Source organism: Melanerpes formicivorus, unplaced genomic scaffold (assembly GCF_026170545.1).
Source record: "Melanerpes formicivorus ecotype bairdi unplaced genomic scaffold, bMelFor1.0.p_v2 SCAF_46, whole genome shotgun sequence".
Taxonomy (NCBI): Eukaryota; Metazoa; Chordata; class Aves; order Piciformes; family Picidae; genus Melanerpes; species Melanerpes formicivorus.
In genome coordinates this window covers 3,991,891-4,113,786 of record NW_027142398.1, presented here as the reverse complement: position 1 = coordinate 4,113,786, position 121,896 = coordinate 3,991,891, and the positions used below count along the sequence as shown (strand labels likewise).

The following is a 121,896-nucleotide window of genomic DNA, read 5'->3' as shown; positions in this document are numbered from 1 at the left end:
GCCCTGGGGCACAGGACGGGCAGCAGGCTCTGGGCAGGCAGAGCTGGGGCTGGCACCCATGGGGGAGGGGAGATGGGGATGGCCAGCAGCTGGGAAGGAGCCTTAGGCAAAGACCAGCTTCAGAGTCACAGACTGCCTTGGCTTGGAAGGGACCTCAGAGATATCTGCATCACCCTCCCCACAGCTGGGCTGGGTGCCCCCAGGGGCTGAGAGGCCACTCTTGGTGCCCTCCAGGAGCCAGCCCTGACCCCCTCCAGGAGCCCAGAGGCCAGCCCTTGGTGCCCTCCAGTAGCTCAGGGGCCAGCCCTGATCCCCCCCAGGAGCCCAGGGGCCAGCCCTGATCCCCCCCAGGTGCCCAGGGGCCAGCCCTGATCCCCCCCAGGAGCCCAGCAGGCCCTGCCCAGGTTAGCTGCCCCCTCCTCTCCCCTCAGCCCCTCTTCCCCTGCTCTCCCCTTGCCCCTCTCTCCCTCCCCACTCCCAGAGCAGCTCTCCAGAGGTTGGCTTTGGGTTGGGTTTCTTTTTATTATGTACAGAAATAGAACTTTCAGATAAAAAAAAAACCAAACAAACTGCACACAGATCAGGGGGGAGGGGGAGGGGGAGGAGGAGGAGAGGAACACAACCCAACCCCCACCCACCCCACCCCTGGCCAGAGAGCCTCTGCTGAAGGGCTCCCAACTGCCTCCCAAAGCATACAAAAATAAGAATCTGAGAGCCCAAACAGTTTTGATTTAAAGTTCAGAGCAAGCACTGAGAGGGGGGAGGGGAGGGGAGGGGAGGGGAGGGGGAGGGGAGAGAGGGGAGAGAGGGGAGCTCCCCAACCCAGCCTGGGGGGGGAGGGGAGGAGGAGGGTTGCTGAGGGTCAGTTTGCTTCCTCACCTCACAGTGGCTCCCTCCCGAGGGGGGAAAGGGGGAAAGGGGGAAAGGGGGAAAGGGGGAAAGGGGGAAAGGGGGAAAGGGGGAAAGGGGGAAAGGGGGAAAGGGGGAAAGGGGGAAAGGGGGAAAGGGGGAAAGGGGGAAAGGGGGAAAGGGGGAAAGGGGGAAAGGGGGAAAGGGGGAAAGGGGGAAAGGGGGAAAGGGGGAAAGGGGGAAAGGGGGAAAGGGGGAAAGGGGGAAAGGGGGAAAGGGGGAAAGGGGCTGTGCACAGGGAGAGTTAAGGTTGGTTGAGCAAATCTTAAAGAGAGACTTTGGGGCAAGAGAAAAATGGAGAAGCACCAAAAAGACCTCAAAAAACAGAGAAACTTTAAATCAAAACTGCAACACCTGGGCCCTGATCCCCACCATGAGGCCCTGAGCCCCACCATGAGGCCCTGAGCCCCACCATGAGGCCCTGAGCCCCACGATGAGACCCTGAGCCCCACCATGAGACCCTGAGCCCCATCAATAGGTTCTGAGCCCCACCAATAGGCCCTGAGCCCCACCCAGATTTCCTTCAGAATAGGCTTTGCCTTTTTAACCTTCCCCTCCCCCCCCTCAAAGTGCAAAAGCAAACCTCCCCCCCAGTGCCTGAGGCCTTCCCTGCTCCCCTCAGGGCAGGCAGAGGCATTGCCTGGGGAGGCTTCCCCCAGAGCAGCCTCTGGCCCCAGGGGGTGCTCAGCAGTGCTCAGTGACACCCCCTGAGCCCCCTGGGGTACCCCAGGGCTGGCCTGCAGAGCCAGGGGGGCACCAAGGGATGCTCCTTGCTTGGCTGCAAGGCTGCCAAGGAGCACAAGCAGCTGCCACTCCCTGCTTGGCCTGGGCCCATGGGGGCCTGGGGTCACAGCCACCACAGCTGGGAAGGGGTCAGAAGGGCTGAGGCCTGCTGGGGGAGGAGCCCTGCAGCCTCTGCAGCACCCTGTGCCTGTGCTGGGGGGTGAAGCAGTGGCCTATGGCTTCCTCTGTCTCCTGGATCCGCCTCTGGAACCTGCAGCTGTCCCTGGCCAGCTCCTCCCAGGGGCCTCTCCTGTCCTCCTCGCTGCTGATGTAGTACTCAGTCACCTGCTCCTGGAAGGTCACCTGCAGGAGAGGAGAGAAACCTTCAGCACAGCCCTGAGCCAGCCCCACACAGGCTGCTGCCAGCCCCACACAGGCTGCTGCCAGCCCCACACAGCCCTGAGCCAGCCCCACACAGCCCTGAGCCAGCCCCACACAGCCCTGAGCCAGCCCCACACAGCCCTGAGCCAGCCCCACACAGCCCTGAGCCAGCCCCACACAGCCCTGAGCCAGCCCCAGGGCCCCAGGCAGGGCCCTGCCACACCTGGGCCTGAGTGCTGCCAGCCTGGAGCTGGGCTGCTCAGCCTGCAGGAGAGAGGGCCCCAGGGAGGCCCCAGGGGGCTGGGGAGGGACTCCTGAGACAGGGAGAGGGGGAGGGGGGAGGGCTGCAGGCAGGGAGGGGATGGGGGGGAGGGCTGCAGGCAGGGAGGGGATGGGGGGGGAGGGCTGCAGGCAGGGAGGGGATGGGGGGGGAGGGCTGCAGGCTGGGAGGGGGTGGGGGGGGAGGGCTGCAGGCAGGGAGGGGATGGTGGGAGAGGGCTGCAGGCAGGGAGGAGCTGGATTTAGGTTGGGCATTGGGAAGCAGCTCCTGCCCAGGGGAGGCACTGCACAGGCTGCCCAGAGGAGCTGTGGAGGCTCCAAAAGCCTGCAGGGGTTGGCAGCCAGCTGAGGCCTGGAGCAAGCTGCTCTGCCCAGGTGGAGCTGGAGCAGCTTCAAGGTCCCTTCCAGCCCAGACCCTGCTGGGATCCTCCACCTCCCAGCCTTAGCAGCCACCAGCTGCTGCCTTCCCCTCCCCAGAGGCTCCACACTGTGACCTGGGAGGCCTCAGCTGATGACACAAAGTCCTCTCTGCAGCAAGAGCTCCCTGGGAGCAGCCCTGTGTCCCCCAGGGGCATGCCAGGCAGGTGAGTCAGCAGGACATGCCAGGGGACTTGCTCAGGGCTGCAGCAGGGCCCTGGCCCAGGGCTGAGGCAAGAACATCCCAGGAGGAAGACTCCTGGCTCTGGAGAGTGAGCAACCAGCAAGGCAGAGACATCAAACTCACAGCACTCAGCCTTCCAGCACCCCAGCCTGCAGGGGACCCCTGGGCACCATCCAACCCAGCCCCCTGACCCAGCAGGGCAGCCACAGCAGCTTGCCCAGGCTCACAGAGGGGGGCTGGAAGCTCTGCAGAGGAGGAGACTCTAGCACCTCCCTGGGCAGCCTGCCCCAGGCCTCCTGCAGCCCCACAGCAGGGAGCTTTCTGCTCCGAGGTTCCAGTTTGTGCCTCCTGCCCCTGGGCACCCTGACAGGAGCCCAGCCCCAGCATCCTGCCCCTGGGCACCCTGACATGAGCCCAGCCCCAGCCTCCTGCCCCTGGGCACCCTGACATGAGCCCAGCCCCAGCCTCCTGCCCCTGGGCACCCTGCCAGGAGCCCAGCCCCAGCCTCCTGCCCCTGGGCACCACTGCCAGGAGCCCAGCCCCAGCCTCCTGCCCCTCTGCCACCCTTTAGGTTCCAGTTTGTGCCTCCTGCCCCTGGGCACCCTGACAGGAGCCCAGCCCCAGCCTCCTGCCTTGTGCAAGGCAGGGAGGAAACCACCTCCAAAGCAGAGGAGGACACAAACCTCGCTGCTATGAACAGCCTCCCACCACAGCCCAGGCACTGCTCAAGCTTTCCACTCTGAGCCCAGCACCCCAGAGCGCTGCTGCCAGCTCCTCACTCTCATCAGTGTCTGAGGTGCCAGGCAGGGCTCTCACCTGATGCCTCAACACTCCCAGAGGGGCTCAGGCTGGAAGGGAGCTCAGAGCTCCTCCCCTCCAACCTCCCCACCCTGGGCAGGGGCAGCTCTCAGCTGGGCTCAGCTGCTCAGGGCCTCATCCAGCCTGGCCTTCAGCACCCCCAGGCAGGAGGCAGCCACAGCCTCCCTGGGCAGCCTGTGCCAGAGCCTCACCTCCCTCACACTGCAGAGCTTCTTCCTCAGCTCCACTCTGACCCTGCTCTGCCTCAGCTCCAAACCCTTCCCCCTTGGCCTGGCTCAGACCCCCTCAGAAGTCTCTCTGCAGCCTTCCTGCAGGATCCCTTCAGGTGCTGGCAGCAGCTCTGAGGTGCCCCTGGAGCCTTCTCCTCTGCAGGCTGCACAGCCCCAGCTCCCTCAGCCTGTGCTCACAGCCCTTGGAGCATCTGTGGCCTCCTCTGGCCTCACTCCACAGCTCTGTGGCCTCCTCCTGCTGGGGACAGCAGAGCTGGAGGCAGGACTGGAGGGGAGGTCAGAGCAGAGCCCAGGGGCAGGATCCCCCCTGCTGCCCTCTGCCCACCCTGCTCTGGCTGCAGCCCAGCTCTCAGCTGCCTGCAGGAGGCCACTGCCAGCTCCTGCTGCGCTGCTCAGCACCCAAACCCCCTTGGGCACCCTGTGGCACCCCAAACCTCACAGCAGGGCAAGTTTATTCCCATTTACCTGACCCCTGCCACACGGAGTGAGAGTTCCAAAGCCCAACTTGGCATCACCACTTCCCATCTGTGCTCCAAAGCCCAGGCCCAGAGGACAGCCTTTTATCATCATAGGATCATAGAATCAGTCAGGGTTGGAAGGGAGCACAGGGATCAGCCAGCTCCAGCCCCCCTGCCATGGGCAGGGACACCCCACACTAGATCAGCCTGGCCAGAGCCTCAGCCAGCCTGGTCTAGGGCCTCAACCCCCTCCCTGGACAACCCATCCCAGGGCTTCACCACTCTCATGGGGAAGAACTTCCTCCTCCCCTCCAGCCTGAATCTCCCCACCTCCAGCTTCATTCCATTCCCCCTAGTCCTGTCACTGCCTGAGATCCTGAGCAGTCCCTCCCCAGCCTTCCTGGAGCCCCCTTCAGATCCTGGAAGACCACAATGAGATCACCTCAGAGCCTTCTCTTCTGCAGACTGAACAGCCCCAAGGGACTACAGCCTGGCAGGAGCCTCCTAAGCAGCAGTGAGAGCTGAAACCAGCAGCTGGCTCTGTGCTGTCCCACAGCAGAAGGCTTCTCCCTACTCCAAGGTGACCTCATTGTGGCCTTCCAGTATCTGAAGGGGGCTCCAGGAAGGCTGGGGAGGGACTGCTCAGGATCTCAGGCAGTGCTAGGACTAGGGGGAATGGAATGAAGCTGGAGGTGGGGAGATTGAGGCTGGAGGTGAGGAGGAAGTTCTTCCCCATGAGAGTGGTGAAGCCCTGGAATGGGTTGTCCAGGGAGGTGGTTGGGGCCCTGTCCCTGGGGGTGTTTAAGCCCAGGCTGGCTGAGGCTGTGGCCAGGCTGATCTAGTGTGGGGTGTCCCTGCCCATGGCAGGGGGGTTGGAACTAGATGATCCTTGTGGTCCCTTCCAACCCTGAATGAAACTATGAAACTCCCACAGCTCAAGGAGGCTTCTCCCAAGCCCTTGAACTGTTTACTTGATGTGGTAAAGCAGGAGCTCAGCGACACCAAGTGCACTCCAAAAGGGTCTCCAAGCACTTTCGTGCTGACAGAGCCTGGGGCTTCCCCCGGGGAAAGCCTCAGCACTCCTCAGCTCTCAGCTGCTCTCCAACCCCCCCGGGGAGGAGGATGAGGTCAGGCAGCGGCTGAACGGAAACTGCGTCGTCAGGAGGCAGCTTGGAGCTTCCAAGCCCAGCAAGGAAATTCCTTTCCCCTTTCCCCTCCGCCTGGTGACACTCAGCACCACGTGAGGGATGAGGCACCCGGCCCCGGGCACATCATCAGCCCCGAGCTCATCACCTGCCTCCCAGCACGGCACCCATGACCTCACCCCTGCCCGTCCGTGCCCCTGGGGCCGGGGCCGCTGTGGGCTGGTTGGGTGGCTTCAGCTCACCCTGGTTGCTGCTTGGCTGTTCCTTCAGCTCACCCTGGCTGCTGCTTGGCTGTTCCTTCAGCTCACCCTGGCTGCTGCTTGGCTGTTTCCTTTAGCTCACCCTGGCTGCTGCTTGGCTGTTCCTTCAGCTCACCCTGGCTGCTGCTTGGCTCTTTCTTTAGCTCACCCTGGCTGTTGCTTGGCTCTTTCTTCAGCTCACCCTGGCTGCTGCTTGGCTGTTCCTGCAGCTCACCCTGGCTGTTGCTTGGCTCTTTCTTCAGCTCACCCTGGCTGTTGCTTGGCTCTTTCTTCAGCTCACCCTGGCTGTTGCTTGGCTCTTTCTTTAGCTCACCCTGGTTGTTGCTGTGCTGTTTCCTTTAGCTCACCCTGGTTGTTATGGTTTCCTTCAGCTCACCGCCCCCCAAACCTCCCAAGCCCAGCAGCCCATCCCTTACCTTTTTCCTCTTGGTGCTGGCAGCTCTCTCCCCAGAGCGGAGGCCAGGCTGGGGCAGGTCGGGGAGCCCCGAGCTGTGCCTCTCCAGCTGGAGCCGGCAGACAGCCAAGTGGCCGCGCTCAGGGGTGCCCAAACTCGGCCTCTCTGCTCCCTTCCCTTTCTTCTCTGCCGTCTGAAAGGCTGCCTTGAAGTTGAAAGGGTTGTAAGGGTCATCCGAGGCACAGAACGAGTTCCAAAGTTTCAAGCTTTCTGCCTCATCCACACTGCTGCAGTCCCACTCCTCCTCCTCCTCCTCCGAGCCAGACTGACAGGAGCCTGAGGACTCCTCTACCCAGGAAGAATCTTCCTCCTCCTCCTCCTCTTCTCCTACGTCCGACAGATCCTTCCCCGGGTCGCTGGGTGATGTCTGGATGGTGGCTGTGAAGTTCTGAGGGTTGTAGGGGTCCAGGCTGTAGAAGGAGTTCCAGAGGTGAAGCCTCTCCCCGTCCTGGCTACCTGCCTCCGAGTCGGAGGGCAGCCCTTCGCTGTCGAAGCCATCATCATCCTCCTCATCATCCTCCTCCTCCTCGTCCCAATCTCGCTCCTCGTCGGCGCTCTCCTCCTCCCCACTGGAGGCTCCCCCCATGATGTAGTCTATCAGCTTGTTGGCGCAGGCAGGTCTGGCTGAGGCCCGGAGGCTTTGCTCTGTTTCGGAGTCCTCCTCCTCCTCCTGGGTGAAGGCTTCCCCCTGCAGCGCTCCCTGCTCGGCCGAGCTGCTCCGCGTCGCCTGCTGCCCCCGCAGGGCACCGCCCCCAGCCTCCCCCCCGGGCTCCTGCGGCGCCTTCCCCGGGCCGGCCTCGCAGCGCTGCTGCTGCTGCTGCTCTGCGCGCCCCGCTCCCTCCCCCCGGCGAACGCCCTCGCGGTGCTGCTGCTCCTCCTCCAGGCTGTGGTAGCCGTGGTCGGGCTCCGGCACGGCCAGGCCGGCGCTCGCCCAGCGCCACTGCTGGAGGAAAGCCAAGCGCTTGCTGCGGAGAAACTCCACCTCCGGCAGGCCGCCCGGGCAGGGCTCGGCGGCGCCCGCGGCTCGCAGGGGCTGCGGCAGGTGGCTCTTGGCGCTGCGGGCGGCGGGGCGGCGCGGCGGGCTCAGCGGGCGGGCGGCCGGCGCGAGGGCGGGCGCGAGGCTGCTCGGCGGCGCGGGGACGGGCGCGAGGACGGGCACCAGGCTGCTCCGCGGCGCGGGGACGGGCGCGAGGATGGGCGCGAGGCTGCTCGGCGGCGCGGGGATGGGCGCGGGGATGGGCGCGAGGACGGGCACCAGGCTGCTCGGCGGCGCGGGGATGGGCGCGAGGCTGCTCCGCGGCGCGGGGATGGACACCAGGCTGCTCCTCCGCGGGGGCTCCTCCGGCCAGGGCGGCGTCTCCTCGGCCCAGCCCAGCGAGGCGGCAGAGTCGGAGAGCAGCAGCAGGGCCGGCGGGGCCGGGGCGGCCTTGGCGGGGCCGGCGGCCGGGCACAGGGCGCTGCTGAGCGCGGGGCCGGGCAGCAGCCGCTGCAGCAGGGCGGGCAGCGGCGAGAGCAGCTGCGACACCATCCGCAGCCACGAGAAGGGCGGGCTCGCCTGCGACGAGGCGCCGCCGGGGGCCGCCGCGCTGGGCCCGGCCAGCTTAGGCCAGGCGGCGGCGAAGCCCAGCCGGGCCCACCCCAAGCCGGGGCCGGCGCCGGCGCGTTCCCGGCCGCTCGGCTCCATGAGCGGCGGCGGCGGTGGCGGCGGGCAGAGCAGGCTCCTCAGCGTTCCCAGCGGTGCGGTCGGACCTGCGGAGCGGCGCTCCGTGGTGTGGTAGCGGGTCGGTGGGCGCGGCCGGCGGCGGACAGCTTCGTTCGGGCAATCGACTCCATCCTGCTGCGGGCGGCGGCACAAAATGGCGGCGCGGGGGCGAGCGCCCGGCTTCAACCCGTCCGCAGCCGGCGTCAGCCCCGGGGGGCGGGACTCACGCACTGCGCAGGCGTCTGCCCGCCCCTTTGACGCGATGGAGCGCTTCGGGCGCTCATTGGGCGGTTGTTATAACCTCGCCCTTAGGGGGCGGGCTACAGGGCGGAGGGCCTGCCCCTTCCCCTCGTGGGGATTGCATCAGCCAGGGGGCGGCCAGCGCCGCGCGGCAGCGCCCCCTGTGGCAGCGGCGGGGAGCGGCAGGGGCAGGCTGCGCCGCTATGAGGCGGGGCAGGGCGACCAAGGGCTGGCTGCGGCTGCTGCACCCGGCTGGTCATACCCCGCCCCCAGCTCGTGTTAACTTGCCCTTGGTGTTTCGTCAGTCCTGGAGGCAGCGGGGGGGCGGAGAGGACCCAAGGGATGGTGCCTGGGGAGTGAGGGAAGCACATCCCTGGGCCTCTGAGACCTTAGTCTCACGGGGTCTGCACTCTCACAGGGGCTGCAGTCGGCAGATGTGCAGGCAGAGAGTTGGGCAGGGGTGCAAGCTCAGGTGCAGGCGGACATGAAGTGCAAGCAAAGGCATAGGCACATGTGCAGGCTGAGGTGCAGGCAGGTGAATGGGCAGCTGTGCAGGCAGAGGCTCAGGTGCAGGCAGAGATGTGGGCAAGGTGCAGGCAGAGCCCAGGCTCCATCCCATGTGTTTCACCTCCTTTATTTCCACGCTCATCATCTTACGGGCCGGAGGGTCCCGACCGCAGGTGGGTGCTGGCTCCAGCAGCCCCGAGGGCCGGCGGGGCCGGGCTTGCTGCCCACCCCAGGCCTCCCCCTCCGGCTCCATACAATATTTTCAACTTTTAATATAAAGGTTAAGTTCATTATTCTCGATCCTGAGAAACATTTCGTCCGTTTACGGAGCTCTCGCTGTAAACAAAGCACCACAGGCACCAAGCCCGCAGCCCGGCGCGGGCGTCCCCGAGGCGGCAGACGAGGAGGTGATGTCCTGCAGGGCACTGGGGGGTGGGGGGGGGGTGAGAAGGGTGACCCCTGGCGGCCTCCTCCCCACGGCATCGAGGGGCTCGGCCACGCAGGACGGGCGCCGCGCACAGCCCTGCCGCCGCCACCGCTCTCCTTTGGGAGCGAATCCCCCGGCTCCGGGCGAGGCAGCTCCTGGCTGGAGGTGGCCCCGGTGGGGGGAAGCTCCGTGGGCACAGCACCCCCAGGGAAGCTCCACGGCGCCTGCCCTGCCCTCTCCTCTCCACCCCGCTGCCCGGCCACACGCTACTCGTCATTAAAAACCGTTAAAATACAGATATCCCAAAGGAAGGAAAAAATCAAACCCCCCCCGAAGCGCCCCGCGGTCCTCCCTGCCCCTCCCTCCCCACGTTGCTCCCTTGACACAAGGTAAACTTCGAAAAGAAGATGCCCGCAGCAGTGCCCGGTCCCTACGGGCACACCCCTGGGCAGGCAGAGCTGTGGCAGCAGTGCTGGGAGTCCCCAGCCTGGGGGGGTGAGACCTCAGAGGGTGCCGTGGCCGCGGGATCCCAGAGCAAACCAGCCCATCTTCTCCTGTGCCAGGTCGAGGTCCCGCAGGCGGATGCCAACCTCCCCCAGGAGGATGTTCTCCCAGAAGCCTTCCTCGCTCAGCACGCTCAGGCGCAGCTCCCGCTGCTGCAGGTCCCCCCTGGGGATCCCGTCGTAGACCAGCTGTGGGGCACAGCGGGGCAGACCCTCAGACACAGACCCCCCCAGCTGGCCCATCCCCATCTCCATTCCATTCCATTCCATTCCATTCCATTCCATTCCATTCCATTCCATTCCATTCCATCCCCATCCCTGTCCATATCCCATCCCTGTTTTCATCCTATCTCCACCCCATCGCATTCCAGTCCTTGTCCACATCCCATCCCTATCTCCATCTTCATCTCCATCCCCATCCCCATCTCCATCCCATCCCAGTCCTTGTCCACATCCCATCCCCCTCTCCATCTTCATCTCCATCCCCATCCCCATCCCAGTCCTTGTCCATATCCCATCCCCATCTCCATCTTCGTCTCCATCTCCATCCCCATCCCATCCCAGTCCTTGTCTACATCCCATCTCCATTCCCATCTTCATCTCCATCTCCATCCCCATCCCCATCCCATCCCAGTCCTTGTCCACATCCCATCCCCATCGCCATCTCCCTCCCCATCCCATCCCAGTCCTTGTCCACATCCCATCTCCATCCCCATCCCATCCCAGTCCTTGTCCACATCCCATCTCCATCCCCATCTCCATCCCCATCCCCATCCCATCCCAGTCCTTGTCCACATCCCATCTCCATCCCCATCTCCATCCCCATCCCCATCCCATCCCAGTCCTTGTCCACATCCCATCTCCATCCCCATCCCCATCCCATCCCAGTCCTTGTCCACATCCCATCCCCATCCCCATCCCATCCCAGTCCTTGTCCACATCCCATCTCCATCCCCATCTCCATCCCCATCCCCATCCCATCCCAGTCCTTGTCCACATCCCATCTCCATCCCCATCTCCATCCCCATCTCCATCTCCATCTCCATCCCCATCCCCATCCCCATCCCCATCCCCATCCCATCCCAGTCCTTGTCCACATCCCATCCCCATCCCCATCCCCACCCCCACCCCACCCCAGCCCTGGTACCATCTCATTGTAGGTAGGGTTGCAGGTTTTTCGAGCCACTTTGGTTTTCCTCTTGGTTGTCTTTTGGGGGTCGGGCAGCAGATAGGTCTTGACGTAGGGGTCAGGGTCGTTGCCATCCTGCAGCGGTGGCTGTGGGGGAAAGCGGGGTGCCCTCCATGAGCCTAGTGGCAGGGAGGACCCCAAGCCTGCTGCCCACAGCTGCTCTGCACCTACCAGCCCCCGGATGTGCATCACCATGATGAAGAGCTTGTTGTTCTTGTAGGAGATGGAGAGCTTCACCTCCCCACCGACCTTCCCGAGGGGCCGAGCCCAGGTGGCGTCTGGAGAGGAGCAGGGGAGGCACGTGGGTAGGACAGGAGCCCCCTCCCCACTGCCCTGCTGGCACTGCCACCAGCCTCCCTTACCTGCTGGCTTTGGGGTTGGGTTGGTGCCAGCTGCCTTCTCGTCCCGAGGCAGGGGGTGGAAGAAGGTATAGATGAGGTCACACTGCGGGGCGAGGAGGTGACGTTAGCGGTGGTGCTGGTCACCGTCCCCCACCAGGGCACGCGCTGAGACTTACATCCCACCTCACCAATGCCCCCTGGCACTATCCCCCCCCCCTTTTGGCAGCCCCCCCTCCACCTCTGTGGGACCCTCCCAGCCCATTTCCACACCTCTGCCACCTCGGGGGCAGCGTGGATGAGGTGCCAGATGTAGGCGTTCAGCTCCTCCTTGCGCCGCTCGGCCACCGCTTCGCCCCGCGACCGCCCGATGACGAACCTGCTGGGGAAGCTGTGGGGACAGAGCCGCTCAGCAGAGCCCGGGGAGGGGGCAGTGGGGAGCCCCAGGGGGCCTGCAGGGGTACCTGGGCAGCAGCGAGGAGGGGAAGAGGAGGCGCAGCTTGTTGTGCAGCTCCTGGAACTCCTCGAAGGTGCGCTGCACGAAGGTGACCTCAGCCGGGCTCTCCCGCTGCACCTTCACCACGTAGGTCTGCAAAGGGAGGGAGGGAGGGAGGGAGGGGGTGGTGACAGGGGATGGGCACCTTGAGCTGCTGGGGAGGAGCACAGGGGCAGCCAAGTTGCCCCTCCAGCCGTCCCCACTCACGTAGCCCTTGCTGGGGTTGAAGACCCTCTCGTGGCGGCAGAGGAAGACGTCGCGGATCCGGCCGCACGTCTTGATGGTGTGGGTGCGGGGGGCGAAGGAGAGGGTGGGGCGGGCATCTGAGCCTGTGAACTTCATCTGTGCCAGGTTGTGGATGAAGAAGTTGAGCTTGGTGGCCACGCTGCCCAGGCTGGACTCGATCAACCTGCAAGGAGGCCACCCCGGGCTCAGCGTGGAGCAGCACATCCGCGTGCCGAGCTGGAGCCGCTGCCTCCAGCCAAAGGCTGCCTCAGTCCTCTCCTGCCCTGCCACCCACTCCTGACCCTACCTGGTGAAGTAGGTGGTGGCATCAGCATCAGAGTCCTGTGGCCTCAGGGCATCATAGACGTACTTGAGGTCCTCCAGGTCAGACAGCTCGGGGATGCCACAGGACAGCATCTGGGAGGCGAGGCAGGAGGTGAGGGTGGGCAGGGGGGGCAGGAGGACCCTGGGGGATAGGGGCAGGTGGGGAGAGGTGTGGGGAGTGCCAGCGCTCACCAGCCCCAGCAGGTTGAGGAAGAGGTGGGTGTGCTTGCGGATCAGGTTGTAGGCCTGGCAGCAGAGGTCGACGAAGTCGTGGAAGCGGCTGGAGGGTTTGTCCCCCCCGTTGATGACGTAGGCCATGTCCGAGGTGAAGACGAAGGGAGCCCGGTCCCTGCACCGGGGCACAGAGAGTGAGCACAGCCCAGGGCTCACCCTCCAGAGGATGTGGCTCTGAGCACCAGAGGATGTGGCTCTGAGCACCAGAGGATGTGGCTCTGAGCACCAGAGGATGGGGTTCTGTGCACCAGAGGATGGGGCTCTGAACACCAGAGGATGTGGCTCTGAGCACCAGAGGATGGGGCTCTGAGCACCAGAGGATGTGGTTCTGAGCACCAGAGGATGGGGCTCTGAACACCAGAGGATGTGGTTCTGAGCCAGAGAGGATCACAGATCAGAGGATGTTAGGGGTTGGAAGGGACCTCTGGAGATCTTCAAGTCCAACCCCCCTGCCAGAGCAGGGTCATAGAATCTCTCACAGGCCACACAGGCAGAAGTTCTTCACTATGAGGGTGGTGGAACACTGGAACTGGTTGCCCAGGGAGGTGGCTGAGGTCCCTTCCCTCACTGAGGTAAGACTCAACGAGGCCCTGGGCAGCCTGATGTAGTTGGGGATGTCCCTGCTGACTGGGGGCAGCTCAGACTGCATGAGCTTTGGAGGTCCCTTCCAGCCTGGACCATTCTATGATCCCTGGAGGTTCCTTCCAACCCCTACCACCCTGTGAGCCTGCTTGTGACCAGCAGGACCACGGGCAGGGGCCATCACCCTGCCACATCCAGGTGAGCTCCAAAGGTGGAGGAGGCCAAGCAAGGGGGCAAGGGGATGCTGGAGGTGCTCTTCACCTCTTGATGTTGCCAAACATCTGTGCATGGCCCAGGAACCTGCCAAAGTCGATGTGGAACATGTGGCCAGTGGTCTTCAGCATGATGTTGTCGTTGTGCCGGTCGCAGATCCCCAGCACGTAGGTGGCCACGCAGCAGCCGGCGCAGGAGTAGATGAAGTTCTCCACGGCCTGGGAAGAGGGAGGGAAGGAGGCACCAGCTGTGCAGAGAGGTTGGACCTGCTGGGGGGAGATGAGGAGAGGAGACTTGGCCAGGCTCTTCCTCACCTTCTCGTACTCATCCTCCTCAGGGTTGTGCTTCTGCAGCCAGTCAGCCAGGGGCCGGTCCTTGAAGGACCCTGTCACGCCGTGCTCCACCTGGATCTTCCGCAGGGTCTCGGCGTTGGGGATCATCTCCACCATGCCTGGCAGGAGAAACAGCAAGGTGAGACCACCCGTGCCACCCATCCCACCCATCCCACCCGTGCCACCCATCCCACCCATGCCATCCATCCCACCCATCCCACCCATGCCATCCATCCCACCCGTGCCACCCATCCCACCCATGCCATCCATCCCACCCATCCCACCCACGCCATCCATCCCACCCGTGCCATCCATCCCACCCGTGCCATCCATCCCATCCATCCCACCCATCCCACCCATGCCATCCATCCCACCCGTGCCATCCATCCCATCCATCCCACCCATCCCACCCATGCCACCCATCCCACCCATGCCACCCATCCCACCCATCCCACCCATCCCACCCATGCCATCCATCCCACCCATCCCACCCATGCCACCCATCCCACCCGTGCCATCCATCCCACCCGTGCCACCCATCCCACCCATCCCACCCATGCCATCCATCCCACCCATCCCACCCATGCCATCCATCCCACCCATCCCACCCATGCCACCCATCCCACCCAGGGGGCACACTGAGCCCCCAGCCCCACCGCCCAGCGACATCCTGCAGAGCCACCTTCCTGCGGAGGGCTCGGTGGGACCAGACCCTCAGGTGGAATCTCAGCTACCCACAGCAGCTCCTCCCCTAGCAGAGCCCCCAGGACCTCCTGCGCTGTCCCCAGCCCAGGGCGAGGTGCCCTGGGGCGAGGCGCCCTGGGGCGCCCCCGGGGCCGGCTCACCTCGGCCGCGGCCAGTGGAGAAGCAGCGGAAGATGACCATGCGCATGTCCAGCCCCTCCTGCACCCAGATCTTGTTCATGATGCGAATCATCTGCAGGGTCAGCATGTCCTGACGCAGGTCATCGCCGCACTGCCGCCAGGGGAAGAGCCATCAGAGCCCAGGGCGAGCCCGGGGCTGAGCCGGCCCCGGGGGCAGCTGTGGCAGCCACGCTGCGGGGGGCTGGGCACGGCTGGGAGGCCGAGGCTGGGCTCACCTTGAAGATGACTCTGATGTTCTCACCCAGGGGGTCGACGTTCTGGAAGGAGAGCTTGAGGGGCACGGCGTTGGAGTTGAAATAGGAGCAGTCCTGCCACGGGGAGGAGAGGTGCAGCCTGGTCAGGGCCAGCTGGGTGCGGGCAGAGGGGCGTCCCCAACACCCCCGGCTCTGGCACTCACCCTGGGCACGATGCCCTTCACCAGCAGGCTGGGGCTGAGCGGCAGCCGGCAGGAGCCGTGGGCCTTGAAGAACTGCTTGACGTCCTCCAGCCCCTCACGGAGGATGCCCTGTGGGGTGGGCATGGGGTGGGGTGGGCAAGGGAGGGGGTGGGCATAGGACAAGGTGGGGATGGGATGGACAATAGGATGAGTTGGGCATGGGATAGGGTGGGCATGGGATGAGGTAGTATAGGACGGGGTGGGCATGGGATGGGGTGGGCATAGGATAAGGTGGGGATGGGATGGACAATAGGATGAGTTGGGCATGGGATGAGGTAGTATAGGAGGGGGTGGGCATGGGATGGTGTTGACATAGGGCAAGGTGTGGGTGGGATGGGATAGACATAGGATGAGGTGGGCATAGGATGGGGTGGGCATGGGGTGAGGTAGTATAGGAGGAGGTGGACATGGGGTGAGGTAGTATAGGAGGGGGTGGGCATGGGATGGGGTGGGCATGGCATAAGGTAGTATAGGAGGAGGTGGGCATGGGATGGAGTGGGCATGGGGTGAGGTAGTATAGGAGGAGGTGGGCATGGGATGGAGTGGGCATGGGGTGAGGTAGTATAGGAGGGGGTGGGCATGGGATGGGGTGGGCATGGGGTGAGGTAGTATAGGAGGAGGTGGGCATGGGATGGGGTGGGCATGGGGTGAGGTAGTATAGGAGGAGGTGGGCATGGGATGGAGTGGGCATGGGGTGAGGTAGTATAGGAGGGGGTGGGCATGGGATGGGGTGGGCATGGGGTGAGGTAGTATAGGAGGGGGTGGGCATGGGATGGGGTGGGCATGGGGTGAGGTAGTATAGGAGGAGGTGGGCATGGGATGGAGTGGGCATGGGGTGAGGTAGTATAGGCAGGGGTGGGCATGGGATAGGGAGGACATGGGACAGGGTTGGCATGAGGGGAGGGTCCGAGGCGCAGCCCAGCCCCTCCTGCTCCCCACCCCACCACCCTGGCACCCACCTGGCGCGCGGAGGGCGCAGCGTCCCGCACCTGCTGTGCCAGCCTGGCCAGGGTGCTGACCAGCAGGCACTGGCGGTCGAACTCCTCCCGCAGGCCCTTGCCGCAGCAGCAGAGCAGCGCCGCCAGCAGGTACTGGTAGCGGATGCTGAACTGGGAGTCCTTGAGGCCATCCTTCAGCAGCCTGCTCCGGGCAGGGGCACCAGGCAGGGTTAGGAGAGCTCTGGGCGACCCTCCCTCCCGCGCTGCTGACCCCCTTCAACCCACCAGAAGAAGTAGTGAGTGACCTTCAGGTCACAGATGGCTCTCTTCATCAGGAAGCGCACCAGAGGGCTGTCCAGGTAGCACTCATACTTCAGGGCCTGCAGGGGGGGCATTTAGGGGTAGAGCAGGACTGGCATGAGCCCCATGTCACATCTCAGCCCTGGCATGCACCCCAGTCAAGTCCTGGCATGCACCCCGCAGCCACACCTCAGCCTTGGCATGCACCCCATGCCACCTCCCAGTGCCACCACACACCTGCACCAGCTGGGGCAGGTAGTCCAGCAGCTCGGTGTCAGAGATGGAGTCAATCCACTGCACTGCTGTCCTCCTCACCTCCTGGTCTGGGAACCTGGGGACAGCACCAGCGTCATGGGGACAGCACCTTCAGCTTCCCCCAGTGCCAGAGCATGCCATCCCCATGGCACCTGCAGTGCCAGAGTGTCCAATCCCTCTCCTTGGCACCTGCAGTGCCAGAGCATGCCATCCCCATAACACCTGCAGTGCCAGAGCATGCCATCCCCACGGCACCCACAGCCCACCACTGAGAGCTTACGTGGCATGCAGGAGCCCCAGGGCATCTTGGTGGCTCATGTAGGTCCACTGGCTGAGCAGGGCATAGATGTCTGGCAGGCAGGCCCAGTCCCAGCTGGGGGCACTGGCCAGCAGCATGGGCAGGGCGCCGGGCGCCGCGTGGCAGTGGCATCGCTTCTCCCACAGCCGCCTGCGGTCAGCATCCGTCAGCCTGGGGGGGGGAGGGCACACGAGGGGCATGGCTCAGCGCTGGGGCAAGGGAGGGCATGGCCTGGATGGGATGAGGCTCACAGGTGCCACCTCTCTGCCCCCACCCTGTAGGGCACACTGATAAAGCCCCTCCGAGCCCTCCCTGCTGCCCCCCGTGGCATTGCCCTGGTGAAGAGGGAGCTGGTGGGGGGCAGGGTCCTGCCTGCCTGCCCCCAAGCCCAGCAGAAAGGTTTGTGTGGTGCTGCAGGACGCTGGGGGCTGCCCCCAGCCCCATCCCCTCCCTGCACCCCAACCCCGGGGCACAGCCAGCACCCAGGCTGCTGCAGGATGCTAGCAGCACTCTCCCCATCCCCACCCTGCACCCCAAGAGAGAGCCAGGACCCCAGCAACCTGAGCTGTCCCCTGGCTGTCCCCCTGCCCAGAGACCCCTCCCCTGGCCAGGCACTTCAGGCATGCTTGGGAGGAGAGGCAGCACCTCCTGCACAGCAGATCCTGGCACAGCTGCTGACACTTGAGCCTCCCATTTATAGCCAGCACCGGAGGGCTGCAGCCAGCTTGGCCGTGCCAGGCTGGACAGGGGGCTGGGCAGCTGACCCTGCTGGGGGCAGCAGGGCTGCAGAGACCCTCCACAGAGCAGGGCAGAGCGCAGGAGGGCAGCAAACAGGCAGCAGCTCTGCCAAACACCGGGCTCCAACCTCAGCAGCCAGGGGCAGGCTCAGGCCCTCAGATGCCTGCTGTGCATGCCAGGGCAGTGCTGGGGGTCTACCAGCAGGATGCCCCTGGCATGCCAGCCCCCAGCTGGGTCCCTTACCAGTAGAGTGACTTCTTCTGCATGGCCTCCCGCAGCCTGCTCTGATCCTCCTCCCCCAGGCTGCTGAAGTCGTACTTGGGGCTGAACTCGGCGGGGGGGGGGGCTGGTGAACTTCACCTCGAAGGCAGAGGTGGGGAAGTCGATCTGGGGCAGAGGCAGAGGGTGGGTGTGGGGCACAGCCGGGGCTGGGGGTGCCCCCCTCCGGAGCGCCCCCAGGCGGCGGGCCGTACCTGCAGGATGACGCTGTCGGGCTGGTTGAAGTTGGGGGCGCTGGACCTGGCTCTGGAGTTGTCCTGGGTCGCCGGCCACAAGCCCAGCAGCTTCCGCCCGCAGGTCAGGACCCTGCGGGAGCAGCAGGGCTGAGCGCCTGGCACCGGGCTCTGCTCTGCCAGGGCGGGAGGGTGGCACCGCCGCAGCGGGGCCGGGCACCCCCCCCACCGCCACCGCCCTCCCGTCCCACCCCAGGGATGCCAGCGCGGGCCCTGGCCCGGCCCGTGGGGGTGGCACCTACTGCCTGAAGTTGAAGAGGGGAGTGGTGACCCAGCCCAGGGCCTCGGGCACCCTCCGCTGCTTGTTGGCGTCGGAGGAGCTGCCCGGGGGGGGGCACGGGCACGGCCAGGAGGGTGACGCTGAGCAGGGTCTCCCGGGGCAGTCGGTTCACCTGCACAGGGAAGCAGATCCTGCAAGAGAGCAGCCAGGGCTCAGCTGTGCCAGGCGTGGGCACTGCCAGCGCCCCGTGGCACCGGCCAGCCCCTCGCCTGGGGGTGCTGGGAGAGCCCAGCCCAGCAGTCGCCCTTGCTGCTGGCACTGGGGGTGCCAGGTGCCCCCCCAGCGTGGCACAGAGGTCCCACATCGTGGGGAGCCGCCCTGTGAGGGGTGGGCAGGTCTGGGGGCAGCCAGCTGCTCCTGTGCCCTGCTTCTCTCCTGGCACCGGGGAGCCCAGGCAGGGGACACCCACCCCCCCGCCCCCCACCCCCACCACACACTGACCTGGGAGGGGCTGCGTGGGACCCCGGGGCTGAGGCTCCTCTCCTGTGCTCCCGGGGAGCCCAGGCTGGCAGCTACATCCCTGCCGTGGGTGGGCAGGGCAAGGGGGTTGCCCCCACACCTCTGGTGCCCGCTTCCCTCTGCTGCCCGGTGCCTGTCCTTGGGGGGCACCGGCGCCCTCTAAAATTATCCTGTGCCTGAAACTCTGCCCCCCCCCCGCTCCCCTGGCAGTGCCAGGCGTGGCCAGGGCTGGGCACAGCCTCCCTGCCTGCTCCCAGGGCTATTTTTGGAGCAGTTCCCCTGCCCTGGGTGCAAGAGACGCAGGTCCTGGGCGGGCAGGGCTGGCACCGGCGCCAGTGCTATTCCCGGGGGGGTGAGGCAAGAGCTTCCAACACCCCAAACCCAGGGAGAGGCCTGGAGAGGAGCTGCTGCAGCAGGGGAGGAGGAGGAGGAGGAGGAAGGCTGAGTGTGGCACCAGGACCCCCCTGCCCCCCCTCCAGCCAGGGCACTGCCTTACTGCTGGTCCCAGATGATGAGGTGGAAGAGGTATTTGTAGACGTTGGCCTTCCTGGTGAGGAGGGGGCTGCACAGCTCCTTCCCACCGTGGCTGAGGGAGCAGGAGAGGTAGAAGTCTTCATAGCTGCAAGGGGGACAAAGGGAGCCGTGGGCTGTGGGGGGGGGGGGGGATGGCTTTGCCTGGCACCCAGCTGGGGGTTTCACCCTGAGGAGGGTGAAGGTTCTGCTCCTCCACCGTGAGGCTCCTGCCTCCGATCCAAGCCTGCAGGCTGAGCTTGGGAAAGGAGCTGCTGCCGGGAGGGGGTGCGGGGGACAAGGGACAGGGAGGGAGCCGGGAGCCCCCATCACCATATGGCACCGTGCATACCGTCACACGGGGGGCTGGGGGGGCCCTGCCATGTGGCAGGTGCCGAGCGACAATCCGGGGAGGGCTGGGGGGCGCCGGAGGTCAGGGGATGCTGGCATTTCCCAGGCTACCCCCTTTGTTCCCAGCCAGTCACCAGGGGGAATACATTAAGGACAGGACAAAGGCGAGGGGTCCCCGGCGGGGCGGCTGCTGCCGGCGCCGCTGCCTCCTACACCCTCCCCGCGGTGGGCTCCCACCGCCCGCCCGGACCCCCCCCGCGGCGCCGAACGCGGTACGGGCACCGCGGCGTGGAACAAAGGAGAGCAAGGCTGCGGCTGTGGGGTGAGGGCAGCCCGGCCCTGCCGCACCGGGGCCATCTGTCACATCCCTGGGGCTGTGCAGAGCTCAGCAGCCAGGCTGCAGCCCCCAGGGATTCCCGGGGATGGGATGGGAGAGCTGGGCAAGAGTCTGTCCCAGCCCCATCCAGCATCAGCTGGCTGCAAGCAGCCCTCATGGCCTGTGAGGGCCAGCACCCCCCAGGCAGGGGATCACAGGATCTCAGGATCTCAGGATCAGAGGCTGCTGTGGGTGGGGAGGGACCTGCACAGTTCATCCAGAGCAGGGCTGCAGTCAGCAGGGACAGCTGCACCTAGGGCAGGATGCTCACAGCCCCAACCAACCTGACCTGCAGTGGTGCCCTACAGGAGGCTGGGGGTGGCTCAGCTCTTGTGATCTCCACATCTGCTGAATGGTTTAGGTTGGAAGGGACCTTGGAGATCATCTACTCCAACCCCCCTGCCATGGGCAGGGACACCTTCCACTAACCCAGGTTGCTCCAAGCCTCATCCAACCTGGACTTGAACACCCCCAGGAAGGAGGCAGCCACAGCCTCCCTGGGCAGCCTGTGCCAGAGACTCTTCAGTCTCTTCTTCCTCAGCTCCACTCTCACCCTGCTCTGCCTCAGCTTCAAACCATTCCCCCTTGGCCTGGCTCCAGCCACCCTCTGCAGCCTTCCTGCAGGATCCCTTCAGGTCCTGGCAGGCAGCTCTGAGGTCCCCCTGGAGCAGGACAGGGATGCACTGCTCAGCCACTCAGGCTGGGGACAGCCTTGCTCTGGTGCTGTGAGGTGCAGGATGGGCAGGCAGAGGCTGGGCAGGGGGCAGGCAGAGGCTGGGCAGGGGCAGGCAGCTGCCCTTACCTGGCAGCCCAGGTGATGGGGATGCGGTGGGTGGCATAGACGGTGAAGGAGAGGGGGCAGGGCAGCAGCCGAGCCTCCTGCACCGCCCCCTGCTCCCGGCTGCCCGGCACCGCCGGCTGGAAGTCCGCGTTGAAGGTGCTGCAGTAGAGCTCCACCAGGTTGAGGATGGCAGCTGTCAGGCTCTCCACGATCCTCTCTGAAGGGGCAAAGGGGACAGGGAGGAGCTGGGGGGGCTGCTGCCCTCCACTGCCCCCCACCAAGGTCGCTCTGGGCTGGGCGCGGGACGCAGGAGGGACCCCCCCCCGGGGCTGGGTTGTGGCTGTGCCCTGGGGCACTGTGGGTGAGAGGGAGAGTCTCAGCTTCTGGCTTAGGCTGAGTTCAAGAGGAGAAACGAGAGCCTCCCTGCAGACAACCTCTGCTCTGAACCAGAAGGGTTTCAAACTCTTTTGTTTTTGGCCTTCAGGATCGAGAGGGGAGGGACCTGAGGATGAAAAGCACCCAGAACTTGAGCCCAGAAGGGGAGGAGGAGGAGGAGGAGAACAGCAATACCTCGATTTTCCCTCTTGGCCAGAACATTTGGATCCTGTTGAGGGGAAAAACAAAAAACCAACGAAAGAAAAAACCTCAACCACAAACCAACAAAACCTCAAAACCCAGAAGGAGGCACAAAAGCAACACCAGGGCCAGCCCCACGCTGCTGGCAGCCAGGCCAAGGCTGCTTTACATAAGCAGCCTGGGTCCCTCAGCTGCTGGAGCTGCTGCCTGCTCCCAGCTCTTGAGGAATTTTCCACGTGGTTCAACGGCAGCAAGGAGGGAAGGAAGTCCAATGTGGAACTGTGCTTCCCCTCTGCACCTCCTGGCCAAGCTCCCCCTGCCCCAGCCCTGCAGCCTGCAGCCTCCTCCACATCCCCATCCCCAACCTCATCCCCATCCCCATCCCTATCCCCATCCCCATCCCATGCCCATCCCCATCCCCATCCTCATCCCCATCCCCTCCTCATCCCCATCCCCATCCCATCCCCATCCCATCCCCATCCCCATCCCCATCCCATCCCCATCCCCATCCCCATCCCCATCCCCATCCCATGCCCATCCCCATCGCCATCTTCATCCTCATCCCATCCCCATCCCATCCCCATCCCCATCCCATCCTATCCTCATCCCCATCCTCATCCCATCCCCATCCCATCCCCATCCCCATCCCATCCTATCCTCATCCCCATCCCCATCCCATCCCCATCCTCATCCCCATCCCATCCCCATCCCCATCCCCATCCCATCCCCAACCTTCTGGATCTTGGGCTGCATGCGGGAGGGGCAGGGAGGCATCTGGTTGAGGGCTGCTGTGATCTCCTGGGACTCCACAGCAGCCAGGGCGTTGCAGATGGCCATGACCGACTGGATCACCCTTTCTGCCTTCAGGGGGAAGTCTCCCTGCAGGGCAGAGCAAGGAGGCTGACACAAAAGGCTGTCCTGGGCAGCCAAAGGGGGCAGAGGCTGCTCCCCACAGGCCACACAACATGCACAGTGCCTCTGCTGCCATGGCCCTGCCCCTTCTCTGGTGCCCCAGGGCAAGAAATCTTAGAGTCAATGCTCAGCAAGAGCCTGGTGAGGAGCAGCCCCAGAGAGGATCTGAGCAATGCTCAGCAAGAGCCTGGTGAGGAGCAGCCCCAGAGAGGATCTGAGCAATGCTCAGCAAGAGCCTGGTGAGGAGCAGCCCCAGAGAGGATCTGAGCAATGCTCAGCAAGAGCCTGGTGAGGAGCAGCCCCAGAGAGGATCTGAGCAATGCTCAGCAAGAGCCTGGTGAGGAGCAGCCCCAGAGAGGATCTGAGCAATGCTCAGCAAGGGCCTGGTGAGGAGCAGCCCCAGAGAGGATCTGAGCAATGCTCAGCAAGAGCCTGGTGAGGGATTCTGTCACCATAGAATGCACCAACCCCAGCCCTTAGCAGCAGCTGCCTTGAGATGGCCAAGGAGCATCTGCAGGCCCTGGGCTGCCTGCTGCTGGGGCATGCACCAGAGCAAGGGTCCCAGCTGGAGCTGTCACCCGTGGGTGAGAGGAGGAATGAGGACCTTCTCTTGCTGGGGGTGGCCATGAGTTGCTGGTAAGGAGCCTCAGATGAGCAACAGCTTCATCAAATCCCAGACTGGTTTGGTTTTGAAGGGACCTTTCAAGGTGATCAAATCCCTTGCAGGGAGCAGGGACACCTTCAGCTGGGGCAGCTTGCTCAGGGCCCCATCCACAGGAGAAAGAGTCAGCAGCACAGGAGGCAAGGTGACCCCAAACCCACAGCCTGCAGCCCTGCTGCTCACCTCAGCTGCCAGGAAAGCATCCACCTCGTTGTGGAAGGTGTCAAAGAGGAGACTCAGGGCCTGCCTGGGGGACAGAGAGGCAGAGCTCAGCCCTGGCCAGGTGGGCACCGGGGGCCAAGCCCTGCTGTGCCCTCTCTACCTGCTGATGGTTTGCTTGATTGGTCTCTCCTGCAGGTGGATGTAGTGGTTGAGGGTCGAAGGGCTCTGGTCATCATTTGCCTGCAGATGGGAGAGATGCTGTGCCTCAGCTCAGCCACACAGGGGTGCTCCTGCCGCAGGGGGATGATGTGGGCACCCCCCCTGTGCTGCCCACCCCCGAGCTGGGCACCCACCGTGCGGGCCAGGTCGCTGCGCACCACCTTCCTCTTCATCAGCTGCAGCCGGATGTCGATGTCGAACTTCCTGCAGTGCTGGATGTACTCATGGCTGCCCAGGGCGTGCTTGCTGCAGGGACACAGACCCAGAGCTGAGCCCACAGCCCTGCCCCAGCCCATCAGGTGCCCCAAAACTCAGCCCGGGGTGCCCCAGCCCAACACCCTGCGGCCGAGCCCCGAGCGCCTCGCCCGCCAGGGGACGCCTGGGGCTCCAGGTCAGGTGTGCAAGGAAGCCCAAGGAATGGTGCAAGGAAGCCCAAGGAATGGTGCAAGGGAAGCCAAGGAATGGTGCAAGGAAACCCCAAAGAATGGTGCAAGGAAACCCCAAAGAATAAACCATTGTTGTCCCTCCTTCCCCTGCATCCTCCAGCGGAGCTGTGCCCAGCCCAAGCGGCGCGACGGAGCCAGGGGTGGCTGTGCAGCACTCAAGCCTGCCAGGACCTGCCCAGCACAGCAGGGACCTGAGGGTGCTCCAGGTCACAGCCAGAGCAGTGAGCCCTGGAGCAGGGGGTGGCAGCCTGGTCTCACCATGCCCACCAGCATGGGAAGCCCCCTCAGGGTGGGACCTGCAGCACTCATCCTCCAGAGCCACTTTCTTTGCCAGCTGCGGGGCAGAATGAGCCAACTCAGCCTGGCAGAGCCGTGGGCACCGTGCCCTGGGGGAGCAGGAGGCTCTGGGCAGGACGTGGCAGCAGGATGGGGGTGGGGAAGGCACCCCCAGGAGGCTGCAGGGGATGGGGACACAGTGCCCAGTTGGTGTGGGGTCAGCAGTGACTCGTCCTGCCCCATGGCCAGGATGGGGAGGAGGCAGTGGGGACCCATCCTGCACACCCTGCCTGGTCCTGCCCCTCCAAAGCAAGCAGGCAGCCAGAGGCAGCAGCTGAGGCTGGCTTGCAGAGCTCAAGGGCTTGGCCTGCTCCACAGGGAGGGGTTTGGCACTTCCAGCACCTCCTCAGCCACGGGAAGCAGCAGAGAGAAAAGGGGGTGACAAAAGGGCTTTATGTCCCAGGGCTCTCCCACAGGTCCTCTGAGGGCCCTGGGAGATGCAGCTCCTGGGAAAGCACTTTGCTGGGGACCATCCTGCTCCATTCCCAGGGTGCTGTTCCCAGCCAAGGGATGAGGAGGTTCACCCCCTGGGAGCTGCTCTCTCAGCTGCACTGAGCCAGCCAGGGGCTCGCTGGCAGCCCAAAGCCACCAGCAGGAGAGGTTTGCTGGGAGGGGACACTGCTGGCCCCAGGGGGCTGGCTGTGAGCAGGCACACGTGTGCACACACATGCAGGCATGGGCACAGACATGAGCACACACTGTACATGCATGACCACACAGGGATGTGCAGGCACACACATGTGCAGGCATGGCCACAGAGACTTCCATGCACATGCATGAGCACCCACATGCATGCACACCCATGCATATGAATGCACACACATGTGCACACATGCACACAGAGACTTCCATGCACATGCATGAGCACCCACATGCATGCACACCCATGCATATGAATGCACACACATGCACACAGCATGCACACAGAGACTTCCATGCACATGCATGAGCACCCACATGCATGCACACCCATGCATATGAATGCACACACATGGTGCATGCATGCACACAGAGACTTCCATGCACATGCATGAACACCCACATGCATGCACACCCATGCACATGAATGCACACACATGCACACAGCATGCACACAGAGACTTCCATGCACATACATGAGCACCCACATGCATGCACACCCATGCATATGAGTGCACACACATGCACACACATGCCCTGGGCACCTGGCAGCTCTGCCCCACTGGCACCAACCCCTTGCCAGGCAGCCAGCAGCAGGGCCTGAGCTCTGCCTGGGAGCTGGGCTGGCTCTGCCAGGCTGAGCAGTTCCCAGCTGCCCCTTTAGAGCCCAAGCTGGCAGCTCCTGGAGGCTGTGGCAAAGCTCCTGGAGGCTGTGGCAAAGCTCCTGGAGGCTGTGGCAAAGCTCCTGCAGCTTCTCCTTGGCAGGGCCAGCCCAGGGCAGGGCTCCAGCAGCAGGAGCTGGAGCTGGCTGCTCCGAGCTGCCAGGAAGGACAGCCTCTGCCTGCCCATGCATGGCTGCTGCATCTCTCCCTGCCTGCAGCTCTCCCGAGCTGGCAGACCCCAAAAGCCCAATGGGAGCCTCCAGGAAAGGTGGGAAGGGCTCTGAGCAGGACTCTGCTGCCATCAGGCATCCCTGGCTCTGCAGCCAGAGGAGCTCACCACAGCCCTGATGCTCCTGTGGCCTCCACACCTGCTCCCCCTCAACACTTGGAATCAGAATCATCTGGGTTGGAAGAGACCTCCAGGGTCAGAGTCCAGCCAGTGATGCACAGAAGCTGCAGGGCAGGAGGGGTCAGGGCTGGGCTTCTGGAGGTGGCTGGGGAGAGGAGCAGGGTTGGAAGAGACCTTTGAGACCATCCAGTCTGACCCCAACCCAGCACTGCCAGGGCACCTCTGAACCATGGCCCCCAGCACCACATCTCCACAGCTTGGAAACCCCTCCAGGGGTGGGGACTCCACCACTGCCCTGGGCAGCCTGGGCCAGGCCTTGACAGCACTTCTGGGGCAGAAATTGTTCCTCATGTCCAACCTGGACCTCTCCTGGTGCAACCTGAGGCCATTCCTTACCCTAGCTCTAGCCAATCCCTATCCCACCCTCTCCTGCAATTCCCCAGGAGGCTGGGAGCAGCTGGGCTCTGGCTCTGCTCTCAGGGACACGACTGTTACTGTTCACACTCCTCCAAAGAGCTTTTTTGGCAGCCCCCTGGCCTTCAGGCTCTCCTCCAGGCACATGGGGCTGAGCAGGAGGATCACTCTGCTGCCAGGAAAGAAGCTCCCAACATGGTGCTTCTGGCCAGAGCCTGGCTGTGGCTCAGGGGGCAGGAAATGGAGTGGAGAAGCTCCTGCTGTGCACACTGGGATCAGTCCCAACAGTCCATCATGCCAGGATCATACAATCCCAGCTCGGTGTGGGCTGGAAGGGAGCTCTGGAGAGCATCCAGTCCAACCCCCACAGCAGCACCCACAGCAGCTTGCCCAGGAGCACCATGGCCAGGGGGGGTTGCAAGCTCTCCAGAGGAGACTCCACAACCTCCCTGGGCAGCCTGCTCCAGGCCTCCAGCAGCCTCACACCAGAGAAGTTTCTCTTTAAGTCCAAGTGAAACCTCCTGGGTTCCAGTCTACAAACTGCTGCCCCTTGTCCTGGCCCTGGGCACCACTGACAAGAGCCCAGCCCCAGCCTCTTGCCCTCCACCCTTTAGCTTCTTCTGAGCATTGCTCAGCTCCCCTCTGGGGCTGCTCTTCTCCAGGCTCAACACCCCCAGGGCTCTCAGCCTCTGCTCCTCATGGAGCTGCTCCAGTCCCAGCCATCCACCACAGCCAGCTGGAGCCATGCATGGGCTGAGCACTGCTGAGCAGATGAGCCCTGGGGGGAGCTGAGTTGTGTGTCACAGAATCACAGAATCAGTCAGGGTTGGAAGGGACCACAGGGATCATCCAGCTCCAACCCCCCTGCCATGGGCAGGGACACCCCACACTAGATCAGCCTGGCCACAGCCTCAGCCAGCCTGGTCCAGGGCCTCAACCACCTCCCTGGACAACCCATCCCAGGGCTTCACCACTCTCATGGGGAAGAACTTCCTCCTCACCTCCAGCCTCAATCTCCCCACCCTCAGCTTCATTCCATTCCCCCTAGTCCTACCACTCCCTGAGATCCTGAGCAGTCCCTCCACAGCCTTCCTGGAGCCCCCTGCAGATCCTGGAAGGCCACAATGAGGTCACCTCAGAGCCTTCTCCTCTCCAGACTACACAGCCCCAACTCCTTCAGTCTGTCCTCACAGCAGAGCAGCTCCAGCCCTCTGCTCATCCTCCTGGCCCTGCTCTGGACACCTTCCAGCACCTCCAGATCCCTCTTGCCATAGGGGCTGCAGTACAGCAGGTGGGGTCTCCCCAGAGCTGAGCAGAGGGGGAGAATCCCCTCCCTTGCCCTGCTGGTGTGTCCCCCCCCTGCCCCAGCCCCAGCCCCAGCGCTCACCTCTGCAGGAACTCCTCCAAACCACAGATCTTGAGCACGAAGTCCTCCAGGTCGACGGCGTGCAGCTCGTCGTGGGTGTAGCACAGCGCCTGGTAGATGAGCAGGTCCACAGTGGAGGAGCCTGCAGGGGGGAGAAGCAGCACTGTGGCCTCCAGGGGGGGTGGGCTCCACGCTGAGGCTTCACCCAGGGCTTGCTGGAGCCTGGCACCCCCCCCCCCCCCACACCCCCTGCCAGCGGGAGAGGGCTGCGCAGGGCACTCACAGTCGCAGGTGAAGGTGAGAGGCTCCCGCAGGCTGTCACACACCACTGTCACCTTCAGGCTCACCCCATGGCCCAGCTGCTCCGGGCTGAGGTTGACAGAGCTCCACACCAAGCCAGTGAGGGAATAGTCCTTGGTGCTGTAGCCAGACCGCAGCCTGCAGACACAGGAGCGGCTCAGGGCTGCTGCCTTGCTTTGGGGTTCGTGCCACAGCCCCCTCCCCCCCCCCCCCCCCCCAACACCCCAGCGGGTTTGGGGCATTTTGTGGTGGGATGCTCCAGCCCTGGCCAGGTACTCACACATCCAGCATGTGGCAGAAGGCAGCCACCTCCTCGTCCCTCTCCTCCGAGACCTCGAAGAGCTCATAGCCGTTGGTGAAGGAATGCGGCCTGGGGGCAGCCTAGGGAGCAGAGCATCAGCACAACACCCAGCTCCAGGAGAGCACCCAGCACAGCACCCAGCTCAGCACCCAGCTCAGCACCCAGCTCAGCACCCAGCTGCAGCACAGCACCCAGCTCCAGGAGAGCATCCAGCACAGCACCCAGCACAGCACCCAGCACAGCACCCAGCTCCAGCACAGCACCCAGCACAGCACCCAGCACAGCACCCAGCTCCAGCACAGCACCCAGCACAGCACCCAGCTCCAGCACAGCACCCAGCACAGCACCCAGCACAGCACCCAGCTCCAGCACAGCACCCAGCTGCAGCACAGCACCCAGCTGCAGCACAGCACCCAGCACAGCACCCAGCACAGCACCCAGCTCCAGCACAGCACCCAGCACACCACCCAGCACAGCACCCAGCTCCAGCACACCACCCAGCACAGCACCCAGCTCCAGCACAGCACCCAGCACAGCACCCAGCTCCAGCACAGCACCCAGCTCCAGCACCCAGCACAACACCCAGCACAACACCCAGCTCCAGCACAGCACCCAGCACAGCACCCAGCACAGCACCCAGCGCCAGCACAGCACCCAGCACAGCACCCAGCACAGCACCCAGCTCCAGCACAGCACCCAGCTCCAGCACAGCACCCAGCACAGCACAGCACCCAGAACAGCACCCAGCACAGCACCCAGCACAGCACCCAGCACAGCACCCAGCTCCAGGACACCATCCAGCTCCAGCACATCACCCACCCCCAGCACACCATCCACCCAGCTCCAGCACAGCACCCAGCTCCAGGACACCACCCAGCTCCAGCACACCACCCACCCCCAGCACACCACCCACCCAGCAGGGTCTTTGTCAGCCTCTGGACATCAACCTCTCATTAAGGTTGGAAAAGCCCTCTGGGATCATCAGGTCCAACCATCAGCCCAGCACCACCACGGCCACCAAAGGCTGTCCCCAGGTGCCATGGCCACGAACCCCTGCAGGGATGGGGACTGCACCACCTCCCTGGGCAGCCTGTGCCAACACCTCACCACTCTCCTGACATCCAACCTAAACTCCCATCCTGACTTCTCCAGCCAGTCCCCCCCGGGTCAGAGCTTCACTCCCAGGGCAGGTTGCATCTCTGAGTGCATGGCAATGAAACCCAGCACGCAGAAATCACAACCAGGGAATGGGTTGGGCTGGGCTGGGTTGGGTTGGGTTGGGCTGGGCTGGGTTGGAAGAGATGTCCAAAGGTCAGCTAGTTCACTCCCTCTGCAGTCAGGAGGGACAGCCCTAGCCAGCTCAGGTTGCTCAGAGCTCCATCCAGCCTGAGCTTGAATGTCTCAAGGGATGAGACCTCCACCACCTTTAAGGCCCCTTCCAAGCCAAACCACTCCATGCTCCATCCATCCCAGCACCTTCCCCAGGGCTGCACGGGGAGCCAAGGTCTTGCTGGCCATTTCCAGCCTGCTTCCAACCCCTCCAGGGGGCAGACTCCCCAGGGAGGTGAGGGATGGGCAGGGATGGAAGTGAGGCCATTGCAGGAGGGGCAGGGACGGTCCCCACGCCCCCAGCAGCAGAGCCCTGCCCGGGCCCAGCCCCGCCGTGCCAGGCTCCCCCCAACACGTGGGGGTCCCCGGGGCCTCCCTGGCTCTTTGGCAGTGAACAATGGTCCCACTGTCAGAGCAATTAACCCAGCCAGCGGCTCCTGGGAGGCAGAGAAAGGCAGAGAGGCTAAAGACGATTTTCATGCCCCTTTACAACCCCTTCCTGGCACCGAGGAAGCCCAGAGCGGCTCCAGGCAGCCCCCACCGGGGCTCCCCAGGGAGGGGGCACCCCGCAGGGAAGGAGATTCCTCCCATTACTTATCCCATCCTCTTCGAAAGAGAATCATTTAGGGTGGAAAAGCCCTTTGGGGTCATCGAGTGCAGCCACTAACCCTCCTCTGCCAAGCCCACCGCTCAGCCCTGTCCCCAGGCACCACATGTGGTCATTTTTTCCCCCCCTCAGCACTGGGACTTGTTGCCTGGAGCATTTTAAAGAGACCACCCCTGGAGGTGTTTCAGAGCCAGGGAGCTGTGGTGCTGAGGGCCAAGGGTTAGCCCCAGCCTCGGTGGGGCGAGAGAATGCTTGGACAGGATGAGCCTAAGAGGCTTTGCCAACCGAAACAGCTCTGTGGCTTTGAAACCCCTCCGGGGGTGAGGACTCAGCCACCTCCCCGGGCAGCCTGCTCCAGCCTCTCGGAAGCCTTTCAGTGATGGAGCTGCTTCTGGTGTCCAACCTAACCTCCCCCTGCTGCAGCTTGAGAGCATTTCCTCCCCTCCTGTCGCTTGCTCCTTAGGGAGAAGAGGCCAACCCCCAGCTGCCTCCAGCCTCCTTCCAGCGCCAGAAGCTCTCCCCGCAGCCTCCTTCGCAGGCTGAACCCCCCCAGCTCCCTCAGCTGCTCCTCCCCAGCCCCCTGCCCGGCTTTGCTGCCCTCCCCTCTCACCGGGTCGACGGAGATCCTGCGGTTCTTGTTGGGGGTCTGGTTCTTCCGGCCGCCGAAGCGGGAGGCGTAGGTCCGGGGGGGCACCTGGGGGGGGCATGGTCTTGCTCCGCGCCACCGGCTTGCCGCTCGACTCCTTCTCAAAGATGCTCCTGCCCTCCTTCCAGCCCCGGGAGGCTTCCCGCAGCACCTGGGACTCGTAGGTGGACTTGAGGTTGAGGCAGGTGATGGCGTCGGCGATGCCGTAGGGATCCTCCTCGGAGATGCGGCGCCCGAGCAGCTTGCCCTGAGCCCGCTCCTGGGCTGCCGAGAACATGTTGATGTCCCTGGGCTGGGGTCCTTTGGAGGAGGGGGGGGGATCCCTTCCCTGAGCGCCGGCTGCCCTCGGGAGAGCTCCACAGAGGGTGCCGGGGGGGGCAGCGGGGGCGGCGAGAGCTTCTTCGGGGAGCCGCCGCCCCCGTCCCGGGGTGAGGAGGTGCCGTCCAGGGGCTCCTCCGGGAAGTCCCCTCCGGACCCCTCGAAGATGTACAGGTAGTCCCCGGCCAGGGGTCCCTTCAGCCAGGGCTGGGGGTCCGGCTGGGGCGGGCTGGGGCCGGGGGGCGGCGGCGGGGCGTGGAGGGGGCCGCGGGCAGCGGCGAGAGGTCGCAGCTGAGCGCGGGGGTCGGAGCCGGAGAGGCCGCGGGAGGCTTTGATGGCGGCGCAGCCGTTGCGCTGGGCAGGGTCCTCCCAGGAGATGAGAGCCTGCTCCCCCCGCCGCTTGGCCCTGCTCTCCTCCTTGTCCTGCCGCAGGCGGGACAGGGCATCGTACTCCATCTGCAGGGCCTCTGCCAGCGCCAGCTCCTTCCGGCTGATGCCCACCGACTCCAGGGACTTCCAGCGCTCCCCATTGCCGCGCGTGGCGGACATCGCTCCGGGCGCCCCCAGCAGCTCTTCCTGCCGCGGGGGTCAGGAGCGCGGCATGCTGCACGCCGGGCACCTGCCGGGGCAAGGGGCAGGGGTGAGTCGTGCAACCAATCACAGAATCAATGAGAAAAGGCCTCAGAGATCATCAGAGCCCAAGCTCTCACCCAACACCTCCTGACCAACTGAACCATGGCTCCAAGGGCCACATCCAATCCCCTCTGGAACGCCTCCAGGGATGGGGACTCCACCACCTCCCTGGGCAGCACATCCCAGTGGCCAATTACTCTTCCCGTGAGAAGGGAGCCTGGCTGCAAGAAGGTCTTTGCTGAGGGAGTGGTCAGGCACTGGAAGAGGCTGCCCAGGGAGGTGGTGGAGTGGCCATCCCCTGGACGTGCTCAGAAATCCCATGGCCGTGGCACCTGGGGGCAGGGCTTTGGTGGCCATGGTGGTGTTGGGTTGATGGTTGGCCTTGATAGGATAGAGTAGAGTAGAGTAGAGTAGAGTAGGATAGGATAGGATAGGATAGGATAGGATAGGATAGGATAGGATAGGATAGGATAGGATAGGATAGGATAGGACAGAATAGACCAGACCAGACCAGGTTGGAAGAGACCTTTGAGATCATCAAGTCCAAGCTATCACCCAGCACCATCTGATCAACTAAACCATGGCACCAAGCACCTCATCCAGTCTCTCCCTAAACACCTCCAGGGATGGGGACTCCACCACCTCCCTGGGCAGCACATCCCAAGGCCAATCTCTCTTTCTATGAAGAGCTTCTTCCTAACATCCAGCCTGAACCTCCCCTGGCACAGCTCGAGACTGTGTCCTCTTGTTCTGGTCTCAGAGGTCTGCTCCAGCCTTTGTGACTCTGTGGTGTTAGGGAACAATAATGCAGTGTTTGAAAGCCCTGTGGATGCTGAGGGACAGTGTGGTGGTGGCTCAGCAGCAGGGGTGAGGCTGTGACCTCGAGGCAAGTGGTTGGACTCCAGGATCTTGGGGGTCTCTGCCAGCCACCACCCTCCTCCAGCGCACAGCACCCACTGGAGCAGCACCATTGTCACCAGGCTGGTCCCCACTGTCCCCTCCCAGGCCAGTTGTTGACTGTCACTCACAGCAGCTCTCTCAGACACATCCTCCCCCCCTCCATCCTGACCCTGGGACCAGATGGCTCCCAATTAGCCCAGGCCAGGCTTACTCCTGCTGCAAACACATTTCCTGCGAGCCAGGCAGCTTTGAGCCCCTCAGCAGCCCAGGTCCCAGCCCCTGCCAGCTTGGGCACCTCACTCCAGCAGCTTCTTTGTGCTTTCTAACTGGGGGGAAATAAAAAACCCACCCAGAACAACAGGGGGGAAAAAAGGCCTTGAGGAGTGGGAGGGCAGGCTGGAAACCTTCCCTGCCCCCAGCCCTCCGGTCCCTGCCCCCGGTCCCTGCCCCCGGTCCCTGCCCCCAGCCCTCCGGTCCCTGCCCCCGGTCCCTGCCCCCGGTCCCTGCCCCCAGCCCTGGGCTTTTCCTGGAAAAACAGAAATCCCAGAAGCTGGCAGCTCTGGGCTGCTGGAAGCTGAACAAAGAAAATGAGCTCTGAACCCAACAGCAATAAAATCAAGACTGATTTGTGTGGCTGACAAAGCCACAAACCCCTTCTTGTCTCCAGGAGAAGCTGCTGCATCTCGCTGACGTTTGGAGCTGCTCTGCTCAGGGGCTCCTGCCCCTGCCCAGTGGGATGCAGCTGGGCCCACACGGGGACAGCACCTGGCAAACGTGGTCCTGCCTCCACCAGCAGCTGAGTGGGGACTGGTGGAGCATCCAGGAGCTGGGGAAGGGGATAGGGATGGGCAAGGGGGTGGTGATGGGAAAGGGGATGGAGATAGGGAAGGAGAAGGGAATAGAATCATAGAATGGTTTGGGTTGGAAGGGACCTTAAAAACCATCTACTTCCACTTCCCTCTCCCTGCTGCCACGAGATCACTGAGCAGTAAATCCAGCCCCAAAGCCTCCTCTGGACACTTCTTGCTCCTCTCAGTGTGATTTGAGAGCATCTGCTGGTTGCAGCATGGTCCAGCTCCCAGTGTCAGCACCCTGCCTGCCAGCCTGGCCAGCATCTCCTGGGCTCTGCATGCCCTGGGGCACCCTCCTGGGGTGGGAAGGGAAGGGAAGGGAAGGGAAGGGAAGGGAAGGGAAGGGAAGGGAAGGGAAGGGAAGGGAAGGGAAGGGAAGGGAAGGGAAGGGAAGGGAAGGGAAGGGAAGGGAAGGGAAGGGAAGGGAAGGGAAGGGAAGGGAAGGGAAGGGAAGGGAAGGGAAGGGAAGGGAAGGGAAGGGAAGGGAAGGGAAGGGAAGGGAAGGGAAGGGAAGGGAAGGGAAGGGAAGGGAAGCTCAGGGTGAGGCTTTCACTCCTTCATGCTGGCAGATGCCAGAGAGTTTATCTCTGTAACCCCACAAGAGTTGGACCCACCCAGGAGCAGCCCAGCCCAGCCCAGCCCGACGGAAGCCCTCAGGTCCTCCCTGCCGAGGGCTCAGGGGCTCTGGAACCCCCCTCGAACCCCCCCCCCAGCAACTGGTCCTGCTCTGTTGTGGCTCTTGGGGACAGTCCTTTGGCAGAGCTTTGGGGCAGAGGATGCTTGAGCTCCCCAGAGGGCTGTCCCTGTCCCCACAGCCAGGGACAGGGAGGGACAATCCCAATCCTCACGCACAGATCTTTGGAAGCAGGGCAGGCTGGGGCAGGGAGGACGACTTGGGGGCGGGCTCAGCCCTGCCTGCAGCACCTGCTCAGCGCTGGGAGGGACGGGGAAACCGAGCAGAAAATTATCCTCCAGGATCCCGTGGTGGAGAGAAGGCTGCAGCCAGCCCCAGCTCCCCCAGCCTGGGGATGGGAGCCTGGGGCAGCACTGCCACGGGTGGTGAGGGCTCACTGTGCATCCCCCGCCTCCATCCACCCATCCATCCATCCATCCATCCATCCATCCATCCATCCATCCATCCATCCAGCCACCCACCCTTCCCTCCCTCCCTTCCCCCTCGCAGGCAGCTGTGTTGGGAGCAGCTAGAAACGTCCAAAGCATCTGGGAAGACATCAAACATCTGAGGGCCAGGAAGCAAAGCAAGCCCTGGAGGGGCACCTCCCTGGGGTGTGGGAGCTGGGGATGGAGGTTATGCCTATCAGGGGAGACAATTCACACCCATTTATAACCCGGGGGAGGGAGGAGCAGCCGTGAGGAGGATAAAGCAGCAGCCTTCACCTCTGGGGCTGTGGGGTCCATCCATCCATCCTGCTGCTCCTGCTGAACAGGGAGGGATGCTGCATTCCCAGATTCTGGAGCAGCCCCTGCCCAGCCAGGAGGATGGAGGGAAGGAGGGAGGGAGAGAGGGATGAATGGATGGATGGAGAGAGGGAGGGAGGGAGTGATGCAGGGATGGATGGAGGCACAGAGGGAGAAAGAGAGAGAGAGGAAGGGAGAGAGGGATGGGGAGAGGGAGGGAGGGAAGGAAGTAAGAAGGACCTGGAGCTGATTCCCATTCCTTGGGATCCAGCCCCACAACCAGAGTCCCTGCACTGGGTTCCAGCCCCACTTCAGCCCTCAGAAGCCACCCCCTCCCCAAGCTGGGCATGAAGGATGCAGCTCCTTCCCCACGTCCTGAAGCTTCCCACGGCTGGGCCGGACCTGCAGCCCTCACCAGCAGCAATGTGGAGAGCTGCAGGATGCAGCCAGCTCAGAAAGTACGGGGTGTGGGGGGAGAAAATCTAACCAGGCAGTTGCTATGCCCCACACAGAGAGCTGAGCAAACACCTGGAAGCAGCCTGTGCCACTCCCTCCAACCTGTTGCCCTAACCCTGGAGGAGTTTCCTCCTCTCCAAGCTGATACATCTCCTATAAATAGCAGAACAAAGTCCAGCCCGGTCCAAGCTCTCTGGGGGAGGCAGGATGTGAAGCTGCCTGATGCCAAAGGCTCTTCCATCATTTTCCTACGTATTTCCCCCCTCAGGAGGAAATCCTGCCCTGGGATGATGGGCTGGGTTTGGGGTGGGAAAGGCCCTGGCTCGGGGCAGGAGCCCTGCATGGTGAGGGCTGAGTCTGCCCTGGGGACAGCAGAGGGGGCAATGGGGGTGTCCTAGCCAGGTGTGGGGCAGGGGGCTGCATGGGTGGGGGGCTGTCAGAGCCCCCCCTTTGCAGCAACAGCCACGTGCTGGGCTGCACAGAATGTGCTGAAGCTCACCCAGCAGCTGCCAAGGATCTGAGGAGCCAGGGCAGGACCCCTCTGCAAAGCCACCCACACCGCTGCAGCCCCTCCAGCGTCCCCACATGGAAGCTCTGGAGCCCACCACAGCTCTGACAAAGGAGGTAAAACATCCCCAGAGGGCCAAGAGAACCCCAGAGGGCCGAGAGAGCCCAGCAGGGCCCAAACACCCTGGTGGGGCCAAAGCATTCTTCCTGCCCTCCCCAGCCCCAGGCTACCCACCCACGGCTGAGCTTCCCAAATTACTCAACTTTGGCTGCCCCAGCCCCCAGCCCCCAGCCCCAGGGCCAAGGTTTCTGGGTGCTCAGCCCCCCAGGGGGGGTGCTGGCAGTCAGGTTCTCCCCGGTACAGCAGCTCTGGTGCTCAGCTGCTATGCAAATCTCAGCTTCCTCTGTGGTGAGTACCTGGCACGGGGTGTCTGGCTGGGGGGCAGGGGGATGGTGTGCACCCAGCTGCACCCCAGCGCTGATCCTGCCCTGCACAGCCTCCATGGGAGCTGAGCTTGGCAAGGAGGAGCTGGAGTCCCACATACACCCAGGGAGGCAGTGCAGAGCGTGGCACCTCCCCAGCCTTGGTGCTCCTCACTGCTCCAGCACCCAGGAGGAGAGTGCTGCTGGCTCAGCTCCCCTCTGGGGCTGCTCTCCTCCAGGCTCTCAGCCCCAGGGCTCTCAGCCCCAGGACTGTCAGCTTTTGCTCCTCACAGAGATGCTCCAGGCCCCTCAGCATCTTTCTGGCCTCTGCTGGACTCTCCCCAGGAGTTCCCTGCCCCTCTCAAACCGGAGATCCCAGAGCTGGACCCCAGTAACTCCAGCTGTGGCCTCACCGGGGCAGAGCAGAGGGGGAGGAGACCCTCCCTTGACCTGCTGGCCACACTCTCCTCAATGCACCCGCGGGACCCTGCTGTGATTGCAGCTGTCCCCACGCCACACACTCCCCAGGGCTGCTCCCTGCTGCCACGGGGATCCCCCAGCCCCAGATGCTCCCACAGCTGAGCCCAGGAGGGGGTGCAGAGAGGCCGTGCAGCACCCGGGGTGCCCCTCTCTGCCCACGGCACCTTGGTGGGGCGCAGGGCCTGGCTGGCCTCATTCTTCACACCAGCCCCAGCCCAGCCTGCAATGGGAACTGACTCCTTCAGCTGCTCTGCCCACGGGATTTAGATGTGGTAGGAGAGAGCCACAGCCCAAGGAAGCCCCACGGCCACGTGAGCATCCCACAGGCAGGGAAACACCTCCCTGAGACATGCTCCCTGCATGCTGCTGCTGCTACGACCCCCCCCCTCCACACGGAACCCCCAACAGCAGCAGCACCCCAGCCTCACACACACCTCCCTGCCCTGCACCTGCGGCTGCTGGTGTGCATCAAGCCTCACCCCCACCCCTAACGTGCATCAGGCTTCACCCCCATCCTCGGCATGCATCCAGGCAACGCTCACACACTGCAGCGTGCAAGGAGGGCTGGTGCCTGGCTGCACGGCTGCTGGGCTGGAAAGGCAGCTCCCGGCAGCTCCCGGCAGCGGCGTGGATCCTCTCCCCAGCCCCATTCCGCTCGGTGCTTAAGGAGGTGAGGCGGGGCAAGTACCCGGCCGGGGCGGTTAGCCCGGGAGTGCCAGGTTGCCCCATCTGCCAGGCAGGTTTCCCTCACCCCACAGCTCCCCTCCAACCCATCCCTCCCTGCTTTGGGAGGAAAAGCATCGATTTTCCTGAACCGTGCTGGTGCTAGCTCAGCCCAGCCCGGATCCTGTGACAATGACATCCGCGCCTGGCCTTCCAGACAGGAATAGCTGCGGCTGGGTCAAGAGACCTCCTCTGCTCAGGGGTAAACGGCTCCTGTGCCCCTGGACTTCACTGCTGAGCACACAGAGCAGCGTCTCTGCAGGCTCCGGAGGCAGAGGGCTCTGCTGCAGGAGCAGAGGCAGCAGCACAGCACATCCAGCATCCTCAGAGCTCCTTTCTGTCCCCACACACTGGAGGCAGAGCCCACGTCGGCGCCGTGCCTTTGGTGGGACAAGCTGACCCTTCCCTGGCTGGCCTGTCCCTGCTCCCATCCTTGCCACCGTCCCTGGCCCTGCCTCCATCCTTGTCCCTGCACCCATCCCTATCTCCATCCCTGTTCCTGTTCCCATCCCTGCTCCTGTCCCCATCTCCATCCCCGACCTTGTCCCTGTATCCATCCCTACTCTCATCCTTGTCCCTGTATCCACTTCTGCCTCCATCCCTGTCCTCATCCCCATCCCTCCACCTTCGTCCCTGTCTCCGTTCCCATCCCTATCCCAGCTCCTATCTCCATCCCTGTCCCAGTTACGGGGGGGCTCTGACACGCTGGGAGGGAGCAGCACTCCCCACCCCACCCCCCCTCCACTTCGCAACTTCGCGATTTGACGCTCCCCGTTTCATTGTTCTGCTCACAAAAATCACTCAACTTTCCTCCCCCCCCCCCCGCAACTCCCCAACCCCCAGCCCCTCCGGTGCATTTCCCGAGCCCCCCGAGCCTCCCCCCCGCGCCCCACCGGCCCTGGGGGGTGCAGCACCCGGGACCCCCCCCACGCCAGCTCCCACCGCCTGGGGCTTTTTGGAGGGGCTGGAAAACCACCAGGCTGGGCTGGAGCTTTGGGGAAAGATTCGCAGCAGCCCCCCCCCCCCCCGCCCCCGAGCGGAGCTCCCACATTTCCCAGGCGCTGGAATTCTTTCTGGATCTAGAAACTACTCATTTTATTCTCTTTTAAGATGGGGGGCGAGGGGGGGAGAGGGGGAAGAGAGACCCTTAGTGAGCAGCTCATTGGAGAACCAACCTGGTACCCCCCATCCCACCTCCCGGAACCCAAATCCAAACCATTCCCACCCCACCCCCGGGGGCTCAGCCCTACCTGCTCCGAGCGGGCTGCGGCGGGGCCGGGCTGGGGCCGGGCGGGGGCCGGGCGGACGGCGGCGGGGCCGCGCCGCGGCGGCGGCAGGAGGAGGAGGAGGAGGAGGAGGAGGAGGAGGAGGGACGGAGGAAGGGAGGGAGGGAGCACGGCGACGGCGGACAATGGAGGGGCTCGGCGCGGAGCGGGGCCATCTCCCGGCCGCCCGTCGCATTGCACGGAGCCCGGGGAACCGGAGGGGATCCGGGGACAAGGCGGAGACGGACCCCGGTGGGCTCCCGGTGACTCCCGGCTTCTCGTTGCGTGGCGAAGGGATGTTCTCAGCTTCTCCCCGCCACGATCCTGGGATGCCGCTCGCAGTCCCCAGGGTGCTTCTACCTTCTCCCGGTGGTCCCAGAATGGTCTCAGCATCTCCTTCTCTGTCGTCGGGATGGTCCCAGTTTTCCTTCCCGGATTCCCCGGGATGCTTCCCGCATCCCTCTCCTCACTCAACTCCCCTGCCCCGCTGCCAGCAGGATGGTGGGTGGGCAATGAGCTCCTCCCGCTCCCTTTGCTAGCCCCTTCGACCTCCCCAAAACGCTGCACTCCCCCCTCCTGGGGGGGTGATCCCTGAGGTGCCCATCAGCACCCATCTCCTGCTGCTTCCCACTGGGCTACTGCAGGTGCTTCTCTATACCCCTCCGGGGACGTGTAGGAGGATGCTGAGACGCCCTACAGCTACCCTGCTGGGGCTGGGGTACTCATCCTGGTCTCCAGGGCACACCACACCCCCACACCCCCGCCCCCCAGCTTGGTGGGGACCTCTCCCCCATCCCTGAGGCTTGGGGGAGAGCCGGGACAGCGGCACAAGGTGCTGGTGGGTGTCAGATGTGCCGGAGCCATGGCAGGAGGGGCTGTAATTGAGCAGCTGTCCCTGGGAGGCTCTCTCCGATGGGTAATATCCACCTCTCAAACCCCAGTGCCACACTGGAGAGCCACAAGCCGCACTGGGAGGGCTGCGGGTCACAGCCTGTGGTTTGGGTTTGTTATCCTGGCCTCCCTGAAGATCCCACAGGAGATGAGAGGATGGAGGCTGTCGCAGGACTCACCACGCTGTGCAGGGGGAAGCGAGGACTTGGGGGGTCTCCCGGCTGGGCATCCCCCAGGGGCAGTGGGGTGCAGGCAGAAAGGGTCAGGTAAGAGACTACAGGCAAGAGGACAGAGGGAAGAGAGGGCAGGTAGAAGGTACAGGCAGGAAGGGTCAGGTAAGAGAGTACAGGCAAGAGGATAAAGGGAGGAGAGGGCAGGTAGAAGGTACAGGCAGAAAGGGTCAGGTAAGAGAGTACAGGCAAGAGGACAGAGGGAGGAGGGGGCAGGTAGAAGGTACAGGCAGGAAGATACGGGAAGGAGCGGGCAGCAGGAGGGTAGGGGAAGAGAGGGCAGGTAGGAGGGTGCGGGCAATGGGGTGCAGGCAGGGGAGCGCAGGCAGCGGGGGCACAGATGGCGACAGGCAGGAAGCAGGCAGCCGCGCAGCGAGCGGGCAGCGCCATGAGGAGGCAGAGCAACCCTCGATCCCAGAGCCCGGATAGCTCAGTCGGTAGAGCATCAGACTTTTAATCTGAGGGTCCAGGGTTCAAGTCCCTGTTCGGGCGGACAAATTTTTTCCCCCTACTTCTCTCTTTCCGTTTTGTTTCTCTCCCCTTTTACGCTCTCTCAGCAGCGATTTTTCCCGTCGGGAGGTGCAGGCTGTGCTCCTGGACAGTTCGGGAAGGGAAATAAAGAGGGGAAAAAAAAAAAACACGAAAAAGCAAAACGACACAAGATTAGGAGAGGATTGTGAGGGAAAAAGCGAAAAGGAAGCGTCCGCCCGAACAGGGACTTGAACCCTGGACCCTCAGATTAAAAGTCTGATGCTCTACCGACTGAGCTATCCGGGCTCTTGGCGAATCATTCGGAGGCCGCTCCTTTCACCGCACCACAACACCCAGTGCTGCCAGCGGCTTGGGGACATACCGGGGGCTTTTACCCGCCCGAAGGAGCCTTGGAGAGGGCCTTCTGTGGGGCCAGGGGTACAGCGGGGCTGGGGAGACAAGAGGCAAGGGAGGGCTGGCGGAGTGCAGTGCAGTTCTGTACCTTGCTGAGCAGTTCTGGCGTGGGGGGTTTGCACCGAACCCGTAGGGATTGCACCGAGCGGGAGAGTTTGCACCGGACCCGTAGGGGTTGCACCGAGCCCGGGAGTTTGCACCGAGCCCGTAGGGGATGCACCGAGCCCGGGAGTTTGCACCGAACCCGTAGGGATTGCACCGAGCGGGAGAGTTTGCACCAGACCGGGGAGTTTGCACCGGACCCGTAGGGGCTGCACCGAGCCCGGGAGTTTGCACCGAGCCCGTAGGGGCTGCACCGGGCGGCGGAGCTCACACCGCGCCGGCAGCGCTGGCGCCGGGCCCGGGGCTTACGCGCTCCGTCCTGCAGCTCGGTCCTCCACTGCGGCTGGGGCAGGCTCGCCCCCGGCTCCGCCCGCTCGCTAGGAGCCGCTTCCGCGGCGCTCTATGGTGCGGCCGCGGCGCCCCCGCGGAAGCCGCTCCCGCAGCCATGTTGCCTGCGAGGGGAAGTGGCGGCCCGGACCCCCGCTAAGATGGTGGAGAGCAGCCCTCGGGGGGCCTAGGGGGTCCCGTCCCCCGCCCCCGGGCTGCAGGGCGACCCGCGGGGCCCATGGAGCAGCTGTAGGGTGAGCCCGCCGCGGGTGCTGCGGGGCCGCGCAGGCTGAGCCGGGGCAGGGCGGCGGGGGCCGGGGGAGGGCGGGCGAGGAGCTATGGAGAGAGGTGCGGTGCGGAGCCGGGGGCGCAGGGCTGAGAGGGGGCGCAGGAAGCTGACAGCTCAGTCCCGGGGGGAAGCATCGCCCTGGCTCTCCGGGGGGAAGCATCTCCCCGGCTGCTGACACCGAGAGGTTATGGAAGCGTAGAACCGTGGTTGCAAAAGCCTTTGACGAGCGTCCGGTCCAAGCTCAACATGAGCTCTCAGTGTGCACTTGCAGCCCGCAAAGCCAATCAGATCCTGGGCTGCATCAGGAGAAGTGTGGCTAGCAGGTCGAGGGAGGTGATCCTCCCCCTCTACTCAGCCCTGGTGAGACCCCACCTGGAGTACTGTGTCCAGTTCTGGAGCCCCTATTACAAGAGGGATGTGGAGGTGCTGGAACGTGTCCAGAGAAGGGCCACGAGGATGATCAGAGGGCTGGAGCACCTCTCCTATGAGGACAGACTGAAGGAGTTGGGGCTATACAGTCTGCAGAAGAGAAGGCTCCGAGGTGACCTAATTGTCGCCTTCCAGTATCTGAAGGGGGCCTACAGGAAGGCAGGGGAAGGACTTCTCAGGATATCAGGTAGTGATAGGACTAGGGGGAATGGAATGAAGCTGGAGGTGGGGAGATTCAGGCTGGATGTGAGGAGGAGGTTCTTCACCATGAGAGTGGTGAAACCCTGGAATGGGTTGTCCAGGGAGGTGGTCGAGGCCCCGTCCCTGGGGGTGTTTAAGAGCAGGCTGGATGAGGCTCTGTCCAGCCTGATCTAGTGTGGGGTGTCCCTGCCCATGGCAGGGGGGTTGGAACTAGATGATCCTTGTGGTCCCTTCCAACCCTGAATGAAACTATGAAACTATGAAACTATGAAACTATCCTCCAGCTCTGCCAAGGCTGCTGCTGCACCAAGGCAGTTTTGTGGCTTGCCTTGGAGGCCTTTCTGCGTGAAAGTTATCTTTATGGGCGCACACACAAAAAAGGTGAATAAATCAAGTGTCAAACCCGTGGTCCATGAGCTGAAGTAAAGCTGCTTCAGGGAGAAAACCCCAGATGTGACTATACCAGCACCAGAACAAGAGGACACAGTCTCAAGCTGTGCCAGGGGAGGTTTAGGCTGGAGCTTAGGAAGAAATTCTTCACAGAAAGAGAGATTGCCCATTGGGATGTGCTGCCCAGGGAGGTGCTGGAGTCACCATCACTGGAAGTGTTTAGGAAGAGACTGGATGAGGTGCTTGGTGCCATGGTTGAGTTGATTAGATGGTGTTGGGTGATAGGTTGGACTCAATGATCTCAAAGGTCTTTTCCAACCTGGTCTATTCTATATAAAAAACATCATCCCAGTGCCCCCAGCCCCCTGGAGGTGTCCCAGGGTGAGGCTTCCACAGGGCTCTGAGCCACCTGATCCGGGGGAGGATGTCCCTGCTGAGGGGACTGGGTGAGCTTTGGAGCTCCCTTCCCACCCAACCCAACCCAGTCTGTGATTCTCTGACTGCTCCAGGGTGCAGCTGGGCTTTGCTCTGGATACCTTTCCTAGCAGAGGGGATTTCTGCTGCTGATTCAATGCCAGATCAATATCAGAGCAGCTTCACTGAGGGCAAGACAGCAAAAATCGGAGGTCAGGCAGTCTATGAGGTGTGAAATCTGTCAAATCCTATCGCTCACAGCCCAGTTGCCTCTCATCCTGCTGCCACTTCCCAGCCAGGGGCTTCTGGATGACCACTCAGCACTAGCAAAGGCTCTGAGTAAAATCAGGGCAAGGCAGCACTTGCTGGGAGGTTGCAGTGGAAGAGTTGGCTGCTTCCTTGGCTGCTTCCTGCGGCTCTCAGGGGACATGTGTGAACTTGTTGGCAGCTCAGTGATGCAACCAGGTGAAGTGTGTGGCCCAGGGAAAGGTGCAGCTGGCCCAGCTGGAGCTGGGGATGCAGCTCCCTGTTCCCAGGGTGGTGTTTGTGTCACAAGCCGAGCTGAGGAGATAGCTGGGCAGGAGGCCTTGCAGGTGTGAACACTCCCAGGGCTTCACACCCATAGGGGCAAAGCTGATTAGCTCCCAGCTGTCTGATTAGGGCTTGTTTAAAGCCTCCCTTCCAGGCCTGCTCTCTCTCCAAGAGGTTCTTCTTGAGGCTGCAGCTTTAGGCTTGGGGAGAAGCTTTGCTTTGCTACAGCATGAGAAGGAGGTGATGCTGAGGACAGGGCTGAAGTGTCAGACCTGACCCTGCTGGGGGGGGGGAGATGAAGAGCCCCCAGGCACAGCAAACATCTGTTCTCTGCTCCCTGCTGTGTTTTCACATGGCACAGAAGTTAGAAACTGTTTTTTTTTCACCCCCCTCCCCCGGGAGGAGACTTGAAGACAAAACCTGAACTTGAGTTACAAGTTGAGCTCCAGCTTTTCAGCCCCCACCACCATGCAAGGTCCAGCACCTTACACTCGTGCTCTGCCTGGGCCTGTGAAGATCTGTCCTCAAGCACCCAAAGTGGGAGGCTGGTGGGGTTGTGATCTCTGCAGGAGGAGCTTTCAGCCCCCCACCCCACCCCCAAAACCCCAGCAGATGACTTGGTCCTGCAGCCTGCATGACCTTACAGAGTGATGGAGTGGAAAAACCCCAATGACTCTCTTATGATTCATGGCTTCCTCCCAGCCCTTGCTCTCTTTCTCCCTCTCCCCAAGTCTCATTTTCTTGCCCATGCAGCTCTGGAGCAGCAGCAAGTTCCCTGGAGCTGCAGGTTAGGCTTAGACCCTCCCCAGGATCGTGAGGTAAAGACAATGTTCAGCATGAAACAGGCTGGGGAAAGCAAAAGCTGGGGGGGGGGAGAGAGAGAGAGATGTTAAAGAGGGAATGGCTGAGCAAGGAAGCTGCTCAGCTCTCTAGGAATTGCCACTCTTGGGGTTCTGGGATCCAGGGAGTGGTAACCTGAGGAGGATTTTGGTCTTGGCAGGACAGCAAACTGTTGGCTGGCTCTGGAAAATCCGGTGGCTGGCTGCAGCCTGGGCGTGCTTTGGAGCTTGCATGCCTGGGGGGGGTGGCATCCCGGGGGGGATGGCATCCAGGGGCAGTGGCATCCAGGCAGCCTGGGGGGATGGCATCCGAGGGGGGGGGGGGTGGGAATGGCATCCAGGCAGCCTGGGGGGATGGCATCCAGGGGCAATGGCATCCAGGCATCCGGGGTGGGGGGGATGGCATCCTGGGGGGATGGCATCCCGGCAGCCTCGGGGAGGGGTGGTATCCGGGGGAGGGATGGCATCCAGGCAGCCTCGGGGGATGGCATCCAAGGGCAATGGCATCCAGGCATCCGGGGGGTATGGCATACGGTGGGGGGAGGATGGCATTCGGGGGGGATGGCATCCGGGGGGGGGAGGATGGCATCCAGGCAGCCCCGGGGGCTGGTTGCTGCTTGAAGGAACTAAGGAAAACACAAGCTGTGGAGGCTGGGGGTGAGGCATGGATGTGCTGCCTGCCTGCCCCTGGTGCAGAGGGGGCTGGAACAGTTGGGATGCTCTTTAGTCGCCTCTGAAGGCAGAGGTGGCAGAGTCCCCTTCCAGGAACGCAGGGTGGAGAAGCGATCCAGGGTTTTGCTCCCCCCCGGGGCTGCTTTTCGCCCCGGCTCAGGCTCTTATCAGGCTCTTAGCAGGCGCTGATGTGCTCAGCGACTCCCCCTCCTGACTCAGCTCAGCCCGAGGCCGGTGAGCGGCTTTCGAAAGAGCCACTCAGAGCCATCGGCAGCGGCACCAGGAGCCCAGCCAGGCAGGGCACAGCTCCGGGCGAGCTTTCACCCCCACCGAGCCTGCTGGCGTTTTACCTCCTGCCCCAAAACAGCCTCTTGGCAAGAGCCTGGGAGGCAGCCGGTCCCACCCCGGTGCTAGAGCAGAGGAGTCCGAGGCTGGGTGAGTTTGGCTGCAGCTGCGAAGCGCAGCTCAGCTGCTGGGTGCAGAGGGACCTGGGGGCACTTGGTGGGGTGGGCACCGTGCTTGGCATCAGCGAGGGGAAACTGAGGCTGGATGCTCTGGAAAGGAGGAGGCTGAGAAGTGATCTCCTCAAGGTCTGTCAGTGCCTGGGGGGTGGGTGTCAGGACGAAGGGGCCAGGCTCTGCTCGGTGGTGCTCGAGCAAGGAGCAGTGGGGGCAAGCTGGAGCCCAGGAGCTTCCACCCCGACAGGAGGAGAAACTTCTTTGGTGTGAGGCTGCTGGAGGCTTGGGGCAGGCTGCCCAGAGAGGCTGTGGAGTCTTCTCTGGGGAGATTCCAGCCCCACCTGGACATGCTCCTGCTTGACCCTCTCCAGGGGGTTGGACTGGCTGAGCTCCAGAGGTTCCTTCTTTGGTGTGAGGCTGCTGGAGGCTTGGGGCAGGCTGCCCAGAGAGGCTGTGGAGTCTTCTCTGGAGAGATTCCACCTGGACATGCTCCTGCTTGACCCTCTCCAGGGGGTTGGACTGGCTGATCTCCAGAGGTCCTTTCCAACCCCTCTAATCCTGTGGGTTTGTGTTAGCCCTGACTTGAACGAGTGCTAAATCTCAGCTCGTCTCTCCTGCCCTCCCTGGGGTTCAGCCTGGGTTGTGTCTGCCCCTGAAACCTTTGGGGCTGCTCCTCAGGCAGAGCTCTGTGCTTGTGCTGTCTGCTGATCACCCTGGCTGCCTGCCTTTGGAGCTGCTGGAGCAATCACAGACTCCTTCACTCTGTCTGGGAGGTTCTGTGGAAGGGTTTGAGATACTGCTTGGAAAGGGTCACTTATTTTATTTCCCTTTAGTCTTAATTTTCCTTTTACTTTGCATAATTTTCCCTTTTTTTCCCTTTTATTTTCCCTTTTTTCCCCCTTTTATTTTCCCCTTTCCCCCCTTCTATTTTCTCCTTTTCCCCCTTCTATTTTCTCCTTTTCCCCCTTCTATTTTCTCCTTTTCCCCCCTTCTATTTTCTTCTTTAGCCTCACACTCTCAAGTCTTCATTCCAAGCCCTGTGTGGGTTTCCCCTTGGGACTTGTGCCACATTTCACACCCTCCAGGCTTGCCCTGGAGGCACATTCAGGAGCCAGCCCCTGGCTCATCTCCTGCTCCTGGCAGCTGCAGGGCTTGGGAGTTTCTCAGAGTCATTCGTGGAATGGGTTGGGATGGAAAGGATCTCAAAGGTCATCCAGTGCCAAGCCCCTGCCGTGGGCAGGGACAGCTCCCCCCCAGCCCAGGCTGCTCAGGGCCTCCTCCAGCCTGGCCTGGAACACCTCCAGGGCAGGAACAGCCACAGCCTCCCTGGGCAGCCTGTGCCAGAGTCTCCCCAGCCTCCCTGGGAAGAATTTCTTCCTCACCTGCAGGCTCAATCTCCCTTCTTCCAGCTCCAATCCATCCCCTCTCAGCCTGTCCCTCCCAGCCCTTGTCCCAAGTCCCTCCCCAGCTCTCCTGTAGCCCCTTTCAGGCAGCTCTGAGGTCTCCCTGGATGTCTTCTCCAGGCTGAACACCCCCAGCTCCCTCAGCCTGTCCCCAGAGCAGAGGTTTTGCATCCCTCTGGTCATCCTCACAGCCTCCTCTGCACCCCCTCCAGCAGTTCCATGTCCCCCTTGCCCTTGGCGCTGCGATGTGGAGGTTCACTGCTGCTGGGCTCAGCACACACAGCACCCCCAGAGGTTTATTGATCGTGGAATCAATAAGGTTAGGGAGAAACCTCTCCAAGACTGAGCCCAACCACACTGCCAGCTTCACCACTGAACCCTCCCTGGAGACACTGAGGCTCAGCCTTGGGGGTGTCCCAGCTCTGGCTGCGGGGGGGTTGGGACCAGCTGAGCTTTGGGGCTCCCTCCCAAGCTGCTGCCCCTCAGCGCTGCTCTCTGAATGCCACCGGGCTGGCTGGTTCCACCCTGCAGCAGCCTGGGGGCAGGGCAGAGTGCCGCAGCACCCTGGGCAGCCTGATCCAGGCTTTCCCAGTGCTGATGTTCAACCTAAACCACCCCGGGCACAGCCTGAGGGCACTTCCCTCTTGTCCTGGTGCTGGTGGGCTGGGTCTGCTGGCTCCCTGCCGGCAGCTGGAGGCTCCGGGGTGGCCTCCCCTCAGCCGCCTCGGGGTGCCGAGACAAAGCGCTCCAGGTCTGAGCTCCTTTCTCTCAGCCAGGCTCAGCCCTTTGCCTTTCAGCGGCTCATTAGCGCCTTCCTTCCCCTGTGATGAGAGGCTGTGGAGCCCGGGGCCGGCCGGGGCGGGTTGTGCTGTGCCCTGGGAGTCACAGCTCAGCGCTCTGCAGCCAGGCTGAGCTCTTTGGGTGGGTACTGAAACTCCTTGGCTTCGACCTGCGAATAGCTGCAGGCTTTCCCCTTCGGTTCCTCCCCAGGCAGGGGTAGTTTTCACCTGCTCAGCCGCAGCAGCTCTCCAAACGCTGCACTGAAGTCTGGTTTTGGGGGTGGGGTTGAAGGTTGCAAGGAGGTTTTAGGAGGTTTTCAGCTCCTGGCTCTGCTGAGCGCCTCCCCCCAGCTGCTCTGAGCCTTCCTTCGGGGCAGCCAGGGGGTTGCCTGGTTAGGAAGGTTTCTGTCCTGGTGGTTTTGTGACTCAGCTTCTCATTTCCTCACCTCTGACTCAGAGGTTTCACCACGGAGTGGCTTAGGTCGAAAGGGACCTCGGAGGTCATCGTCTCCAACCTGGAGCAGGGGCAGCTCTCAGCTGGGCTCAGCTGCTCAGGGTCTCATCCAGCCTGGCCCTGGGCACCCCCAGGCAGGAGGCAGCCTCAGCCTCCCTGGGCAGCCTGGGCCAGAGGCTCAGCAGCCTCCTGCTGGGGAGCTTCTCCCTCAGCTCCACTCCAGCCCTGCTCTGCCTCAGCTGCCAACCATTCCCTTTTGCCCTGTCCTCTGCAGTCTCCCTCTTAGATTCCCTCCCAGTGCCCTGATGGGGCCTGGCAGTTCCCAGTGGCAGCTCTCCAAGTTCCTCACCCCGTTGTGCCCCCCCTGGCACCTGGGCAGAGTGCCACAGCATCGCCCTTCAGTGCCACAGCAGCACCCCCAGTGCCACAGCAGCACCCCTCAGTGCCACAGCAGCACCCCCAGTGCCACAGCACCCCCCAGTGCCACAGCACCCCCAGTGCCACAGCAGCCCCAGTGCCACAGCAGCCCCAGTGCCACAGCAGCACCCCCAGTGCCACAGCAGCCCCAGTGCCACAGCACCCCCTCAGTGCCACAGCAGCACCCCCAGTGCCACAGCAGCCTCAGTGCCACAGCAGCCCCAGTGCCACAGCATCACCCCTCAGTGCCACAGCACCCCCAGTGCCACAGCAGCACCCCCAGTGCCACAGCAGCCCCAGTCCCACAGCAGCCCCCCCAGTGCCACAGCACCCCCTCAGTGCCACAGCAGCCCCAGTGCCACAGCAGCACCCCCAGTGCCACAGCAGCACCCCCCAGTGCCACAGCACCCCCAGTGCCACAGCACCCCCCCAGTGCCACAGCACCCCCAGTGCCACAGCATCACCCCTCAGTGCCACAGCACCCCCAGTGCCACAGCACCCCCCCAGTGCCACAGCACCCCCAGTGCCACAGCAGCACCCCTCAGTGCCACAGCACCCCCAGTGCCACAGCACCCCCTCAGTGCCACAGCACCCCCAGTGCCACAGCAGCCCCCTGCCAGCTGTTCTCTCCCAGCTGTTTGCCAGGGGCAGAAGCAGCTCCCCTCTCCCCCTGGGCACCTGGCTGCAGCTTCATCGACTCCTGGGATCCTGAAGGCTGGACCAGGGCCTCTGGTGCTCCTCACCCCAAGCCCAGCATGGCCCCAAGCCCAGCATGGCCACTGAGCCATGTGCCAGGGTGCCATGGCCACAGGTTTTTGGGCACCTCCAGGGGTGGTCACTGCACCACCTCCCTGGGCAGCCTGTGCCAGGGCTGGGTAGGGCAGGGCAGCTGAGCTGGGAGAGGAGCAGCACCACACAGGGACTCATTTGCCCCCCTGCCTTCCTGGGGAGCTTGGGGGGGTGGGAGTGGCTGCAGGCAGGAGCAGGTTTGCAGCCTGCCCTGATGACAGAGCTCCCTTCTGTGCAGGTGTGTGCTGGGAGCAGCTTCCCCACTGCCAGGATGACCTCTCCAGGCTCAGCCCAGCCCCCAGCAGCAGACCCTGCCTGCAGGCTCACCCTGGGCCAAGGGAACCAGGTAACTGCCTCTCCCCCTGGGCTCCCCTGCTTGCTCCTCTCCAAAGCTGAGGGTGCCTCCAGTGCATCCAAGCTGTGCCTCTGGGTCAGGATTTGGCCTAACTGGGGGCAGGGCTCTCATCCTGTTGGCTTTCACCTCTCAGGTCAGTGAGCTGTGAGTGTTTCTGGAGGGGGAGCAGGAGCTAGGGCAGTTCAGAGTGGCTGTAAGGAAAGGGTAAAGTGCAGGCTGAGAGGTGAAGAGGCTGGGAGCAGCCCTGCAGGGAGGGACCTGGGGGTGCTGGGGGGCAGAAGCTGGGCAGGAGCCAGCACTGGCAGCACAGGAGGCCAAGGGCAGCCTGGGCTGCAGCCAAAGCAGTGTGGCCAGGGATGGAGAGAGAGGCTCCTGCCCCTCTGCTCTGCCCTGGGGAGACCTCCCCTGCAGGGCTGGGGCCAGCTCTGGAGCCCTCAGCACAGGAAGGAGCTGGAGCTGGACCTCTGCTCCTGCAGGTGTCCAAGGGCAGGGTGGGTGAGGGCAGCCTGGGCTGGGGGGAGCTGGCCCTGCCCATGGCAGGGGGTTGGAGCTGGATGGTCTTTGAGGTCCCTTCCAGCCCCTCCTGTGCCTCCAGGGCTCTGTGAGCTCTTGTGCTTTGTGTTTCAGGTCAGACCCAGCCAGCCCCTGCTGGAGATCCTGCAGGCTGCAGGAGCCCAGGGGGAAGCCTTCACACTGAAGGAGGTGAGCAGAGCTGCTGGGCTCTGGAGCTGGGCTGTCCCTGCCTGCATGAGGCTCTTGCTGGGGAAGGGGCAGGGCTGGCAGCCCACTGCTCTGTCCCTGTCTGCACCAGGAGGTCATCCTGCCCTGGGGCTGCTGTGATTTGGGTGGGCTGAGAGCCCTGGGAGGAGCTGGGAGAGCAGTGTGGGATGTGAGGGGGAATGACTGAGCCTGGGCAGTCAGCCAGCAGAGCCCTCAGGCTGGGGCAGAGCCCTCAGGCTGGGGCAGCTCAGCCTGCCTGGGGCAGCTGGGGCTGAGGGGCTGCTGCCTGCCCACAGGTGATGCATTTCCTGGGCCAGTACATCATGGTGAGGCAGCTCTATGACCAGAGGCAGCAGCACCTGGTGCACTGTGGAGGAGATCAGCTGGGAGAGCTGCTGGGCCTGGAGAGCTTCTCTGTCAAAGACCCAAGGTAGGCCAAGGTCTCCTCTGAGTGTTCTGCTGGGAGGGAGCTGGGACAGGAGGCTCTGTGGGGGCCCTCTGCCTGCCCAGGGGCACAGAGCCCTCCCTGGGCACCCAGTGCCCTGCTGAGTGGCACAGAGCCCTCCCTGGGCACCCAGTGCCCTGCTGAGTGGCACAGAGCCCTCCCTGGGCACCCAGTGCCCTGCCCATGGTCTGTGGATGATCCCTTGGAGAGGTTTGGGTTGAGCTGCTTTGTTCTGGGGACAGGCTGAGGGAGCTGGGGCTCCATGGAGACCTCAGAGCAGCCTCTCAGTGCCTGCAGGAGGCTAAAGGAGAGCTGGGCAGAGCCAGGGCAGGGAGTGACAGGAGGAGAGGAGATGGCTCCAGGCTGGCAGGAGCTGGGCTGAGGGTGGGTTTGTATCAGAAATCCTGCCCCAGGAGGGTGCTGGGGCCCTGGAACAGGGAAGCTGTGGAGGCTCCAAGCCTGGAGGTGCTGAGGGCCAGGCTGGATGAGGCCCTGAGCAGCCTGGGCTGGGGGGAGCTGCCCCTGCCCCTGGCTGGGAGGGTGCTGTGGGGTGCTGTGGGGTGCTGTGGGGATGCTATGGAATGCTGTGGGGTGCTGTGGGATGCTGTGGGGATGCTGTGGGGTGCTGTGGGGATGCTGTGGGATGCTGTGGGGTGCTGTGGGGATGCTGTGGGGTGCTGTGGGGATGCTGTGGGGTGCTGTGGGGTGCTGTGGGGATGCTGTGGGGTGCTGTGGGGTGCTGTGGGGATGCTGTGGGGTGCTGTGGGATGCTGTGGGGTGCTGTGGGGTGCTGTGGGGATGCTGTGGGGTGCTGTGGGGTGCTGTGGGATGCTGTGGGGATGCTGTGGGGATGCTGTGGGGTGCTGTGGGGATGCTGTGGGGATGCTGTGGGGATGCTGTGGGGATGCTGTGGGGTGCTGTGGGATGCTGTGGGGATGCTGTGGGGATGCTGTGGGGTGCTGTGGGATGCTGTGGGATGCTGTGGGATGCTGTGGGGTGCTGTGGGATGCTGTGGGGATGCTGTGGGATGCTGTGGGGATGCTGTGGGGTGCTGTGGGATGCTGTGGGGTGCTGTGGGATGCTGTGGGATGCTGTGGGATGCTGTGGGGATGCTGTGGGGTGCTGTGGGGTGCTGTGGGGTGCTGTGGGGATGCTATAGGATGCTGTGGGATGCTGTGGGGATGCTGTGGGGTGCTGTGGGGATGCTGTGGGGTGCTGTGGGGTGCTGTGGGGTGCTGTGGGGTGCTGTGGGGATGCTGTGGGATGCTGTGGGGATGCTGTGGGGTGCTGTGGGGATGCTGTGGGGTGCTGTGGGGTGCTGTGGGGTGCTGTGGGGATGCTGTGGGATGCTGTGGGGATGCTGTGGGGTGCTGTGGGATGCTGTGGGGATGCTGTGGGATGCTGTGGGATGCTGTGGGGATGCTGTGGGGGTGCTGTGGGGATGCTGTGGGGTGCTGTGGGGTGCTGTGGGGTGCTGTGGGGATGCTGTGGGGTGCTATGGGGTGCTGTGGGGATGCTGTGGGGATGCTGTGGGGATGCTGTGGGGTGCTGTGGGGTGCTGTGGGATGCTGTGGGGTGCTGTGGGGATGCTGTGGGGTGCTGTGGGATGCTGTGGGATGCTGTGGGATGCTGTGGGGTGCTGTGGGGTGCTGTGGGGATGCTGTGGGGATGCTGTGGGGTGCTGTGGGATGCTGTGGGATGCTGTGGGGATGCTGTGGGATGCTGTGGGGATGCTGTGGGGTGCTGTGGGGATGCTGTGGGATGCTGTGGGGATGCTGTGGGGTGCTGTGGGGTGCTGTGGGGATGCTGTGGGATGCTGTGGGGATGCTGTGGGATGCTGTGGGGATGCTGTGGGATGCTGTGGGGATGCTGTGGGGTGCTGTGGGGTGCTGTGGGGATGCTGTGGGGTGCTATGGGGTGCTGTGGGATGCTGTGGGGATGCTGTGGGGTGCTGTGGGGTGCTGTGGGATGCTGTGGGGTGCTGTGGGGATGCTGTGGGGTGCTGTGGGATGCTGTGGGATGCTGTGGGGTGCTGTGGGGTGCTGTGGGGATGCTGTGGGGTGCTGTGGGGTGCTGTGGCTGTGCTCACCTCCTGCCTGCTCTCCCCCAGCCCAGTCTATGAGATGCTGAAGAGGAACCTGACCTCTGCTGCCCTGGCAGGTAGGTCTGGCCCAGGGTGGGCATGCAGGGTCTGCTCAGGGTGGTGCTGAGCTGAGCACTGAGCCTGGGAGGAGGGAAATGGTTCTGCAGCTGGGGCAGGCTGCTGCTGGGCTCTCCCTGAGCCATCTGCCTCCCATGTGTGCCCCAGCAGGAGCTGTGCTTGGGAGGCAGAGCACTGTCTGGAGGCCTGGGGCTGCCTGGGGGCCAGGCCTGGGGCTGGGGCTGGGGCTGAGGCAGCCTGCCCCAGCTCAGGGCTGTGGGGCTGCAGGCCCCCAGCCAAGGCAGGACTCACTTCTCAGTTTCAGGCAATGGCTCAGGCTGGAAGGGAGCTCAGAAGTCCTCTCCAACCTCCCCCCCGTGCCCAGGGACAGCTCTCCCCCAGCCTGGCCCTGAGCACCCCCAGGCAGGAGGCAGCCACAGCCTCCCTGGGCAGCCTGGGCCAGAGCCTCAGCAGCCTCCTGCTCAACAACTTCAGCTCCCCTCTGACCCTGCTCTGCCTCAGCCTCAAACCCTTCCCCCTTGGCCTGCCTCAGACCCCCTGAGGAGAAGTCCCTCTGCAGCCTTCCTGCAGGATCCTTCAGGTCCTGGCAGGCAGCTCTGGGGTCCCCCCCCAGGGAGTTCCAGGCCAGGCTGTGACTTCTCACTCTGCCTTCATAGTCCCATGGTCCTGAGCCCCAGCACAGAGGTGCTGCAAACCCAGCCAGGGAGCTCTGGGCTTCAGGCAAGCACTGGGAGCTTTAAAGGTCACTGTCCAGCTCCTAAGAGAGAGCAAATCCACACCAAGTCCAATCCAGTCCCATCCCATCCAGTCCAATCCCATCCCATGCAGTCCACCTCCCCTGGCAGCCCTTCAGTCACAAAGCTGATCCCTAAGGCAGCCTCAGCTCCTGGCTGCCTTCAGCCCCTTCCCCTTGGGCAGCTGAGGACTTCCCCCCCTGGGGGAGCTGCCCCAGCAGAGCTCTGCCTTGCTGGGCTGGGGTCTGCAGGCAGCTCTCTGCACTCAGTTCCTAGTCACTGAGGCTGGAAAAGGCCTCTGAGGTCACCCAGCTCCAGCACCTGCATGGCCACCAGCCCCCGGCCCCAAGGCTCCTGAGCACCCCCAGGGCTGGGGGCTCCCTGGGCAGCCTCTGCCAATCCCTCTTGCAGCCAAGGAATTGTTCCTCCTGGGCAACCTAAACCTCCCCTGGAGCAGCCTGGGGGCCACAGCTGCTCCCAGAGGCTTAGCCTCCCTGGGCACACCACACAGGAAGGGAAGGCACAGCCCTGGGGGGCTTTGGCCTCTGCTCTGAGCCTTCTGCTGCTGCCTCTGAGCTCTCAGCTCCTCTCTTGGCCTCAGGGGACTCTGCTCTGGAGGTGCTGCCTGCAGAGTGCCTGTGTGAGTGCTGGTCCCTGGTGCCTCCCTCTGGCAGTGGGCATGGGGACAAAGGCTCCCAGCCAGGGCCCTCTCCTCTGCTGCCCTGGGCCCCTGGCTCTGTGGCTGTGGCTCTGTGTGGCTGTGGCTGTGTGGTTGTGCCCTTGGCTGTGTGGCTGTGTGGTTGTGCTCCTGGCTCTGTGTGGCTGTGGCTCTGTGTGGCTGTGGCTGTAGGGTTGTGGCTGTGTGGTTGTGGCTCTGTGGCTCTGTGTGGCTGTGGCTGTAGGGTTGTGGCTCTGTGGTTGTGGCTCTGTGGCTCTGTGGTTGGGGCTGTGGCTGTGGCAGTCAGAGCACCCTGCAATGCCTCAGGCTGGCAGAGGCCCTCAGAGATCATCTGCTGCAGCCTCCCTGCCCTGCTGGAGCTCCCTGAAGCTGCCCAGGGAGCTGCTGCTCCTGCCAGGAGGTGACCTCTGGGCCCTGCCACCGTGGCTGCTGCTGTGGGAGTGCCTGGGAGCCCAGCCAGGCTTGGCAGGCCAGGCCTTCAGCACATCCATAGGGATCCTGGAGTGGGCTGGGCTGGAAGGGAGCTCCAGAGCTCATCCAGGCCAAGCTCTCTGCCCCCAGCAGGGACATCCTGCCCTGCAGCAGGCTGCTCTGAGCCCTCTCCAGCCTCACCTTGAAGATCTCCAGGCATGGAGCCTCAGCCCCCTCCCTGGGCAGCCTGCTGCAGTGCTCCAGCAGCCTCCTGGGGCAGGGCTTGCTCCTCACATCCAGTCTCAGTCTGCTCTGCTCTCATCTCATTGCCCCTGGGGCTGCCCCTGCAGGCCTCTGGGAGCAGTCCCTCTGCAGCCTCCTGGGCAGGGCTTGCTCCTCACATCCAATCTCAGTCTGCTCTGCTCTCATCTCAAACCATTGCCCCTGCTCCTGTCCCTGCAGGCCTCTGGGAGCAGTCCCTCTGCAGCCTCCTGGGCAGGGCTTGCTCCTCACATCCAATCTCAGTCTGCTCTGCTCTCATCTCATTGCCCCTGGGGCTGCCCCTGCAGGCCTCTGGGAGCAGTTCCTCTGCAGTCTCCTTGTAGCCTCCTTCAGGTACTGGAAGCTGCTCTTAGGTCTCCCTGGAGCCTTCTCTTCCCCAGGCTGGACCCCAGCTCCCTCAGCCTGGCCTTGTGGCAGAGGTTCTTCAGCCCCCTGAGCACTTTCTTGGCTTCCTCTGGACCTGCTCCAGGTCCTTCTTGTGCTGGGGGCCCCAGGGCTGGCCCCAGCCCTGCAGGGGAGGTCTCCCCAGGGCAGAGCAGAGGGGCAGGAGCCTCTCTCTCCATCCCTGGCCACACTGCTCTGGCTGCAGCCCAGGCTGCCCTTGGCCTCCTGTGCTGGCTCCTGCCCAGCCTCTGCCCCCAGCACCCCCAGGCCTTCTGCAGGGCTGCTCCCAGCCCCATCTCCCCTCAGCCTGGCTTGGTGTCTGGGGTTGCCCTGACCTGGGTGCAGGGGTGGGGAGCCAGGGGGCTTGCAGAGGCCTCCCCAGCCATGCTGTGTGCCAGCTGCTTGTGTTCCTTGTCCCCAGCAGTGCTTCCAGCACAGCCCTCTGCACATCACCCCAGGCAAGAGCACTTGGAGCAGTGGAGGTGACTGCAGCACATCTTGCTCACCAAGCCTCAGCTCCTCCAGGAGGCTCTTTGGAGTCTCCCCTGGCTGCCCTGCACTCTCCAGTGTGAGGCAGAAGCCTCTCTTGAAGGACACTTTGAGGAGCCTCTGTTGGACTTCCACCAGGGAAACCTTCTCCTTCTTCCCAGCTGGGAACTGCTGCTTCTCACAGGCTGCTTGAGGCTGATTTGCTTCCCTGCCAGTGCTGGGAGGGTTCAGTCCTCTCCTCTGCCAGGCCCTCTGCAGGAGTCAGCTGGCTTCTGCTTTCCTTCAGGGGTGAAACCAGTGGCTGAGTGCAGGAGCTGTGGGGTGCTGGAGAGGCTGAAGGGGAAGCTGAGCTCCTGGCTGAGAGGCAGAGGGGGTGGGCTGGAGCCCTGGCAGGCTGTGGCCCTCTGCTTTGGTCCTCTTCATGGCCCAGCAGTGCTCAGGAGGGGTTCAGCTTCCAGCCTGCAGCAGCAGCTTGTGTTGCCTTCAGCCCAGGGCTGTGGACCAGGACTCTGCTGGCTGCCTGGGGCTCAGCTGCAGGGGGAGCAGGCAGGAGCCAGCCTCTGCCAGCTGCTGTTCCCTAGCAACTCAGTGCTCAGAGCTGCCCAGGAGCAGCTCTCCTGCTCTGCAGGAAGCTCTCTCTGGGTTGGGTTGGGTTTGCTCTCTGGGCTTTGCCCTTTCAGGGAGCTCTTGGGGCCAGCTCTGGCCTCAGGGCTGCTATGGATCTGCACACAGCTGCCCAGGAAGCTGCTTGCTGGGCAGGGAGCTGCCCTTGCTTCAGGCCACTCCTTGCTCTTCCTGCCCACACCCCTGGGGCAGGCTCTGCTGCTCCTCAGGGACAGGGCTGATGTCCTCAGGGATTCATGGATCACAGAGTGGCTGGGCTTGGAAGGGACCTTGAAGATCATCCTGTCCCTGCCTCCCTGCCCTGGGCAGGCACTCCTCCCACCAGCCCAGCTTGCTCAGGGCCTCATCCTGCCTGGCCCTGTGGCCCTGCAGCCGCAGCCTCCCTGGGCAGCCTGTGCCAGGCTCTCCCCAGCCTCCCTCTCTTGTCACCTTCTTCAGCAGGAGTCTGAGCCAGCTTCCAAAGGAGCATCCCCAGGCTGTGCTGCAGCTCTGGCTCCCTGCCTGTCTGCAGGTCTCTTGGCTGAGGGCTGCTGAGGCCCTGGGCTGCTGAGGGCAGGACCCAAAGCAGCCCCCGGGGAGGAGGCTCTGCGCTGCCGGCAGCTCCCAGCGAGCTGCATCCCCAAGGGGGCACACAGGCTCCTTGCTCCACAGCCTGCTGGCTCCTCACATCCAGGCAGTGGCAGAGTGATGGGAAGGGCTCTGCTTCTCTTCAGGGGTTCCACACCATGCCAGGCTGGAAGGGACCCCCAGGATCCTCAGCCCCACGCTGGCTGGGCGCGGGGCTGGCTGCCGGGAGCCCGGCGCAGGGGATCCGCCGCATCCCCTGGGAGCTGCTGCCAGTCACACCCCCAGGGCAGGCTGGGGCAGAAGGCATCTTGAGGATCACCTGCTTCCAAGCCCCCTGGCACTGCCAGGGCCTCCTCCCAGCACAGCAGGCTGCAGAGTGCCAGATCCTCTTCTGGACCCCCGGGGGCCTCTCCCCGGCCTCGGCTCCTCTCCGTCGCTCTCTCTGCGTCCGGCCGGGGGCTCCTCGGAGGTCTGCCGAGCCTGGCTGGTTGCTTGCTGGCTCTGTGTTGTGAGAAGGAAGGTTGTTTCTCTTCTTTTGCCTGCCATCTAGATGCTGCAGAGACTCTCCCAAAGGAGCAGAGCGTCGGTAGGCCCAGCCAAGACCAGCTGCAGGTAAACCCACCGCCCGGCGGCTGCGTTTCTCGGACAGAGTTGCCCCTTCTCTGTCCCTGTGCACGGTGGACTGCCAGAACTTTTTGTGCTGCTTGGCTGCCAGGTCCTCACCTTCCTGCAAAGTTCTTGGGAGTCCACAGGGCAGGGACAGAGTGACCCTTCTCTGTTCCCCCCCTCCTCCTCCTCCTCCCGGCGCGCCGAGCGCGGCCCCGCGGGGTGTAGCACTTCTGCTCCTCGCTCCCTCCCTCCCTCCCTCCAGCCTCCTCTGCTCTGGTTGGTTCCTTTCCCTCCTCTCCTCCTCCCAACCCTTCTCTTTGGAGCAGGAATTGCCACATCCTGCAGCAGTCTTGGTTGCCTGGTTGGTTGTTCTCTTGGTTCAGCAGGGTTTGGTTGTCAGAAGCCTGGAGGCAGAGCCTGCAACCTGGGACAAATCTTTGCACCTTCAAACCTGCAGCTGGGGAGGGGAAGGGGAGGGGAAGGGGAAGGTTGCCTGAGCTGGGAGGTGTCTGGGGGGGGCAGCCAGAGGCTCAGCCCCCCCCCCAAAACCTAGGAAACTCTTTGGGGCTTCTGCCAAGCTGAAGGTTTTTCCTGGGTTGCCAAGGTGCTGCCTGTGCTGCTCCAGGGGCAGCAGAGTCCTGCCAGGGGCTGCAGAGTCCTGCCAGGGGCTGCAGAGTCCTGCCAGGGGCAGCAGAGTCCTGCCAGGGGCTGCAGAGTCCTGCCAGGGGCAGCAGAGTCCTGCCAGGGGCAGCAGAGTCCTGCCAGGGGCTGCAGAGTCCTGCCAGGGGCAGCAGGCTCTAGGTTGAGGCTCAGAACCTTCTCATCTCTCTTCACAACTTCTTGGTCTTGGAGTGCAGCTGGTGGCTGGGACTGGAAGTGCTACACCCCCTTGTCCCTGTAAGCTCTTGCTGGGCTAACATCTGCTGCTTCTCCTCCTTCCCCCCTGCAGTTTAGCCAGCAAGAAGGAGGCTCTGTGGCTGGGCTCATGGAGGGGGAGAGCACTGCAGCTGCTTGGTCTACCTCAGAGCCAAGATGTGAGCACTGTGAAGGTGAGTGGCAGCTCTCCTCTCTCAGAGGCTCAGGGGAGACCTTCTGGCTCTCTCCAACTCCCTGAAGGGAGGTTGGAGCCAGGTGGGGGTTGGGCTCTTCTCCCAGGCAAGCAGCACCAGAACAAGAGGACACAGCCTCAAGCTGTGCCAGGGGAGGTTCAGGCTGGAGGTTAGGAAGAAGTTCTGTGCAGAGAGAGAGAGATTGGCCTTTGGGATGGGCTGCCTGGGGAGGTGGTGGAGTCCCCATCATTGGAGGTGTTCAGGAGGAGACTGGATGGGTGCTGGGTGCCAGGGGTTAGTGGATTAGGTGGGGTTGGATTGGGTGATAGGTTGGACACCATGATCTTGAAGGTCTCTTCCAACCTGGTCTGGTCCATCCCATCCCATCTCACTCCACTCCACTCCATCCCATTCCCTCCCATCCCCTCCCCTCCCATCCCCTCCCATCCCATCCCCAGCAGGTGGCTGTGAGGCAGAGCAGGAGAGGCTGCTGAGGGCCAGCTGGGGCCAGGCTTTCCTGGGCTGCTCTCTCCAGTGCTGTGGCTGTGGCCTGACTTAGACTCTGCTTGGCTCTTGCAGACACAGACTTGCTAGAGAACCTCTCCAAAAGCAGGAAGCCTAAGCTGGACCTGGTGTTTGAGGAGTGGGATGTGGCTGGCCTGCCCTGGTGGTTCTTGGGCAACCTCAGGAGCAATTACAAGTCCAGAAGTAATGGCTCAACAGACATCCAGACCAACCAGGTGTGTGGAGCCTTCCCCCAGCTGCTGTGGTCTCTTCCTCTCCTCTTTTGCCTTCCCAGGGCCTGAATTCCTCTTTCCTTTCCCTCCCCCTTCCCACTCCAGGATTCTCAGCCTCTTCCCTCGTGTGTGTCCCAGCTGGTTTGGTTCCCTTTAGTGTTCTTAGCCAGCCCTGGTGCCCTCTGAGGGCTGTGGTCAGCCCTTGGGGGTCCTGCTGCACTCCAGAGCAGTGGTTGGGCTTCAGGAGTTGTCCCTTGTGCTGGGCTGGAAGCTGTTGCCAAGTGGTGAGCAGGGGGAGCAAGAGCTGGTGGGAGCTGCTCCTTTTCTCCCCCAGCTGCCCAGGGCTGGAGAAGGCTCTTAGTGAGGAGGAGGAGGAGGAGGAGGGGAGAGGTGCTGGCTGTGGCTGCTGCCCTCCCTGAGCTCTGAGTGCTGTCTGCCTTCTCTTCTCCCCCAGGACATAGACACTGCCATTGTCTCAGATACTACTGATGACCTCTGGTTCCTCAATGAGTGCCCAGCAGAGCAGAGCAGTGCTGCAGCCAAGGTGGAAGCTGCTGGCTGTGAGGAGGGGAAGGAAGGTGACACCAAGGTAGCTCTGCAAGCAGCCAGAGTGTCTCTGTGTCTGCTCCACAGGCTGGGCCTGCTCCTGGGGGAGCTGCAGCCACACCAAGAGCCTCAGCTGGGCTGTGGCAAAGGCTCTCAGCGCTCTGTGTGCCTGGGGGGGGGTGAGAGCCCTGCTGTGGAGTCAGGCTGCTGGGCTTGGGGTGGAATGGATCCAGCTGCAAGGCACAAAAGTGATCACAAAGCAATGGAACTCCAGCAGCAGCAGCAGGGGTGGAGAACCTCTGCTCTGGGAGGGAGCTGGGGGTGTCCAGCCTGGAGAGGACATCCAGGGAGACCTCAGAGCTGCCTGAAAGGGGCTACAGGAGAGCTGGGGAGGGACTTGGGACAGGCTGAGAGGGACAGGCTGAGAGGGGATGGACTGGAGCTGGAAGAAGGGAGACTGAGCCTGGAGGTGAGGAAGAAATTCTTCCCAGGGAGGGAGGGGAGACTCTGGCACAGGGAGGCTGTGGCTGCTCCCTCCCTGGAGGTGTTCAGGGCCAGGCTGGATGAGGCCCTGAGCAGCCTGGGCTGGGGGAGCTGTCCCTGCCCTTGGCAGGGGCTTGGAACTGGCTGAGCTTCAAGGTCCCTTCCAGCCCAAGCCATCCTGTGAGGCTCTGAGTGAGTTTGTGCCTGGCAGAGGAGTCTCAGCCTCCCTTGTGGCAGAGGGCAGGGGAAGAGCCTGGCCTGGCTGTGGGTGGGGAGTGCCAGCTGAGCTGGCAGTGAGGCTGGCCAGGGGGGAAGGACTCCACTCTGTCCCCATCAGATTGAGGCCAGGATCTCCTCCCTGCAGGTGAGCAGCAGCAGAACAAGAGGACACAGTCTCAGGCTGTGTCAGTCTCTGCCTCTGTGTTGGTGTGCAGCAGGCAGAGGCCTGAGCAGGGGACAGGCAGGGGAAGCCTGAGAGCAGCCCAGCAGCAGCTGGCAGCATCCTGGAGCCCAGGAGACAAAGTGGCTTTGCCTCCCCTCCCACCAGGGCTGCATGGCCAGGGGGCAGTTACCCAGGCAGCTCCCTTGGGGCCTGCAGTGCCAGGCACAGCATCAGTCAGGACTCTTCTGCCCCTCTCACACTCTGCCCTCTCTCCAGGTGCCTGAGGAAGATTGCTTGCATGAGATGGAGGATTCCCAGCGCCTGAGTGATGACACAGACACAGAAGCTGCTCCTGAGGTAGGCCCTGAGCCCAGCAGAGCTCTGAGCCACCCCAGCCAAGGACACCAAGGGCCTCTCCCAGCCACAGGGGAGGCCTGGAGCTTAATGCTTGCAGCCACTCCTGGGGGCAGAGTGAGAGAGGTCAGGTGTGGGGCAGCAGGTGGGGAGAGATGGCTCTGCTCTGCCCCCCTGCTCTGCTCTGCCCCCCTGCTCTGCTCTGCTCTGCCCCCCTGCTCTGCTCTGCTCTGCCCTCTGCCCTGCTCTGCTCTGCCCCCCTGCCCTGCCCTGCTCTGCCCTCTGCCCTGCTCTGCTCTGCCCCCCTGCCCTGCTCTGCTCTGCTCTGCTCTGCCTTCTGCCCTGCCCTGCTCTGCTCTGCCCCCCTGCTCTGCTCTGCCCTCTGCCCTGCTCTGCTCTGCCCTCCCTGCTCTGCCCTCTGCCCTCCCTGCTCTGCCCCCCTGCCCTGCCCTGCTCTGCCCTCTGCCCTGCTCTGCTCTGCCCTCTGCCCTGCCCTGCTCTGCTGAGACCTCACCTGCAGTGCTGTGTCCAGGTGGAGGCCTCATCCCCTGGAGATGCTCAAGGGCAAGGCTCTGAGCAGCCTGCTCCAGTGGAGGATGTCCCTGCTGAGTGCAGGGGGCTTGGACTGGCTGAGCTTTGGGGCTCCCTTCCAGCCCATCCTGGGATGCTGTGGCAGATGTTAGTGCCTGAGGGGTCTGCATCTGTAGCTGCAGCTCTTGCTGAGCACTGCCCAGCTGCCCTCTGGGGCTGCTCTGCTCCAGGCTCTCAGCCCCAGGGCCCTCACAGAGCTGCTCCAGGCCTCTCAGCATCCCTGCAGCCCTCATTTGGATTCTCCCCAGCATTTCCCTGCCCCTCTTGGGCTGGGGAGCCCAGAACTGGACAGAAAGCTCCAGATGTGGCCTCAGTAGGGTAAGGTAGAGGGGGAGGAGGGGAGCTTTCCCCAGCCTGCTGCCCACACTCCCTGTGCTCCCCAGGGGCACACCGCAGCCCCTTCCGCTCTGCCCTCTGCCCACCACAGCTTTTCTGGTCTCCTGGTGAAGCTTTGCTGCTCCTCCTGGGTGGATTGTGCCAGACTCAGCTGTGGTCTTTCCCCTCCCTCCCCCCAGGACTGCTGGCAGTGCAGCAAGTGCAAGAAGTTCAACTCCCCAGGCAAGAGGTACTGCTACCGCTGCTGGGCCCTGCGCAAGGACTGGTACTCGGACTGCCCCAGGCTGCCTCACTCCCTCTCCCTCTCCGACATCGATGCCATGCAGAAGCAAAAGGAGGAGGAGGAGCAAGGCATAGATGTGCCAGACTGCAGGAGGACTGTTTCAGCTCCAGTGGGGCAGCCCCAGGAGCTGTACGTGGTGGAAGCCAAGCCCCGGGGGGATGCCTGCAGCTCCCTGGAGTCGCTGGACTTGGCCCGGGGCTGTGAGAGCAAGGAGCAGGCCCTGCTGTGCTTCCCCCAGCACAGCAAGGGGGAGGAGGAGGAGGAGGGAATAGAGTCCCTGGAGAGCATCAAGAAGCTGCTGAGCCCTTGCTTCCTGTGCCAGCACAGGCCCCGGGATGGGAACATTGTGCACGGCAGGACTGCTCACCTGGTGGCCTGCTTCCGCTGCGCCAAGATGCTGAAGAGGAGGAGGTCTCCCTGCCCGGTGTGCAGGAAGGAGATCGAGCTGGTGATCAGGATCTTCATGGGGTAGCTGTGCCCCTGCAGGCCCTGCTCCACCACAGCCTCCTCTTGCACTCACACAACCCCTGCCTGCACAGCCCACACACTGAATGCCAAAGAAGAATTGAGGTTCAACTCTGTCCCAGGAGCGCTGAGAAAGACCTCTGGCCCCGAGGAGCCTGGTCCTGAGGAGCCTGGTCCTGAGGAGCCTGGTCCTGAGGAGCCCTCTGCCCTGACCCTGAGGAGCCTGGCCCTGAGGAGCCTGGTCCTGAGGAGCCTGGCCCTGAGGAGCCTTCTGCCCTGACCCTGAGGAGCCTGGCCCTGAGGAGCCTGGCCCTGAGGAGCCTTCTGCCCTGACCCTGAGGAGCCTGGCCCTGAGGAGCCTGGCCCTGAGGAGCCTTCTGCCCTGACCCTGAGGAGCCTGGCCCTGAGGAGCCTGGCCCTGAGGAGCCTGGTCCTGAGGAGCCTTCTGCCCTGGCCCTGAGGAGCCCTCTGCCCTGGCCCCCCAGGAGCCCTCTGCCCTGGCCCTGAGGAGCCTTCTGCCCTGGCCCTGAGGAGCCTTCTGCCCTGGCCCCTGAGGAGCCCTCTGCCCTGGCCCCCCAGGAGCCCTCTGCCCTGGCCCTGAGGAGCCTTCTGCCCTGGCCCTGAGGAGCCTTCTGCCCTGGCCCTGAGGAGCCTGGCCCTGAGGAGCCTGGCCCTGAGGAGCCTGGTCCTGAGGAGCCTTCTGCCCTGGCCCTGAGGAGCCCTCTGCCCTGGCCCCTGAGGAGCCCTCTGCCCTGGCCCCTGAGGAGCCTTCTGCCCTGGCCCCCCAGGAGCCCTCTGCCCTGGCCCCTGAGGAGCCTTCTGCCCTGGCCCTGAGGAGCCCTCTGCCCTGGCCCCTGAGGAGCCTTCTGCCCTGGCCCCCCAGGAGCCCTCTGCCCTGGCCCCTGAGGAGCCTTCTGCCCTGGCCCTGAGGAGCCCTCTGCCCTGGCCCCTGAGGAGCCTTCTGCCCTGGCCCCCCAGGAGCCTTCTGCCCTGGCCCCTGAGGAGCCTTCTGCCTTGGCCCCCAGGAGCCCTCTGCCCTGGCCCTGAGGAGCCTTCTGCCCTGGCCCCCCAGGAGCCTTCTGCCTTGGCCCCCAGGAGCCCTCTGCCCTGGCCCCCCAGGAGCCTTCTGCCCTGGCCCCCCAGGAGCCCTCTGCCTCCACTGGTGGATGACCACTGAAACCAGAGGCCTGGAGGGGCAGGGAGTGCTCAGCACTTCGCTCTCTGTTGCTCCCCTTTGACACTGTCTACAGCTTCTGGTTGCAGCTCAGTGCTGTCAGCAGAGGTCTCACAGCTGCTCCTGGGAGCAAACTCCTTTGGGAGAGACTTGGGCTGCTGGAGTGGTGCTCTGCAGCAGGTCAAAGCCCTGGGCAGTGCCTCCTGAGGGAGGAATTCTGCATCTTGAGGGAGGAGAGGGGAGGGGGGGGAGGGAGGGAAGGTGTTTGCCCTGTGGGGAAGGCATTCCTCCCAGGAGCAGCTCTCCTGAGGGCACTGAGGTGCTGGCTGGGTTCTGGGGAGGGTTGGTTGCTGTTGCTGTTGTTGTTGTTGTTCAGTGTGGGTTTGTTAACTGAGGTGAAGGTCTTCTGGCTCCCAGAGCTGACATCAGGCCCTGCCAACCCTCTCCTCTGTGGCTGGCTGGGGTCACAGAGCAGATGGCAGAAGAAGAGTCCCAGCCCTGGCTGGTGGAGCTTTGGGTCCTGCACTTTGTTAGCTGTTGGAGCTTTACCTTTCTGGTGGTTCCTTCTTTCCCTCCCCCTGCTGTCTTGCACAGCCTTGCTGCAGCCTGCCCAGGCTCAGCCCAGCTCAGCTCAGCCCAGCCCAGCTCAGCCCAGCTCAGCTCAGCTCAGCCCAGCTCAGCTCAGCCCAGCTCAGCCCAGCTCAGCTCAGCTCAGCTCAGCCCAGCTCAGCTCAGCCCAGCTCAGCTCAGCTCAGCCCAGCTCAGCTCAGCTCAGCTCAGCTCAGCCCAGCTCAGCCCAGCTCAGCTCAGCCCAGCTCAGCTCAGCCCAGCTCAGCTCAGCTCAGCTCAGCTCAGCCCAGCCCAGCTCAGCTCAGCCCAGCTCAGCTCAGCTCAGCTCAGCTCAGCCCAGCTCAGCTCAGCTCAGCTCAGCTCAGCTCAGCTCAGCTCAGCTCAGCCCAGCTCAGCTCAGCTCAGCTCAGCTCAGCCCAGCTCAGCTCAGCTCAGCTCAGCTCAGCTCAGCTCAGCTCAGCTCAGCTCAGCTCAGCTCAGCTCAGCTCAGCAGCTGCATTAAGGCAGAGCAGCTCCTGTGCATCCTCTGGGCTGTTCTCACAGCTCCTCCCTGCCTCATCTCATCGAGCCAGGCCAGGCAGAAGATGCTTCACACTTCAGTGGGTGAAGTGGCTTTAAAGACAGGATTTGAGGGGGGGGAAGAGCCCTTCCTGTAAGGCCCTGATTGCTGCTGATTCATCTGTGGCCTGTGCTTGGTGGTGGTTTAGTTTCCATTTCCTCCACTGGTTTGCTCTTCCCTGTGAGTCAGCTTCAGCTCCCCCAGCATTTAGCTTGTCCTCCAGAGCTGGGCCATGCTTGCTCTTCAAACTCAGCTGGAATTTGGTGTCTCCAAGGGCTGGGGTCCTGCTGGGGTCCTGCTGGGGTCCTGCTGGGGTCCTGCTGGGGTCCTGCTGGGGTCCTGCTGGGGTCCTGCTGGGGTCCTGCTGGGATGCTGAGGCCCTGCTCTGAGAGCCTTGCCTAGAGTGTGTTCAGGTCTTCCTCAGCCTTCCCCTCCTGCAGGGCTTGGGAGAGAGCCTGCAGCCCACAGTGGTGGCTACAGAGCCTTCACCTTCCCTGCCTGTGGGCCCTCAGCACAGTGCAGAGCAAGCCCTGCTCTGCCAGCCCCTCTGGAATCCCCTCCCTCCTCTAGGAAGCAGAGCTGACCACAAGGGGAAGAGAGGAGATGGAGCTCCTGCCTTGGTGCTTCCCTGGGCTGTTTCCCCCTTGCTCTCCACTCTCCTTGTGCTGGTTCAGCCTTAGCAGGGCAGAGGCATGCAGCAGGAGGTCCTTGCAGGGGGTCCCAGCCAGCTGCCAGGTCACAGCTGGGGCTTCCTCTGCAAGGATCCCCCAGGAGGTGCTGTCCAGACCCTGCCTGGCACTGCCTGAGGCCAGCTCCACCTTGTCCTTCCCATGGGATGGTGGTTGGTGGTCTGAGACTCCTGTGGGTGGCTGTTGTGTGCAGTTGTAACTGAAAAGCCTTGGGGGAGAGCAGAGTGATGCTGGGGGGGGTTGCTGGGGGGATTTTTGGTGCACTATGTAAAGTCCATGGGGGTCAATCCCCATGGAGAAGCTGACCTCCTGCTGCCTGGACTCGAGGGCTGTTCAGTTGCTGTTGATGCACTTTAGTCATGCTAAGACCCAGCAGCTTTCCTGCCTGGAATCACAGGAGGAAGGTCCTGCCAGGGAGCTCCTTCCCTTGGTGCCAGGGAGCTCCTTCCCTTGTTCCCCAGGCAGCTCCTTCCCTTGTTCCCCAGGCAGCTCCTTCCCTTGTCCCCAGGCAGCTCCTTCCCTTGTCCCCAGGCAGCTCCTTCCCTTGGTGCCAGGGAGCTCCTTCCCTTGTTCCCCAGGCAGCTCCTTCCCTTGGTCCCCAGGCAGCTCCTTCCCTTGTCCCCAGGCAGCTCCTTCCCTTGTCCCCAGGCAGCTCCTTCCCTTGTCCCCAGGCAGCTCCTTCCCTTGTCCCCAGGCAGCTCCTTCCCTTGGTCCCCAGGCAGCTCCTTCCCTTGGTCCCCAGGCAGCTCCTTCCCTTGTTCCCCAGGGAGCTCCTTCCCTTGGTGCCAGGGAGCTCCTTCCCTTGTCCCCAGGCAGCTCCTTCCCTTGTCCCCAGGCAGCTCCTTCCCTTGGTTCCCCAGGGAGCTCCTTCCCTTGTCCCCAGGGAGCTCCTTCCCTTGGTCCCCAGGGAGCTCCTTCCCTTGGTCCCAGGGAGCTCCTTCCCTTGGTCCCAGGCAGCTCCTTCCCTTGGTTCCCCAGGCAGCTCCTTCCCTTGGTCCCCCAGGGAGCTCCTTCCCTTGGTCCCAGGAGCTCCTTCCCTTGGTCCCCAGGGAGCTCCTTCCCTTGGTCCCCAGGGAGCTCCTTCCCTTGGTCCCCAGGGAGCTCCTTCCCTTGGTTCCCCAGGCAGCTCCTTCCCTTGGTCCCAGGCAGCTCCTTCCCTTGGTCCCCAGGAGCTCCTTCCCTTGGTCCCCAGGCAGCTCCTTCCCTTATCCCCAGGCAGCTCCTTCCCTTGTCCCCAGGCAGCTCCTTCCCTTGGTCCCCAGGGAGCTCCTTCCCTTGGTCCCAGGGAGCTCCTTCCCTTGGTCCCAGGTAGATTCCTTCCCCTCAGTGAAGGCTCCTTTGGAAGATCCCAGTGGGAAGATGATGCCAGGAGGCACCTGGGCACAGCTCTCATCTCTGTCCCTAAGCTGAGCACGGAGCTCCCTGGGTCCTGTGCATGCTCTGTGTCCCCCTGGCCACCAGCAGGCAGGGCCAGGATGCTTTGAAGGAGGTGCTGGGAGGTTGGTGTGTGGAGAACAAGCCCCACAGCTGAGGTGAGGGTTCCAGGGGATGCCTTTGGAGCAGCTCCAGAAGCACAGATGACCTTCAGGCATCAATGCCTCTGCCCTGGTTGTCAGTCCACACTGCCTGGGGTTTTCCTTTGCTGCTCCTGCCAGAGGCTGGCTCCCCCAGCCTGCTCCCTGCCCCTTCCTGTGCTGGCAGCAGGCAGCTCTGTGCCTGCAGCTCTGTGCCTGCAGCTCTGTGCCTGCAGCTCTGCCCTCTGGGCTGCTTTACCCTGCCAGCAGGCACTTGCCGTGGGGCCATCCCCCTCCCAGGGGCTCTGTCTCCTACCAGACCACCACAGCTGAGCTGCTCTTAAGCCTGTGGGGAGAGGTCTGAGAAGAGGCCTGGCAGGCAGGCAAGGAGCTGTTGTCCCTCTAGCAAAGAGCAAAGGCTTTGCTGTTCTGGGAAGAGCAACTTCCTGCTGGGTCTTCCTCCCCAGCAGCTCCTTCCCTGCAGCTCCTTCTTCCCAGATGGATTCCAAGCCCCCCCAACCCCCTCAGCCACTGCAGCACCGAGCCAGGAGGGTGTTTGCCAGGCAGCCTCTGTGTGTTTGCACTACTTAACCCCCCCAGGTAAGGAGCACAGGGGCTGAGGGACCCCCCTGTGCCCCCTGCCCCTGAAGTGAATTAAACTCAGCATATCCTCTGACCCCCCCCAGCTTTGTCCTTTCATTTGGGTTGGGTTTCAGGGGGAAAACCTTTCAGGAAAGGCTTCTGACCACTTCAGCAGCCTGAGATCTGCCTGCTTTCCCTCTCCCAGGCAGGGGGAGGGCCTCCCTCCCGTGCCTCCCAGGAGGAGGCTGCCTTGCAGCTGGGGATGGAGCCTGCAGCCCCCAGGGTTTGTGGTTGCAGCTTCCTCTCCTGCCCCAGCCTGGCTCTGCCTGCTTTGGAGCTGCTTCCCCACTCCTCTTGCCATCAGGTTCCCAGGATGTCCAACCACCTTCTGTCCCAGGATCCCAGCCTGCAGGGGTGGGAAGGGACCTTGGGGCTCATCCATCCAACCCCAGCCTGCAGGGGTGGGAAGGGACCCCTGGGGCTCATCCATCCAACCCCAGCCTGCAGGGGAAGGGATCTCTGGGGCTCATCCATCCAACCCCAGCCTGCAGGGGAAGGGACCTCTGGGGCTCATCCATCCAACCCCAGCCTGCAGGGGAAGGGACCTCTGGGGCTCATCCATCCAACCCCAGCCTGCAGGGGAAGGGACCTTGGGGCTCCTCCAGTCCACCCCCAGCCTGCAGGGGAAGGGATCTCTGGGGCTCATCCATCCAACCCCAGCCTGAAGGGGAAGGGACCTCTGGGGCTCATCCAGTCCAACCCCAGCCTGCAGGGGCAGGGGAGGGGGGGGATGGTTCAGCAGCAGGATCTGGGGCAGGGCAATGCTTGCAGCTAGCTGTGAGCGTGGGCACAGCTTCACAAGCAGCAGCTCTTGGGGGGTGCTGTGCAGACCTTGTCCTCCTTCGAGTCAGTCCCAGCAGGCAGGATGCCTCAGCAAGCTGCTGTGATGCTCTCCCTGCTTGCCAGCAGCAGAGGGGAGGGCAGACCCCCTGCCAGCAGCCCCCCCTGCCAGCAGCCCCTCCTGCTCTGCCTGCTCTGTTCTCTGCTGGGGGGAAGCAGAACTCTCCTCAGCCCTGGGCTCTCCCCCTTCCCCCGGGGCCTCGTTGGCTGATTTGGAGGTTCTGCTCATTCCTGGAAAGCAAACATGGAGCCAGGCCTTAAAATGATGGCAGAAAAGCCCCAACCAATCCCTCCCTAGCTGAAAATCCAGGTGCAGAAGCACTGCCATGGAGCTTCTGTGCCAGGGAAGAGGAGAGAGACCTCAGGGCAGCTTCCTGTGGCTCACTGCAGGCTCTGTCCCCTCAGGGCAGCTTCTCTGGCAGGGAACCACAGAAGGGTTGGGTTGGAAAGGACCTCAAAGCTCAGCCAGCTCCAGCCCCCTGCCATGGGCAGGGACACCTCCCACCAGCCCAGGCTGCTCAGGGCCTCATCCAGCCTGGCCCTGAGCCCCTCCAGGGAGGGGACAGCCACAGCCTCCCTGGGCAGCCTGTGCCAGGCTCTCCCCTCCCTCCCTGGGAAGAAGTTCTTCCTCATCTCCAGTCTCAGTCTCCTTTCATCCACCTCAGATCCCTTCTCCCTCCTCCTGGCACTCCCAGCCCTTGTCAGAAGCCCTTCCCCAGCTCTCCTGTAGCTCCTTGAGGTGCTGGAGGGCAGCCCTGAGGTCTCCCTGGAGCCTTCTGCAGTTGGACTGGATGAGCTTTCAAGTTCCTTTCCCACCCACTCCAGCCTGGGATCCTCTGGGCCCAGCTTCCCCAGGCTGCAGCAGAGGCTTTCCCCCTGCCTGCTGCTGAGCTGCTCCCTCAGTGCCAACGTTCTGGAGCCTCCCATGACCTTCTGCTTTGCCCATGCCCTCTGCAAGGATCCCAGGCTGAGCCCTGGGCACTCCCTGGGTGATGCCAGGGCAGAAATGCAGTGCCAGCTGCATTCCCCTCAGCTGTGCTCAGCTGCCTGCAGGGGGGGAGGGAGGGAGCTGCCTCCTGCCCTTGCTGCAGGGGATGTTTTATTCATCCCCTCAGTGGCTTTGCCTGGGTTTAATGCTCCATGGGTGCCACCTCCAGCTCTCTTCTCCCCATCTTCTCCCCCTCCCCCCCCCCTTTCCCCTTAGCCTTGTTTGTGTAATTACTGCACCCAGATTAAATATTTACTGGGGAGCCTCCCACTGCCCTGCTCCTCTCCATTAAAGATTTACCAGGTGGGCATCAGCAAGGCCACCAAGGAGGGGGGGCCCTGGGGTAAGTGCTTCCCTAGCAGCAAGGAGCTGTAAGCCACACCAGCACCCAGCCTGCCTTCACCCCTGGGGGGGCTGAGCCTGAAAGCAGCAGGGTCTGAGGAGCAGGAGGAGTCGATGTGGGAAGGTCAGGAAGGGTTTTCCAGCTCCCCCTTCATGCTGGGGGGGAGCTTTGGAAGGGGCTGGGGACAGCTCTGCTGCTGGGCAGCGCTCCCCAGCTCTGGGCTGTGAGAGATGGGCAGGCAGAGGTGGTGCCCACCCTGGGGGGCAGCTTGGCTGCAGGAGGAGGGGGAAGGAGACCTCTCCCAGCACCCTGCTGGAACGTTTGTAATCAAAGCAGCTTTTGGAAGCTCAGTGTTTTACTGGGAGGGCTGCTGAGGGTAATCCATGCTCCCTGCATCCCCCCTGCCCTGGGAGCAAAGCCTGAGCTGTTCAGGAGTGATGAACTTGGTCCTGCTGGCTCCCTCCAGGGAGCTCTTCAACCTTCAGTGCTGGCTGGAGACTTCAGCAGGGGAACTCAGGCTGGGACCTCAGAGCTGGAGGGGGCAAGGTGAGAGGGGAGCAGGCAGGGCCATGAAGAGGGAGGCAAAGCAGCAGGCAGGAGCTGCACAGCAGTTCACAGGGTCACAGAATGGGTTGGGTTGGAAGGGACCTTCAGGAGCAGCCAGCTCCAAGGCCCTGCCATGGGCAGGGACACCTCCCAGCAGCCCAGGCTGCTCAAAGTCCTGTCCAACCTGGTCCTCTTCCAACTGCCCAAGTCGAGAACATCCCTGCAGATGGCCTGGCCAGGCAGGGGAAGGGGAAGCAAGGCTGGGAAGGGGAAGCAAGGCTGGGAAGGGAGCTGAGCTCCCCCAGACGCTGCCCAGCAGAGAGAGCTGCAAGCAGCCAGGCAGAGCCGTGAGAGCAGGCAGTGGTCAGCACTTTCCTAGCCTCAGAAGGCTCCACACTGACCTTGTGCCACTTCTGCTGCCCTGCTGCTTCCCATCAGCCTGATTTTAGCCTCAATTGCCCACTTGAAGGCAGCTGAATTCGTTGCCGGGGGCCAGCTGGGCTGCTCGGGCAGGGGGCAGGAGCTGCTGCAGCTCCCGGAGGCAGGGAAAGGCAAGGGGGAAGCAAATGAGCTGCAATCATCTCTCCTCCCTGCCTCCTGCCTTGGCTTCATCCTCCTTTCTTTGCTGACTTTGAGAGGGAAAGGGCAAAGAAGCTTTTATCTGCTGAGCCAAAGCCGTGCTTGGAAGGCACTGCAGACCTTGAATCACTGAAGTGGTTCCCTGCCTCAGTTTCCCCACTGGCAAATGAGTGGCAAAGGAGGGGGAGGGAGCAGTGCTGAAGCCTTTAGGAGGTGATTTGCTTCCTCTGGAGCTCAGCAGGGGAGAGTTCCCTCAAGGCCTGGAGAGCTGCACCTCCTTCATCCTGCTGGCATCATGCATATGGATGGCAGGGCTGGCACTGCCCAGGGAGGTTGGGTGCTTTAATTTCCATCATCCCAGAGGAAGTGCTGCAGAGAGGAGGAGGAGGAGGAGAAGGAGGAGAGCTCTGCTTTGATTCTCTACCATAAACTCATCAATCCCTTCCTGCCATGCTCCTCCCAGAGCCTGACAACCTTTGGTTGCAGGCAGGGGGGGTGGGCAGGCAGCCCTCTGGTGGGGGCTGGGGAGGGGGGACAGCTGCAGGCTGGGGGCCCTGGGTGGCTGCAAGGGCTCTGGGGGAAAGAAGGGACACAGTGGTGGAGCCACTCCAAGAATCAGGTTTATTAGGTGCTTAAAATAGAGCCTGGCACACAATGTTCTCAGCTGGCTTTGTCAGGAGAAGCTCAGTTGCATATGAGATCCACGATGCTGCTTGCACTGAGAAAGAGGAGGAGGAGGAGGAGGGGGAGGAGGGGGAGAGGGCAGGTGAAGCAGAGATGAGAAGTTTTGCTGCTCCCCTCCAAGTCAAGGCAATAATAATCATCCCCCAAAAAGAGGAGGACTGAAACTTGCTGACCAGCCCCAGGAGAGTGGCTGCTGGGGTAGGAAACCAGTGCCTGGGGGTGAGGCCTGATGGAGAGGCTCTGCCCAGCCCTTGACATCCCAGATGCTTGGAGAGGGAAGACTGGGAGGTGATGGAGGCCACCCCCTGCTCACTGCCCCTGCCCCACCAAGCTCCCCCCCTGCCCCCAGCACCCCTGAGCTCAGCTGGAAGCAGCCAGGAGGGATGGCCAGGGGCTGCTGACAGCCTCATGGCCTTGGGACATTTGGGAGCCTCTTGCCAAGAGCAGCTCCTGGAGAGCTGCAGCCCTGCCTGGTGCTCAGAAGTGGAGGCTGCTCCCTGCCTCCTCCTGCTGCTCCCTGCTGCTGCTGCTCCCTGCTGCTGCTGTTCCCTGCCTGCTGCTGCTCCCTGCCTGCTGCTGTTCCCTGCCTGCTGCTGCTCCCTGCCTGCTGCTGCTGCTCCCTGCCTGCTGCTGTTCCCTGCCTGCTGCTGCTCCCTGCCTGCTGCTGCTGCTCCCTGCCTGCTGCTGCTCCCTGCCTGCTGCTGTTCCCTGCCTGCTGCTGCTCCCTGCCTGCTGCTGCTGCTCCCTGCCTCCTGCTGTTCCCTGCCTGCTGCTGCTCCCTGCCTGCTGCTGCTGTTCCCTGCCTGCTGCTGCTCCCTGCCTCCTGCTGCTGCTCTCTGCCTGCCTCTGCTGCTCCCTGCCTGCTGCTGCTCCCTGCTGCTGCTGCTGCTCCCTGCCTGCTGCTGCTGCTCCCTGCTGCTGCTGCTCCCTGCCTGCTGCTGCTCCCTGCTGCTGCTGCTCTCTGCCTGCTGCTGCTGCTCCCTGCCTGCTGCTGCTCCCTGCCTGCTGCTGCTGCTCCCTGCTGCTGCTGCTCCCTGCTGCTGCTGTTCCCTGCCTGCTGCTGCTCCCTGCCTGCTGCTGCTCCCTGCCTGCTGCTGTTGCTCCCTGCTGCTGCTGTTCCCTGCCTGCTGCTGGTCCCTGCTGCTGCTGCTGCTCCCTGCCTGCTGCTGTTCCCTGCCTGCTGCTGCTGCTCCCTGCCTGCTGCTGTTGCTCCCTGCTGCTGCTGCTCTCTGCCTGCTGCTGCTCCCTGCCTGCTGCTGCTCCCTGCCTGCTGCTGTTCCCTGCCTGCTGCTGCTGCTCCCTGCCTGCTGCTGTTGCTCCCTGCTGCTGCTGCTCTCTGCCTGCTGCTGCTCCCTGCCTGCTGCTGTTCCCTGCCTGCTGCTGCTGCTCCCTGCCTGCTGCTGCTCCCTGCTGCTGCTGCTCCCTGCTGCTGCTGTTCCCTGCTGCTGTTCCCTGCCTGCTGCTGCTCCCTGCCTGCTGCTGTTCCCTGCCTGCAGCTGCTGCTCCCTGTCTGCTGCTGCTCCTTGACTGCTGCTGCTCCCTGCCTGCTGCTGCTGCTGCTGAAGCTGCTTCAGTGCTTAATGAGCTCTGATGCTTCAAACCCCCAAACCCCCTCCTGGCTCCCATTCAAGCTGCCCTGCTTCTTGCCATGCCTTTGGGGGGCAGATTAAAGACCCTTCCAGCCCAGAGCATCCTGGGGCAGAGTCTCCTTTCCCCCTTTCTGGAGCAGCTCTGGTCCCTTCCACATCCTCTCTGTCTGCCTCAGCACCAAGGCTCTGCTCCCCCTCAAAGGGAGCTGGAGATGCAGTCAGATTTTGCTGTAGCCCATCCTCTGTTCATGGCACCCCCCAAATAAACCCAGCAGAACCTCCCCAGGGGCAGAATGCAGTCCCCAGGGGCAGAATGCAGCCCAAGGGGCAGAATGCAGCCCCCAGGCAGGGGGTGAGCTGCAAGCCCCCATCACAAGCCCTGCAAAATCTGCAGCTGCTGTAATTCCTCTCACTCCAAGGACATTTAGGGGCTGGAGCAGGTCCAGAGAAGGACAACCAGGCTTGGGAAGGGTCTGGAGAAGAGCTGAGGGAGCTGGGGGTGTTCAGCCTGGAGAAGAGGAGGCTGAGGGAGACCTCCTTGCTCTCTGCAGCTCCCTGAGAGGAGTCTGGAGCCAGGGGGGGTTGGGCTCTGCTCCCAAGGAATGAGTGAGAGGATGAGAGGAAATGGCCCCAGGTGGCACCAGGGGAGGTTTAGGTTGGACATCAGAAGAAGTTTCTTCCCTGAAAGGGTTCTCCAAGCCTGGCCCAGGCTGCCCAGGGGGGTGGCTGAATCCCCAGCCCTGGAGGGGTTGCAAAGCTGCAGAGATGTGATGCAGAGGGCCAGGGGTTAGCCCCAGCCTTGGCACAGTTGGAGAATGGTTGGGCTGGGTGCTCTTCAAGGGCAAGCAAAACCATTCTGTGCTGGGACCTGAGAGCCCTGGGTGCCAGGGGGCAGTGCTGGTGAGGACCTGCCCACAGCTGCCCCAGCTCCATGTGGCCCAGCCAGGCTTGGGCAGAGGGAATGGCTGCTGGAGCCCAGGCCAAGCTGCTCACTGCTCTGAGAGCAAAGAGCAGCAGTGGGTGTGAGGCACCTGCACTGCCCCCAGCTGATGTCCTCAGAGCAAGACAGAGAGGACAAAGCTCCTGTTGTGTGTGTGTGTGGGGGGGGATTTAGCCCCCAAGCCTCGGGGGGAGCCTTGGGTGCTGAGGCACCAAGTCCTGCAGTGCTGCTGCCCCTCTGAATGCCACCCCCCAGAGCTCCTCAGAGCCCTCTGCTCTCAAAGGACATCAGATTAATTGGCTCTACCTTGCATTTTAATCTCTGCTTTGGCAGCATCCCTTGGAGATGTGGGCAGGCAGCAGCTGAACCCTCACCTCCCAGCCCAGCCTGGAGGCAGCAGCCACAGCAGCAGAGATCAAAGCAGCTTTGCCCTCTGCACCTGCAGCTTTCCAGCCCCTAAGGGCCTTGGTCCTTGCTCTGCTGGCAGCTGCTGGAGGTTTCTCTTTGGCAGGGGGCACAGGGTGGGGGTGGGGAGGTGCAGGTGGTACCTGGCTGGCTGGGGCTCAGCCTGTGCATGGCCTTGGGATGAGCAGGATTGAACCAGGGAGGGGATTGCATGGGGGGGTGGGGAAATGATTTCTCAGCAGCTATTTCCACTCCAAATTAACCAAACCACGGGGAACAGAGCTTGCCTTTCAGTTCCCACTCTGCACAGAAGGCAGAGGACCAGGGCTGCAGGCACCAGAGCAGGAGCAGGGCTGCAGGCACCAGAGCAGGAGCAGGGCTGCAGACACCAGAGCAGGAGCAGGGCTGCAGGCACCAGAGCAGGAGCAGGGCTGCAGGCACCAGAGCAGGGTCAGGGCTGCAGGCACCAGAGCAGGAGCAGGGCTGCAGGCACCAGAGCAGGAGCAGGGCTGCAGGCACCAGAGCAGGAGCAGGGCTGCAGGCACCAGAGCAGGAGCAGGGCTGCAGGCACCAGAGCAGGAGCAGGGCTGCAGACACCAGAGCAGGAGCAGGGCTGCAGGCACCAGAGCAGGATCAGGACTCCACAGCTCAGAGGGGATCATGACTCCAATTCAGCGAAGTGTTGAAGCCTTCCCTTCGCTTTCAGCTTCTGCTTTCACTTTCAGCTTCTGCTTTCACTTTCCGCTCGTGCTCAGGGCCCCTGGAGCTCTCTCCAGGGTCTGAACACATGTTTGAGTGGTGATGGTGCATGGAACAGAGGCCAGGGAGAGCCATTCCCCTCCAAAACCATCCCCCAGCAAAGGCACAGCAGCACTTCTGTGTGCCTGGCTGAGCATGGAGCTTGTCCTGTGGGGAACCTCCTTTCCTCCCCTCTCCTTTTTTCCCCTCCTCATTTTTTCCCCCTCCTCCTTTTTTCCCTCCTGATTTTTCCCCTCCTCTTTTCCCCCTCCTTTTTCCCCCCCTCCTTCTTTCCCCTCCTTTTTCCTTTCCTCCTTTTCCCCTCCTGTTTTCCCCCCTCCCTCTTTTCCTCCTCCTTTTCCCCCTCTCCTCCTTTTTCCCTGTTTTTCCCTCCTGGTTTTTCCCCTCCTGATTTTCCTCCCCCTTTTTTTCCCCCTCCTTTTTTTCCCCTTCCTTTTTCCCCCTCCCTCTTTTTCCTCCTCCTTTTTCCCCTCTCCTCCTTTTCCCTTGTTTTTCCCTCCTCCTTTTTCCCCTCCTGTTTTTTCCCCTCCTGATTTTCCTCCTCCTTTTTTCCCCTCCTGTTTTTTCCCCTCCTGTTTTTTCCCTCCTGATTTTCCTCCTCCTTTCTTCCCTCCTGTTTTTCCCCTCCTGATTTTCCTCCTCCTTTTTCCCCCTTCCTTTTTCCCTCTCCTCCTTTTCCCCTCTTTTCCCCTCCTGATTTTTTCCCTCCTGATTTTCCTCCTCCTTTTTTCCCCCCTCCTTTTTTCCCCTTCCTTCTTTTTCCCCTTCTTTTCCCCCCTCCTCCTTTTTCCCCTCTTTTCCCCTCCTGTTTTTTCCCCTCTTGTTTTTCCCTCCTGATTTTCCTCCTCCTTTTTTCCTTCCTTCTTTTTCCTCTTCTTTTTCCCCCTCCTCCTTTTCCCCTCTTTTCCCCTCCCGATTTTTTCCCTCCTGTTTTTCCCTCCTCCTTTTTTCCCCTCCTCTTCCCCTCCCCTTCTTTTTTTTCCCCTCCCCCTTTTTCCTCCTCTTTTTTCCCCTTTTTTCTTTTTCCTGTCTTTTTTCTTCCACACAACTCCAGGACCTTCCTCCCTGCCTTCCATTTATCTTCCCTCTCTCTGTTTGCTCTTTTTCCTTTGCAAAGCAGCCTGGGGATGACCTCTGCAGCCTCCAGGATCCAACCCACCCCAGGAGGAGGCAGGCAGGCAGCCAGCCCCACAGGGATGTCCCTGAGGGGACCTCAACATTTCCATTCTTTAGCCAATTTTAAACCAATTTCTTCTTCTTCTGACCCAATTTTAACCCAAATTTTACCTTTCCCCTCTGCTTCCCTCCAGCCAACAGCAGTGAGCAAACCATGGGGCAGGAGGAAGGTGCAGGGGTGGGGGTTAGGGGTGGGTGGGTTTGGGGCTGATTGAGTGCTCAAAAGAAACACAAAAAAAACCCAAAACACCCCAAAAAAGAACCAAAATAGGGCAAGGGTTTGTTTTCCTTTGTATTTCCACGCCAGGGAGTGTCCAGCACAGGAGGTGACACTGCTGGGGGAGGGGAGGGGGGGTCTGATGGTGCCAGGGGGGAGGTGGGGAAGGGGTGATCTGCTGATCATCTTTATATGGCTCTTGGACCACCCAGGGCATTGTGCCCCTTGCCTGGGCTGCCCAGGGGCTGCTTCTGTGGGAGCCCTGCCCAGGGGTCCAGACCCTGCCCAGGGGTCCAGACCCTGCCCAGGAATCCAGACCCTGCTCAGGGATCCAGACCCAGCCCAGGGATCCAGACCCAGCCCAGGAATCCAGACCCTGCCCAGAGATCCAGACCCTGCTCAGGGATCCAGACCCAGCCCAGGGATCCAGACCCTGCCCCGAGATCCAGACCCTGCCCAGGGCTCCAGACCCTGCTCAGGGATCCAGACCCAGCCCAGGGATCCAGACCCTGCCCAGGCATCCAGACCCTGCCCAGGCATCCAGACCCTGCCCAGAGATCCAGACCCAGCTCAGGCATCCAGACCCTGCCAGGACCATGAGGGAGGCTCCTCAAGCCCCATGGCCAACTCTGCTCCTCTCCATCTGCCACAACTCTTTGCCTCTTGGCCAAGTCCATCCCATTCCTTCACTCTGTGTGTGTTCAGGTTGTGGAGCTGAGGGTTGGGGGGGGGGGGGGGGGGGTTGGGTTTGTTTTGTTTTGTATTTGGTAAAAAATAGTTTCTCCCACCCCCACCCCACTCCACACAGCCCCACACCCCACACCCCACTCCACACACCCCCACACCCCACTCCACACACCCTCACAGCCCCACTCCACGCTCAGCTCCCCCCCCTCAGCAGTCTGGGGGCGCTGCTTGCACCTCCACGGCCAGGAGCTGCCCCCCAGGCTGTCCCCGCGCCCAGGGCTGGGTGAGGGGTGGGTAGATCACCCTCAGGGCTGTGCCACCCCCAAGCAGCTCCCTGCTGGGCTCGGCCCCGAGGCCGCAGCGAGCCCCGAGGCCGGCAGCCAGGAGCAGGAGGCAGAGGCCCAGGAGGGTCAGGAGGCTGTGCCTGCCCTCCAGGAGGCGGTAGCGGGGGGCAGCCTCTTTAGTCCTGGCGCTGGTGCAGACCACCTTGCTCTGCAAGTCTGCAAAGGCTACGTGCAGGCAGGCCCAGTACTCCGTGCCGGGGTGCAGCCTGGTGATGTTGTACGTGCGGGTCCCCGAGGGCAGCCTGGCCACGCTGGTGGCCTCCGAGGCGGAGCCGAGCAAGAGGCTGGACCAGGTGAGGTTGGAGGAGACGGTGTTGAGCTGCGGCTTCCAAGCCAGCAGGAGGTGGTAGGGCTGCACGTCCACCACCGCCAGCTCCAGGCTGTCCTGGCCGCCCAGGGGGAAGGAGTGGTTGACCCTCAGGCTGACGCTCTTGGTGTCCGCCCCCAGGAGGTTGTGAGCCACGCAGGTGTAGAGCCCTGCCTGGGCGGCGGACACCCCGCGGAGCTCCAGCGTCCCCTCGGGGTGCACCTTGTAGGAGCCCTCCCCGGCGGAGGGCAGCAGCTTCTCCCCGGCGGGGCTCACCCAGTAGATCTCCGGCTGGGGCTCGGCCAGCGCCCGGCAGTGCAGGGAGACGTCCGCCCCGTCCGCCACCTCCAGGCGGGAGGGGAAGCTCTGGGCGGAGATGAGGGGCAGGCAGCTGTCCGTCATCTCCCGGAAGGGCACCTCCCGCAGGTGCCTGCGCCGCAGGTCGGGCGGCTCGGCGCAGAGGGTGGACTGCGGCTCGATGAAGCGGACGCGGCGCCGGCCGCCGCCCACCCAGCGCAGGACGCAGTCGCAGCGGATGGGGTTGCCGTGGATGCTGATCTCCTGCAGCCCGGGCAGGGCCGCCACCGTCTGCTCGTGCAAGGCACTTAGGGCGTTGTTGTTGAGCATCAGGGTCTCCAGCCGGGGCAGGCGGTGGAAGGCGTGGGGGTGGATGAAGGAGAGCTTGGGGTTGTTGGTCACGTCCAGCTTGGTCAGCTCGGGCAGGTTGAGCAGGGCGAACTGGTCGATGGACACCAGCTCCTCCATGTTGTTCAGCCCCAGCTCCTTCAGGTGCAGCATGTTGGTGAAGTCGCTCTGCTTCACCCTCTGCAAGGGGTTCTTGTTCAGGTCCAGGAACTTGAGGCCGGGCACCTGCTGCAGGGCCTGCTTGGGCACCTCCACCAGCTTGTTGTCGTAGAAGGAGAGGCTCTCCAGGCTCCGCAGCCCCTCCAGCGCGTAGGCAGAGATCTCCCGCAGGTGCATCCCGGCCAGCACCAAGCTCCGCAGGTTGGACAGGGGCCTGAAATTCATGTCCAGGATGGCGTCCACCCTGTTGCCCCCGATCATCAGGATCTCCAGGCTGGGCAGCATCTGGAACCAGCGGCTGTCCACCGTCCTCAGCAGGTTGGAGTTGAGGTGGAGGCGCAGGAGGCTGCCCAGGCCGGCGAAGGCGCGGGGCGCGATCCGCCGCAGCTGGTTGTGGTTCAGGTAGAGCTCCTGCAGGTTGCCCAGCCCGGGGAAGCTGCCGTCGGGCAGCTCGGAGAGCTGATTCTCCTCCAGGTGCAGGCTGAGCAGCTGGGGCAGGCTCCTCAGCCCCAGGTCCCAGACGTCGGAGAAGCTGTTCTGCGACAGGTCCAGCTCGGAGAGGTTGCGCAGGGAGCTCAGCTCGCCCTGCTCCAGCCTGCCGATGTTGTTGCTCTGCAGCAGCAGGGTCTGGGTCCCCTCGGGGAGGTCTTCTGGCACGGCAGAGAGGAAGAGGTCATTGCAGTCCACGGTGGCGGCCTCCCTGTAGACGGAGCGGGGGCTGTACCAGGGCCGGATCTGGCAGAAGCACTGCGGAGGGCATTTGACCTTCCAGGGCACGATGGGGATGGCGGCGGCGGCGGCTGCCACGCAGAGCAGGAGCCACCTGGGCTGGAAGTGTCTCATCTTGGGCTGGTGGCACCAGCTTCCTCCTGGGCACCAGAGGGTCACGGGATGCACCCGCGGCGGGGACGGCGCTGGCGGCCGGCTGGGGACGGCAGCCTGGGGACGAGATGCTCCATGCGAGCTCCTGGCGCCACTCAGCCCCTGCTGCCAGGCGTCCTGCTTGGCCCCCACCCCCGAGGGCACATCACCCCCTGGCCGGGCCTGGTGCCTTCAGGCAGAGCTTTGCTTCCTCTTCCTCCCCAGGTGATTCATTTTGGCACTTGGCTGCATCCTGTGGGCTTCCTCCTCGGGGTCATTCCTGAAAGAGGCCAAACAGCCACCGGGGTCAGCACAGACCTCAGGCAAGCGGCGAAGAAGCATCAGAGAGACCAAGCCCCACGCTTGGGACACCCCCCCAAGCACCCTGCCCAGCCTGCAGGGGCTGTGTTTCGTACCCACAGCACTGACTGTGCCCTCCCAGCCCAGAGGCTTCGAGGGTGGTCACCCCACAGGTGCTCTGCCCAGGGCCACCAGCAGCCCACGGACCAGAGGCTTTCCCCTCAGCAGAGCCAGAGACGCAGGGGAGGGGAAGAGGAAGCCTCCCAGGCTCCACTGGGACAACCAAACAGGTAGCCAAAGGGGTTTTATATCCAAGGGTGTTTAAAAGCCCCTTGGATGAGGAGCTGAGGGCTGTGGTCTGAGAGCTGTGTGGATGTTAGGCTATGGCTGGACTTGATGATTTCCCCTCCACCATCAGCTCACCCCTCAAGCCCAGCTGCTTTCAAGCACTGGCCCAAGGTGGGGGGCAGAAAACCCTCACTGGGCTCCTTAGAAGCTCCTGGGGTGGTGGTGCAGAAGCTCCTTCACCCCCTCCATACTGGCTGCAGCCCTTGCCTCACCCCCTTGCCTCACCCCTTGCCTTACCCCCTTGCCTCACCCCTTGCCTCACCCCTTGCCTAACCTAAGGAGGATGGGATGAGGGCTCCTTGCTGGGGGGGGTTGGTGAGAGGTTTGTGTGTGGGTGCCTCCCCTCCAGCACCTCCCTGCCCCTCTCCCCACCCTGCTGTGGGGTTTGGAGGGGCTGGAGCCAGCCACCACCTTACCACTGGAAGTTTTTGATGTGCCACAGCTCTCCTGACCTAAGCTGACACAAATCAAACCAAGCTCCAAAGCTCCTCCAGCCTTCAAAGGCTCTGCCACAGCAGGAGGGAGAAAAACCAACCCCAAAGCCCAGCAACATTCAAAAGCAGCCAGAGAGGGGAAAGAAGAAGTTTCCTCTCCCAGCAGCTCTGTTTTCTCCTCTGCTCTCCTCATAGAGAGCTTCCAACCAAGGTTTTGGCTCCTCCAAGCCTGGCTCCAGAACTGATCCCACACCTTTCCCTCTCCACCTGCAGGGAGGGCATTGCCTTTTCACTCCAGCTCCTGGAGGAGCAGCAGGACAGAAAGAGGGAAGCTGTATTGATTCCTGCAGCCCTCTGCTGGCCCCACAGCTTGCTCTGTGAGGCATTTCTGGGGCCACTAAAACGCCTGAGAGCCTGCTCTCCTGAAAAGAAGAATGAGGAGGGATGGAGGTTTTGGCTGTGGGTTCCCTCCTTCCCCCCTTTTATTGCCCTAAAGCACCTGGCCTCCAATCCTCCTCTTGGGTCCTTGCTTCCCTTGTCTCCCTCTCCTTGCTTCCAACCCTGTCCTGGCTTCCAGCCCTCCTCCTCCTCCTCCTCTTCTTCTTCCTTCAAACCAGGGAAGCCTCCCCAGTGCTGCTGCAGGCTGGAGCCTCCCCAGGGTTTGTGTCTTGCCCAGCACAGGGCAGCATTCATGGAATTGTTTGGGGTGGGAAAGGCATCAAAGAGCAGCTCCAGCTCTGCCCCCAGCACCACCCTGGCCACCAAACCCTGGCCCCAAGTGCTGCGGCCACAACTTTCCTGGACCCCTCCAGGGATGGGGACTCCACCACCCCCCTGGGCAGCCTGTGCCAGCCCCTGACCACTCTTGCAGCAAAGAAATTGTTCCTGATCTCCAACCTGACCCTCCCCTGGCACAGCTTCAGGCCAGTTCCTCTCCTTCCATCCCCTGACACTAGGCAGGAGAGTCCAACCCCCACCTGGCTCCAGCCTCCTCTCAGGGACCAGTGAGGTCTCCCTCAGCCTCCTCTTCTCCAGGCTGATCAGCTTCAGTTCCCTCAGCCTGGGAGCTGTCACCCTGGGCAAGCTGCTGGAGCAGGGAGGTTGACCTGGGTGATCTCCAGAGGTCCCTTCCAGCCCTCCCCACGCTGGACTCTCTGATCCTGGGCTCAGTTGCCCTTGTGATTCACACCCCCCCCACACACCCAGCTCCCACCCACCCAACCCCCTCCCCACCTCCCCAGCAGCAGCCAAGCCCTGCCCCTGCCCCAGAGCCTTTGTTTTGCCCCCAGGCAGGCTCAGGATGCAGAGGAAGAGAGCAGAGCTGAGAGGGCTGGGATTTGAGGCTAACAAATAGAGAGATCAGGCTGGAGACGTGGCTGGGGTTGGGAGGCTAAGTGGTGTCTCCCAGGGAGCCCAGATTTCATCTCCTCTCCCAGACAGGCTGATTTGCTGCCTTTGCAGGCACAGGCAGGATGCAGCCTCTGTGCAAGCAGAGAGAGGGAAGGGAGCAGCAAGGAGGAGCAGGGATGTGGCTGGCTGGAAGGTCTGCTGGGGGCTGGGACCCAGCAAGGCCATGAGCTCCCAGCTGCTCCTTTGGGCTCTTCCTGGGTGTGGGCTGGGGCACAGGGGCTGGGTGCCATCTCTCCTCAGGCTCTGTTTTCACCCCCAAGTGTGGAGCTGAAACATTTCCTGCAGCGTCCCTCAGCACTGGCAAATGGAAACCATCCCCAGGTTGCCTTTTCCCCCCCTCCAAGCCCAACCCCTCCAGGGATGAGGACTCCACCACTGCCCTGAGCAGCCTGGGCCAGGCCCTGAGAACTCTTCTGAGGGAGAAAAGCCTTTTCTGGGGAAGAAAAGGAGGACCAGAGGTGAAAAGGAGAAGGAAAGGGGCAAAGAGACCATCAGAGAATGAGGCCAGGAGAGGGAGGTGAGAGGAGGGGTGCAGGAGAGATGGGTGAGCAGGGCTGGGGAGAGGGAGGTGAGAGGAGGGGTGCAGGGGAGATGGATGAGCAGGGCTGGGGAGAGGGAGTGAGAGGAGGGGTGCAGGAGAGATGGGTGAGCAGGGCTGGGGAGAGGGAGGTGAGAGGAGGGGTGCAGGAGAGATGGGTGAGCAGGGCTGGGGAGAGGGAGGTGAGAGGAGGGGTGCAGGAGAGATGGGTGAGCAGGGCTGGGGAGAGGGATTTGATAGGAGGGGTGCAGGGGAGATGGATGAGCAGGGCTGGGGAGAAAGGTGAGAGGAGGGGTGCAGGGGAGATGGATGAGCAGGGCTGGGGAGAATGAGGTGAGAGGAGGGGTGCAGGGGAGATGGATGAGCAGGGCTGGGGAGGGGGAGGTGAGAGGAGGGGTGCAGGGGAGATGGGTGAGCAGGGCTGGGGAGGGGGAGGTGAGAGGAGGGGTGCAGGGGAGATGGGTGAGCAGGGCTGGGGGGAGAGGGAGTGTGGCTGCAGGAGCAGGCAGCAGAAACCCCAAGAAAGGGAAGGAGGGACAGAAAAAGCCCTACAGAAGGCAGGAGAAGCAAGGAGAATGAGAATTGATGAGGCACAGAGAAGGGAAGAGTCTTTTCATCAGCAAGTTTGCTGGATGAAGCCGGGAGATAAATCACCCTGTGGAAGGAGCCTTGGTCTCAGTGCTTGCACCGGCTGCCTCTCTCCCTCTGTCATCTGTCTAATAGCCTGCCTGCGGGAGATAAATGGCTGCAGCTGAGCCCTGGGCTCTCCTGCCCTCCCCTCTCCTGCCCTCCCCTCAGCGTGCTGCTGGCCAGGGGGCGATGGGCAGCCCCTGCACCCCGAGCGGGACGGAGAGACCCTGACCGCTCCTGGGGTCCCTGGGCTGGGGAAAGCCAGGGCAGCAGCGATGCCCCCAAGGGCAAGCAGCCACCCCCAGCCCACCCCACCTCTCCCTGGGCACCGTGAGCTCCAGCCAAGCCCTGGATTGAAGGCTTGAAGCAAGCAGCCTGCTCAGCAGCCTCTGCCCTCGGAGCTCCCCAGCCGCCGCGGCTGCGGCTCCTGCTCAGCCTTCCTGTCCCTGTCGCCAGCTCTCGGTGGAGCCAGATGAGAAGTGGCAGTTGGATGCTGTGGGAAAATCCTCTCCCCTCACCCCCCCCCCTCCCCTTCCCCTCCCCACTGCCTTCTGCTCTTTTCCATGGCATGATTCGAATCTGCAGCCAGCCCTGGGGAGAAGACTTGGAGGTGGGGAGCCAGTGGCAGTGCCAAGTGCAGCATCCAGGCTTGGTCCTGCCTGTGCTGGCAGGGCTGGCATGTCCCAGCCCTCACCCCTCTGCCTGTGCTGGCAAGGCTGGCATGTCCCAGCCCTCACCCCTCTGTGCTGGCAGGGCTGGCATGTCCCAGCCCTCACCTCTCTGCCTGAGCTGGCAGGGCTGGCATGTCCCAGCCCTCACCCCTCTGTGCTGGCAGGGCTGGCATGTCCCAGCCCTCACCCCTCTGTGCTGGCAGGGCTGGCATGTCCCAGCCCTCACCTCTCTGCCTGAGCTGGCAGGGCTGGCATGTCCCAGCCCTCACCCCTCTGCCTGTGCTGGCAAGGCTGGCATGTCCCAGCCCTCACCCCTCTGAGTTGGCAGGGCTGGCATGTCCCAGCCCTCACCCCTCTGTGCTGGCAGGGCTGGCATGTCCCAGCCCTCACCTCTCTGCCTGAGCTGGCAGGGCTGGCATGTCCCAGCCCTCACCCCTCTGCCTGTGCTGGCAAGGCTGGCATGTCCCAGCCCTCACCCCTCTGAGTTGGCAGGGCTGGCATGTCCCAGCCCTCACCCCTCTGTGCTGGCAGGGCTGGCATGTCCCAGCCCTCACCTCTCTGCCTGAGCTGGCAGGGCTGGCATGTCCCAGCCCTCACCCCTCTGCCTGTGCTGGCAAGGCTGGCATGTCCCAGCCCTCACCCCTCTGAGTTGGCAGGGCTGGCATGTCCCAGCCCTCACCCCTCTGTGCTGGCAGGGCTGGCATGTCCCAGCCCTCACCCCTCTGTGCTGGCAGGGCTGGCATGTCCCAGCCCTCACCTCTCTGCCTGTTGCTGGCTTTGCAGCTGGAGGCATCCTGTGCTGGGATCATGACAAAAGAGCCTCCCAAGAGCTGTGTCCATACAGGGTTGGCTGCAAGGTGATGGCAAAGCAAGCGTTGGGTGTCCTGGAAACTGAGCACACCACCTCCCTCACGTCCTCTTTCCCTCCCTCCCTTCCTCCCTCCCTTTTTCCTTCCTTCCCTCCCTCCTTTCCTCCCTCCCTTCCTCCCTCCCTCCCTTTTTCCTTCCTTCCCTCCCTTCCTTCCTTGTTCCCTCCCTCCCTTCTTTCCTTCCGTTTCCTCCCTCTCTTCCTCCTTCCCTCCCTCTCTTCCTCCTCCTCTCCCTCCCCCCCAGTCCAAAGGCCCCTGGGATGTCTGAGGGCTGCTGCTCAGGAGCCTCCCTCTCCAACCCAGCACCTTCCAAGCCCTGGGGTGGCAAAAGCAGCTGCCGTGGGCAGGGCCAAGGTCCCCTCCACAAACCTTCCCTGCCCCATCAGGAACCAAGCACCTGGAGAAAGGAAGACTCTGACTCTCCCCACTGCCCCCCATCAAAACCAACTCCTTCCTTCCTCACCCCCCCACCCCCACCCCTCCTTCATCTGTATGCTCCATCACAAACCCTGCATCATCCACTGGGTGAGCACCATGGCAACACCCTGGGCATTAAACACCAGAGTTTGTGCTGCCATCACAAACAGCATTAGGCAATTTAATTAAGCAGCTGGCAAAAAGGAGAAACTTTGGCTGTTGGAGGCCTTTTGGGTTGCTGCTGGGGGAGGGTTTGGGGTTTTTTTTCCCCTCTCTTTCTTATTTCCTTGCCCTTTTTTTGTTTGGTTTTAATTAAATTCCAGCTCTTGCTGCCTGCTTGCAGGGCTGGGAGGATGCTGCTTGCTCACAGGGCTGGGAGGATGCTGCCTGCTTGCAGGGCTGGGAGGATGCTGCCTGCTTACAGGGCTGGGAGGAGGATGCTGCTTGCTCACAGGGCTGGGAGAATGCTGCCTGCTCACAGGGCTGGGAGGATGCTGCTGCTTGCAGGGCTGGGAGGATGCTGCCTGCTCGCAGGGCTGGGAGGATGCTGCTGCTCACAGGGCTGGGAGGATGCTGCCTGCTTGCAGGGCTGGGAGGATGCTGCCTGCTCGCAGGGCTGGGAGGATGCTGCCTGCTTGCAGGGCTGGGAGGATGCTGCCTGCTCGCAGGGCTGGGAGGATGCTGCCTGCTTGCAGGGCTGGGAGGATGCTGCCTGCTTGCAGGGCTGGGAGGATGCTGCTGCTTGCAGGGCTGGGAGGAGGATGCCTGCTTGCAGGGCTGGGAGGAGGATGCTGCTTGCAGGGCTGGGAGGATGCTGCTTGCAGGGCTGGGAGGATGCTCCTGCTTGCAGGGCTGGGAGGATGCTGCCTGCTCACAGGGCTGGGAGGATGCTGCCTGCTTGCAGTTCTGTGAGGATGCTGCCTGCTCACAGGGCTGGGAGGACGCTGCCTGCTTGCAGGGCTGGGAGGAGGATGCTGCTGCTCACAGGGCTGGGAGGATGCTGCCTGCTCGCAGGGCTGGGAGGATGCTCCTGCTCGCAGGGCTGGGAGGATGCTGCCTGCTCACAGGGCTGGGAGGATGCTGCCTGCTTGCAGGGCTGGGAGGATGCTGCTTGCTCACAGGGCTGGGAGGATGCTGCCTGCTTGCAGGGCTGGGAGGATGCTGCCTGCTTACAGGGCTGGGAGGATGCTGCCTGCTTGCAGGGCTGGGAGGATGCTGCTTGCTCACAGGGCTGGGAGGATGCTGCCTGCTTGCAGGGCTGGGAGGATGCTGCCTGCTTACAGGGCTGGGAGGATGCTGCCTGCTTGCAGGGCTGGGAGGATGCTGCCTGCTCACAGGGCTGGGAGGATGCTGCCTGCTTGCAGGGCTGGGAGGATGCTGCTTGCTCACAGGGCTGGGAGGATGCTGCCTGCTTGCAGGGCTGGGAGGATGCTGCCTGCTTGCAGGGCTGGGAGGATGCTGCCTGCTCGCAGGGCTGGGAGGATGCTGCCTGCTTGCAGGGCTGGGAGGATGCTGCTGCTCACAGGGCTGGGAGGATGCTGCCTGCTCACAGGGCTGGGAGGATGCTGCCTGCTTGCAGGGCTGGGAGGATGCTGCTGCTCGCAGGGCTGGGAGGATGCTGCTGCTCGCAGGGACGGGAGGATGCTGCTTGCTCGCAGGGCTGGGAGGATGCTGCCTGCTCACAGGGCTGGGAGGATGCTGCCTGCTTGCAGGGCTGGGAGGATGCTGCCTGCTCACAGGGCTGGGAGGATGCTGCCTGCTTGCTCACAGGGCTGGGAGGATGCTGCTTGCTCGCAGGGCTGGGAGGATGCTGCTGCTTGCAGGGCTGGGAGGATGCTCCTGCAGCCTCTCTGCAGCTTCACCCCCACCCTGCCCAAAGCAAACCACAGAATGGTTTGGCTAGGAAGGGATCTCAAAGGTCACCCAGATCCAACCCTCTTGCCCCAGGCAGGGACACCTCCCACCAGCCCAGCTTGCTCCAGGCCTCATCCAGCCTGGCCTTGAGCACCTCCAGGGATGGGAGCAAGAGCTCTGAGGTCTCCAAGATCATCACATCCAACCAGCAACCTAACAGCAGCAGCACCACCACCAGCGAGCCACATCCCCAGGTGCCACAGCACAGCACAGCACACTCCAGCCCTGAGCTGCAATTTTGGGTCATTATCCCCTGAAACAAACAAACAAACAAACATTTCCAGAAGAGGTCCTGGTGCCCTCCCAAGCCAGCAGCACAGAGCTGCTGCTGCTCTGCTGAGCCTCCTGCTGCTGCTGCCCCTCCTTGGCCAAACCTCGCTGCCTGCAGGAGACCTCCGGAGCTGCTCTTCTGTGGGGCCTTCTCCTGCATCTCTGCTGGCAGGGGAGTTGGGGGAGGGGGGAGAGGGGGGAGTGTGATTTCTGCTTGTCGAGGAGGAAGCCAGGAGATAAAAAGCTGCTTGCAGCATGCAAAGCAAACAGCTCAGCTGCCTGCACCTCGCTCTTGCTCCTGACTGCCAGGAGCCGCAGGGCAGGAGCGCTGCCTGCTTCTTATCTGCTGCTTCTCTCTCTGTCTCTGTCTCTCTCTCTCTTCCTTCAGATGTTTTTTAATGAGGAGGGCTGGGAAATAAGCCTGCTCTGCTCCTTCTGTTTGCTTAGGGCTCCTGGAAGCCTTGTGGTTGCTCTGCCGTCCTCCAAATTGCTCCCACAGGTTTCCTGTGGCTGCCTGCAGAAGCTGCTGCCAGCCTCAGGCAACAGCCTCCAGCCTGCTGCCTGCAGGATTCGGCCCTGCTCGGCCCACACACTGCCCACGGGGTGCTGAGCACATCCCAGAGCAGCTTTTTGGTCCCACACTCCTTGCCTGGGGATAAGCATGGTCCCATCTCACCGGGGTCCAGAGGGGCTGGGGAGATGCTGCAGGAGGAGCTGGGATGCCTGGGCTGGGGGGCCCTGCAGAGCAGCTTCCCCTGCTCAGGGCTCAGCAGGGTTCAGGCTTTCTGAAGGCTTATTCCCAGAAGCACAGAGCTGGACTGGAGATGAGCAGGCTGCCCAGGAGATGAGCAGGCTGCCCAGGAGATGTGCAGGCTGCCCAGGAGATGAGCAGGCTGCCCAGGAGATGAGCAGGCTGCCCAGGAGATGTGCAGGCTGCCCAGGAGATGAGCAGGCTGCCCAGGAGATGAGCAGGCTGCCCAGGAGATGTGCAGGCTGCCCAGGAGATGTGCAGGCTGCTCAGGAGATGTGCAGGCTGCTCAGGAGATGTGCAGGCTGCCCAGGAGATGAGATGTGCAGGCTGCCCAGGAGATGAGATGTGCAGGCTGCCCAGGAGATGAGATGTGCAGGCTGCTCAGGAGATGTGCAGGCTGCCCAGGAGATGAGATGTGCAGGCTGCCCAGGAGATGAGATGTGCAGGCTGCCCAGGAGATGAGATGAGCAGGCTGCCCAGGAGATGAGATGTGCAGGCTGCCCAGGAGATGAGATGTGCAGGCTGCCCAGGAGATGTGCAGGCTGCTCAGGAGATGTGCAGGCTGCCCAGGAGATGTGCAGGCTGCCCAGGAGATGAGCAGGCTGCCCAGGAGATGTGCAGGCTGCCCAGGAGATGTGCAGGCTGCCCAGGAGATGAGATGTGCAGGCTGCCCAGGAGATGTGCAGGCTGCTCAGGAGATGTGCAGGCTGCCCAGGAGATGTGCAGGCTGCCCAGGAGATGAGATGAGCAGGCTGCCCAGGAGATGAGATGTGCAGGCTGCCCAGGAGATGAGCAGGCTGCTCAGGAGATGTGCAAGCTGCCCAGGAGATGAGCAGGCTGCTCAGGAGATGTGCAGGCTGCCCAGGAGATGAGCAGGCTGCCCAGGAGATGTGCAGGCTGCCCAGGAGATGTGCAGGCTGCCCAGGAGATGTGCAGGCTGCTCAGGAGATGTGCAGGCTGCTCAGGAGATGAGATGTGCAGGCTGCCCAGGAGATGTGCAGGCTGCCCAGGAGATGAGCAGGCTGCCCAGGAGATGTGCAGGCTGCTCAGGAGATGAGATGAGCAGGCTGCCCAGGAGATGTGCAGGCTGCTCAGGAGATGTGCAGGCTGCCCAGGAGATGAGATGTGCAGGCTGCCCAGGAGATGTGCAGGCTGCCCAGGAGATGAGCAGGCTGCCCAGGAGATGTGCAGGCTGCCCAGGCTGGAGGTGCTGCTGGCACTGCTCAGACCTCAGGCCCATTGCTGCCTCTGGTCTGCTGCTTCCTTTAAGTCCCCACTAATCCCCCACCTGCCCCCTGCCCTTCCCAGCTGTCACTGCTCTGTGTCACTCTTTCCAGAGCTGTCTCCAGGATCTCCTCCCTGAGTGGCCACAGCTAATTCAGAGCCCTTCAGCCCTGCAACAGCCATGGCTGAGCCTCTGAGAGCCCAGCACAGGGCTTCAAGTGACATTTCCTTCCTCAATCACCTCGAGGCTTCAGGAGATGCTGGCTGTGGTCAAGAGAGCTTCCAGGCCCCAGCCTGTCTGGAGCTGCCTGGAGCTGTGTGCCCCAACCCCAGCAGCCACAGAGAGCTCCTGCAGTGCCAGGATGCTCCAAGCATCCCAAGTCCATTCAAGACCCTCACTGCTGTGCTTGCAAGGGATCATTTGGGTTGGAAAAGACCTTTAAGAGGATGAAGTCAAACCATTCTCTAGCTCCACATGCTCCACACTGTCACACAACAAGTGGTGCTTGATGCCCAACTTCTGGCTCTGCACTGACCCCAAATCACAGCATCCATGGCCCTTGCCCCAGGACCTTCCTGGCCAAGGCTCAGCCCTACCCTGCCCAGGCTGGAGGCAGAGGAAGCAGCTCCCATCCCCACAGCAGTGTGCCCAGCAGCAGGGAGCAGTGCCTCAGGCACAGCCTGTCCCTGGCACCACTGTGCCATGGCTGAGAGACAAACAGCCCCAGCCTGGTAATGAGCTCCCCCAGTCCCTGCTGTGCTCTTCAATAATTCAGGCCAGCTCCTGAACTGCCTGGAAAACACCTCCAGGTCTTTCCTAATGAGCTCACTATGGACCCAGCAGCCAAGGCTGGAGGAGCAGGGAGAGCCATTCCCCCCACCAGCAGCACACTGAGAGCCATTCCCTTCACCAGCAGCACACTGAGAGCCATTCCCTTCACCAACAGCACACTGAGAGCCATTCCCTTCACCAACAGCACACTGAGAGCCATTCCCCCCACCAACAGCACACTGAGAGCCATTCCCTCCACCAACAGCACACTGAGAGCCATTCCCTTCCACCAGCAGCACACTGAGAGCCATTCCCCCCACCAACAGCACACTGAGAGCCATTCCCCCCACCAACAGCACACTGAGAGCCATTCCCTTCCACCAACAGCACACTGAGAGCCATTCCCTTCCACCAGCAGCACACTGAGAGCCATTCCCCCCACCAACAGCACACTGAGAGCCATTCCCCCCACCAGCAGCACACTGAGAGCCATTCCCTTCACCAGCAGCACACTGAGAGCCATTCCCTTCACCAGCAGCACACTGAGAGCCATTCCCCCCACCAGCAGCACACTGAGAGCCATTCCCTCCACCAGCAGCACACTGAGAGCCATTCCCTTCACCAACAGCACACTGAGAGCCATTCCCTTCACCAGCAGCACACTGAGAGCCATTCCCTTCACCAACAGCACATTGAGAGCCATTCCCCCCACCAACAGCACACTGAGAGCCATTCCCTCCACCAACAGCACACTGAGAGCCATTCCCTTCCACCAACAGCACACTGAGAGCCATTCCCCCCACCAACAGCACACTGAGAGCCATTCCCTTCCACCAACAGCACACTGAGAGCCATTCCCTTCACCAACAGCACATTGAGAGCCATTCCCCCCACCAACAGCACACTGAGAGCCATTCCCCCACCAACAGCACACTGAGAGCCATTCCCTCCACCAACAGCACACTGAGAGCCATTCCCCCACCAACAGCACACTGAGAGCCATTCCCTCCACCAACAGCACACTGAGAGCCATTCCCTCCACCAACAGCACACTGAGAGCCATTCCCTCCACCAACAGCACACTGAGAGCCATTCCCTCCACCAGCAGCACACTGAGAGCCATTCCCTCCACCAGCAGCACACTGAGAGCCATTCCCTCCACCAACAGCACACTGAGAGCCATTCCCTTCCACCAACAGCACACTGAGAGCCATTCCCTCCACCAGCAGCACACTGAGAGCCATTCCCTCCACCAACAGCACACTGAGAGCCATTCCCTTCCACCAACAGCACACTGAGAGCCATTCCCTCCACCAGCAGCACACTGAGAGCCATTCCCTCCACCAGCAGCACACTGAGAGCCATTCCCCCCACCAACAGCACACTGAGAGCCATTCCCTTCCACCAGCAGCACACTGAGAGCCATTCCCTCCACCAACAGCACACTGAGAGCCATTCCCCCCACCAGCAGCACACTGAGAGCCATTCCCTTCACCAACAGCACACTGAGGGCCATTCCCTTCACCAACAGCACACTGAGAGCCATTCCCTTCACCAACAGCACACTGAGAGCCATTGCCTCCACCAGCAGCACACTGAGGGCCACCCAGGGCAGGCCACCACCACGCTTGGAGTGGATGATCTCCAGAGGTCCCTTCCAAGCCTCACCTCCCAGGCTGGGGCTCTGGGGCTCTGTGAGAGGCAGCCTCAGCTCCCATCAAGCCACTACCACCACTAGCAGTGGGCTGCAAGCCAGCATCTTGCAGCTGCTCCAACTCCAGCGACCTGAGGGAGCCTCAGCCTGGGTGAATGCCCTCTAGAGCCTTCTCTCTGCTGCTTATCCCCAGCGAGCACGGCCAGAAGGGTTAATTCCCCCCCTCCCCTCTTTCCTGAAGGGGAGATTTCATGCCATGCTGAGTAAATAAAGGAATGTGATAGCACAAAGGGCTGCAGCTCAGTCTATTAGATGGCTCTGCAGTGTTGCAGGGCATCTGTCAGCACCAATCACCATGACTGATGACTTATCAGCAATGGACCTGACGTTTCCCAACGAGCTGTTTTGATGGAGCTGTCACTCAGAGGGGGATCTCAAATCAAATCATGATAATAATAATGGTGAGAGGGGGGAAAATAAAACACCAAACATCTAAAGAAACCAAACCCAAGGCAGCAGGTAGGGACAGGAGCAGAGCTGGAAAGCCTTTGCAAGCAGCTCTCCCTTCTGGCCACACCTTGAGTCCTGTGTCCAGTTCTGGGCTCCTCAGGTTAGGAAAGAGGTTGAGCTGCTGGAAGGTGTCCAGAGAAGGGCAACAAAGCTGGGGAGGGGTCTGGAGCACAGCCCTGGGAGGAGAGGCTGAGGGAGCTGGGGTTGCTTAGCCTGGAGAAGAGGAGGCTCAGGGGAGACCTTCTTGCTCTCTCCAACTCCCTGCAGGGAGGTGGGAGCCAGGTGGGGGTTGGTCTCTTCTCCCAGGCAAGCAGCACCAGAACAAGAGGACACAGTCTCAAGCTGTGCCAGGGGAGGTTTAGACTGGAGGTGAGGAAGAAATTCTTCATAGAAAGAGAGATTGGCCATTGGGATGTGCTGCCCAGGGAGGTGGTGGAGTCCCCATCCCTGGAGGTGCTTAGGAAGAGCCTGGATGGGCTGCTTGGTGCCATGGTTGAGTTGATCAGATGGTGCTGGGTGATAGGTTGGACTTGGTGATCTCAGAGGTCTCTTCCAACCTGGTCTGGTCTATTCTATTCTATTCTATTCTATTCTATTCTATTCTATTCTATTCTATTCTATTCTATTCTATTCTATTCTATTCTATTCTATTCTATTCCACTCCATTCTGTTCCATTCCATTCCATTCCATCCCATCCCATCCCATTCCAGGAGGGAGAGGTGCTGGCTTTGGGGGAACTTTCAGATCAGTGTCTCAGGGTTTGGAAGGGTTGCAAGAGCTGGGGTGGGCTGCAGGGGGGTGGTGTTTGCAGACCTCTCTCTGTGTGTGTGAGAAGAGCAGGGAGAAATCCCAGAGCCATTTCCAAGCCCAGCCCCACAGCAGCAGCAGGAGGAGGAGGAAGATGCCAAAATGTTCTTCCACATAATGCAGAAGAAAAGGAAGGATTTGTGTTACCTCTTCTTTTATTTTACCTTTCCAAAGCCCTCCCTGCAGCCTCCTCCAGGATATTTACACCAACCCCAGCAGGGGAAGAAAGGAAGAGCTGAAATCTGCACTGCCAAGGGGCCAGGTTTGGGGCCAGGCTCCTCTGAGGGTGCTCAGGGTGCAAATTTAGCAGCTCCAAGGCCCTCAGAAATCAAAGCACCACAGGGAAGTGCTCTAGGAATAGAGCAGGAAAGACAAACTGCTCATCCAAAGCCACCAAAAGCCTCCCTCTGGCTGCTCAATATCTGTGATGAGCCCCTGAAGACCAGGAGTTAATGAGCACAGAGCCCAACTGCTCCAGCTCCACAGCAAAGCAGCATCACTCAGCATCCCCTCACTCCCCCCCAGCACCTGCACAGATAAACAGGCAGCTCCAGGGTGGCTCCAACTGCATCTTGCTGGCCCTGATGAGGCCCCATCGTTCAGTGACCCACCAGGCCCCAGGGGCTGAGAGAGCAGACTGCAGACTGCAGCCCTGAGCAAGGAGAGAGCTGCTGGCTGCAGGTGAAGGGGTGGCAGAATGGCCTGGTTGGAAAAGACCTTCAGATGTTGGAGCCCAACCACCTCCCTGCACACAGCTGGCCCTCAGCACCCCATCCAAATGGCTTTGAAACACCTCCAGGGATGGTGACTCCCCCTCCCCACTGCCCTGGGCAGCCTGGGTGGTGCTGCACTCCCCGGGATGATGTGGTTCAGGCAGCTCAGCCTCTGCTCAGGTCCTGCCAGGAGTGATTCTAATTGTTTTCAGCTGCAGACAGGATGCCCTCCGACCCCAATTGTGCAAACAGCTAAGTGAATCAGCTCTAAGTGAGCCCCTGATGCCTGCAGGGCAAGGCTGATGCAGCTCTGGGTGAGGGCTGTGGAGTGAGTCAGGGCCAGGATCACCTCTGGATGCATCCCAGGTGGCATGAAAAAAACAACCCCAAAGCAAGCAACTAAACCAACCCCAAAACCCAACAAGGAAGCAAATGGAGCTGGTGGCAGCGGCAGGGAGGCTGTGCCAGGCTGGGGGAACTGCCAGGCTGGGCCAGGCTGCATGCAGCCTGCAGCAAAGGATGCTGCTGCTGGTGGCTGGCAGGGCAAGCTGCAGCAGCAGAGGGTTTAGGTTGGGTCCCAGGAGATATTTCCTCACTGAAAGGGTTCCCAGAGGCTGGAGTGATCTGCCTGGGGCAGGGCTGGAGCCACCATCCCTGCAGGGCTCTCAGGGTTGTGTGGTCCTGGTGCAAAGGGATGTGGTTTAGTGGTGAGCTTGCAGGGTTGGACTGGGTGGGCTTGGAGGTCTCTGCCGACCAAAGACATTCTGGGATGCTGTGTCCAGAGCAGGAGTGAGCAGGGAAGGAGTTCACTTACTCAGAGCAGCCCTGGAAGCTGTTTCATCTCCATCACAAGCTCCCTGCAGCCCCCTCTGCCCCTCCCCAGCCTGGAGAGGAGATTTCTTTGCTTTCCCCTGGGCACTCAGCTTCTGGAGCTGTCACTGCATCTTCATCTCACTAACAGACTTTCCGCTCCTTGTCCCTTTGCCCTGCTCCTTCCCACAGCTCCTTCCTGCTGCTTTTAATAGGGCAAGGCAGCAGGGCCCTGGGATGGGGTGAGACTGGATGGGGTGCTTGGTGCCATGGGTTAGTTGATCAGATGGTGCTGGGTGAGAGGTTGGACTGAATGATCTCAAAGGTCTTTTCCAACCTGGTTAATCCTATCCTATCCTATCCTATCCTATCCTATCCTATCCTATCCTATCCTATCCTATCCTATCCTATCCTATCCTATCCTATCCTATCCTATCCTATCCTATCCTATCCTATCCTATCCTACAAGCAGCAGGGAGTTAAAATCAGCAAGAGAGAGGGCTGGTGGTGGGGGTGGGGAGGGGAAGCCCCCAACAAACCCTAACCCCCGCACATCAATTCAGCCGAAGAGGAAACGGCAGCCCCAGCTTCAAAGGGCAAGCAGGAGAGGCTAACAGGCTGCGGCAAAGCAGGGAGTGTGGCCACAGGCAGCCAATTCCCCTCAGTAAAACTCTCTGAAACGATCTCTGAAACCAAGCAGCCCACAAGGGGGATTAATGGGGTCCCCCCCATCCCCTCTCCCAGCCTGGGAAAGGCTCGGGGACGCCGGAGGGGCCGGGAGAGGAGGAGCGAGACGGAATCACTTAGCCTCCATTAGGGCAAATTAAAATCAGAAGTGAGATGACAATTACAATTTGTGACCGGCTAATTGTTCTCCTCAGAAGCTGATCGCCGCGCAGATTGGCGAAATTAATCGTTGGCACTCCCAGGTGGGTTGGCTTTGAACCCTGCCCGAAGAGCTCCCTGCCGCCGCCGCTCCAGCCAGCCCCGGGGGTGCCGTCCTGCCGGGCTGCAGAGCCCCGGGGGCGTTGGCAGACCCCCGCCGGGACCCCTCGCTGCCTCCAGCTTTAGCGCCTGGAGAGGAGCAGAGCACCCCTGGTGCTTCACCTCGAGGTGAAGGCGCCTGAGCCCCTGGCTGTGTGGGGTGGCAGAGCCGGGCCCCGCAGCCCCCGCGACGGGAGCGCTCCGCTGTCCCTGCCCGGGGGGGTGAGGCTGTGGCCGTGCCGGCAAAGCTGCTTCCTGCCCTTCCCCAGCTGGCACTGCTCCGGCGGCGCTGAGCCTGGCGTGTCGAGCCTGGCTCCCATCAATCAAACCTCCTCCTTCGGAGCATCCTTCTTGATTTTCACCCCCAGGGTGCCCGGGAAAAGGTGTTGTGAACACTCGATGGTAATTATAGCTCCTAATGGGGCTGCCAGGGAGGAGGAAGGTGCCAAACCGCAGCGGAAACAGAGACCTCCAGCTCCTGCCTTCCCTCCCACGCCCCTGGATCCTGGCAGGATCCCTGTCCACGATGTTCCTTGCATGGGGTTAGGTGCAGATCCCAGCCTCACATCAGCTCTGTGTCCCAGGGGCTGCAGGCTGGAGTGTGGTGTGGGCTCTCCACCCATTGCCCCCTGCAGCTGGGTCCTCTGCAGTCCCAGGGACCTCTTCCCTCTCCATCTCCCCAAGCACCTAATGAGATGGAAAACGGATGAGGCTCTCTCTGGTAGCAGGAGGAGAGCTCAGCCTGATTTCATAGGGCCACAGAATCCCAGACTGCTGGGGGGAACATCGAGCCCAAGGCTTCTACCGAAGCAGCCTCACCCAGGGCAGGTCACACAGGAATGTGCCAGGCTGCTCTTGAAAGTCTCCAGAGCAGGAGACTCCACAACCTCTCTGGGCAGCCTGCTCCAGGCCTCCAGCAGCCTCACAACACAGAAATCTTTGCTCCTGTTCAGATGGAACCTCCTGGGTTGCATTCATGCCCATAGCCCCTTGGCCTGTCCCTGGGCAGCCCTGACAAGACTCTGGCCCCAGCCTCTTGCCCCTCACCCTTTAGCTCTTGCTGAGCATTGCTCAGATCGCCTCTGGGGCTCCTCCTTTTCAGACTGAACAGCCCCAGGGCTCTCAGCCTTTCCCTTGCATCATGCCAGCAGCAGCAGCAGGCAGGCTGAAGGGCCAGGCAAGGTGGGCAGGCGGCAGCCTGTTGCCACCCCAGCAACGCAAGACTCGAGCATCTCCCCCAGACTGCAGCTCCTCTCCGTGCAAAGAGCTGCTGGGGAGGTCCTTTCCCCCAGCCAGCTCTGAGGCACAGAGAGCTGCGGCAGCGCCGGCAGCCCGGGGCGGAGGGAGGGAGGGAGGGAGGAGGCTGTCGGCGCCGAGCGAGGAGCGCGGAGGCTGCCAGGGGCTGCCAGCAGCCGGGCCCGGGGATGTGATAACTCCTCTGGCTGTACACACGGCTGCTGAGCTGTGACAGCACGACAGCAAGAGCGGCTCAGAAGCCGCACAAGTGTGTGCTTGTGCCCTGCAGCAATGGGAGTGCTGGGGACGCCGCTGCCTGCCAGGGAAGCAGAGAACTGCTTGGGCTGGAAAAGACCTCCAAGATCAGCAGCCCAACCCCAGCGTGGCCACTGAACCATGGCCCCGGGTGCCGTGGCCACAGGTCTCTTGAGCACCTTGGGGACTCCTTGAGCAGCCTGATCCCATCCCTGACCGAGGATGGGATCTGTTTCCAGGGCAGTTTCCCTCTGTTGTAGCTTGCAGAGAGGATCAGAGAGTTGTTCCAGCTGGAGAATTATAGAAGCAACCAGGTTGAGACCATCAAGTCCAACCTGCTTCCTAGCACCCAACACCTCCTGACAACCAAACCATGGCTCCAAGTGCCACATCCAGTCCCCTCTTCAACACCTGCAGGGATGGGGACTCCACCACCTCCCTGGGCAGCACATCCCAAGGGTCAATCTGTCTCTGGGAAGAACTTTCTCCTCACCTCCAGCCTAAACCTCCCCTGGCACAGCTTGAGGCTGGATCATCAAATCCAGTGGGGGGATCTGTGAGGGGGAAAGACCCCAAAGGTCACGAGAGGGGGAGGGGGAAAGCCTCCCACCCTTTGCCAGCCCACAGGGAAAAATAGCTCCTTGGGCACTGCCTGGGAGAAGCTTTCCCAAGGGCTCATCCCCACCCTGCCTGTCCAAAGGATGCAGACAGCTCTGAGGTTTGGGACACTGAGTCCTCCTGAAAAATCAACCCCTTGCTGCATCAGAGCTGGGAGCGAGGAGGGCTGCTCACATCTCTTCCGTTTATTTCCTCCTCCTCTCTAATCAAACCAACCAGCAGCCTGCCCGGAGCCGCAGCGGGCAGGCAGAGCCTCTCGGAGCCTCCCTCCCCGCAGCTGCCAAAGCCCAGAGGAAAGTCTCCATCCCTCTGTGCTGCTCCTGGGTGCTCAGACACCATCCTGTCTCGGTCCCTGTCCCAGCCTGTGGTCAGCTTGGGCCCTAAAATCAGCGGAGCAGTGGCCAGGGCGCCCTGTGTCCCGGCAGCACCACTGCAGATGCTGCCTGCGCTGCAGCAGCCAGCCCCGGTGACCTTCCCCGGCAGATCGGGTTGCAAACAGGAACGATCGATCGATCCCCGGCAGCACAGCCCGGGGGGGGGGGGGCTGGGGGGAGGCCATTCAAGCTGCTTTATTGGCAGAACATCCCCCCCTCCACGCCTCCCCCTCCTCCTCTACCCACATCAAGGGCAGCATCCTTTGGAGAGGAGATGCTCCGGGCAATGTCAAAGGCTTCTGAGCTCTGCTCCCCACGTGGCTCACTGGCCGTGAAGCCAGGCTGAGCTGCAGGCTCTGGAGGGGGCAGAGACCAGGGGTTGCCACCTGGGGAGGGCCCCAGACATCAGGGCACAGAATCCCAGAAGGATTTGGGTTGGAAAGGACCTCAAAGACCACCCAGTCCCTACCCCCTGCCGCGGGCAGGGGACACCTCCTCCAAGCCCAGCCTGCTCCAGGCCCCATCCCACCTGCTTCTGAAACTACTCTGAGCAGCCTGTCCCAGGGCCTCACCACCCTCATGGGGGGGTAATTTCTTCCTAAGCTTCTCGTCTAAACGGAGCTGCTGCCAGTTGGAAGCCATCCCCTCTCCTCCTGCCCCTCCCTGCAGCTCCCAGCCCCCAGCAGGGGCCCTGGGGGGGAGGTGGCTGGTGGCAGCTCGGGCTGCTGGGTCCCGATGCAGCCACACTGCTCCTGTCCTGATGTAGAGCCCAGGAACGGCCAGGGGCTGCTCCAGCCTTTCCCCTTGGGATATTTTAGGCAGGGATGTTCTGCCCCAGCAGTGTTTTGATGCTGGTCCCTTCAGAAGGATAAATTGAGGCTCTTTAGGCTTCCTTCAGCAGGGGAGGAGCAGGTTATTGAACAGAGCTTACAGAAGGGGAAGAATTCCTGAGTCTAATTAAAATCTAAACCAGGATGGGCTGCCTCCTGTTATTTCTCCAGAGGTGTCTGCTGCTGGAAGCAATCTTTCTTCAGCTAAGCAGCATTGCTGCAGGCAGGGAGTGGTGCACAGGCCGAGGGAAGAGGGGGAAGCCAGGGGATGAGGGGCTGGAGAAGTTGTCTGGGGGGGGCTCAGCTGCTCCCTTGCCATCTCCACCTTGGTTGTCTCTTCATTCATGGCCTGAGCTGCTCTCCCAGCAGCAAAGGGAGAGAGAGAGCAGCTTGGAGGGACCCCACAGGGCCTGGGCACGGCACTGGCCAAGGGGATAGGGAGGTGGCCAAGGGGATAAGGAGGTGGCCAAGGGCATGGGGAGGTGGCCAAGGGCATAGGGAGGTGGCCAAGTGGGTAGGGAGGTGGCCAAGGGGATAGGGAGGCTTCAGTGTCACCAAAGCGTTTGGCAGGGGACTCCAGCACCAGCGGAGAGGCAGGAGGAAGAGATCACATCACAGAGGCACAGCAGGGTGAGAGCAGCCCCGGCTGGAGCCCAGCCCTGCTCCCTTTGATCTCCCGCAGCAGGAAGGTCAGGATGGCAGCGCTGCCGCTTGCTAAGTGCCGTGAAATGAGGCTCATTCCCCATCACCCCGGAGGCTCATTCCCCATCACCCCGGAGGCTCTCCCTTCTTATCTTGCTGGCACAGTCTGGCCGCCTCGGCTGTGAGAAGAGCTCCAAAACACCTCTCGAGGGCTCGGTGACCCCAGGGAGTGACACCAAAGAGCATCTCAGCAGCGCCTGAGGGGCTGTGAGGTGCTCCTGGGGGAGGCTGAGCCTGCCCTGCGCTGCTCTGCTCTCCCTTTTGCTTCCCATCACAGAGCACAGCCCGAGGAGCTGTTCCTCTCTTGCCAGATGCCCCTGAGATGCCATAGGGACACCAGGTCCTGCCCACCCCCTTTGGGCTAGCAGATGCCCAGGGACAGCTGGAAGCAGCTCAGGTCTCCTCTCCCTGTGCTGCTGGTCTCGGTGCTGCAGGACAGGGTGAGGAGAAGGGAAGCTCCAGCAACAAGAATCAAGAGCAAGAGCAGATCCAGCCTGGGGGTCACCCACCAGCAAGGGGAGCAAGCCCCTGCCCCTCTGCTGCAGCAGCTTCTCCCTGCCCCTGAGAGCTCCCTGCAAGCTTCAGTGCCCTGCTCAGAGACTGCAACCCCAACACTGCAGCAGCTGAGGGGGAGAAGAGAGCCAGAAGGAGAATGTTGGTGACATCAAAGGGCTGGAGGGGAAGCTGTGCCCTGCCCGTGCTGCTGCCTTTGCCCCCCACATCTCTGCTTGCCCTCCCTGCTGTTCCTCTTTGCACCACAGCCCCTGGTGGGTGGCTTGCACAGCTCCTGCCTCCGATGGCAGCAGAGCTCAGAGCCGCCTGGCCCTGTGCTGAGAGCCCTGCACTGCTCTCAGGGCCCAAGCAGAGGTTCAGCAGCCAGACCCTGGCCCCCAGACAAATGCAGACCCACTCTGCAGACCTCCCAGGCAGCAGCTTTCCAACCTTTGCCAAGCTGCCCAGGGCCATGCTTAAGCCCAAGGCCTGCCCAGGGTGTTGCTCCAGCCTTGCAGAGCGCTCAGGGATGTTCAGGAGCAGCTCAGGAGGATCTAATCCACTGCAATAAGCCTGAGCCAGGCATTACCTTTGCTATTAAACATGGATCTTAGAGAGGGGAAAAAAAATGGGCATCGAGTTTTTTTTCCTCCCTGGGGCTGAGTTTCAGGCAGGAAAAACCTTGGGGGTCCTCCCAGCAGGGCTGGAAGTACAACACCCAGCTTGCAGCTCAGGCTCCCAGCCCCCCAACCCTGCACCAGTCTGGGGGTTTGCACAGCCCAGGACCCCTCTTGCCTCTCCTGGAGCTCCTGCTCTCCACTCTGGCTGCCTGGCTGCAGAGGTTCCTCTCCAAGCCCCTCAGCCCTCCCAGCTTCTCCTCAGCCTGGCTGGGGCAAACCCAACCTCCAGCTAGAATAAACCAAACCAGGTTGGAAGAGACCTTCAAGATCATCCTGTCCAACCCATCAACCAATCCAAGCCACCCAAACAGCTAACCCCTGGCACCAAGCACCCCAGCAAGTCTCCTCCTGAACGCCTCCAGGCACAGGGACTCCACCACCTCCCCAGGCAGCACATCCCAGTGGGCAATCACTCTCTCTGTGTAGAGCTTCTTCCTAACATCCAACCTGAACCTCCCCTGGCACAGCCTGAGACTGTGTCCTCTTGTTCTGGTGCTGGGTGCCTGGGAGAAGAGACCAACATCTGCCTGATTACAACCTCCCTTCAGGTAGTTGTAGAGAGCAAGAAGGTCTCCCCTGAGCCTCCTCTTCTCCAGGCTGAGCAGCCCCAGCTCCCTCAGCCTCTCCTCCCAGGGCTGTGCTCCAGACCCCTCCCCAGCTTTGTTGCCCTTCTCTGGACACCTTCCAGCAGCTCAACCTCCTTCCTAACCTGAGGAGCCCAGAACTGGACACAGGACTCCAGGTGTGGCCTCAGCAGTGCTGAGCACAGGGCAGGATGAGCTCCCTGCTCCTGCTGGCCACACTGCTCCTGATGCAGGCCAGGATGCCCTTGGCCCTCTTGGCTGCCTGGGCACACTGCTGGCTCATGTTCAGCCTGCCATCAACCAGCACCCCCAGGTCCCTCTCTGCCTGGCTGCTCTCAGCCACTCTGCCCCCAGCCTGTAGCACTGCCTGGGGTTGCTGTGGCCAAAGTGCAGCACCTGGCACTTGGATGTGTTCAGTCTCCTGCCCTTGGCCTCTGCCCATCTGCCCAGCCTGGCCAGGTCCCTCTGCAGAGCCTCTCTGCCCTCCAGCAGCTCAACTCCTGCCCCCAGCTTGCTGTCATCTGCAAACCTACTGCTGATGGACTCAATGCCCTCATCCAGATCATCAATGAAGATGATCATCAATAAAGATAGGACCTGCCAAGCGCTGCCTGCTCTCTCTGCCACTCCCTGGGAAGCACTGGGAATGCTGTGCCTGGGAGCTGGAGGGGGGACACACCGAGGCAGCTCCCTCCCCTCCCCCCCAGCCCAGCATGGGCTCTGCTCCAGCACTGCAGGGGCTGCTCCTGCAAGGGCTGAGGGGAGATGAGGCAGCCTGCAGCAGGCACAGGAGCTGGGGATCAGTGCAAATGCCAATAAGTCATTAGGAATCATAAGAAAAATGCCCAGTTGCCATGGCAACTGCCAGGCACGGCTTTGGGGAGGCTGCACCCCCTCCCCAGGCACCCAGCAGCTCGCTGGGGATGGAGGCAAAGCCTGGCGCCGCGCTCCCGAGCCTCCGCAGCCAGGGAGGGCTCCGGGCAGCTGGGAGTGGCTGCACCAGCAGCACCCTGCTGGGCTCTGGGGGGCACCAAGCCCCCTCCCCAGGGGAGCAGCAGGGCTTGGCTGCCAGCAGAGCCCCCAGAGATGCTTTCCAATGGGATGAGGACCACTTGGTCCTCCACAGAGCGTGGGGCTGACTCGCCGAGGGCCAGGAGGGGTTGCAGAGCCCACCCTGCACCCACCCCCTGGGGAGGAGGCAGCCCCCAGCCCCCACAGCTGGGGCTGTACCCCCTGGCACTGATGGGCACTGCCCTGCCCGTGGCTGAGCCCTGGGGCACGTGAAGTGAAGGGCATGGAGCAACCCCTCGTGGGTGAGGAGCTGTTCTGAGCAAACCCCACGCCCAGCTGATCCTAAATCACATCATCCAGGTGCCTGGGGGCAGCCTGGGGGCAGAGGGGGGGTGGGGGTGAAGGGAAGAGCTGCTGGAGCTGGAGTTAGCCTGTAGGAGCAAGACTGAGACGAGCTGGGGCGAGCCAGCCCCTGGCACCACGGAGTGTGGAGGCTGCTGGGCTGGAGCTGGGGGCTCTGAGCTCAGCAGTGATCCTGAAGCTTCCCGGAGGGGCTGCAGGGAGGAGCAACATTAAGGACCCCAAGAGCTTCCCAGCTGCTCCTTCACTCATCCCTCTCATGCTGATGGCAAAGGGCTGCCATGACCCCCCCCAGCCCTGGCACACTGAAGCTGGAGCTGGGGTGAGCCCAAGGAAAGGCTCTGCTGGGGGGGGGATGCCCTGCTGGGGGGTGATGCCCTGCTGGGGGGGTGATGCTCTGCTGGGGGGTGATGCCCTGCTGGGGGGTGATGCTCTGCTGGGGGGGTGATGCTCTGCTGGGGGGTGATGCCCTGCTGGGGTAGTGATGCCCTGCTGGGGGGGTGATGCTCTGCTGGGGGGTGATGCTCTGCTGGGGGGGGGATGCCCTGCTGGGGGGTGATGCTCTGCTGGGGGGGTGATGCTCTGCTGGGGGGTGATGCTCTGCTGGGGGGGGGATGCCCTGCTGGGGGGTGATGCTCTGCTGGGGGGTGATGCCCTGCTGGGGGGGTGATGCTCTGCTGGGGGGGGGATGCTCTGCTGGGGGGTGATGCCCTGCTGGGGGGGGGATGCTCTGCTGGGGGGTGATGCCCTGCTGGGGGGGTGATGCTCTGCTGGGGGGGGGATGCTCTGCTGGGGGGTGATGCCCTGCTGGGGGGGGGATGCTCTGCTGGGGGGGTGATGCCCTGCTGGGGGGTGATGCTCTGCTGGGGGGGTGATGCCCTGCTGGGGGTTGATGCCCTGCTGGGGGGTGATGCCCTGCTGGGGGGGGTGATGCCCTGCTGGGGGTTGATGCCCTGCTGGGGGGTGATGCTCTGCTGGGGGGGGTGATGCTCTGCTGGGGGGGGGGATGCTCTGCTGGGGGGTGATGCCCTGCTGGGGGGTGATGCCCTGCTGGGGGGGGGATGCTCTGCTGGGGGGGTGATGCCCTGCTGGGGGGGTGATGCTCTGCTGGGGGGGGGATGCTCTGCTGGGGGGTGATGCTCTGCTGGGGGGTGATGCCCTGCTGGGGGGGGGGATGCTCTGCTGGGGGGGGGATGCTCTGCTGGGGGGGTGATGCCCTGCTGGGGGGGTGATGCTCTGCTGGGGGGTGATGCCCTGCTGGGGGGTGATGCTCTGCTGGGGGGGGGGATGCTCTGCTGGGGGGTGATGCCCTGCTGGGGGGTGATGCTCTGCTGGGGGGGTGATGCCCTGCTGGGGGGGTGATGCCCTGCTGGGGGGTGATGCTCTGCTGGGGGGTGATGCCCTGCTGGGGGGGTGATGCCCTGCTGGGGGGGTGATGCTCTGCTGGGGGGGTGATGCCCTGCTGGGGGGGTGATGCTCTGCTGGGGGGGTGATGCCCTGCTGGGGGGGTGATGCCCTGCTGGGGGGTGATGCTCTGCTGGGGGGGTGATGCTCTGCTGGGGGGGTGATGCCCTGCTGGGGGGTGATGCCCTGCTGGGGGGTGATGCTCTGCTGGGGGGTGATGCCCTGCTGGGGGGTGATGCTCTGCTGGGGGGTGATACCCTGCTGGGGGGTGATGCCCTGCTGGGGGGGGGGATGCTCTGCTGGGGGGGTGATGCTCTGCTGGGGGGGGGATGCTCTGCTGGGGGGGGGATGCTCTGCTGGGGGGTGATGCTCTGCTGGGGGGTGATGCCCTGCTGGGGGGTGATGCCCTGCTGGGGGGGGGATGCTCTGCTGGGGGGGTGATGCCCTGCTGGGGGGGTGATGCTCTGCTGGGGGGTGATGCCCTGCTGGGGGGGGGGATGCTCTGCTGGGGGGGGGATGCTCTGCTGGGGGGGTGATGCCCTGCTGGGGGGTGATGCCCTGCTGGGGGGTGATGCTCTGCTGGGGGGGGGATGCTCTGCTGGGGGGTGATGCCCTGCTGGGGGGTGATGCTCTGCTGGGGGGTGATGCCCTGCTGGGGGGTGATGCCCTGCTGGGGGGTGATGCTCTGCTTCCCACAGCGAGCTGAGGGACCCTTCCAGCTAGCCTGGAGGTGCCCAGCAATGCCTGGCAGTGCCCAGCGATGCCTGGCAGTGCCCAGAGATGCCTGGCAGTGCCCAGCAATGCCTGGCAGTGCCCAGAGATGCCTGGCAGTGCCCAGCAATGCCTGGCAGTGCCCAGCCTCCCATGCTGCTCATTTTGAGAGATGCTTTAGCAAACTCCAGCCTCTCCCCATCCCCCCTCCTCCCCCCACCCCTTCCTGCCCCCTCCATCCACCCACAGCATCCTGCCAGGTGCCTGTGGGTTCTGCCCCCCGCCAGTGCCACCCTGCCATGCAGATCTGCCGTCCCCAGCACCCACAGCAGGAGCAGCTCCTTCCTGTCCTCATTGCCAGCTGGCACCCCATGGATCAAGGCCCCCCCTCAGTCACCACATCACCCAGTGGCTGCCCAGCAGGCAGGGGCAGGGGGTGGGAAGCTGCCACATCAGCTGCAGGAGCCTCCAGCGGTGTCCCCAGGCCACAGCTGCCTGTGGCTGGTGGAAATGTCACCCACCCAGGGCCTGGGGCTCCCCCAGGGATCGTTTCCCTCTCTTTTTGGGGGTGGGTTTGGCTTTGGCTGAAGGTTGATTCACAGAATTAGATCACTTCCGAGTTTCCCTGAGCAGCTCTCTGCCTCTTAGTCATCCCAGGGCTGCTGCAGGGACTGGGAAGCGCCAAGGGGCAGCCCTGCAGTGGCACAGGGGGAGGCATGGCCTGGGGGCAAAGCCTGGCTGCAGGAAGGGCAGAAGAGGAGGGGCAAGAGGTTACCTGGCCCCCAGCACAGCGAGCTGACAGCTTCTGCAGGTGGTGCAAAGGGAGGGCTGAGCCCCTTGGAGGCAGGAGCAGCTTCAAGCCTCTCACTCTGGCTGCAGACTTGTCCCCACCCCCACCCCGTGGCTCTTAACCCCCCTCAGCACCACGACTCTGTTATGCACAGGCAGTGCCCAAGGAGATCCTCTGCACCAAGGGCACCAGGAGACAGAAGAAGGCAGCGAGCCCTAGGCAGGGGGGATGGAGCTGCAGCCAGCTCTGCCTTCACCTGAGAGGGGCCAGGGGGTGGCTGGGTGGGGGCAGAGATGCCAAGTGGCAGCAGAAGTGGGATGCCCTGTGCTGGGAGAAGCAGGGTGCTGTGTGGCAGGGGGAGCAGGGTGCTGTGTGGCAGGGCAAGCAGGGTGCTGTGTGGCAGGGTGAGCAGGGTGCTGTGTGGCAGGGCAAGCAGGGTGCTGTGTGGCAGGGGGAGCAGGGTGCTGTGTGGCAGGGGGAGCAGGGTGCTGTGTGCCAGGGCAAGCAGGGTGCTGTGTGGCAGGGGGAGCAGGGTGCTGTGTGGCAGGGGGAGCAGGGTGCTGTGTGCCAGGGGGAGCAGGGTGCTGTGTGCCAGGGCAAGCAGGGTGCTGTGTGGCAGGGGGAGCAGGGTGCTGTGTGCCAGGGCAAGCAGGGTGCTGTGTGGCAGGGCAAGCAGGGTGCTGTGTGGCAGGGGGAGCAGGGTGCTGTGTGGCAGGGGGAGCAGGGTGCTGTGTGCCAGGGCAAGCAGGGTGCTGTGTGGCAGGGGGAGCAGGGTGCTGTGGGGCAGGGGGAGCAGGGTGCTGTGGGGCAGGGGGAGCAGGGTGATGTGTGGCAGGGGGAGCAGGGTGCTGTGTGGCAGGGCGAGCAGGGTGCTGTGTGGCAGGGGAAGCAGGGTGCTGTGTGGCAGGGGGAGCAGGGTGCTGTGTGCCAGGGCGAGCAGGGTGCTGTGTGGCAGGGGGAGCAGGGTGCTGTGGGGCAGGGGGAGCAGGGTGCTGTGGGGCAGAGGGAGCAGGGTGCTGTGTGGCAGGGCAAGCAGGGTGCTGTGTGGCAGGGCAAGCAGGGTGCTGTGTGGCAGAGGGAGCAGGGTGCTGTGTGGCAGGGGGAGCAGGGTGCTGTGTGGCAGGGGGAGCAGGGTGCTGTGTGGCAGGGGGAGCAGGGTGCTGTGTGGCAGGGGGAGCAGGGTGCTGTGTGGCAGGGGGGAGCAGGGTGCTGTGTGGCAGGGGGAGCAGGGTGCTGTGTGCCAGGGCAAGCAGGGTGCTGTGTGGCAGGGTGAGCAGGGTGCTGTGTGGCAGGGGGAGCAGGGTGCTGTGTGCCAGGGGGAGCAGGGTGCTGTGTGGCAGGGCAAGCAGGGTGCTGTGTGGCAGGGGGAGCAGGGTGCTGTGTGGCAGGGGGAGCAGGGTGCTGTGTGGCAGGGCAAGCAGGGTGCTGTGTGCCAGGGCAAGCAGGGTGCTGTGTGGCAGGGGGAGCAGGGTGCTGTGTGCCAGGGCAAGCAGGGTGCTGTGTGCCAGGGGGAGCAGGGTGCTGTGTGGCAGGGCAAGCAGGGTGCTGTGTGGCAGAGGGAGCAGGGTGCTGTGTGGCAGGGCAAGCAGGGTGCTGTGTGGCAGGGGGAGCAGGGTGCTGTGTGGCAGGGCAAGCAGGGTGCTGTGTGGCAGGGGGAGCAGGGTGCTGTGTGCCAGGGGAAGCAGGGTGCTGTGTGGCAGGGGGAGCAGGGTGCTGTGTGGCAGGGCAAGCAGGGTGCTGTGTGGCAGAGGGAGCAGGGTGCTGTGTGGCAGAGGGAGCAGGGTGCTGTGGGGCAGGGGGAGCAGGGTGCTGTGTGGCAGGGGGAGCAGGGTGCTGTGTGCCCGGGCAAGCAGGGTGCTGTGTGGCAGGGGGAGCAGGGTGCTGTGTGGCAGGGGGAGCAGGGTGCTGTGTGCCAGGGCAAGCAGGGTGCTGTGTGGCAGAGGGAGCAGGGTGCTGTGTGGCAGAGGGAGCAGGGTGCTGTGGGGCAGGGGGAGCAGGGTGCTGTGTGGCAGGGGGAGCAGGGTGCTGTGTGCCCGGGCAAGCAGGGTGCTGTGTGCCAGGGCAAGCAGGGTGCTGTGTGGCAGGGGGAGCAGGGTGCTGTGTGGCAGGGGGAGCAGGGTGCTGTGTGCCAGGGCAAGCAGGGTGCTGTGTGGCAGGGCAAGCAGGGTGCTGTGTGGCAGGGCAAGCAGGGTGCTGTGGGGCAGGGGGAGCAGGGTGCTGTGTGGCAGGGGGAGCAGGGTGCTGTGGGGCAGGGGGAGCAGGGTGCTGTGTGCCAGGGGGAGCAGGGTGCTGTGTGGCAGGGCAAGCAGGGTGCTGTGTGGCAGAGGGAGCAGGGTGCTGTGTGGCAGGGCAAGCAGGGTGCTGTGTGGCAGGGGGAGCAGGGTGCTGTGTGGCAGGGCGAGCAGGGTGCTGTGTGGCAGGGGGAGCAGGGTGCTGTGTGGCAGGGGAAGCAGGGTGCTGTGTGCCAGGGCAAGCAGGGTGCTGTGTGGCAGGGGGAGCAGGGTGCTGTGTGGCAGGGGAAGCAGGGTGCTGTGTGCCAGGGCAAGCAGGGTGCTGTGTGGCAGGGGGAGCAGGGTGCTGTGTGGCAGGGGAAGCAGGGTGCTGTGTGGCAGGGGAAGCAGGGTGCTGTGTGGCAGGGCAAGCAGGGTGCTGTGTGGCAGAGGGAGCAGGGTGCTGTGTGGCAGGGGGAGCAGGGTGCTGTGTGGCAGAGGGAGCAGGGTGCTGTGTGGCAGGGGGAGCAGGGTGCTGTGTGACAGGGCAAGCAGGGTGCTGTGTGGCAGGGGGAGCAGGGTGCTGTGTGGCAGGGCAAGCAGGGTGCTGTGTGGCAGGGCAAGCAGGGTGCTGTGGGGCAGGGGGAGCAGGGTGCTGTGTGGCAGGGGGAGCAGGGTGCTGTGTGGCAGGGCAAGCAGGGTGCTGTGTGGCAGAGGGAGCAGGGTGCTGTGTGGCAGGGGGAGCAGGGTGCTGTGTGGCAGAGGGAGCAGGGTGCTGTGTGGCAGGGGGAGCAGGGTGCTGTGTGGCAGGGCAAGCAGGGTGCTGTGTGGCAGAGGGAGCAGGGTGCTGTGTGGCAGGGGGAGCAGGGTGCTGTGTGGCAGGGGAAGCAGGGTGCTGTGTGGCAGGGCAAGCAGGGTGCTGTGTGGCAGGGCAAGCAGGGTGCTGTGGGGCAGGGGGAGCAGGGTGCTGTGTGGCAGGGGGAGCAGGGTGCTGTGTGGCAGGGCAAGCAGGGTGCTGTGTGGCAGAGGGAGCAGGGTGCTGTGTGGCAGGGGGAGCAGGGTGCTGTGTGGCAGAGGGAGCAGGGTGCTGTGTGGCAGGGGGAGCAGGGTGCTGTGTGGCAGAGGAAGCAGGGTGCTGTGTGGCAGGGGGAGCAGGGTGCTGTGTGGCAGGGGGAGCAGGGTGCTGTGTGCCAGGGCAAGCAGGGTGCTGTGTGGCAGAGGGAGCAGGGTGCTGTGTGGCAGGGGGAGCAGGGTGCTGTGTGGCAGGGGGAGCAGGGTGCTGTGTGGCAGGGGGAGCAGGGTGCTGTGTGGCAGGGGGAGCAGGGTGCTGTGTGCCAGGGGGAGCAGGGTGCTGTGTGGCAGGGGGAGCAGGGTGCTGTGTGGCAGGGCGAGCAGGGTGCTGTGTGGCAGGGCAAGCAGGGTGCTGTGTGGCAGGGCAAGCAGGGTGCTGTGTGGCAGGGCAAGCAGGGTGCTGTGTGGCAGGGGGAGCAGGGTGCTGTGTGGCAGGGCAAGCAGGGTGCTGTGTGGCAGGGCAAGCAGGGTGCTTGATGAGGGCCTGGTGCATCGCCCCCTTCCCAGCACCCCACTGATGCCCCAGGGTGCAATGACTTTGGCAGCAAGCTGCTCTCCCCCCAGCCCCTCCTCCTCCATGCTCACCCTTCAGAGCTCTCAAGCAGATGCAGGATGCCAGCTCAGGCTGCTGGGTGCCAGCCCCTGGCTCCCTGTGCTGCAGAGCTGCAGCCCTGCTGCTGCTGCCAGCTGAGGTTTCAGTGTGAGAAGCGAAGCCTCTTGGATGGAAACAGCCTGGTTCCTGTTGCTGCCCCTAAGCCCTGGGCAAAACAGGCAGAGTTCTGTGTGTGCCAAGCCAGGGAGGACAACCCTGGCCAGGCTAGAGGGGAGGGGGGAGCAAGGGGAATATGACTGCAACTCAATGACCTGAGAGGTCTTTCCCAATCAAACCCAGTCCTGTGGCTCTATGGCTTCCCAGGAGGCTTGAACCAGCCAAGAGGGAGTCAGCAAAACGTTAAAGAGCCATAAAGGGAGCTGGAGAGTGGCACTGGGAAAAGAAAACACCGAAGCAACGACCCTTTTGTCGTCTTTAACAACAGCTTCGTGAAAAGGAAAGGCCAAGAGGGGATTTAACAGCAGGCTCTGAGCACCCCCGGGCTGGAGGGAGCTGTCCCTGCCCGCGGCAGGGGGCTGGAACTGGAGGAGCTTTAAGGTCCCTTCTAGCCAAAACCATTCTGTGATTCTATGTGTTTGGTGATGGGGAAGCATCAGAGCAGCCCTCAAAGGCAGGAGCATGGTGGTGGAGCCAAGGCTGCCCTTGCTCCTTGCTCCTTCCTCCTTCCAGCACAGGGATGAACCCTGCTGCTCCCCAGCAGCTGATGGAGCCAAGGCTGCCCTTGCTCCTTGCTCCTTCCAGCACAGGGATGAATCCTGCTGCTCCCCAGGAACTGATGGAGCCAAGGCTGCCCTTGCTCCTTGCTCCTTCCTCCTTGCAGCACAGGGGTGAATCCTGCTGCTCCCCAGCAGCTGATGGAGCCAAGGCTGCCCTTGCTCCTGGCTCCTTCCAGCACAGGGATGAATCCTGCTGCTCCCCAGCAGCTGATGGAGCCAAGACTCCCCTTGCTCCTTGCTCCTTGCTCCTTCCAGCACAGGGATGAATCCTGCTGCCCCCCAGGAGCTGATGGAGCCAAGGCTGCCCTTGCTCCTTGCTCCTTCCAGCACAGGGGTGAATCCTGCTGCTCCCCAGCAGCTGATGGAGCCAAGGCTGCCCTTGCTCCTTGCTCCTTCCAGCACAGGGATGAACCCTGCTGCTCCCCAGCAGCTGATGGAGCCAAGGCTGCCCTTGCTCCTTGCTCCTTGCTCCTTGCAGCACAGGGATGAATCCTGCTGCTCCCCAGCAGCTGATGGAGCCAAGGCTGCCCTTGCTCCTTGCTCCTTGCTCCTTGCAGCACAGGGATGAATCCTGCTGCTCCCCAGCAGCTGATGGAGCCAAGGCTGCCCTTGCTCCTTGCTCCTTGCAGCACAGGGATGAACCCTGCTGCTCCCCAGCAGCTGATGGAGCCAAGGCTGCCCTTGCTCCTTGCTCCTTCCAGCACAGGGATGAATCCTGCTGCTCCCCAGCAGCTGATGGAGCCAAGGCTGCCCTTGCTCCTTGCTCCTTGCTCCTTGCTCCTTCCAGCACAGGGATGAATCCTGCTGCTCCCCAGCAGTTGATGGAGCCAAGATTCCCCTTGCTCCTTGCTCCTTGCTCCTTGCAGCACAGGGATGAATCCTGCTGCTCCCCAGGAGCTCTCTGGCTGCCTCTTGCTGCTGGAGAGCTGGAGCTGCTCAGCAGCACGCAGAACCAGTGGGCTTTGGGACAAACCTCCCAGCTCCATCCTCTGCTTCCAGCAGCAGCAGCAGCAGCAGCATGTAGGAGTCTGGAAAAGTGACTCAGAAATAGGACTGGGCAGAATTTTCCATGGGAATTAAAGGGCTTTGCTGGAAAACCTCAGTGTCTGATCCACCACTGGGAGCTGAGAATTGGGATCAAAGCCTGCAGGAGCCTTTTGGGCCAGAGTGGAGAGTCTGAAGGGGCTTTTTGAGTCATGTCAGCAGCTTTGATTAGGTGGTTATCAAACAGTGGTTTGAATCATTTAGCCTGGAAAAAGACCTTTAAGATGATTGAACAACCAAACCACTGCATTCAATCTAATAACCAGGCTCTGAAGGGCTGACAGGCAGAATCCAGCCCAGATCAAAGTGGTTCCCTTCTGAATGCCTCACAAACAGGGACAACAACAATTGCAGAGAGTCAGAGGGATTGGAAGGGACCTCTGGAGCTCACCCAGTCCAAGCCCCCCTGCTCCAGCAGGGCAGCCACAGCAGCTTGCCCAGGAGCACAATGGCCAAGGAGACTCCACAGCCTCTCTGAGCAGCCTGCTGCAGGCCCCCAGCAGCCTCACACCAAACAACTTTCTCCTTAAGTTCAAGTGAAGCCAACTTGGGTGAAGTTTGTGCCCAGAGCCCCTTCTCCTGTCCCTGGACACCACTGAGCAGAGCCCAGCCCCAGCCTCTTTGCCCCTCAGCCTTTAGCTCTTGCTGAGCATCGCTCAGCTCCCCTCAGGATTTCCTCCTTACATCTCCCCTGCTCCACTTTCAAACCGTTTCCCCTCATCCTATCACTCCAAGCCCTTCTGCACAGCCTCTCTCCACCCTTCCTAGAGCTTCAGATGAGCTTTGGGCTGAAGATGCTTTCATCCCTCCCGCCCCCAAACCAGAGAGCTGGAGCCAGTTCGGGACGAGCCGGTTGCAGTTCAACCTTTTTCCCTCCCTCCATCCCTCCCCCTGCCTTTTCTTTTAGTGCTGATTACCAATTCCCTCCTGATGGAGGCTTTTAAATTCAAAGGCAGCGTTATTAAGGCTGAGAGGAGCCCAGTGGCTGTCTCCATGCAAAGCAATTCTCTCAGCTTGAGCCTCCCAACAGCTTTCAGCTCAGCTTTGGTCAAGAGGAAAGGACAAAGCTTGGGCAGGCGCCGACCTCAGCCTCCCAATTGAATCCGGGACTGATTGTTTTCTTTGCTCCTCCCTTCCCCTTTTTTGATGTCAGGTTACAAATGCCACCGAGCATGGTTTGATAATCAGCCCCAGGGATGTGCTCTCAGAGCTGCTGGGGAGCCCTGGCTCGGGTCAGGAGCGTTGCCGAGCTGCTGGAGGTGGTGGGTTGGAGGAGGGGGGAACGGGGAGCTGCGATTCATTCCGAGCAGAGGTTGGGGAATCATTTCTCACAAGTAATTTATTGACTAAGTTTTGTCTCCTTTTTCTCTCCCCAACGCCCCCCCTCCCCTCCCTCCTCCTCCTCTTCCCCGTTGCCTGGGTGAAAAGCACCCCAGTGCTGAGAGCCAGCGCAAGACTTAGGCGCCACTTAAGTCCCAATTAAGGCCTTTGTGAATTGTCTGGGAACGGATCCCAGCTCTCCCCATATTTATTTGTTATTCAGAGTGACACAACAAACAGAGCCCAGGCTGAATCCCCGCGCCGCGGAGTGTTTGCAAACACTGCCCCGGGGAGCACCGGCTGCCAGGGGGCATGGAGAGCTACTCGGCACCTTCCTGCCGAAGGGAGGGATGGGGGGACCCCCCCTTTGCCACATCGAGGAGCCCCCAGTGCTGCCCACTGCTAGGAGGAGGAAGGTGGAAGGTGCTGGGGCTGCTGAGGTGCAAGTGGGGGCCTTGTGAGCATGCTTCAGTGTCAGGGAATCATAGAACTGCCTGGGTGGCAAAAGACTTCTGAGATCATCCAGCCCAGCCAGCAAGCCAACACCACCACCTTGGCCACTAAACCATGGCCACAGACTGCTTGAACACCTCCCCGGCTGGGGACTCCACCACCTCCCCGGGCAGCCTGTGCCAACCCCCTGACCACTCTGGCAGCAAAGAAATTTGTCCTCATCTCCCAACCTGAGCCTCCCCTGGCACGACCTGAGGCCATTCCCTCTTGTTCTGTCACCTGGTGCTGAGCAGAAGAGCCCAACCCCCACCTGGCCCCAACCTGGCTGCATGTGGTCCCACGAGCCCCTCGCCCCGGCTCCACCCCAGGGTGCCCAGGGTGCCCCCGTGGATGCCCCACGGGGGTTTTGCAGCGGCTCAGAGGGGTTTGGCTCTCCAGACAAGGCAGAGTGCCAGCGGCTCCCCTGCCTCAGCCTCCTTTTCCCTCTCCTTTTCCACCTGCTCCTCCCCAGCTCTGCTCTCCAGCTCCTTCACCACCTTGGTTGCCCTTCTCTGGACACCCTCCAGCACCTCAATGTCTTTCCTGCAGTGAGAGACCACCGCACATCAAGGGACCCCCAAGCACTGCCCACTGCTCGGTGGCAATGGGAAGGGGCAAAGCACAGGGGCTTGGTGCTGCTCCGAGGTGCAGCTGGGGCCAGCTGGGACACGGTTTAGAGGCCACGGTGGGGCTGGGCTGATGGTTGGACCCTAATGATCTGAGAGGTCTTTTCCAAACCTTAACAGTTGTGATTTTCTCAGCCATTTATTGCCTCCTTAAAAGCCACCCCTTGGAACAGCCTTTTTACAGCCCCCACTATAAACATCTCCATCACAAAAGGCTCTCTGCTGTCAACAGGCCACTAAAGCTCCACATCTATTTCACCACCTATGAGCTGGCTGATGGCCTGGAACCCTCTCAGGCATTTCAGCAGCTGCTCTGCTCCAGCACAGGAAGGAGCTTGGAAAGGACATGCAAGGGGAGCAGGGTGCAGAGGGCTCAGCAGGCGGGGGGCAGCCTGGAGGAGTTCACCCCAAAAGCATCAGCAACCAAACCTTGGACTCAGCCCCAGAACCCCAGGGTGGAGCCTCAGCCACAGGAGAAGTTTTAAACTCCTCTCACCTCGATGTTTGCCCTGAGGTTCTCCCAGGAAGGAGAGGGGATGGCCTCCAGCTGCCCCAGGGGAGGCTTAGGTTGGGCATTAGGAACCCATTTCTGTGGTCAGGGATTGGCACAGGCTGCCCAGGGAGGTGGTGATGGAGCCTCTGGTCAACCAAGTGAGGCCATGGCACCTGGGGCCAGGGTTTAAGTGGCCGTGGTGGGGTTGGGTTGGACCTGATCTTCGAGGTCTTTTCCACCCCAAACAGCTCTGTGATCCTGTGAGCCAGCAGCAGCCAGCAGCAGGCAGAATTCTCCTCCTTGTGGCTTTCCCCCCAGCCAGGGCTGGGCAGAGCTGCAGCTTTAGATGCAGAGCACAGGGAGGGCATTTCCCAGCCCTCCTCAGAACAACAATTCCATTTCCAGGAGGAGAACCAAAGTCACAGGTACCTCCCACACATGCTGAGCAGAGCCACAGAGACCATCAGTCAGTGCTGGGGGTGGGGGGAGGGAGGGAGGAGGGGAGTTTGCAACTTGTCTTTGGCAAAGGGAAGGGAAACAACCTCCTGGGCCTGATTCCTGGCAACAACAACAACAAAAAAGATGGGAGAGAGGAGGAAGGGAGGGTGGTGGTGTGCAAGGAGAGGATGAGACAGGCCATGGGCTGGCAGCTCTGCTCTTGAGGAGATCAGCCCTGTGCCACAGGAATGCTTTTAGGGCAGAAAGGGAGAGGCAGTGCCCAGGGTTTACACTGCAGGTGATTCAGGAGATAGGGGAGAGGGGCAGAGCCCCATGCTGGGGCCTCTCTGTATCTGGGGAGGTGCTGGTGGGCTGGTGAAGTTCTCAGCCTCCCAGATGCCCACCTGACACAAGCTCTGGACCTTTCTAGCATCCTCCCTCCCTGTCCTAGCTGGGAAATCTCGGATCACCTCCCTGAGCAGCAGTGATCAGCTACAGCCAGGACAAAGCCTCTGCAGCCAGGAGCCAGCACAGCCCCCAGAAGCCAGAGGAGCTGTGCCTGGGGAGACTCTGCTCTGGGAATGGGAGCCTCCACGGAACCTCCTTTGAAGCAGAGCAGGAGCACTGCCCCAGCTCCCCAGGGAGCTCATTATGCAGATCAAGAGACAGCGCTGTGGGGAAAGGGATTTCCTGATGCCCCCACACCCCTCAGCCAGGTGGGATGGGTCTAGGTCAGGGTCCTGCCTCTCTCAGCCCCTACTTCCCCTGCACCACAGAGGTTTTGCAGGCTCTGTGGTGGGTGCTGGCGCAGCTCAGCCCCAGGAGCCGATGCTGAGCTCCTCGGTGTGCACTGCAGAAGGTACCAAAAGGTCTCACCCAAGGGAAGGGGTTTGGAAAGGCTGAGGAGCAGAGACTCAGACTTGGCCCTCAGCCCTGCTCTGTGCAGCCACTCACACCAGCATCACCTGGGTGCCAAACCAGCCCCCAGTGCCCACAGAGGGGACCCAAGGTGCTGGGTCACAGCACTTAGCTCTGGCTCTGCACTGGGGAGAGGAGAGCCAAGAGCCCTGGGAAGTGCCCTAGTGGCTGGGCCAGCAGCATCCCCAGGGGGTGGGAGCTGGGTGAGGGCAACCCACGTCCCGATGGGCACCCACAGGAGAAGCCCCACGGCAGGGAGCAGTCAGTGCTCCAGGAAACTCGCCCGGAGCCACATCCAACCAGCCCAGGGCTGCACCACGCTCGGGCTCGGGCAGCCAGCAACGAGACATTTCCTTCCCAGCCCTGCTACCAGCGCTGCCTGCATCCAGGCTGCAGGAGCAGAGCTGCTCATCCCCACAGCAACAGCAAGGGCTGGGTCCTGGCTCCGCGCTGGCACAGCAGGGATAAGCCAGGCAGCATCTGTGCGGAGCTGCTGAGCCCCCAGCCCCGCCAGATCCGTGGCTTGAGTAGCCACAGCCTCATTGCCAGAGGCGATGGCAGCAACCACCTGCAACTTCCAGCAAGAGCCTCCCTGGGAGCCTTGCTCCAAGGGTCGTTTTCCCACCTCGCAATGCCCCAACGCTAAGCAATCTCCCCCCCTCCCTCCGGGGTCCCACTGCCAGGCTGGGACAAGCCCTGGGAGGCAAAGGGCTTGGTCCCCTTCTCAGTCACAGGGGAGAGGCATTGCTGAGACCTCTCAAATGCGATTTTTTCGCAGGCTCTGGCAGGAAGTAAGAGGAAGTGGGGAGGATTCAGCACCTGCCTGAACATCGGGGAGAGACGAGGACAAGCAAAGCCTCAGCCACACACCAGATGCCTCCCAACCCTGAGCATCCTTCTTGGAGCACAGAGACCCCCCGGGACCCCTGGTGTCCATCGGTCCCCCGGGGCACAGCCACACACCTCACGACTAGGTAGAGAGGGGACTGCAGGGGGGTGCATGCCCTGTGGAGCTGCACTGGGGAGGCACAGGCAGAGGAGCAGGGGTAGGAAGGGTTGAGATAAAAAGCCCCCACAGAACCAGCAGAGAAATCATCCAAACGACACCGTGGGTCCATGGTTTGCTTTGCCATCACCTTCTGCTTGCAACCTGTCCTCTCCCTTGGGTGGATCGAGCCAGGCAGGGGTAGGTAGAGGGGAGGCAGCCCAAAGGACCAGGCTGGTTTATTTGTCACAGCCTCTCTTTGTACCTCATTCACTCCTTTAACCTTCCCCACGGGGCTCAGGCACAGAGGAGTTAACGCACGGAACGCTGCTCCCGGCACGATCCCATCCTGCCATCATTCCCCTGCCAGGCTGGATGTCGGGCTCAGCAGCACCAACTCCGACCCATCGCGACGGGGTCCACCCGCCTGGGGTTACCCCAGACTCCCACCGGCGTCTGGATGAGAAGCAACTGAATCCCGGAGGAGTTTCCAGGACGGGGGAATCCAGCTCCCACCATCAGCGCTGAGGGAAACCTCCTCCTTTCCCTTGGCTACCTCAGGCACCCCTTGCCCCCTCCTGGACCCTGCTGCGTTCCCTATTTTCACTCTTTCCCCCCCCTTTTCTTTCCAAACCTACCATTCCTCCTCCGAGGCAGCCCCCAGCGAAAGCAAAGCTCTGGAAGGAAAGGGAGGGGAGGAGGGGGAGATAAATAAATCCCACCCAAACAAAGTGCCGAGCAGCCAGCTCGGTGTTGCAGAACCCCCAGCAACGGCAAACCCCCCCAAAAATTCACAGCCGAGAGCAGGGAGAAGGGGGCTGGAGCCCAACTTACCCTTGGGCTCTCCTCCTGCCTGCCGGGCTCGTTGTCATCCGCCCGCCTGCTTCCCAGCCCCAGCTGGCCGCGCATCTGGCTCGGGCAGAGCCCCCGCCGGCAGACAAAGGGCCGAGCTTGCGTCGGACCCGCTCCAACTGGGGGCTCTGCCCTTGTCCTTTTCGGAGTGGTGGCGGTGGGCGACGCCGGGGACAGGAGGCCACCCCCTGCCGCGCTGTCCCCACGCTCGTCCTCAACGCCCGCTCCGGAGGCGGCGGGGAGAGACCTTCCTCCTTCCCTCGCACGGCTCCTTTGCAGCCGCACACTCCCTGCTGCCTGCAAACGCTCCCTTCCTCCTCCTCCTCTCTTCTCCCCTCCCTTTCCCAATCCTCCTCCTCCTCCTCCTCCTCACTCCAGTCTTGTCGCCACGACCGTGCCACCCACCTGAATCAGCTCCTGCCTGCTGCACGCTTAACTCCTGCGGCTCTGGCAAACACCCGAGGGGCACCCCCAGCCCTTTTGGGGTGATGCTCCCGAGGACCAGCGAGAAAACGCTCCTGCAAAAGCTGAGCTGGTTGCTGGCACCCCTTGGCATCTGCAGAGCATCCTGCTCCCTCTGCAGCCGAGCCTGCTGCAGCACAGGGGTCCCCCCTCCGTGGTCACCAAGCCCGGGTGGGGGGTGGGGGGTGAGGGGAGCGTTCTCCCACGGTGCTGTGTGGCCCCAAATCAGGTGCAAAGCAGGAAACACTCCAGGGTGGACTTTTGCCCCAGCTCCCAGCACTTGGAGAGCTTTATTTACCTCTGGGAAGATCTGGCTGCATGTGGTCCCACGAGCCCCTCGCCCCTGCTCCACCCCAGGGTGCCCAGGGTGGCACCGTGGATGCCCCACGGGGGTTTTGCAGCATCTCAGAGGGGTTGGCTCTCCAAACAAGGCAGAGTGCCAGTGGCTCCCCTGCCCTGGAACAGGATGCTCAGAGACTCTTCCCTTCTAAAAGCATCAGAGGAAAGCTGCCTTCTGCTCTGCTGTGTTGACAGATGGGGGGATCTGGGGTCCCAGCTGTCTGGCACCCACTTTAAGAAGGGAGGGCTGGAGACCCCATCCATCTTGGCACCCCAACAGAACACAGGGAGAAGCACCTCAGAGCCAGGCAGAGTCTGGGGGCTCTGACAAGGGCAGGATTTGGGGTGGGTGCAGCAGAGCAGCCCCAGATTCTCTTCACTTCCCAGCAGTCTCTCCCCCTACAAAAGGCTTTTTCCCCAGCCTCATCCAGCGGCTGTCAGAGCCCTGCGGATGCCACACGGCCCCAGCAGTGCCAGTGGCCATTGAATGCCCATTTCATGCTCGGGAGCCTGAGCTGAGCTGAGGGTCTGGCTCGTTCCCAGAGCGATCGCCTGGGGCGGTGGGCTGGGCGGCGGGGACGGGGAACAGACGCGCAGGCAGGCGGGGGAGAGCCAGAGAGGCAGAAGAGGAGATCGGAGTGACCTGATTTAATTGGCAAGGCTTCAATAACATCATATCCCTGCCCATGTGCCCAAACCAAATGGGTGATGTTCTGGCATCTTGGCCCCCATTCAGCAGAGCATTTATGCAGATCCTTAATGGGAACACATGCTCCACGTTAGCCTCACCCCAGTGCTTTGCAGACGAGGAGGGGGCTCAGCTGGAAGCTCCCCCCCGGCCTCCCAAACAGCAAGGGGAGGAACAGGGAGGCTCTACCTGAGGCGTGCAGGGCTGTGCCCCTGCCTTTTGCCAAGCACCCCATGAATCCACCTCTCTCCTGCGACTGTGGAGCTCCCAGTCAGCTGGAGAAACTCTTCCAGATGGTCTCTGTGCCCATGCCCACGTCCTGCTGCTGCTGCCAGAGCCATGGGGACTCAGAGGGAACAAGGGCTGGCACTGCTTCTGGCTTGCAGCCCCACCGCGCTGTGGGGCTGGCAGGAGAAGCTCCTCACAGCCTCCCCTCCCACCGACAGGGGCCGAGCAAGCAGCTGGCCACTCAAAGCCACCGCGAAGCCCTTTCGTGCCCACCCCCGGTGCCCACCCTCGTCTGTCCACGCCGCAGCACACACAGATGGCCGTGAGCAGGAGGGAAGAGCTGCCTTGCTCTTTCCACGCGGCAGGAAACGTCTCAAGCCCATCCCAGGCAGCTGCGTGGAGCAGTCCACTGCTCCCGAGGGTCCAGGTAATCACTCAGCACTCGATGGTGGCTCTTGACCTGCCTGCCCTGGGCTCCCCCTCATGGCTCAGCCACACGATGCTGCCAGAGGGCTGGCTTCAGCCTCAGGAAGACAAGGAAAGCTTTGCCTGCCGTGGATCCCTCTGCAGCACCCTGCAGCTCCCGGGGCCCACCTTCAGGGTTACTCCTTGCCCCTCCACATGGACCTGGAGGAGCCTGGGCTGCAGCAGCTCCTTCCCCAGCTGCCAGAGCACCATCGATCGGAGCAGCAGATCGGTGCTGCAGAGCCCTCGCTCGGGGCTGGGTTGACGAGCAGTCTGCATGGGAACAGCTGAACCCGGGTGAACTCGCTCAGGGCTTTCATCCAAGGCTTGCTTGGGAGCTTGTAGAGCACCGTTAAGCCCAGGTCGTTCAGTCGCTTCTCACTCCAGCTACGGGAGGGGGCGGGGGAAGGTTCGGAGGTGCTTGTTTGCTCTTAAGTCTAACCGAGTCTCGACTCCTCTGCAGCAGGCTCTCAGTGCAGGCTCAGGCAAGTTCCTTGCCGAGTGATCCCCTTCCCGTGTGCAGGCTGGGGACACTTGTGCCCCCTCACTGCCGGTGCCATGAGCTGATGACTGCCTGGCAGAGAGGAGAGCTGCTGGCCCGGGCTGGCAGTGCTCCTCTGCCATGCTTTAGGAGCAGGAGGAGAAGCATGGCTGGAAACACAGCTACAGGCAGCCACTGCAGGCAGGGGAAGGAGATGGGGCCAGGCACTTCGGGAGATGGGGGCCAGGCGCTTCCCCCTGCTCCAGACAGGCTGCCAAGGAGGGAGAAGCTGGCCCCAGGTGGCCTGGAGCCTTCTCTGTCTAACACCTTGCTCGTAAACAGGCTCCTCCCGTGCGCTCAGGCAGCCTGCTGCAGCTGATGACTAATGCATGGCACTCTGGAGATGCTATCTTCAGGCAGCTGAGTACAGCCTGATCCAGGTTTTAATTGTGTGGGATTGCAGCCGAGATGGCTCTAATGCCTTCCCTCTGCTGCTTCAGCACTTCTCTTGCCTCTCTCTGCACTTGGAGTCACCTGAAGCACTCTCCCTGCCTGCGAGGGGTTAAGAACTTCTCCGGCTGGAGCAGCAGCTTCTGAGGGCTGGGGGTGAGGAGGTTTGGGGTTTGGGTTGGTTTGGGGTTTGGTTTTTTTTTCCACCCACAGGGAGGGTTGTAAGGAGCTTCACATTCCCCTCCTCATCCCTTAAGGCGCCACATCAGCTCCCTGCGGAGCGGCACTGAGGCAGGCTTAGGGAGGAGGAGGGGATTTGGAGGGCCAGGCTTGGGCAAGCCACACTCGGCTGAGCCTTAGCTCCCTCAGACCTGGCTCAACAACGGCCCTGGTGCCTCTGCTTCCTCTCTGGATCAGCAGGAGCTTGCCAAGCTTCGCTCCTGAGGGACACTCCATGCACAGACTCTGTGCTGGCATCGAGGGGCACAAAGCAGATGGCACTGCCTCACTCTCCTGCCTATGCCAGCAAGGGGTAGATGCCACCAGAAACCCACATGGTGAACATGACCCACATTAGATGCTTTTCCTTGCCACCTGTGCCTTCAGGGTCTGACATCACAACACCAAACTTAACTGCTCCAGCCCTAGGGGACAGGGAGGCCACACAAGACCTAATCAGGACCCCACCAGCATGAGGAGTGGCTAAAATAAAGCAAGAAACCCAACAGTGGCCACAGCTCCTCGTGTAACAACACTCCCCTGCCATGGGGCTGCCTCACACAGCATCAGCAGCCAGGGCTCAGGTCCCCACAGACCCTCCCCTGCAGCTTTCTCAGGGAGTTGTCCTCCTTCCTTGGAGCTCAGCCTGCTCCTGCACACCCAGACACCAAAGCAGCTCCTCCAGTCCCTCTCCAGCACCTTTGAAGCCAAGGAGCATGG

At 62.7% G+C, this 121,896-nt stretch overlaps 4 protein-coding genes and 2 non-coding genes across 8 annotated transcripts; 2 read left to right on the top strand and 4 right to left on the bottom strand.

Annotated features, from left to right (window-relative positions):
* Positions 1-502: 502 nt before the first annotated feature.
* PPP1R15B (protein phosphatase 1 regulatory subunit 15B) lies at positions 503-8,853 on the bottom strand. Its single transcript, XM_068159418.1, has 3 exons — positions 8,830-8,853; positions 6,222-8,240; positions 503-1,995 (listed from the first exon to the last, which is right to left on the bottom strand). The coding sequence occupies exons 1-3, from the start codon at positions 8,851-8,853 to the stop codon at positions 1,783-1,785; spliced, it is 2,256 nt and encodes a 751-aa protein (XP_068015519.1). The 3' UTR covers positions 503-1,782.
* Positions 8,820-30,926, bottom strand: PIK3C2B (phosphatidylinositol-4-phosphate 3-kinase catalytic subunit type 2 beta). Its single transcript, XM_068159699.1, is given in 35 exon segments — positions 8,820-9,827; positions 10,786-10,914; positions 10,999-11,105; positions 11,190-11,271; positions 11,439-11,556; positions 11,630-11,754; positions 11,869-12,070; positions 12,194-12,303; positions 12,403-12,559; positions 13,288-13,457; positions 13,554-13,690; positions 14,417-14,546; positions 14,671-14,763; positions 14,853-14,960; positions 15,851-16,031; positions 16,115-16,209; positions 16,367-16,460; positions 16,665-16,853; positions 17,664-17,749; positions 17,751-17,807; positions 17,894-18,005; positions 18,175-18,266; positions 18,268-18,343; positions 19,168-19,290; positions 20,711-20,906; positions 21,260-21,293; positions 21,998-22,144; positions 23,022-23,085; positions 23,161-23,240; positions 23,354-23,465; positions 27,453-27,573; positions 27,715-27,869; positions 28,012-28,112; positions 30,579-30,671; positions 30,673-30,926. Coding segments are annotated over 35 exon segments (4,284 nt in total). The 5' UTR covers positions 30,892-30,926; the 3' UTR covers positions 8,820-9,638.
* Positions 30,927-40,129: 9,203 nt separating this feature from the next.
* On the top strand, positions 40,130-40,202 carry TRNAK-UUU (transfer RNA lysine (anticodon UUU)). The gene has a single exon. It is a non-coding gene; the product is annotated as a tRNA-Lys (tRNA).
* A 212-nt stretch (positions 40,203-40,414) lies between these two features.
* Positions 40,415-40,487, bottom strand: TRNAK-UUU (transfer RNA lysine (anticodon UUU)). Its single transcript has one exon. It is a non-coding gene; the product is annotated as a tRNA-Lys (tRNA).
* A 643-nt stretch (positions 40,488-41,130) lies between these two features.
* MDM4 (MDM4 regulator of p53) lies at positions 41,131-64,816 on the top strand. 3 transcript variants are annotated; one of them, XM_068159710.1, is made up of 11 exons: positions 41,131-41,278; positions 49,328-49,435; positions 50,072-50,146; positions 50,461-50,594; positions 52,720-52,769; positions 57,491-57,552; positions 58,499-58,598; positions 59,178-59,338; positions 59,790-59,924; positions 61,023-61,103; positions 62,207-64,816. In XM_068159710.1, exons 2-11 carry the CDS (start codon positions 49,361-49,363, stop codon positions 62,780-62,782), a joined length of 1,449 nt encoding a protein of 482 aa, XP_068015811.1. In that variant the 5' UTR covers positions 41,131-41,278; positions 49,328-49,360; the 3' UTR covers positions 62,783-64,816. The 3 variants fall into 3 exon arrangements, with proteins under 3 accessions (XP_068015811.1, XP_068015813.1, XP_068015812.1); XM_068159711.1 differs by lacking the exon at positions 41,131-41,278 and adding an exon at positions 44,710-45,224; XM_068159712.1 differs by lacking the exon at positions 59,790-59,924.
* A 13,030-nt stretch (positions 64,817-77,846) lies between these two features.
* Positions 77,847-80,169, bottom strand: LRRN2 (leucine rich repeat neuronal 2). Its single transcript, XM_068159705.1, has one exon. It carries the CDS (start codon positions 79,972-79,974, stop codon positions 77,884-77,886), a length of 2,091 nt encoding a protein of 696 aa, XP_068015806.1. The 5' UTR covers positions 79,975-80,169; the 3' UTR covers positions 77,847-77,883.
* Positions 80,170-121,896: the final 41,727 nt, after the last annotated feature.

Bases quoted from the DNA above. Each gene is read 5' to 3' on its own strand.
- PPP1R15B (XM_068159418.1), bottom strand. From the start codon at position 8,853: ATGATGAGCGTGGAAATAAAGGAG. The intron at 8,241-8,829 runs GTGAAACACATG...CCGCCCAATGAG, and splicing joins TGAGCGTGGAAATAAAGGAG to CGCCCGAAGCGCTCCATCGC. The intron at 1,996-6,221 runs GTAAGGGATGGG...CCTCTCCTGCAG, and splicing joins CCAGCACCAAGAGGAAAAAG to GTGACCTTCCAGGAGCAGGT.
- MDM4 (XM_068159710.1), top strand. From the start codon at position 49,361: ATGACCTCTCCAGGCTCAGCCCAGCCCCCAGCAGCAGACCCTGCCTGC. The intron at 57,553-58,498 runs GTAAACCCACCG...TCCCCCCTGCAG, and splicing joins CCAGCCAAGACCAGCTGCAG to TTTAGCCAGCAAGAAGGAGG. The intron at 59,339-59,789 runs GTGTGTGGAGCC...CTTCTCCCCCAG, and splicing joins CAGACATCCAGACCAACCAG to GACATAGACACTGCCATTGT.
- LRRN2 (XM_068159705.1), bottom strand. From the start codon at position 79,974: ATGAGACACTTCCAGCCCAGGTGGCTCCTGCTCTGCGTGGCAGCCGCC.